The sequence below is a fragment of the Trichosurus vulpecula genome, chromosome 9, assembly GCF_011100635.1.
Source record: "Trichosurus vulpecula isolate mTriVul1 chromosome 9, mTriVul1.pri, whole genome shotgun sequence".
Taxonomy (NCBI): Eukaryota; Metazoa; Chordata; class Mammalia; order Diprotodontia; family Phalangeridae; genus Trichosurus; species Trichosurus vulpecula.
The window spans coordinates 198891525-199013420 of record NC_050581.1 but is presented as its reverse complement, the minus strand read 5'-3'; the positions used below and the strand labels follow the sequence as shown (position 1 = coordinate 199013420).

Below are 121896 nucleotides of genomic sequence, written 5' to 3'. Positions count from 1 at the left end.
ATAGCAAACCCATTGACCCAACAGCCCTTTTATGACAATTACTCAGTGAGGAGGACTTTTAAGAGGTCCTAAATTCAGACTAGCCTGTTTGAAAGGTTCTGAGCTCAAAATTATTCCAGGTTCCTTTTGCTTTGGAGACCTGGCAGTGGCCTAATCATTAAAATGGATCCCTAGCCCAGCTAATGGCCTTGAGCATGGTAGGAATTGTGTAGGGAAAAGAGGAGTCTAACTGGGACATCTCCCCCAAGAACATTAGCTATCAGGGCATTTTTTTTTGTCTTTCAACAAACTGGAGATGTTGATCCTGGGGAACACAGAGGAGGGACATGAGCGCTGTCTTCAGGTACTTGAAGAACTATTCCGTGGAAGAGTAAACATAACCTGGCCACAGAACTGGAAGTAACGGGTGGGAGTTTTAAAAGGGAAAATTTAGGAATTCAGAAAAGCGTTCCTAAAAATTAAGTTTGTCCCAAAATGGAATGGACTGCCTTAGAGAAAGTGGGTTCCCTCCTCACCCTACTGGTCTTCAAGAATAGGCTGGATCTGGATGCCTGCCTACTTGCGAGATGTCATAGTAAAGATTCCTTTTCTTGTATGACTTGGACTGAAAGGCCCTGAGGTCCCTTTCAATTATAACTTCTGTGAAATATCAAGTACCTACTATGTGCTTGGTACATAGTAGGCATATAATAAATGGTCCTTGAACTGAACTGAATAGGTAGGCTGGTTGACGTGAAGACGTACCATGGCAGACTCTGGAATCAAGAGGAACTAGGTTCAATTCTTGGCTCTACTATTCAATATGGGTGACTAGAAGCAAGTCACTTAACTACTCTGAAGGTTAGACAGATGGCCTCCAAGATTCCCTTCTGTTCTAAATCTATCATCTTATAGTTGTTTAAAAAGCTTGGACATAATGCCTTTGGCAATCATTCTGGCTCAACGTGGGATGGGAATTCAGCAGGCATTAGTAGTAGTCATGACTAGTGTGCAGCCACTTGTCCTACTTGCACCAGCGACCTATCATCAGGTGCATATGCTAGACTGAAGCTTACCTTCCAGACCCAACTGTGAACCTAACAACACATGCTAATGTTAAGTCAATGCCCAGCAAGCAAGAGAGAAAAAACCCAGCCAGCATTGAGTTCAAGAGCTTTGCTAACTGCTGACTACACGGTAAAGACAGAAACATACCAGTGTTTTCTAAACAAGAAGGAACACCACGAGGATTTTAAAAAACAGAAGTTTATTGGTCTTTAAATGGCTCAAATTGCAAGTAAAAGAATTGGGTAATGGCATCAGCCTAAGACATAGGAGGTCTCTGTGTCCCTTGGCTTCATAGCACCTCAGTACCCGGGATAAAGGTCTTGAAGCAAAGTCACAATGTTAGTGGTTAGGTTCCCTGGTTCGATAAGACTGAAATGAGTACACATGAAGATACACTGGCATTCCTGGCCGTGGTTACAACAGGAACTTTAATTCTGCACATGGTATGGCCTACTAAATGGGACCTGTACATATAAAATCCTTCAATGACACAGTTAACAGGACACACCAAATGCCATTTGTAAAGCTGAATCCCTAGGAAGACTACTCGTGACAGCTGCAGGGATACACTTGCTAACTAGAATGCCTGAACATTTGGGAACTGTTGGTTATAGGTTTACAGGTGTAGAAAGAAAACCTTGTGTGCCATGGCCTCCCCCTCACTTCCTCTCAGAGCTCCACACAATTCAGATATTGGTAAATTATTTCTCCTCGAAGGGAGACCACAGAAGGCCCATCTGCCTTGGGGCAGCACTCTGATCTAACTAGTGCTCACATTGGGAATGCAGATGCCAAAAACAGGTTTCTGGAAAGTTCGTTTGCTTGATACTAACTCCAAATATGAAGAAGTGGTGAGAAATGTTCTTCATTGATGAACACACTCAAACCACCAAGACAAGATCTACAATTCACTCCAGTATGTGAATTCCAACATGGTCATACTGCGTTCTCTTGGTGAATGTAAACTCAGTAATTAACCAGTGGCAAGGAGGACCCTTCCCCAACAGGCCTCAGCACGAGGGAAGGAGTCCTCACTGTGCCCAATTCCAGAGCCAGGCACGCAAGTCAGACATTGAAGGGCAGCTCACAATTTACTCAAGGCTAATTCCTCAGCCCAAACATAAGAGAAGGAAAAAACATTCTCCTATAAGGGGCCTGGGCTGAACCTTCCTGCATGTAGGTCCAGCTCACCTTCCATCACTCCATACTGGCCTTCCCTTTCAAGCTTCCTTGATTAAATGTGACCAGCTGTGGATCCTGGTTTCCAAGAATCAGAGGATGGCACATTTCAAATTCAGATGAGCCAAAGTAGCTGAGCAGACAGAGTCATTCGCATAAACACTAGTGCACGTCTACGTTGGGCCCAGGAACTGGAGTCCCACGAATTTCCAGGTATTTGGACAGAGCTGACTCAGAACCTTGCAGCAACCTGCTAGTTTTCAGATTTTAAATTAAGGCATGTTCAAGCATCTCCCCATTCAAGCTGACACCCCTCCTTTCTCTCAGCGAGTCTCCCCCAGGCATTACAGATTCATGCAGATTACAGGCTCTCCCTATAAACCGATGCAGAGATAGTCCTTTGTTCTTCGGTCATTTGTATCTCTCACAACATCAGAAATCAGCTGGACACCCATTATTCTTTTAGCTATTGTGTTCACAATCGTCATTTTCCAAGGCAGTAGATCGAGACTTTTTAAATGATATGAAATTTATGCTTTACAAGAAACCATAGGAAGCCATCTTTTCTCCCCTGCTCCCCCTCAAGCACCCCCACCCCACCCCCAGCCACGCACATGCACGCTCACTCGCTCACACTCTCCATTCAGGGGCTGTGATCATGGAGGTGATTATGAAATGGGCTGAACGAGGCTTCCCGCCGAAGCCACACGAATTTGGTTCTTTTCTCAGTGACTTTCAGTGCAGTCCCAATTCATGCTTTGAGTGATACATGACCATTTCCAAAACGTTAAAGTAATTTCAGTCACTTGAGCCTTCCATGGCAATGCTTATAAATCATGTTTATTAGTGTGGTCAAGATAAGGAGGAAGTTTGGGCCTGGATTATAAAATGCAGCATCTCTCTCTGATCCGCTTGGCCAAGCTTTTCCTCTTCTTCTTCCCATTCTTCTCTTTGCTGTCTTCCACCTTCCGAGCTCGAATTTCCCTCATTAAATCAAAAAATACCTAGGGCAACCAAACAAGATGCTTGTTAGAAGACTGGGTGAGAGTAGCCAGTCTCATAGACGAACGCTGTGAGGGGTAGATAAGGGCGGCCTGGGAGCTCTGGCCTCGATGGGTCACCAAGGACACGAGAGTTTGTCCGGGGAAAAGCAAGCTGTGGGGAAGGAAATAATGTGTTCTGGGCACCTCAGAAGCCCACATACACTGTTGTCACCTGGTCTAATTTCCTCTCCAAACCTCCACCTCACCCCACTCCCCTGAGACTGAGGGACCATGAGGTGAAAGTTCTCATACGAGTGTCTAGAAAATCTAAGAAGAATCTCTACAATGTCTTTTTAACCTCTGTACAAAGCTACTGGGGTGAAGCTGGCTAGATCTCAAGGGCCAACTTTCTGCCAGGTGATGTTCCAAGCCCTTGAGGAATGCAAAACCCCCTGTAACACCCCCAACTCTATCTTAATAGCATTTGCTTCTACGCTCTGTGGCTACAGTGAGCTCTCTAGGCTGGGGACAAAGCAGTCCCATCTACCCTGTCAGCAGGGGAAGATGATTTTGAATTCAGAATTAGAGCATGTCAAACAATGCAGCAAATCAATCCATGCTGGCAGTCACTGGGGTCATTTTAATGAGCAAAAATAGAACAGGATGTTTTTAGTCTCTCAGCTAAATGACAATATTCTTAAGGAATTAATAATTCAACTATCATTTGAAAGCAATGTGAGGCTAAAGAACAAGACTGCCTTTGAAAGTCTTGTGTCAAGCTACAAAAGGTCTTCAAATTACTGAACAAAAAAGCACACTTTTTCATAAGTGTGTATTTTTTCCTGATCAATAATGGAAGGAATTAAATCTTAATAACCATGCCGTTGAGATATCTATGAGCAGCACATTTAATTAAACTCAAAACTCTTTAAGGATGTATTTATAAACACCCCAAATCAAGAAATGGCAAAGACTCCCATCTTATAGCATGCCAAAGGATCTGCTCAGTGGCAAAGACCAAGGCACTAAAAATTGAGATGAACAGGATCCTCCTAAATACATGTCTGCTCTCACAGACAAACCCAGATATCCACAGTGATTCAAGAAGAACGTGTTTTAAGGAGTATCGACAGCTTTCAGGGATCAGTGCTCTTCTCAAGTCAGCTGATCATCAGAAAGGGATGAATCCAAAGAGGAATAGGATCAGCCTGACTTAAGGATCAAGGCCCAAAGGGGAATCCAGAGCAATCCAATCTACCAGATGGCTCTTAGTGAACTTAACCTCAAATGGAGTCAAATGACCATGACAGAGGGCCTGGAGAAGAAAAGCAGAATGATGAGCTTGAGGTGCTTGGGGGTGAGCCTCACTCAAGGATTTCTGTCTACTGCCATGGCCCAAGCTGGTACAGTCAACTACGGAAATAGAACTGGATTTGGAGTCCTAAGACCCAGCATCAAATCCCAACCTCCACTGGAAAGACCATGGGCCTCATTTATAAAATGAGAGGGCTCTCCCAGGTAAACTCCCAGATCCCATCCAACTCTTAGTTTTATGAGTCAATGTTGAGAGTGGTCTATCTCCTTGACTACCTCGCCACCTCTAATGAGACTATGGCAGCAGCCACCCTCAACTGTCAACTTAGACCGAGTCTGTCATCTATCCAGTCACCAGCAGGTAAATCTCTGCTCCCTTCCCTCTGCTGTTTTCCACAGACTTGACTGTCAGAGTGGGGATAGGATCACAGAATCCAAATGAGTCAGGTCCCACTAGCTCTGACAATGGTGGGTTAAGCCCTGAGTGCAGGTGAGGGCATAAGCCCAGATACAATGCAATGATCCTTCCAGCAGATAAAGCCACCCTTCCCTCCCTCAGTAAACTAGCAGCCCTGTCCCATCTTAAGGCACCTGGTGAAGCCCAAGGCTGTACCTGCCAGTCCATGGACTCACTAGGTTTCACTGGGAGAAGTGAGGCAGAAAGCTACTGAGACAACTTCTCTCAGTCCTGAGTTGGGGTGGAGCCCCCCCAGGGCTAATGGGAGCTTCTCAAAATGCCTGAAATCCTGCTCTGTGCTCCCTGCCGCAGGAGTGAAGCAGCTGTGGGGAATGGGGAAGGCACTGCTGCACTCGGGCTTTTACCTTATCAACGTTAGCGCGAGTTTTGGCTGAGGTCTCTACGTAGTTCACATTCCACTGGTCAGCTCGGTTTTTTGCATCTTCTACAGAAACTTGTCTTTTATCTTCTAAATCTGACTTGTTACCGACTAGAAGAAAGGGAACGTTCTCATCTTCCTTGACTCTTAAAATCTGCTCCCTGGAAAAGAGGAAATCAAAAGTGAAAATCAGCACATTCTTTCTCTCAAAATTAATGGAGTATTGGCCAAATGGAAATCTACACAAAGTAGTGAATTTCATTCTGTCTTTACACACTGAGCCCTCGTGTCATTTGGATAGATTCTCATTAAAAAGATCGAAACACTTTTTGTCTCATTTTTCTTGTCTGTGGATGAACGATCACTTGTTATATTAAGTGCCAGGCCCAGGGCCAAGGGCTGGGGATACAAAGACATAAAGGAAGACTGCCCTGCCCTCAAGGAACAGACGTTCTACTGCCGAGACTGCCAAGACCACGAGCACACCTAAGCATGTAAAGAGTATACCTAAGCGTGTACAAAGACAGTATGCAGTAGAAGGAGTGGGGGGAGGTGGTCGAGGAACAAAGGCCTCAAAGTGCCAAAAGGTGGTGCTGGAAAGAAACCAGGGACTCTGAGAGAGAGAGAGGAGGAAGTTATTCCTGGCATGGGCACAGCAGAAATAAAGGTACGGAGGGAGGGGAATATGTCACATGTGAGAGCTAAAACAAAGACCAACTTGGTTCCAGTGCAGAGTGTGTGAAAGGCGGTGATGTATGAGAAGGCTGGAGCCAGAGTGCTGATGCCTGGAAGTAATGGGAGTCCCCAGAGTTTAAGGCTGGACAAACACCACCCTTTCTTTGGTTCACCAATGAAAAAGACTCTCACAAACTGAATACATTACCTTTTAGTAGAGTTAATAACTAAAAATAAGGTGAAGGGACCTTGAGTTTGTGTACAGCATTGCCCCCTGCAAGAAATATATTAACCATTTATGGGCACAGTTTGCATTTTAAAGGAAATACAAAGACGTTACCAATTTCACTAGGATACTAATACCAGAGAGTAAGAAGCAAACAATTCAAATCCCTGCAATCTAAAAGCAACAGAATCCTGGGTTTCTCCAGAGTTTCCCTTCTAGTCTTTGTCTTTACAGTCGGGGGATGGACCAGGTGCCTTGCTAACTGCTAAATGCCCATTCCTCTTACTCTCTTAGCAAGGCTGGTGGGAAGGGAAGCAGTCACAGAAAAGCCACTGGCACATGGCCAAGTCACATAACACATGTTTAGGCTTTCACACTTAAAAGATTGGCATCAGCAGCTACCTGATGACAAGTCCGAGCAAATATTCCAATCACCATTTGAGATGTCAAGGGACTTGCCCATGGGCTGGTGAGGGACAAACTAAAAGGCAGACCCTCCTGAGCCTGAGGGCTGAAGCTATCCGGCCACACCTCCAAGCGCTGTTCCATCAGCTTTGACCAGAGACTCCAAGGGAAAGGAGACCCCTCTAACACTGGAAACACATACTTCTACTTTTGAGTAGCCCTTATTTACTGTGAGAGTTTTTCTTTAATTTCAATATTAGAGTGTAAACAGGAATTGTTTCTGTTTTGGCCCAAAACTCTGAGGGTCTTCCCTGCCCAGACTCCATTTTTTTGACTAGGTAAAGAGGCCATTCTCTGTCTCCCTTCTTACTTAGCCATAATCACCCACTGCACCCAAGGCCATCTCCAGTCATCCTGATCTGTATTTCACCACTGGACCCAGATGACTGCAGAGGAGAAAGTCAGGCTGGTGACTTTGCACAGCCCTTCCTCACTTCAATTCACATGCATGTCATGGCATCACCTCCCTGATGTCATGGTCCTCTTTGAAGGACAAACAAGAAACGGTCTCTCTGAAGCTTCTCTGAATCGACTCTAAAAACAGAACAAAATCAGTCCTTGGCCTCCAAAAGCTCAGATTCCACAAAGAGATTCAGTATGCAAACAGTTAAGAGGAGAGAAAGCATTAACTAGAAGAGAACTCTGGAAAGGTTTCCTCTAAGAAGTGGGCCTGTGGGCTGACCCTCAAAGGAAGTTGTATCTTCCCATCCTCTAGCATAAGCATGCTGTTTCTTCAGCTGAACCTCACATAGCAAGTTCTCAAGGACCTTAGGTCACTCTCCCTCAGATACTCTCTAGAGAATCTCTTCCTTCATATCTCTCCAAAACTGTGGCTCCCAGAACAGAACACAAAACCCAGTAGATGATCCGATCAGGGCACAATACAGCAGAACTGTGTTGGACCTATGTTTCTCTTAATTCAGTCTAACATCATTTCCTCTTTGGAGGCTGCCATAATGTACTTACTACTACTGTCCACAAAGATGTGGGAAACTCATCAAATGCTTTGTTGAGATTTAGGTAAACTAAATCTACAGATTTCACTCAATCACTGATTTTGTTTTGTAACTGGAGCTCCATTCTCACCCCGTGGAAAAAGGTGAGGTCAATCTGGCATATTACTTATCAGGCTGTGTTAGCTTTTGTGATTACTGCTTCCTTTTCTAAATGTCCACAAAACATCTCTTTAAAATATTATCAAATTTTTGTCAGGAATGGAATTTTCAGCTGTGATTCATGAAACATCACAAGAATCAAAACCTTATAACCCAAAAGCAAGAGAGCTAGGCATGTAAGCTTCAGGAGATTACCTATGAAAGCCTGTGCACAGGAAGTACCATAAACTATATAGTCTAGGAACTGAATCAGCAGAAAAGAAGCTGAATTCACAACATACTGAGAATAAGAGATAAAACATGAGCATCCTAAAGTCTATTTGCTGGAACCCATGAAATATTAAAATACAGAATGGTTAGACCTTTAGCAGTGGGTTGGGAGAACCTGAGGGGAGGAGGGGGTTTGAGAATGATCATGGACAAATACACAGGATATGATATGGCTGAGCTGTGATCTGCACCAATGGAGGGAAGGGATTCACCAGAGGGACTTTTGTGCCCTCTTGGAGAAGGTTTCCTCAAAGAAACCACAGAAGATGAGAGAACGATGTTCACAATGAGCCCCTAGACTCTGCCATGAAGTTCTGGCCTGTTCCTCATTTCTGAAATACATAGAGAACTAAGTCAAATGTATAAGAACACAAGACAATCTCCAATGGATAAATGGTCAAAGGATATGAACAGGCAGTTTTCAGGTGAAGAAATTAAATCTATCTATAGTCATATGAAAAAATGCTCTAAATCACTACTGCTCAGAGAGATGCAAATTAAAACAACTCTGAGGTACCACCTCATGCTTATCAGATTGGTTAATATGGTAGAAAAGGAAAATGATAAATGCTGGAGAAGATGTGGGAAAACTGGGACACTAATGCATTGTTGGCAGAGTTGTGAACTGATCCAACCATTGTGAAGAGGCTAAAGGGCTATAAAACCGTGTACACCCTTTGACCCAGCAATACCACTACTAGGCCTCTATCCCAGACATAAAAAAAAAAGAGGGGGAGAAGGACCAATTTGTATAAAAATATTTATAGCAGCTTTTTTTGTGGTGGCGAAGACCTGGAAACTGAGAGGGTGCCCATCAACTGGGGAATGGGTGAACAAGTTGTGGTACATGAATGTAATGGAATACTACTGTGCTATAAGAAATGAGGAGCTGGTAGATTTCAGAAAAACTTGGAAAGGCTGACACGAACTGATGCTTAGTGAAGTGAGCAGAACCAAGAGAACGCTGCACACAAACAGCAACATTTCGAGACGATGGGCTCAGGTTCCGTCGAGCTCAGCTCCCGTTAACCTGGCCCAATGGCATTAGTGTCACAAATGCTCAGGCTCCCTGCCAGTCTACGCAATGTGGCAAATCTTTAATAAACTGGAGATGACAAACTGTGAATGACTTAGCTCTCCTCTGCAATCCGATGATCCAAGACAATTCCAAAGGTCTCATTAGGAAAACTGCTATTCACATCCGGAGGAAGAACTGATGGTGTCTGAAGGCAGATCAAAGCATGCTACTTTCACTTTTTTTTTTGGTGGCTTTTTTGGTTTTGTTTTGGTCCAATTCTTCTTTCACAACATGACTAATATGGAAATGTTTTGCATGACTGCACACATATAACCTATGTTAAACTGCTTGCCTTCTCAATGAGGGGGGAGGGAAAGGAGAGAGGGAGAGAATTTGGAACTCAAAAAAATTTTTTAATGTTAAAATTTATTTTTATACACAATAGGAAAAAAATAAGATATATTAATAAAAAAAGGAAAAAGCCCTGGCAGGAGTGGATCATCACAGGTGTTAACCCTGTCCCTATAAGAGGGCAGGGTTAGGTTTCATAAGTTGGTTCAGTGTGGTTGGCAATTTCAAAATGGAATGATATGAATGAATTTAATAAGAAAAAAGAACTATCCAAAGTATGGTACAGAGCATTGCCTGCCTGCATGCATAAGGTATTTCCTTGGCTTCCTTCAGGACTCAGTTCAAACCACACCTCCTGCAGGAGGCCTTTTCCAGTCAGTCACTGCTAGGCCCTCCTTCCCTCTGTGATTACCTCCCATTTCTACTTTATTCACCATCGTGTACGCGGGGGGACACTAGGACAAAACAACTGAAATTAAAGCACTTTGGAAAAGAAAATGGCCACAGCCAGGGGGGGTTCAACGTTGGGGGCTGTCTGTCATGTAAGAACAAACAGTATCAACTGAAAAATGGTGCAATTCGACCAAACATTTATTAAGCACCTTCTATGTGCAAAGTATGTTCTGGGAATACGGAGGTGGCTCTAAGATACACTCTAGTCTGTGGTGATGAAATCCCAGAATTCTCACCAGTGACTTATTTTTCTCAGAAGGATAAAGCTGGAAACAGAGGACAGAATCAAATGCTGCCCTACCTGTACCAAGATCTATACTGGGCAAGGGGGATACACACCGGTGCCCCCCCGTCCTCAGAAGAAGCTCAGCAGCTTTGCCTGGGGCAGGCAGTGCGGGTCCTGCTGTGAGAGCACAGTGCTTTGAACATGGTTGTTCCCAAGCAGGCCTGATCAAAAGCTGGTGCTAAGGGACTGACCTATTGTATAGACAGATTTTCCTCCTGATCCAGCTTCCTTCCTTGGGATCCAAGTGCTCCCAAACACTGGGGGAGCCTGAAGAAAATGCCTGACTAGTCCAGAAAAGGCTGCCAGGCAGGGGAGGCAGCCACAAAGTTAAGCTACGTTATAAAGTGCATCTCAATAGATGGAATGTTACACAAGGTATTAAAAGAACACACTTGCTTACATTTGCTGGTGTAGAATCACAGGCTGTAACATGAACTAGACAGTGATGATGAAAAAGAAAAAGAGAGGGGACAGTGAGAGCCCGAGGAAGCTGAGAACATGTCCCTTCCTATTTCTGGGCCAGAAGGTGAAGCCTGACAACACGTCAGATGCTTGGGATATACCTGAAGTCAGCAGTTGCTGCGAAAGATTCCAGCTCTGTTATAGAGAAGACACAGAGAAAGCCCTCCCCGCTTCGGAAGTAGTTGTCCCTGATGGCCGCATAGTCCTCCTGCCCAGCAGTGTCGAGGATATCGATCTGGACCTCTTCCCCATCCAGAACGACCTTTTTCCGGTAGCTGTCAGCTTTGGTCGGCTCATAATCTTCTACAAACTGGAAAAGAACAAACCCACATCTTAATGGCTTGGTCTGGGGGGCACTCGGGCAACCTGGCATCCGGCAAAACGTCAGGGTGGGCCCACATCTAACCAAGCACATGAGCAAGGCTGAAGCACTAATAGACCCCTCCCTCACTCAAAAGATGGCTTTGTGTGCTGCTCCAGGTGTATCCTGGAGGACGGAGGCCGTGTGCAAGAGAAGAGCTGGCTTTGGAGCCAAAGGTCCTGAATGGGAATTCTGGCTCTGCCCCCCCTTTAGGAGCACCCCGCTCCCATCACTCCTATCTGCAGTCAGCACACATTTCAACCTTTGGAGTGTATCCCCACGTAACAAAGACCGTGTCAAGATCGAGGCCTCCTGTTCATCCACTGTCAACTCGCTCATCAAATTCTTTTCTCACATACCCTGGCCTTCAGAGGCCCCTTTTCTGTTCCTGACCCTACTGTCTGAGTCCTGATCTTTGTTGTGGGAATTCCAGTGTGGGAACTCCCTCTACTTAGGACTACAACCATTTTATGCATAATCTCAGGGGACTTTTACTGGGTTTTCAAGCTTACGAAGCACTCGACACACATAAAACCACTGAATTATTACTCTTGACACATGGGGACACTCAGGACCAAAGTAGTTATGGAATGCGTCACACAGTGGACCTGTCTCACAGTAGGTGCTCAACATTTATTGAACTGAACCAGGAAATCTCCTAAGGAGACATGGCCAAGAGACAGAGGAGCACTAGGAAGACACTCCAGGGAAAGAAGGCTGGACCTGGAGTCGGCAGAGAGATGGGTTTGAGGCCACAGTCACTTTACTCTTCACCTTTAATATGAAGAGAACCATGGCCCCAGCCCCTCTCCCCTCCAAGGAGAGCACTGTGGGGGCCAAGTCCCCAATACAACGTGAGAATGTGAAGGCTGGAAAAGGGCTTAACAGCGACATAGCTCCAGCTTCCCAGTCTGGTGGCTAGGGCCTGGGCCATGAGTCACTAATTGAGCCTCAGTTCCCCCCATTGTAAACTTGAGGGGCAGTCGTGAGGACTGCAGTGCCAGTCACTCTGGAAGTGCTGTCCCTTTTCTCTGCTTCTGTCCATCACTGAAAGCTGCTCACAGTAATGATGTTGATTAACAAACTTTACTTACCTCGTCATACATGAACTGTAGGGTCAAAGCGGATTTCCCCACACCACCACTGCCCACCATGATGACTTTGTGTAAAGCCAAAGAATTCTGGCCCTTGGGTTTATTGGCTGCCATCTTTGGTTAGGGAAGTATCCCAGGAAGAATCTAAAGAAAAGCAAAATTACATGTTTAGTTCCATTCTTTCATAGAGCTGCAGTGAAGGAATAATTTTATTTCTTCTTTGGTCTTCAGGGGAAGAAATAAGAAAACCTGCCCGACACCAGCCCCTGGAGCAACATGGCTCTGGGGAAATCCAACTGTGTCTTTCCAGGGATACTGCGTGTGTGTGTCTGTGTGTCCAGTGTGGCCAGCTCAGCCTCCCGGGGCACAGGTGCTGTTACTGCTACTAGAGATCCATCTGTCGCCCTGGGCTGAGGTCACTGACCAGCAATGGCTAGAGTTGGTTTTCATAAGCCCATGCCCACAGCAGCAGGCAGCTAAAAGCCTGCACAAACAACTGCTGAACAATACTCTCATCAGAGAAATGCCATCTATTCCTTAAGTTCGGAAAATTAATTTTTGAACAACTGGTAAATAGCTGGTTAAAAAAGTCCATCTAAGTAGTTATCTTGAGTGGGTGATGATACCTCTCAATAAATCTGCTACTGCCCTTCCCATCAAGAGGCCCTGTCACATCCCCTTCATGGGTAAGGGAGGATTAGAACCTTCTCCACACTCACTGCTGCCCCCTCCACAAGGCCTACCCCTGGACAACTTCCGCTGGCACCTCCCTGCGCCCACTAGCCCCGTGCCCTCCTCTGCTTTTTTTTTTTTAAATAAAAGATCTATGATTTCATTGCTACAGGGAAATCCTGGTGAGGAAGTAAGTGCCCTCCACCACTACCTGCTCTGCCACTGGCTGCCTTGCCCAAGGTAACACATCCAAGCTAACAAGCATTTATGAAGTGCCAACTCTGTGCCAGGCACTGGGCTAAACACTCTGCAAAGAAAAGCAAAAGACAATCCCTGCCCTCAAGAGGCTCACATTCTAATGGGGGAGGGGTGCGTCCAAGTAGTAGATGGTTTAATGAAAGATCACCCACAGAGGGAGGCACTGAGGTCAAGGGGAACCAAGAAGGGCTTTCTGCACAAGGCAGGACTTCAGCTGAGACCTGAAAGAAACCAGGAAAGGACGGGGAGGTCCAGGCCTGGGGCTGAGCCAGGAGCTGCACAGAGGCTGGCACCACTCAATCACAGAGACTGTCAAGGGAAAGAAGACCCATAAAACCTGGAAAGGGAGGAGGGGGCCACCAGAGGTGATGGGAGCCAGTACGGGTCCAAGGCAGGGGCCTCAATTCCCCAGCCCCTCGCTCATGAACCATCTGATCCATCCCAGAATTCCCCCAGAACTGAAGTCAAGCTCCTGGGACAACAGTTTGCAGGCTCTGTCTGTGCTCTTCCCTTTTGGAAAATCAAGACCGCAAGGGGACCCTGAGCCGAATCTAGAAAGATGAAATCTGACAAGGAGAGATGTAAAGTATTACAGTTAGATTCAAAAACAATCAACCTCCCCAGGACATGGCAGGGGAGCACAGAGAGGAGTGTGTCTGAACAAAGAGCCTTCCAAACCCCAATCCAGACATCAGCATGAAGGGGTCCTGGGATGCAGGAGGGGGCACGGCTTCCAGGACCAGGGAGGGGCATAGAACCATGGCTCACTGCTCTGAAGCACACTGACCAAGTGGACAGCACTCACAAAGGAAACCAGGAAGGCCAAGGGGATTAGTTAAGATGACCAGGAAGACTAAGTTTGGAGAAGACTTGGGGAGAAGGGGAGTGAGAAGAGGGGGCTCGTGCTAGGCAGCTACTTGGCTCCAAAGAGCAGACACAGGAGCCCTGGATGAACTGGTTGCCTCGGGAGGTAGCAGGCTCACTTCCCTACTAGTACCCTAACAACACTAGCCTCAGCTGGCAGAGTCAGAGAACCCAGGTTCAAGTCCACCTCTAACCTGATTGGGTGACCTCCTGTGTTCACCACCACAGGTCTCAGTTTCCACATCTATGAGGTGAAAGCACTGGACTCGATGGTCTCTGAGGTCTCTTACAATTTTAAAACTGTGATCCTGACTTTTAAAAGAAAGAAATAACTAGAAACCACATAGCAATTGGACGTTAAAAAAAATTATTCTGAAAGGAAAAAATACTGAAATGTTGGCCATCCCTAAACTAACACTCAGAGAAAGGAGAGATTTCCTTACATGCTCCCCTTAAATTAAAACATTTCTCCAAGCCAATGGATTGGGCAGAGCTGCGATTCTAGGCAGTTTCCAAATCACTGCTGCCTCTACACATGTAATTTACAAAACAGAACACAGCCGATCTATACCTGGGTCTCATAACATCATTCCCTCATCCTAGGGTCCTAGAGTGGGAGGGTCTGGGACGACCAGACAGAAGGAGAGAGATTCAGAGAGGCACTTCCCCAAAACTCTGTAACAGTGGCTCCCCCAGCACTGGCCTCATAGCTAGACCCTCTATCCAAGGGCAAAGGCTCATTGATTCAGAGATGGAAGAGACCTTGAAGATCTTCTGGTTCCACGAGGAAACTGAGATATCAAGTGACTGACTAAAGTCACTTGGGTCACAAACAATCCAAAGCAGAATTTGAACCCAGGTCCTCTTACTGAAGTTTCTTCACTACCTCCAGAGGGCCCCATCCTGGTCCTGAACAAAAACGTGCAGACACCTGAGTTTGAACATTCTTCTGAAATGCAGTTAATAGACGGTCTTTGACACATTTTTTGCTGTGTTCCTAAAAGCCTGAACTCATGCACATTTTTATCTTTTCTTACAGAATCCAAGCAATAAAGAGGAAGAGAATAAGGAGGGAATTTTTTTTTTAAATCACAGCTTCCCAGCCACATAGAAAACCTCCAAAAGGCAGGGAACCAGATCCAGGACAGGAGGGAGGGGGGAGGGGACACACGTGGGAGCATGAACAAGCAAACAAACAATTCTGGCCAGAATCAACAGATGTAGATCCCCCAAGAGTAATTATCTGAAGCTCAGCCTTCAAGTAAAGAAAAAACCAAAGGTTTACTGCCCCACAATCCACTGTTTGCTCTGAAATACTTGGTCCAGTGAACTCAAAGTCAAAATACAAGTGTGGGGCTTGGGCCTTGTTTTCTTTAGGAATGCTGCCCAGGTATTCACACTAGGACTTCTTGTGAATCCCAACTCTGTAACCCACAGGAAGCTGGTGAGAGGATGTCCTTGGTCCCTGCAGGTGCGGAGTGCGGGGGCGGGGGTGGGGGTGGAATACAAGAACCAACAGGAAACGGTCTGGCCTCAGAACTCCTTTTGCTCTATTGGCAGGAAACAAGAGGAAGTGTAGAAAGGAGGAGGTAAGGACCGCAGGATGTACAGCTGGAAGAGACCCCAGCTATCAGCCACTCAGATTCAGTGGGTAGTGCTCAGGGCCTACAGCCAAGACCTGAGCCTCAGCCCCTTCTTAGCCCGGACCTTTGTCTTAGTTTCCTGATCTGTCAAATAGTCATAACAGCATTTACCTCCTCAGGTTATTGTGAGGATCAAATCACACCATCTGTACCATCTCAATGTCAGCTGTGATCATCCAACCCAAGCATGGCACTTTACAGATGAGGAAGGAGGAGGCTAAGGGGCTTCTCAGAAACACAACTAGGGAAGATAGATTCGAAGCAATGAAGAGCGGCGGTGGCAGGGTCTGCATGGAATTCCAGAGCCCACTGTCTGCTCCTGAACTGCTTCTCTGTCCCCTGCAGAGCCCCTGGCAGAGGAGCGGCTGGCCTCTAGACCCCGTTATCTTTTCCAGGCTGAGCCATCCCAGCCAGGGCTGGGGCCACCTCCTCCACACTCAGACACGGCAGGGACAGACAGGAGAATCAGCTCATGACATCTAAGTTGGCGGTCACTGGATCTGCCACCTGGATTTTTCCTACCTTGGATTCTAAGATAATTATTTCTGATAGTGAAGACTCAAATAGCTTCAACCATTAAGTGACAAAATGGCTACTGTAGCTTCTGCCTCAAGACTCAGTTGTTACTGAAAAAATAAAGATGGGATATCACTTGAGGATGCTACAACTTCCTTCTTTAACATGGGCAACTAGGAAAAAGCAAGAAAGGGCCGTGGCTCATGGTGGGACAGTCCTCAGGCTGCTCACGGCCCCTCGACAATCTTTGGGTCCACCAGTCCCCCTCCCATTAAACTTCCCTGGCTGGTGGCAAATCACTGGAGAAAACCACCTTTTCCCTGATAAAATGCTATGGGTCACTCCTAACACAAACCAAGTGCCTGGCATGAGACAGTAAAAGGGAACAAGATGGAAAGGCATGAGGTTTTTTTGTTCTTTTGCTTTTGCTTAGAAAAAAATATCAAGAGATTTCTATCAAGAGGAATAGTGAAAATATTTCCAGAACTGACCAAATTCCCCACAAATAAACGCCCTCTTGGCATGCAAAGCCCTCCATTCCCTGCCCCCTCCCTCTTTCCAGTCTTCTTCCACCTCAGTCCCCAACACCAACTTTTCCATTCAGCAACACTGGCCTGGAACAACACTCTGCCTCCTCTGCTCTGACCACTGACCTCCCCGGCCTCCGAAAATTCCACCTTCTACCGGAAGCCTCCCCAGACCCTCTGGATCGCAGGGTCTTCCCTCTGTTACTTATTTCCTACCCACTCTGTACACAGTAATTTGCTTGCACAGTGTCTCCCCCATTAGACTGGAAGCTCCTTGAGGACGGAGAGTATTTTTTTTGCCTCCTTTTATATCCCCAGTGCTTAGCACAGCGTGCGGCACAACTTAATATTTACTGAATTGAAAAATGGTAGCCTCAGACAAGCATCTGCACCACCTTCTTTGGGGCAGTGAACACCAACACTTCAAGGCAGGGTGGGCACAGATTCCAGGGCTGGCATTTCCTTCTAGGGGATTGCTCTTACCCCAACTGTGTGTATTTAGTGCAACATTTATCAAGCACCTACTATGCACCACTCGGTACTGAGGTCAAACCAAACCAGTTCAGACCTTGAGGGCCTTCAACCCTCCAGTGAGGGGAGGAGGAGGAGGGGAAAATGTGCACACAAAGAAATTGATTACAAGGATAGCTGAGGGAGCAGGAAGAACCAAGATGGGAAATCAGAGAAGGCTTCAGGAAGGTGGGACCTGAGCTAAGCCTGAAAGGAAGACAAGGATTCTGAGTGGCAGAGATGGAGCGGGCAGGACTGGCAGCCTAGGCGGTGACTTGTATGAATGCCAATGCATGGAGGCAGGCGGAGGGCAGCATTCAGAGACTAACTCCTTCTGCTGGGACTACTGGCTTTGTGAAGAACGAGCCAAAGAGAGAGGGAGAACCGGATGGCCATTCACTGACCAAGTGGTCCATGGAGAGCTGGGACATCATCCGGGAGCTTTCCACACCTCTAAGGGTTGGTGTGAGGCCCAAATGAAGTTATGCTAAGTACAATCACCACGATGACTATGTGTCTAGAGCAAAGGATCATGGGGAGATGACCCCAGAGCCTGCCAGGATCTAGGAATGGCACCAGAGGCTGGAGGAGCTCCCTCCTGGGACCTTCAGAAAAACATGGCCAAGAATGACACAGGATGGAAAGGTATCAAGAGAAGCAATCTGCTCTGGTGGAGGGGGACCACCCCCAATGACCCCATGTAAGCTTAAGAGGCAGCGAGGCAGTGCAGTAGATAGGCCTGGAGGCAGAAGTTCAAATCCAGCCTTGCATACTTCCTAGGTGGGTGACCCTGGGCAAGTCACTCAACCTCTGCCTCAGTCTTCTCAACTGTGAAATGGGGATAATAATAAACCTGCCTCACAGGTTATAGTGAGGATCAAATACAGTAACATGTGTAAAGCATTTTAACACAGTGCTCAGCACAGCAGTACTTAATAGAAGCTTATTTTCTTTCTTCTTCCCTTCCCATCCTTCACAAATGTCCCAGTCCTCCTCCATCCTCTAAAAAGAAATCCCCCAGCCCTCCCCCTCAGGCAGCTGCCTCCTACTTCATCTGTACCAACTCTAACCCTTAGCAACGTGGATTTCAATCCACCATTCAATTGAAATGACATCTTCACTCCATTCCAAAGCCAGATTTAAACCCTAACTCTGCGCTTTACTATCTGAGAGGCAGCACGATACAAGGGGGAAACACATGAGCTCAAGTCAGAGATCTTGGGTTCAAATCCTGCCTTGAATATTTCTTGCCTGTGTGACCTGGGGCAAGCCCAGTCCTATGACCTCTTGACCTCTGAGGTGTCTGCCACTACAGCCAAGATTCCTCCTCTGTCCAGTGAAGAGGCTCCAAGTCCTTTCCAGCTCTAGATCAAGAAGCCCCCCAGACCATCAGCTGTTTGGTCCTATTACCTGGGCCATCTGTCCCATTCCTTCTCCACATTCCCAGGCTGCGGCCCCTCTCTCACTCACCTGCACCACCGTTCAGAGCCCCAGAACTGGTCCGCCTGCTTCCTCTCTTTCCTCCTTTACCTATCCCTCCAGGTGGGTGTCACAGCAATCTTCCCAAGGTACCTTCCTGGACCTGCTGTGACCACAGGACCAACTTTTCCACAAACCTCCTCCCCTTGGTGACCCACTGCTGGTTGCCCAAACCCAACAGGCCATCTCTGCCTCCAGCATTCAGGCAGCCTCTTTCATCAGCCTTTCTCAATCGTATCCCTCCCTCTCCCAGTTAAGCGCCGTTGCTCTTTCCTTCTTTACCTCCTGCAGCCCTCTCTCTTCTAAGTAGAGCTCAGCTGTGAGATTGCATGGTCTTGCTCTTTATATCCCCAGTGCCCAGCACACTGCTGGGCGTCCAACAGGGGTTTGATAAACGGTGTATGGAACTGAAATCATCCAAGTGCTTTAATACTACTAGTCCAACAGTGAGAAGGCTGATCAAGGAGACAAAAAACCAGGACAAAGAGCCCTGGCCTCCTTGAGGGGAGCTACGCCCCAGAGCCCAGCTAGACAGCACATTGTGGACAGTCGTTCAGCCACAAACATAACTAGCGCTGGCTGCTTGTGTAGGCAACAAGTGCAGCCTCCAGTTAGGAAGGGGTGACTGCTGAAGGGAAAGGTGTCTCATTTAGCCCTCACACATGCATGGGGAGAAAAGAAACCCACACCTTGGACAAGGTGGGGAGAAGGGAAATGCTCCGTGAAAACCATAACTTACAAAGAGATCAACACATTAGGGCTTACAAAACCTACACAAAATGGAAATGTATATTGGGTCAAATTGATTATACTTATCATCTCATTTTAAACTTTATCCTTAAAGCCCTTGGCTAACTTAAGATAGCTTTTAAAAGAACTATGTAATGCTTGTAGCAAAAAAAATTGGTCAAAAACGGTTTACAGATTTTAATCATCAGGTTCCCAGGAAAAGTCTAATCTTCATCTGCTTCGGATTCTATGGCAAATTAACTCTAAGTTTATAATTTATGCATTCTACCATAAATAAGTAGCTTGAGCTCCTGTAAGAGCTGCCTGTTGTAATTATGTAAATGATCTCTCACTCTCCACTTAAGCCTCACTAATTTGAAACAGGAGGAACTGAAGATGCCTGTGCCTGAAGGAGAAGCAACCCACCCAGCTCCCAACATGCCTCATTCCAGCAACTCTGAAGTTCACAGCAGACCGAATAATGACCAAGAAATCCAATGAGAAATATTGAGGAAAAAATTTTAAATAAAAAACTAGCAAAAAAATTACAGCAATTTATTACAAAGATCATACACTATGACCAGGTGGGATCCATACAAGGAATGCAGAGTTGGTTCAATATTAGGAAAACTATATCAGCATAACTGACCATATGAATAACAAAACTAACAAATCATATCATTACCTCAACAGACACAGAAGAAGCTTTTGACAAAATATAGCACTCATTCCTACTAAAAACACTAGACAGCACAGGAATAAATAGAGCTTTCTTTAAAATGATAAGCAGTATCTAAAATCATCAGCAAGCATTATCTAAAATGGAGATAAGCTAGAAGCCTTCCTAATAAGATTGCGGTGAAGCAAGGATGTCCATTATCACTACTTTTATTCAATACTGTAGTAGATACCTTAGCTATAGCAATAAGGTAAGAATAAGAAATTGAAGGAATTAGAATACACAGTAAGAACACAAAACTCTCACTCTTTACGGATGATATGACAGTACACTTAAGAGAATCCTCAAGAATCAACTAAAAAACTACCTGAAATAATTAACTACTTCAGCAAAGTTGCAGGAAATAAAATGAACCCACATGGCTCATAATCATTTCTATATATCACCAACACAGCCCAGCAGCAAGTGACAGAAAGAGAAATTCCATTTAAAATAACTGTAGACAATAGAAAATATTTAGGAGTCTACCTGACAAGATAAATCCAGGAACTATATGAACACAATTACAAAATGCTTTTCACATAAATAAAGTCAGATCTAGAAAACTGGAAAAAATCTATTGCTCATGGGTAGGCCGAGCCAACATAACAAAGACAATAATTCTACTAAATTAATTTACTTATTCACTACCATGCCAATCAAACTACCAAAAACTATCTTATAGAGCTAGAAAAAATGATAAAATTCATCTGGAAGAACAAAAGATCAAGAATATCCAGGGGATTAGTGAAAAAAAAAAATCAGAGGAAGGTGGCCTAGCTGTACCAGACCCCAAGTGGTATTACAAAGCAGTAATCATCAAAACTCTGTGGTACTGGCTAAGAAATAGTGGTGGGATCAGTGGGACAGAGTAGTACATAAGACACAGTAGTAAATGACCACAGTAATCTAGTGTTTGATAAACCACAAGACCCCAGCTTCTGGGATAGGAATTCACTATTTTACAAAGACTGCTAGGAAAACTGGAAAACAGTATGGCAGAAACTAGGTATATACCAACATCTTATACCATATACCAAGATAAAGTCAAAATGGGAACTGTTTTAGACATAAAAGGTGACACCATAAGCAAAGAAGGAGAGCAAGGAACCTGTCAGCTCAGGGAAGAATTTTTTTTTTAACCAAACAAGAGATATAGAGCATTATAAAATGTAAAATGGGTAATTTACAGCAAGTGTCTCTGATAAAGGTCTCTCTTCTCAAATATGTAGGGACCTGAGTCAAATTTGTAAGAATAAAAGTCAATCTCCAATTGATAAATGATCACAGGATAGGAACAGGCGGTTTTCAGATGAAGCAATCAAAGCTATCAATAGTCATATGAAAAGACGCTCTAAATCACTACTGATCAAAGAAGTATATATTAAAACAACTCTGAGGTACCACGGACACCTATCAGATTGACTAATATGACAGAAAAGGAAAATGATAAACGTGGAAGAAGATGTGGGAAAATTGGGACACTAATGCATTTTTGGTGGAATTGTGAACTGATTCAACCATTCTGGAGAACAATGTGGAACTATGCCCAAAGGGCTATAAAACTGTGCATACCCTTTAATCTAGTAATACCACTTCTAGGTCTGTATCCCAAAGACAGCATAAGATAGGGAAAAGGGCAAGATGGCGGCTGGTAAGCACGGACTAGAGTGAGCTCCGTACCCGAGTCCCTCCAAAAACCTATAAAAATGGCTCTGAACCAATTCTAGAATGGCAGAACCCACAGAACAGCAGAGGGAAGCAGGGCTCCAGCCCAGGACAGCCTGGATGGTCTCTGGGTGAGGTCTATTCCACACGGAGCTGGGAGCTGGGAACAGAATGGAGCAGAGCCCAGCCTGAGCGGCGTGGACGATCCAGACCAGAAGCCGGGCGGAGGGGGCCCTAGCGCCCTGAATATGTGAGCTGCGGCAGTTACCAGACCCCTCGACCCACAAACACCAAAGACTGCAGAGAAGGTTAGTGGCAAAAGCTGCGGGAGTGGAAGGAGTTCGAGGTTCGGCTTCCAGCCCCGGGGGCAGCGGAGGTGGGGCAGCTACAGCTGTTGTTACTTCCGGCTCCAGGCCCACCTGGTGGGAGGAATTAAGTGGCGGATCAGAGCAGGAGTGCAACAGCCTGCTGAAGATCTAAGCCCAGTCTGGACTGGGGGTCCTTGGGGAAGGAGGAGTGCGGCTCTGACAGAGCTGGTACCTCCCCCCCAAACGTAGAACATAGAACTCGTTAGTCTACAAGCAGTCATACCCCACTGAAAAACTCAAGGGTCAAGTTAGTTGGTTGGGAATATGGCCAGGCAGCGAAAACGCGCCCAGATTCAGTCTCAGACTTTGGATTCTTTCTTTGGTGACAAAGAAGACCAAAACATACAGCCTAAAGAAGACAACAAAGTCATAGAGCCTACAACCAAAGCCTCCAAGAAAAACATGAACTGGCCCCAGGCCATAGAAGAACTCAAAAAGGATTTGGAAAAGCAAGTTAAAGAAGTAGAGGAAAAATTGGGAAGAGAAATGAGAAGGATGCGAGAAAACCATGAAAAACAAGTCAATGATTTGCTAAAGGAGACCCAAAAAAATACTGAAAAATACACTGAAGAAAACAACACCTTAAAAAATAGACTAACTCAAATGGCAAAAGAGCTCCAAAAAGCCAATGAGGAGAAGAATGCCTTGAAAGGCAGAATTAGCCAAATGGAAAAGGAGGTCCAAAAGACCACTGAAGAAAATACTACTTTAAAAATTAGATTGGAGCAAGTGGAAGCTAGTGACTTCATGAGAAATCAGGATATTATAAAACAGAACCAGAGGAATGAAAAAATGGAAGACAATGTGAAATATCTCCTTGGAAAAACCACTGACCTGGAAAATAGATCCAGGAGAGATAATTTAAAAATTATTGGACTACCTGAAAGCCATGATCAAAAAAAGAGCCTAGATACCATCTTTCAGGAAATTATCAAGGAGAACTGCCCTGATATTCTAGAGCCACGGGCAAAATAGAAATTGAAAGAATCCATCAATCGCCTCCTCAAATAGACCCCAAAAAGAAATCTCCAAGGAATATTGTTGCCAAATTCCAGAGCTCCCAGATCAAGGAGAAAATACTGCAAGCAGCCAGAAAGAAACAATTTGAGTATTGTGGAAACCCAATCAGAATAACCCAAGATCTGGCAGCTTCTACATTAAGAGATCGAAGGGCTTGGAATGCGATATTCCGGAGGTCAATGGAGCTAGGATTAAAACCTAGAATCACCTACCCAGCAAAACTGAGTATCATGTTCCAAGGCAAAATATGGAGTTTCAATAAAATAGAGGACTTTCAAGCTTTCTCAGTGAAAAGACCAGAACTGAATAGAAAATTTGACTTTCAAACACAAGAATCAAGAGAAGCATGAAAAGGTAATCAAGAAACGGAAATTGCAAGGGACTTACTAAAGTTGAACTGTTTTGTTTTCATTCCTACATGGAAAGATGATGAGTATGATTCATGAGACCTCAATATTAGGGTAGTTGAAGGGAATATGCATACATATATATATATATATATATATATATATATATATATATATATATGTGTGTGTGTGTATGTTTATGTATATATATAAGTGAATGTGTATGTATGTATGTATCTATGTGTATATGTATGTATGTGTATGTATGTGTATATATATATATATATATATATATATGTGTTTATATATATATATGTAAAAGAGAGAGAGCAGACACAGGGTAAGTTGAGGATGAAGGGAAGATAGCTAAAAGAAATAAAATGAAATTAAGGGATGAGAGAGTAACATACTGAGAGAGGGAGATAGGGAGAGATAGAATGGGGTGGATTATCTCGCATAAAGGTAGCAAGAGGAAGCAGTTCTATGGGAGGAGGGGAGAGGGCGGGTAAGGGGGGAATGAGTGAACCTTGCTCTCATCAGATTTGGCCTGAGGGGGAATACCATACATACTCAGTTGGGTATCTTACCCCACAGGAAAGAAGAGAGAAGAAGATAAAAAAAAAAATAAAAGGGGGGGGGGGATGATGGAGTGGAGGGCAGATGGGGGTGGAGGTAATCAAAACAAACACTTTGGAAAGGGGACAGGGTCAAGGGAGAAAATTCAATAAAGCGGGATGGGTTGGGAAGGAGCAAAATGTAGTTAGCCTTTCACAACATGAGTATTGTGGAAGGGTTATACATAATAATACATGTGTGGCCTAGGTTGAATTGTTCAACTTCTTAGGGAGGGTGGGTGGGAAGGGAATTTGGAACTCAACGTTTTAAAATCAGATGTTCAAAAACAAAAAAAGTTTTTGTATGCAACTAAAAAATAAGATACACAGGCAATGGGGCGTAGAAATTTATCTTGCCCTACAAGAAAGGAAGGGAAAAGGGGATGAGAGGGGAGGGGGGTGATAGAGGGGAAGGCTGACTGGGGAACAGGGCAACCAGAATATAAGCCATCTTGGAGTGGGGGGGAAGGTAGAAATGGGGAGAAAATTTGTAATTCAAAATGTTGTGAAAATCAATGCTGAAAACCAAATATGTTAAATAAATAAATTGCATTTAAAAAAAAAAAGATAGGGAAAAGGACCTGCATGTACAAAAATATTCATATCAGCTCATTTTGTAGTAGCAAAGAATTAGAAATTAAGGGAATGCCCATCAATTGGGGAATGACTGAACAGGTTGTGGAATGTAATAGAATACTACTGTGCTATAAGAAATGATGAGCAGGCAGATTTCAGAAAAATTTGGATTTACATGAACTGATACAAAGTGAAATGAGTAGAACCAGAGGAACGTTGTACACAGTGACAGCCACACTGTGCAATGATCAAATACAAATGACTTTGCTCTTCTCAGCAAAATAACGATTGAAGACAATTCCAAAAGATTCATGATGGAAAATGCTGTCCGTATCCAAAGAAAGAACTGACAGGAGTCTGAATGCAGATCGAAGCATACCATTTTCACTTTTTTTCATTTTTTTTCCTTTGGTCTGTTTCTTCTTTCACAACATGACGAATATGGAAATATGTTTTACATGATTGCACAATATATAACCTACATTAAATTGTTCACCGTTTTAGGGAGGGGGAGGGAAAAGGAGGGAGAAATTTTTGGAACTCAAAATCTTTTAAAAATGGTAAAAAATGTCTTTACATATAACTGGAAAAAACAAAATACTATTTAAAAAATAAAAAGAAATCCAATGAGAAACAATAGTGACTTCTATTCCCCTGATAAAGGAGCAGGATGCTCAGAAAGCCCTGTGGCTCAGCATCTCATGGCGACCAGGTACCACACCAATCAAGACAGGGATACTTCAGGCCCAGGAGCTCAAAACATCAAAGATCCAGAGGAGACCTAACTCCCGGTCAGCACAGAAAGTCAGGGCAAAACAAAGCAGATAACCACTCTTCCCAAAAGTACAGCACAAAAATATTTTGAAAATTTTTTCTAAAAGAAAAAAACATAAGAAACAAAAAAACTGAATTAATTAGGTTTATATTATTCAGTAATTAATTCAGTACTTCAAGAGCTGTTCATAGGATCACAGATCTAGAGCTGAAAGGGACCTGGTAAGCTTCATTATTACCCTGCAGAAATCCTAACGTTGAGCGGCTGGAGTCCAACACTAGCCAGAGGGGTCTTCCTCTTGGCCCTCACACAGGACACTCATTGTTCCCATCCCTTCACATCTCTAGTTTCCTTTCCAGCTCAGCTCCAAGTCAGCCTCATTGGTGAAAGCCTCCTGGATCTTTCTAGCTCCTAGGACCTCTCCCTCAAGGTCACCTTGTTTACTTTGTACATGGCCAGATAGGAACCTTATCTTCCTAGAGAGAGTCTAAGCTCCTTGAGGGTAGGGACTATTTCATTGTTCTTGTCATGTCCTTAGCTCTAGCACGGTGCCTGACTCACAGCAGGTACTCAAAATATGCTTTCTGATTGAGTGGATGATTTGTGATCTCATGAGTGTAATCGTTCCCACCAACAACAGGGCCCACCTCCTCTTACCGGTCACCTCTCTTTGATGACACTATTTACACAATTCTTTGTTGGAAATTCATTGTGACCTGCTGACGCCCACCATGTGCCTCTCCACTGCCCTTTGGGTGACCTTTAACTTCAATTCTTTGGGAAGTAGGGGATTCTAATGGCGTTACTAGAAAAAGAGATTAAAAAGATAGGTCTTGGTTTCAGGGAGATATTTGGAGTCATTAAAAACCAGACAATTTCCCGAAGGCAATTCAGCACATTTTCCTACACTGGCTTGATTCGGGTCCGGCTGATCACCCAGCTGCAGCGTTTGTCCCAGCATGTCTATGGGCTGTCCGTCCAACTCCAATCCTCACCACCACCACCATTCAAATTTATGGAGCGCTTTAAGGTTGGCAGAGATTTACATTTAACCCTCACAATAAACCTGAGGGGTAGATGCCAACACCCGCATTTGACAGAGGAGATAAAGACGCAATCCCATAGCAGTAAGTGTTTGCAGTGAAATTCGAATTCAAGTCCTGCCAACACTCCATTCACTGTACTAGGCTGCCCATCGCTATCACGGCTGCTGAACATGCTTCATCCGCTTGTCTTTCCCTGTGTGGATAGTTAGAACAAGCGTGTCCCTCATCTGGAGACACAACAACCAGAGGCTTGATGTGATCAGCATGCCATCCACAAGCGAAAGCTCCCTCTCCCCTTGGGCCTTAATGTCCTCCATGACACTGAAAAACATCTTCAGGGAGCAGAGGTTTTCCCATTTTCCAACTCAATGATCAGAAGGCTGAACAATGGCGTCTCTTGTGGTTTTATCTTTCAAGGATTTGTATTAACAACCCAGCTAGCAGCTCCTGTGGGGGCGTAAGATCCCCCCACAGCCAGCACCCAGGAGGCTGCTGGCACGCCAGGAAAGCACAGGTTCTTTTTATCTGCTTAAACAAGGAAAGCACGGTGAACGGGCTGACCACCTTACTTTAATCCAGCATTCATTTAGCATACAGACAACATTCATTTAGTTCAGGGGAAAAACACCAGCATTCAGTTAGCATTCAGTTAGTTCAGGGGAGCAAAGAGACAAGCATCAAGAGACATACTTCAGGGGAAAAAACCAGCACCCTGAGGTTCAGAACATTCATTTAGTTCGGGGGAAAAGAACCAGCACCCCGAACCTCAAAACCAAAATACAAACAAATTACAACAGACCCAATACAATTCATAGTTACCAACATCTGGGCTTGGCCCGAGAGCAAGGGCTGGCCCAGAGTCACGCTCCCCACAGCTGCTGCACCAACCAGAAAAGGAAAGAGGGCTCTTCAAGCTGTCCTCTCCCCTCTTATAGAGTTTTTGAGATCATCAAGCGCTGCCTGAATGACCAGGGCCGATTGGTTCTCGAGTTGGCCCCTCCCCCTAGCGTAGACTAGGTTAACACCCAACAGGGCATGGCTCTGGAGTCAACACCTCCCCTCAGCCAGCCCCATGACTCATCACACAGGAAGTTCTCTTCTTCCTGGCATGGTTTCTGGGCATCCTGCCCCGGAAGTGAAGTCCCAGCACCCAGCAAGGCTCAATGAGGTAAGCTGAGTCACTCAAAGAAAACAAAGGTCACTCTGGTTACAGGATTCTTATGTAGTTTTGATGAACAAGCAAGAGACACCTAGTTGGAAGAAAGCCAAACTGAATGCTTTGAAAAAGCGTCAAACAGTAAGTAAGCATGGGGGCTCTTGAATTCGCTAGACACCTTCAGTCAAATATGACCATATTGTTTCATATAGAATAATGATTTCAAAATCCTGTCTGCTCCTGCCACAGAGAAAGACCTCCATGCTCAGGCATTCCAAACAGCATCAACTTCACTTGGTTGTTCTGGAGCCGGGTGTGACAGGAATTACAAAAAAGGTGAATTCAAGCAAACTCTTTGGGGCTGCAGGAGGGCAGGTCCAACTTTGATCCTTGTAGGAGTTAGATGAAATGAAGCCAGTCCTACATGATCCACCCAGTAAGAATGACCACTGGGTACTCCAAAGGAAGAAAAAAATGTCTTCAGGCCCTCTCACCAATGCAGGCTATTTCAAGACTTCATTCTGCCTGCTGTTAGCAAAGAGCTGGTCTAGGATTAGCCTTGAACTTTTCATACAACTAAGTCACGGCTGACTAGGATTTCTGTTCTCTTGTTCTCTTAGTGCTCTGGGAAAGCTTCCCTCATCTCTATTTCATAGATGAACTTCATATTTCAATCAGAAAACATGACACTCTCTTTAGCCTGATCCTCTAACATATAGAAATGACCCATCTCTTTCGTCAAAGAAGAAATGACTTGGACCTGAAAGAGGTAATACAAAGTAATTTCTCATGGGGTTTCAAACAGTAGGCCTTTTAAAATAAACTGTAAGGGGGGAACTTACATCCTAGAGAGGTCTGTGAGCAATCAGAACCCAAACCAATCTGTTGTATAAGTTTCAAGCCAACCGCTTAAAGTCTTAAAAAGGAATACACCTAAATAGATAAACAAAACAGCCAAATGGAAGCTAAGCTGGAAACCAGATTTTTGATTTTCTGAATAAAACATCGAATGGATTAATTTTTATGAATCGTTCTTATTTCAAAGGCCAAAACACAAATCACGTTATTTTTTAAAAGTCCCCCGATTAGCCCTAGCTCAAGGCTGCCTCTCCATGTCGTCCTCACGGCCTAGCTCGCTGAAATATAAATCAGGCTCTTATTCATCTGGGTGACCCACGAGAGTAATAAAGCAATTCATGTTCAGAATGAACACTGAAGGCTGTCTTGCACCTAGCCTTAGCATTTAAAAAGTAACAGGAAAGGCAGGAATCTCAATTCTTAGAGCATTTGGGTCAAAAAGATGCGAAAAAATCACCATCTCCTCTTAAGCCTTTAGAACGAATCATAAAAAGTTGAAACTTCCACAAATGGAGCAGCTAGAATGTCTGCATGTGCTTTTGACTCTCTGCCTCGTGTGGCCTTTACTACTGCTCTGCCCAGCCTCCTGTCTGTCACAGGGACAAGTGCTGCTCACCAGCAGACTCTCCTTAGCACTAAGAGGGAGGAAAAGGTTTGGCCACAGGCTAGAGAAGCACTGCATGGGACTCCTAAGAGCAGCTGCTAACACCGCTGCTGGGGGAGAGGGGGCAGTCAATGGGCAACAGTCAAGCTAGGGTAAAGAAGAGTGTGTTATAGACTCAAGATAAGGAAGGAAAGGAAGAGTGCTCCAAACATGACTGTGACATCATGGTGAAGGAAGCCAGTTTGGCCTTCACAGGCACGGAACTCGTGCTCCCCTGGCATAACTTCTAAGAACCCAGGGTCACTGAATGGTCAGCAGGCAGCACTGGGGTCTAAATTTCAGAGAAGAGGGTGTCCAGTGATGATGAAAAGGGTCTGGAAACAGCAGTGGGGAACAAGTAATAATGACCCCACCTCCAGACCATGAGAAAGGGGTTAGGTAGCTGCTGAGCAGAGACAGTGTCCTCAAGGAATAGCTGCTTACTGCAAAGAGCATAGATTTAGAGGTGGCAGGAACTTTGTATGACATCAGTTCTGATTTTCACTTAACAGATGAAGATACCGAGGCAGAGAAAGACTAAGTGATGAGAGTGAATGAGTATAATAGAAAAATGTGCAGACTGAAAGGAAATTTGTTCATATGAAGGGCCCAGTAGAAGGGGTAGGATGAGAAGGAGAAAGACAGGGAGGCTGGAAATCTAGTAGGACTGGGGTGGAGTACCAAAAGGGCACATGTCCAGAACAGCCAATCGGGATGACAGGGGCTGTCTGAAGTAGGAGTCTGCGTGATGAACCAGAGGTTCCATTAATATTTTCACAGGGGAAGGTAAAGATGATGCAGGCAGAACTGTATCCAGATAAGCAGCCTGGGGTTGTCAGTACGGTGGTGTGACTTCACATGCTGCTGGCATCTGGGCACCAAGGACACACCACTGCCCTGGATATGACAGATGCTATGGGGAAGGGGAAGGAAGGGGAACCAGATGGAAACGTCCACCATCGGTATCCTGGGTATCCTGGAAGAGATGTACTGCAGTGGTGCCACTGGGAGAGAGGCAGAGTTTCCCAGGGTTTGCCCCTGTTGTAGGCCTGATGAGGCTTTTGCTCAATTACAGGAATTTGCTCAAAATTACAGGAATGCTTTCGTGGTGTACAGCTGTGACCCCATGTGAACAGACAACACACAACAGCCTTCCCGACTGCCCACTAGAGAGACTCCATCCTCTTCAGCCTAAAAGAATTTAAAGACTTCGTTTGTACAAGATTGTTACAGCCTCAACAAAGACTAAAGTAGTTTGTTTAACTAAGTGAGCCAAAATGCACTTTGTATTCATAATTCTACATAATTAAGGTACTCTGCGTACAGGAAATGGCCATCACATGTTACTGCCACTGTTGTCAAGATGGGATCCTGTGAAATCTCAACCATTTAAAAAAAAACCCTCTAAAAGGAGAAATCCCGGTGCTGGAGCAAGTTCTGATATTCCCAGGTATTGCCTGACAGCCCCTGTCCTTGGAGAATAAAAATATTTTTCACCATTTAAGGTTATCATAGTTAAGTCTGTCACCCCTGCCCTTCACCCAGACTGAGTCTAATACAATCTCCCTCAAATACTTCTTGGTCATTTCAAGGCAGTAGCTCTGTGGAGCAGGCAGCCAGTTGAGGGGGCATCATGAATTCCCGATAGCTCAAGACCTGCCCACCTCAGGATTCAGAGAAGAAGGAAAGGCTCCTGACTTCCTCCCCCGAGGTACAGCCCCAGTATGCCAGCATAGTCACTAGTGATCTGGAATTTCTGAGTAAACTGACTAAACACCTAACCCTTTTTCCCTCAGTTTTTCTTATTTCCTTGACAACAGTCTGTAGAAGATACAAAAACCTGGACTTATACAAGAAATAATACTAGGTGCTCACACTTATAGACACTTTATTTCATTTAATCCTCACAACAAACTTTCAAGGGGGCTACTATGATGATTAGCTCTATTTTACAGACGAAGAAACTGAGACTGAGAGAGGCAGGTGCCTTGTCCAGGGTTCCCCAGCCAACTTCTGTCTAAGGCAGAATTTGAACTTCTTGACTCTGAGTTAGGAGTTGGGACTTGGACGCTGTGCGTATCATCTGGTTCTTTTTCATCATGTTGGTCAGTTATACTGATTTTTTCCTCTTTTCTTCCTCTTTTCCTTTTATATTTTAAACTCTTTCTTATAAGGGGTGATTGAGGAGGGGGTTACAGGAAGAATCCCAGTGAGATAAAAACAAGGGAGAATCAATAAATATCTATTTTTTTACATGTAGCATTTACATTTTTAGCATGTAGCATTGTATAGTCACTGATGGTGGAGGCCTCAGAGGAAGTCAGGAAAGCAGGCTGAGCGGGCCTTCTGCCAGCACAGAGTATATAACCTCAAGCAGACCCCTGTCAATCCTCCCCCCTCACTCTCAACAGAAAACCTGGAAATGGAGAGGCCTGGACTCGATGGCCTTTAAAGACCCTTCCAGCTCTGAATGTAGGACCCAAGATAGACCACTCTTACCTTCTCCCAGGCCATTCCCAATGACTGGGCTATCCTGACGGCCACTTTTTCCTTCCTTCCCCATTCAGCTCCGTGGGGGTCACACCACCCACTAAGCCCTTCTGGCTCTGTCTGGCTTAAAGGATTCTCTCCCTCCTCAAAATTTCCAAGACCAAGGAGAAACGAAACCTGATATGAGTAAAGAGATAGGACCAGCTACCAGTTCAAGTGATCAGAGGCAGAAAAGTGACATCTTAGGGTTTTGAAGGAACTGGCAGGTGTAAGATGGTGGGAAATGGCAGCATAACTACACAGCTTAAAAAAAGTATAAAGGTCCCAATTAAAAACAAAACAAAAAAAAAAGGTAAGAGACATGACTGTAAACTCAGGGCCAACGAACTTGACTCTGAAGCCAAGAAACTTCCAGAACATAGTACGAAAGGGATAGGAAGCACTTAAAAGGGAGCCATAATAGAAACGAGCTAGCACAGCTTCAAGAAAAGTGGCTCCTAACAGACTCACGGCACTTTGGGGTGGGGGTGGGGGGCCCACAGGCTTACTGGGTTTGTTGACCCAGAAAGAATATAAACTTCTTGAGGGCAAGGACTGCTTCATTTCCCCCTTCAATTATGAATATCTAAGTCAACTTATTAGTAGCTACTTAAAGCCTATTGAATCATTTATGAATTGCTACAATTCAGAATTTACCTACCTAGTTCCCAGCAATTACAAGGTTAATTAAGGCCAGAATTTTCTGGTGGAGTTCGTCACTCCCTAGAGAGGGAAGACGTCCTTTGCCCACTTTTCAATGCCTGTCCAAGGTCCTTGGTTTTGGGTCACCATAGCTCCACTCCCATGGCCTCTATGAAGCCCTTCTGGCCTTCCCACTATGCAGGAATCACTGGCACTCAGGGTACTTCATGCACATCTTCCTTGGCTGGTCTAGACCCTTTTCTGTACTGAAGCCACCCGCCCCTTCAGAGCACTCAACACAGTGCCTTGGGACTCAGTAAATGAGAGTGATTGAAGAATGTATGAGGTGCTCAGGACTTATTATCATATTGATTTAGAAGCAAAAAAACAGGGACCTTTCCAGTCATAACCAAAACAGCCGGTCTTTTATAACTTTTATAACAAATTTATAAAATGGAGTTCTTCCACCATTCACACAAGGCAATAATCAGGGAAAGAAAGTATTCACGTAGCAGTCTCCACACCTAACTGGTGTGATTAAGACTCAAGGGTCCATTTTGTAAATCATTCTATTAGTACGTTATTATACCCGAGTCTCAATTTTTAAAATCAATTCAACTTGAGGAAATCGGGCTTTTTGCTGGTAGACTGTGCCAAATACTAGATAAAGAAGTAAAATTCCCTCTAGTAACAGTCTTCATAAAAAATACAAGCAGTGTGTCTCAATTAAAGGCAAAATTCTAAGGATCTTGTTTTCAAGAAGAGTGCTGAAAATGGAAGCTTCTTCCTAGCAACAACAAAGAACTGCTGAGCACAGCACTAACTGTATTCTTCCTTAACCAAATCCTACGGCATAATCAGACCTTCGTTAGGGAGACATGTGGCCTCAGACTTTTATGATTGGTCAAATAATGATTAATAATATAATTTTGCCTGAATTAAGTCACACAGAAAGTTAAAAAGATTATGGTTTCTTCTACAATATAATTCACAGACCTATGATTTTGTTGGTGTGGGTACTTCCTTTGCTAACACAGATTACAGTCCTTACTTACAAGCCTTGGGAGATACTGTGGCCAAATATTTCATCACCTAGAGTCTGATCTTTTGATGATGAACCTTTTCAAAGTTCACTAGGCTGGTTCTCAGCCAAAAGACAAAGTTCCCACTGGGCCACTGAAACCTCTCCAGCGTGACTGGACATGCCCGGCGCAGCTTCACAACACACCCTGTAAGAGCCTGGTGTTACCTACGTGCCCCAGGTTTCAAGAAAACACCAGATGAGTTCTTTGGTCGAAGATGTACATATGCTTTGGGAACGATGTGTAAGCTCAAAAGCAGGTTATTGGCCCCATTATTTTCATGCTCATTATATCTTGATTAAAATGCAAACCAATTTCTCAGCAAAAGCAGCTTTAGTTTCACCACGGTTTTACTTCAGGTAAAGCAAACAGGACCAAGCACAGACTTTCAGAGACGTGGATGGCTGCCAAGGCTCCAGTCTCCTTAGCTGGCCGCTTCTCCATGCTGCTGAGTAAGAAGGGGAAGGGGAACCCTCCTCTGCATACCCGGGGCGCTTCGACCACACTTACTACCCTATGCTGGCTAGCGTTTAGTTTGACTAACTGCAAAGGCCATTCTCAACGAGAAAAAAAGTCTTAATTAGAAAATATTATAAAATAAATGCACTGTGATGAGCAGGGAGTCCCCAGCTACAGTCCTTTCTCTTTTTTTGCCTTATTTTCTTTTTACATGTACCCGTATTAAATATATTTCCACGTTAGTCACATTGTGAAATAAGAATCAGGGCAAAAGGGAAAAACCACTAGAAAGAAAAAACAAAAACAAAGTGAAAACAGTATGCTTGGCTCTGCATTCAGATACAGCCAAGGCCCTGGAGGGCCTTACCATCACACTCTTTTCAGAGGCAGCATCACAGACCCAGGGCACCACCGTCTGCTCTCTCACTGTGACGCTGGAACCAAAGGGTTATCTTATCATTTTCACTACAGGTGAACCTGCCTCAGTGTACTGCCTTCCTCAATTAGAATGAAGGCCTTGAGAGCAGACACTGTCCTGACTTCCTATTTGTATTCCCAGGGCTTGAGACACACAGCAAGCATTTAATAAAGCCTCATCCATTCACACTCATTTTATTGCTCTTAAGTTCAGGCAGTAACACAATGCTTAGGAGCCTGCTGCAGAAGTGGCTCAGAATGGATTAAAATGAAACAGGTGACCAAGGTAGACTGGCTTGGAGAGATATCTCCATACTTCCTCTGCCTTTCTTTGTGACCGCTGAGCCTCAGGTACCTCCTGAGTCCTCACCCGGGGGCACCACTTGGGGAGCTCATCACTGGGAAGACCTTGTCATTCTGCATGATCTCATGGCCTGGGGACTCCTCACCACAAGCTAGGCCCAAACGTTTACAGGAAGATTTTCCCTCAGGCAAGTAAAGAGGCACCAGGCCTGTGGGCAACTGTTGTTGAGCTGTTTTTCTGTCCAGTCCGACTCTCCATGACCCCACCTGGGATTTCCTGGCAGAGACACTGGAGGGGTTTGCCATTGCCTTCTGCAGCTCATTTTACAGATGAGGAAACTGAGGCAAACAAGGTGAAGTGACTTGCCCAGGGTCACATGGCTAGGAAGTGTCTGAGGCCAGATTTTAACTCAGGTAGATGAGTTGGTCAAAGGAGCTGGAGAAGGCAATGGCAAACTGCTCCAGTGTCTCTGCCAAGAAAACCCCAAATGGGGTCAGGAGGAGTCGGACAGGCCTGAAATGACCGAGTAACAACAACAGCAGCAGCACTACAGGGAATTTTAAAAACCATCCTTGCCTTCATGGCATTCACTCTCCAGTCGGATTTAGAGCAAGAGATGGCTGTGGACAATTCCCTAGTCCTCCCATTGTGAGAAAACAAGCAGATACGCACCCACCCTGCAGAAGTGGTAAGCACTTATCTGACAGCCACAGAAGTGGCCTTGGAGTCACTCAACAACGCCTCGGCTGACCTTCCTGCACTCATGACAGGTCACAAAGCATTGGAGCACTGTCAATATCCAGAAGGTCCAGGACTCTGACGACGTGAGTTAGAAGGCCATTTAAAAAAACTCTTTCTTGGATCTTCACTGAGCTAAATGGGAGATGACTCAATCTTTTATTTTAAATGCATGGAAAGACGACATAGCTCAGGCTTTCCACTACACTAGAAGCTAAACGCAGAATCTGGGATGTAATTTAATCTCAGGCAATATAGGAATTAGTTCCATCTGAGGATGGTCACTAAGAAGATAATGTAAAGGAGCACATCCCACCAGCAAATGTGGCACACAACGACTGATGCCATCCAGCTCATGTCAGCAAAGAGCAGAGTGGCTCAGAATTACTGTAGAAATGACTGCTGTGGAAAACAAACAAACCATTCAGCATCAATACTGTAACAACTGCTTCTCCTCCACGTCCAAATCTCAAATGAGTTTGTGTGAGGATGACACTGAAGTAGGAAGGCATCTCAGAGTAAAATAAGGTACAAAGTAAAAATTGTTCCAAAGATTGTCTTGGCTTTCCAGATGGAACATCTCCAGGTAAATAGTGGGGTGGACAAGAGAAGATACTGGCCTTGGGATCAGGAAGACTGGGTATAAATCTCACCTTTGACCCTTTCTAGTTGGGTGATCAGGGGCCCATCACTGAATGTCTCTGAAGCTCAGTTCTGCATCTGTGAAATGGGGATAATATGCACTGTAATACCTGTCTTGCAGGGTTGTTGTGAAGCTCAAACAAGATACCGTGGAAAAGCATGACATGAACCTGCTCCTGAATGGGATGGGGGGGGGGGGGGGTGTAGTACAAGTAAAGTGGAACCGAGTCTGAACTTAGTTTAGGACACACATGCCACCTTCTATCCAGATAGCAGGATTTCTGTGATTTAACTGTTTAAGGAATGAGAGTAATTTGTTTCTTACCTTCTATGCGCAGAATGTTGTTTTAACAAGCTTGACAAGACATCAAAATTGCTGTTGTCTCCAACCCTGGAAGAGAAAGGAAGTAGATTCTATTGACTCTCTGAGTGACCTCAGGCAGATCTCAGGCACCTCTCTGAGGTCCTGGTTTCCTCCTCTGTGAAAATGAGAGCTGGCCATACAAGATGACCAGGAATCTGGCTTTAAAACCCCATGATGGCTATTGCTGCTTGAGACTGTACTTGTTTCTGGAAGGTGCAAATCAAACACTAGGGGGTGGGGGGTGAGCAGTACCTAAAAAGAAAGAGAACAGAGAAGGGCCAGTGTGGAGAGGCCCAAATCCCTCTTTACCCATTTTCTATTCCTTTTGCTCTATCTGCCTATATTTAAGCTGTTACAGAATTGAAGCAATAGTGGAGGACTGAGGAAAGGAATGGGATGGCTTGTGCAGGCAGAGGGTAGGCCTTGGTAAAGAGTGGGTCCACCTCTTCAAGGGAGACAGGGTAAAGGGGTACAGAGTTACAGGAGGCATCAGAGTAAAAGGAGATGAGGAAGAGGGAAGAGGAGGGAGCTCTTGGTGAGTGGCCTCAATTTTCTGGTAAAATATAAGGCAAGGTTCTCAGCTGAGAAATGTGAGGGAGGGAGCCCTGGGAGGTCTGAGGAAGGATGAGAAGGTTTGGAAGAGCTGCCGTGGACAGTAGGAAGTACAGGAGAATGGCTTGGTGCCAATGAGGGCCCAGCTGAGGTTGTGTAATGTAAATCTGGAGCAGACCCGGTTAGAATGGCCCCACGATTTTTTCCACCTTTGTTCAACAGCCTGCATGGAGGAGTGAAGGTGACAGATGTGGATGGGAGTGATCCAAGGCTAAGGTTTGGCAGGGTGCAATGATATGGGAGCCAGGGACTTGAGAGGTGAGGAACTTCCCAAAATAAACAGCACATGGAATAGAAGTTCAACTCATTTCCTGCCTCTCTCCCCACTTTTCAGAAGTGCCCAGAGGTCAGACAGTGAGGCCTGTTATAACTGTGTCAAGAGCAAGAGGAAGAGGGCTGACCCAAAGTCTCTCCTGAGAGTCAAGCACTTCCACGCACTTTCGTGATGTTTTACTGGACACAACACTGGACAACCAGGAAACCCATCTCATCTCCCTGTGTTCTAAATTCATCATCTGTAAAATGGAGCTAAAATCTGCCAGCAGAGCTGAAAGGGCTGTTGTGCAGATAAAGCAGATAAAGCACACGCATTATATAAATGAGAGATTCCTGAGATGGGGTCAAGTCAGGGATGGTGGGCAAGCAGCTTGCGATGTGGTTGTTGTTTCGTTGTTATTTTCATAAACCCAAGGGAACACAATTAGGACCTACGTTATGAGTGGAGATGTTCTCACTCTGGCTCATTCTGCCAAGCCAAGATTTTCCTTGAAAAAAGAATTTAGCTCCCAGCTGTTTCCACAAAGAGACCTCCCACACAAAGACTCAAATCTTCCACCTGACAGGAAACATAAAGGACTTACAGAATCCTAGATTGGAAAAGACCTCAGAGACCATCTGGCTCATCCTGGCCCTGAGAAAATACACTTCCCCACAAGGGCCCCAACAAATGACCCAGCGGCCTTTGCTTTAGGGGGAACTATCCCCCAACAGCCAATGAAGAATCAATTCTTCTTCCTCCATTACATTCTCCACACTTACAGAACTACCCTTCATTCAAGATTCCCCAAAAGAACTTGGGTTCATTTTCCTCAAGCCTAAAACAATAATACAAGTGAATGAACTGTAAGAAGGCTGACTTCACCAACCTTTAAGTAGGCAGTAATTCCATGACATTCTAACATAGCCCTTATAAGTACATTATAAGTAACCAGTTGAAAAGAAAGGCAGTATTTTTTAAATTACTAATGTTATTTTGGGGTGAGAGGGGAAATGGAAAGGAGTGTGTGTGCTGCTTACATAAATGTATCCATGTTTTCAAAATGTTTTACTGATGTGTTTTGTCTTTATATCAGTCACTTCAACACCCTCCCTTCCCCTTCCCCTTCCCCTCACGTGACAGAGAAAACAATTAAGGAAAAAGCATTGGGTTATTCCAATAATATACACATTATTTTCTCACAGGAAAGTACCCCCATAAGTACCCCCGTAATAGCACCATGGGTTGTGTGTGTGTGTATGTTGGAGGGTGGGAGAATTTCATCTTTTCTCTGGGACCTTCACTAGTTAGGTTCTCTATATCTTTCAGTCAACTGCAAAATGGTAAAGATATAGTTCACTGCTGAATATCATTTGTGAGAGGCTGCCTGTTACTAATGTTTTCATCAAAGATACTCTAAATCTGTGTATGGATGATTCATAAAAAATTTCATGTAGATGGGAAAGAAGGTACATTGGTGAGGAGTTACTGTAATGCTCCCTTCGCCTTTTGGGGGTATAACAAGAGTTGAGGTTTTTTCCACACCTTTGGTGTTTTCTCCTCTTTCAAATACCTTGAGCACATCAGCCTCTCAAGGCCTTCACAATGTTACCTTCAGTATTTCTCCTAGAGCATGAAGGGTAAAATTCTCCAGCTTTTTTTATCTTTGTTCTCTTTAATGACATTTCTTCCTTCTCTATAAGGACATCTGGGGATGTAATGTAGGGTCCAAGTTGGCAGTTCCACTGTTCTTAACGAAGAAGAGTTTGTTAAAATGGTCTCTGTAAATTTTTCCGTTTTTCCCTATTTCAGGTACTTTAATTTCTGTCTTTAAGTGCCCTCGGTGCTGTTTCTTTCTTCTTTATAGGCAAGTACCTTTCAGACTTTCCAAATGAGTTTATATTCTAACAGTGGTGCCTTTGGCAGCTCCCTCTCTCTTCATTTGGCCAGTCAGATGGTTGCTGGGTGAGAGGCTTTCTGGGATTTCTTGGTCTCTTTGTTGTGACAATTTAATTTACACTGGTTACACTTTTGGACATTAATGTTGGTGTTGATATCATTTCTGGCACCCATTTCTCATTTTTTGGTTTTTAATTAATTGTATACATTGCTGGTTAAATGACACGCATTATTTCTCATTATTATTCTTTTTAAAAAACTCCCTGCTTAGCTTTCATGAGCTGACAATCTGACAGTACACAGACAACTGACTCAAAGATGAATCCAATATTAATGACGAGTCTTTTTCTGTCTGTAAAAATATGTTGTTATTTGATACTTGCCATGTTCAGAGACTATCAATTCTTTTTTGAAAGCAAGTATTAACACAGAGGTATGAGGCTTCTGCAGAATCTACCTGTTTTGGGCCTCTCTCATTCTTTCCTTTACCAAATATTTCTGTCCTTACCTTTTCCCACCTTTGCATTAAAGTCACCAAATATTCTGTATAATTTCTTCACTCCATCCTCAGCAATCAATGTAGGTGCACAAGCGAGACATCTGAAAAGCACTTAGCACAGTGACTGGCACATCACAGGTGTTATAGAAATGCTTATTGCCTTTTGTCAGCCCCTCCCCCATCCCATTCAAACATAAATGTGAATTTCCTTAAGTTACATCTGCCTATGATGAGACAATATTGTGAAACGTCATCACATTTGTGCCTCATAGTTTTTTGAGCCAATACTCAATTAAAAGGAGCCCCAGTTCTCCGCTACAACCACGAAGGCTGCTTTGAATATTCTGGCATATGTTGGATTTGGTTTTGTCTGACTTTGTCAGAAGTATATGCCCAGTAGTGAGTTTGAGATGTCAAAGGCCATAGGCAATATACTAACTTTTATTGCATAATGTGAAATATGTCTGGAATGGCTGGGCCACTTCCCAGTTCTACCCAGAAGTTGTCAGTGCGCCTGTGGATCTGGAGCCCCTCCACGTTAACTGTTCTTTTAGCATCTTTGCCAATGTGTATGCTGTGCTTTAACCTTCTTTATTTATTTGAGAGGGCTCAAACAGACTTCTGAATCAAAAGTATGCCGCTCGTCAAAACTAAATCAATATTAATCAGGTAAAAATCATCTGACGTACTTCTCATACTGGAGATGACGTAGAACAATCTAGAAAAACCTAACCCATTGCTAATCTAAAACATAATAAAACTAGTTATCCTATATAGTAGGAAGATCAAATTATCCCATGGTCCCTATCTTTGCTCCTGGGGACTCCAAAGCAAACAGATTCTTGTTACTTAATGACAGAAGTCATTATCTACAAAGGTTTTTTAACTGAACATCTAATATAGGTGGAACACTTTGCTATGCCAAGGATGTATGGCAGAAGTATTATTCCCTAGAGAGCTTTAGGTTTTATTTTGCCATGGCAAACTGGGCAAATCTTAGAACTAGAATTTATGGCTGGCTAATAGTAAAAGTACGAGAGAAATGCAGCAAACACTTTCATTTTAAATACAGTATAAATACGGAAATATTTTACATGACTGCACATGTATAACCTATATCAATTGCTTACCACCTCAGAGAGGGGGGGAAATATGTCTATTAACTTGTTAAAAAAAAAAAGAGACAAGACAGACAAGCAATGGAGAGGGGAAATGGGGGTATCAAATTGCAGGGACCCTGGCCTTGCCAAAGCATTCTGTTATAGTTTATCCACGAGCTCCCTCAGTAAAGACATGGTAATTAGCAGGGATATAAAACTTTTTTAGGTGGTAATACACGGTATAATATTATCATGGTCATTGCTTGCACCCAATTGTACTGTAAATAAAAGTACATTCAAATACAAAAAAAAGTTAATTAGGCATAGAAAGGAAGGACTACAACAAGACTATTAAGATTTGGCAATCATTTATTTCCTCGTTTCAGTGTTTCAAGATACATACATATACAGACTAAGCATAGGGAGAGAACCCTTCAGAGTGAGGAGGCTGTCTTGGTTAAGTGCCAAATGTTTGCATGTACTGTTTGACATCTTACTGTGAATATTCTATGATAAGAAGTGATAACATCTTTAAATTAGAAGTGTACATTTGAGAAGATTTCCAGAGCAGTGAAACTCTCTTGTGGAAGGAAAGCCAACACTAAGTACGGTAGGTACAAAGTGGGGACCATCAAAGGACCCGCCTCCAGGGCCACTGCAAGGATCACTTGAGATGTCACCATGTTTGGAAAATGATGGGATGTGCTCTACACAACACGATCCGATTGCGAGCCCTCAAGGGTATTCTCTATGTCCTTCATGGGGTACAGGACACAAAGAACGCTCTCCCAGGACTGGGAGGAGTCAGGGAGTTAGGGTTACATCGATAGGAATGCCGATGATGAAATTCAGTTCTATTCCCCTGCACGTCCGTATTTCTGGTACATGTTGTTTTCCAATAAACCCCAAGCTCCTTAAAGTCAAGAATGGTTCATGACTGTCTTCATACCCCCAGCACCTCATTTAGTGCCTGACACAAAGTACTAGGCACCTAACAACTTAATAACTGCTTATATTACAAAATGGTTCAAAATCTAGTCACTCTTTACTTTGTATCTTCTTAGTAAAACTTGTTAGAAAAATGAAAGACTGAGGCAGTTTAGAGTAGTGGATAGAAGACTACTCTCTGAGCCTGGAAAACCCGGGTTCCAATCCCACCTCTTAACACATCCAGGATATGGGAAATCATCTGAGCTTAAGTGCCCAGGCATGTCTCAAAGACTTGTAAGGTCAATGGGGAATAAGATCTTCCCCCCCATCAATAGGCCTCATGTGGAGCCCATTAAGGGAAGCTTGCTTGCATGTAGGAAGGCTTGAATACCATTTGTTATTAAGTTAATTAGGCAATGAGTTGGGTTTTGCTGTCTTCTGGCTCTGAGCTATTAGCTGAAGGAGCATATATTGTGAGAGGTGAGCTTTTGCTTTGGGGGCTCACTTAGGAGAAAGAAGTTGTGGTTCCCTGGTCAAGACTTTGAGCGGCCCTATGTTCAGAGCTCCTCAACTCCTCAGAGGTAAAGGCTCCCTTGATTCAGTGGTGGATGTAAAGCTTTGATTCAGGCGGTAGAAACCTGTCTATTGGTCTTTATTTCTCTTTGTATTTTTTCCATGTAATTAAAGAAGATCATTGACCATTTTTAAGTTGCTTTCCTTAGTAAAGCGGATCTAAGAACATGCCATCCTGGTTATGCCACTGTGGTTGCCATTACAAGACCATAAAGTGAAGAGAATGTGTGGGTGTGCATCAGCAGAGGGAGTTCCTTCCTGGAAATTTCCTATACCAGAGAAAAAACAAACTAGGTGGAAAAAAAAAAGGGGGGGGAGAAATACCTTTTTTGTTCCCCCTTAGCTACAAATTTTGAGTTAAAACAGAGAAAGTTACCAATAATAGGTATAGGTGCATTTATATAAATACTTTGCAGCTTCCAAGATGCTTCCGTACATAACCCCAACAACCCTGTTATCAAAGTATATCCCCAACAAAGCATCCCCATTTAACAAATGAACTAAGAACAGAAAGAGAAGCCCAGTGGTTGAAGGATTTGCCCATGGTCCCAAAGCTGGTCCATGTATAACAGAGCCAGGATTCAAATCTGACCTTAAGAGCTCTTTCTACTTCATGGCAGCAAGCTAGTTACTGAAATTCAGCTCCTTTTAAACTGTATCACTGATGCCTTTTTAATGGTCCTATCACCCTGTAATACTTCTCCACCACCACCCCAAAATGGAAGCCTCCCATGTTACGAGGTACCCTTAAGCAAAAGAGGAACAGGAAAGAGTACACAGTGAAGGTAAGAATTAGGAGCCATCCAATAGGTATCTTTAGAAAGAACCACACCACAGAACATCAATTAGGCGCCCACCCTTTGCCTTCCAAGTCATCTTTTCTCCAGACCAGCAGATCTTGGGTGACATGGTCTCAAGCTGGCCAGCTTCCTGCTAGCTAATGCCATCCTTCCCTGTGGGTTGGATACAATTTGAAATAATAATGTGATCACCTCAGATCCTGATGATTAAGCTTTCTTAGACCCAGATGTTACAAAAGAACAAAGGGCTCCCCAGTTCCTGGCAGAGAGACCAGACGGACAGGAGTATGAGCATGTGCACAACTAAGCTCAAGTGCTGAATGCTCAGCCAAGGAAGAGTGAGAAGCCAAATTCGTGAGTGCCTACAATAGCTACAGAACGTGTATAGAATGTATATACATATACGTGTACATGCTACAGACACTACTGCTTACTGCCTTAAACCTTGTTTTTAAATCTGACTTCAGTAGCTTCTGGCTAAATTTCACGTGCGCACGCGCGCGCACACACACACACACACACACACACACACACACACACACGTGCACACATACACCCTGCTGCTTCCCAAAGTGAAAGAGCATCCCCAGCAGCCCTCTTGTAGGCCACCAGAGACTCTGCCCCCACCCCCCCACAGGAGGAGATTCAAGTTGCTCCTTATTTCTCCACCCCCCAGGACAACGTCAGACAGAGGGAAGCAGAATGGCTTTGTAAGTAACAGCATTAGGCTGGAATAGGGCTTATGAAGAAGATTCATGAAAATGGACTAGAAAGCTAGGCAGGACGTGGCCATCCAGGCTTGAAACGTTTCTACTTTATCACTGAGGCATCAGGGAATAACTGAAAGCTTCTGAACCCGGGGTCAGACAAAGGCTCAGGAAGGGTGGAAGGGGCAGTAAATGGAGGCAAAACAGGCCCCTCAGATACTACAGGAGTCCAGGTTCAATCAGCACCGTGAGCAGAGAGAAGGTGGAGATGGAATAAGATGATGTGGAGATAACAAGCAAAACTTGGTGCCTTCTTACCCAGCGGGGCCTAGGGATAGCGCAGAGCAGTGGCCTGAACTTGCAACCCTACTCTGCCCCTTACAATCACTGTGACCTTGGCCAATCACCTAGGTAGCTAGGTGGGAAAGAGTGCTGAGCTCAGACTGAGATAGACCCGAGTTCAAAGGCAGCTTCACTCACCAGCTCTATGACCCCTGAGCAAGTCATTTAATCTGTTTGCCTCAATTTCTTCAGCCCCTTCCCCCAGGGTTGTTATGAATATCAACTGAGTCACTATTTATAAAAAGCACTTAGCACAGTGCTGGGCATACAGCAGGTACTATATAAATGGTACTTCCCTTCCCTTCCCCATCTATCCTGTCCATAGCTTGTCTGTACATATTTCCTCCATTAGACTGTGAGCTCCTTGAAGGCAGGGATTGTCTGTTGCCTCTTTTTGTATCATCAGCACTTAGCAAGGGCCTGACACAAGATAGATGCTGAGTACTGTTACTATTGAGACAGAGATACAGCATTTTCAGTGCCTGCCAGATGCCAAACCAAGCACTGGGGATACAATCAGAAGCAAGAACGGTTGCTGCCCTCCAAGAGTCTCTATTTTAACAGCCTAGACAACACACGGGAAAGGGGGAAGGGGAGGTGGCTTCAGTTGCCAGGCCTGATAAGGAGGCAGCTTCAGCCTGTAATGGAGATCTGGTCGATCAGACAGAGTTGGGAGCTCACCCATCAGGGCAGTCAGAGAGCTGGACCACGGTAAGGTGATGATTGGGAGGAAGGGGGCCAAAGGGACAAGGCCACAGCTGAGACTTGTCTATGGCACAACAGGCACATAAAAACAGCTCCATCCAAAAACTCAAAGAAAAATGTGAATTGGTCTCAGCCCCCAAAAGAATTTGTGGAAGAGCTCAAAAAGCATTTTCAAAATCAAATAAGAGAGGTAGTGGAAAAACTGGGGAAAAAAATGACAATGATGCAAAAAAATGGTGAAAAAAGTCAACAGCTTGGTAAAGGTGGCAAAAAAATATATAGTGAGCAAATAACACCTTAAAAAACAGAAAAGGCAAATGGTAAAGGAGACACACAAATCTACTGAAGAGAATTCTTTAAAAACCAAAATTGACCAAATGGAAAAATGCATAAAAAAAATTCACTGATGAGAACAACTGCTTAACAAAGTACAATTGGCCAAATGGAAAAAGAGGTACAAGAGCTTAATGAAGAAAATCATTCCTTAAAATTGGAATGCAGCAAGTAGAAACAAAACATTCCATGAGACATTAAGAAACAAACAAAATCAAAAGAATGAAAAAAAGAAGAAAATGTGAAATATCTTGTTAGAAAAACAACTGATCTGGAAAAAAAAAAAGATCAAGGAGAGATTATTTAATAGTCATTGGACTAGCTGAGAGCCGTGATTAAAAAAAGGGGGGGGGGGTGCCTAGACATCATCTTTCAAGAAATTACCAAGGAAAATTGCCCTGGTATCCTAGAACCAGAGGGTAAAATAGAAATTGAAAGAATCCACTGATCACCTCCTGAAAGAAATCCCCAAAAGAAAACTCCCAGGAATATTATAGCCAAATTCCAGAGTCATCAGGTCAAGGAGAAGGTGGTATAAGCAGCCAGAAAGAAATAATTCTATTATAATAGAGCCACAGTCAGGATAATATAAGGTTTGGCAGCTTCCACCTTAAAGAAGCAGAGAACTTGGGATATGATATTCTAGAAGGCAAAGGCGCTAAGATTACAACCAAGAATCACCTACCCAGCAAAACTGAGTATAGTTCTTCAGGGGGAAAAACGGACATTCAATAAAATAAGGGACTTGCAAACATTCAAAGATCAGAGCTGAACAGAAAACCTGACTTTCAAATACAAGACTCAAGAGAAGCACAAAAAGGTAAACAGGAAAAGAGAAACCATAAGGAATTCCACAAAGTTAAACTGTTTCTATTCCTACAGGGGAAAATGATACTTGTAAATCTCAAGAACCTTCTCATTATTAGGGCAGTTAGGAGTATACACAGACAGAGGTTTCAGGTATGAGTTGAATATAATGGGATGATATCTAAAAAATTTAAGGGGTGAGAAAGGGGAATGCAAAGGGAGACAGAGGAAGTGAGAGGTAGAATGGGGCAAATTATTTCACACAAAAGAGGTGCAACGCCATCTTGGGGTGGGGGGAGGGGAGAGACGGGGAGAAAATTTGGAACTCAAAATCTTGTGGAAGTGAATGTTGAAAACTAAAAATTAATAGGAAAAAAAGTACAAATGAGTTTTTACAGTAGAGGGAAAAATGTGGGGTGGTGACAGACAACACTTGAACCTTACTCTCATCAGAACTGGCTTTAAAAGGGAATAATATACATACTCAAGTTAGGTATAGGAATCTATCTTACCCTACAGGGGAAGGGATAAGGTGGGGGAGAGGAATAATAGAAGGGAGGGCAGATTGGGGAGAGGTAGTGTCCAGAAAAGAAAGAAAGGGTAAAAGGAGAGAGGAGGATAAATGGGGGGGGGGAGAGGGAGGGAACAGAATGGAGGGAAATACACAGTAATCATAAGTGTGAAAAAAATTTACAGCAAGTTTCTCTGTTAAAGGCCTAATTTCTCAAATATATAGAGAACTCAGTCAAATTTATAAGAATACAAGTTATTTCCCAATTGACAAATGGTCAAAAGGTATGAACAGGCAGTTTTCAGACAGAAATCAAAGCTATCTAGTCAAATAAAAAAATGCTCTAAATCACTGTGGATTAGAGAAATGCAAAGTAAAACTCTGAGGTACCACCTCATACCTATCAGACTAGCTAATATGACCAAAAAGGAAAACGACAAATGTAGGAGGGGATGTGGGAAAACTAGATCAGTGAAGCTGTGAACTGAGCCAACCATTCTGGAGAACAATTTGGAACTATGCCCAAAGGGCTATAAAATTGTGCACACCCTTGACTCAACAATACCACTACTAGGTCTGTACCCCAAAGAGATCAAAGGAAAAAGAAAAGGACCTATATGAACAAAAATATTTATGCCAGCTCTTTTTGTAGTGACAAAGAATTGGAAACTGAAGGGATGCCCATCAATTGGAGAACAGCTGAGTAAGTTGTGGTATATGATTATGATGGAATACTATTGTGCTATAAGAAATGATGGGCAGAACGCATTCAGAAAAACCTGGAAAGATTTCTATGAACTTATGCAAAGTGAAGTGAGCAGAACCAGGAGAACACTGCACACAAACAGCAATACTGTACAATGATCAGTTGTGAATGACTTAGCAATTCTCAGCAATACAATGACTGAAGACAATTCTGAAGGACATGTAATGAAAAATCCTATGCACTTCCAGAGGAAAAACTGGTGATGTTTACAGATTTAAGCCTATTTTTAAAAACTTTTGGAGGGTGGGGTGGGGGTGGTGTTAGTCCATGTTTTCTTTCACAATATGACTAATATGGAAAGGTTATGCATGATTTCACATATATAATCTATATCAAATTGGGAGGGAGAGAATTTGGAACCCCCCAAAATTTTTTTAAATGAATGTTAAAAATTGTTTTTACATGTAATTGGAAAAAATAAAATATTAAGAAAAAAGATAAAATGTAGGTTTATAAAAATGCTGGGAACACTAAATAATGATCAAATAAAAGTATATGTATAGGTGTAGGGGGTCCACCATCATCACAGCTTTTTTTCTAGAAGATTCACTGTTTTTCTCATGCCAGCAAGTCCCTCCCCACACACATACAGTAAAGTGATATTTGCACACATATAACTCCCCCCACCCCCATCTTCCTCGGGTCTTAAAAGTGATGCTCCCAGTATACAGTCTGTGTAAGAATGCTACTTGGAAAGTCTAGACAAAATGACAATCCCCTTGTTCTAAGCCCACCTACAGAGCACAGAAACCAGCAGCACCTCTGTCTGACATTTGACTGTACATGGATAACCTCTATCAGATCACTTGTCTCGTGGAGGGGTGGGGGGAGAAAACTGCAGTGCTCTTGTACCTCCCCCCTTGATCCGAGCCTCTGAAGTGGACAAACTACAGACTAAAGTCTCTCCAGCTGCATGTTCACAAAATCTTGACCAAGTAAGTCCAATTATTTTCTTAAAATCAAAAGCAGCACTGCAGCACCTCTACAGAAAAGCAGTGCAGATGGCCGGCCAGGTACTGCGGGGACCAGCATCTGCCTCCCAGGCACAGGGGGTCATCAGTTTCATGGGAGCCTTCCTTAGTTACTATGGATACACTGCACCGTTCCATAATAGATCACTTTTCCAAACAGGAGCTCTTCCCATCCCTCAATCCCTCACTGAGGTTCTAGCTAATACTGAGGGCTTTATGGAACAGTCCAAGAAAATCAAGGCATCAGTTCCAAATTCTACTGTGACCCAATGCTGAGCAGCTCAAAGTTGGCTTCCTCCCAACTAGATCCTGGATATATAAGCCTGTGGTCGCACAGTATTAATACAGAAATTCAGTATTTAACACAGCCATATGCATACATTATACATATATACACATGCCACACACAGATACGTATAGTATGTATTTCTAGCTTCAAATGGCTGAGCGCTGGACCTGGAGTCAGGAAGACACGAATTCAAATCCAGACCCAGAAACTTCCTAGCTATGTGACTTTGGGTCACGTAACTTGTTTCCCTCAGTTTACTACTACAAAATAAAGAGATAACAGTAGTATCTACCTCCCAGGACTATCATGAGGCCTGAATGAGATAATATTTGCACAGTGCCTGGCACACAGGAGGCACTTAAGGATTTATCATGTCCTTACTTTTTTTAATGGCACAATCTGTGGAGAACCCACCATCATCTCTATCAAGCGCTACATAGAACCTACTCACATACCACTTAAACCACCTGATACCAGACTAAGAATGCTTTCTACAAAGTGGTACATTCCAACTTTTAATTTGTGCTCTAACTTCCACAATCACAGGTCACAGTGAGAAAGCTATAAAGGACCCTGCTAGGTCATCCTCTTCAGCCTCCCTCATATTATGGACTGGGCCCAGAGACATTATAAGTGCTCACAGTAACAGAGGCAGCAAACGTCTGAGCCAGGAATTCAAACCCAGATCCAATGACTCTAAATGCAGAATTCTCTCCTCTCTGTTATAGTGAGTCTGCTATAACTGAGTTTCAAAAATGTAAATTTGTTCTGATGGGATTATTACATTAGGGAATCATCCACCTATTATATTAGATATATCAGGGAACATTTTGGGCTTCACAGGAATTTTGAGTTTGCTTCTGCCCAGTCAGAAAGCAGTGAATGGCCTCACCACACAACTGACAAGGGATAGCACCCCCTTCCCACAAGCAAACTTCAGGTCTTGGTCAAGGTCAAGGTCTCAATTTATTGTCCATCCTCTGGTGCAAGGAGCCAGGCCAGCAGCCCTCTCCTCATCCCCACTGTCCTCTAAGCCGCCAAGGCCCCAGGGATCGGGGCATGGCTTACTGAAGGCTTTACAGATTTCTTACCCATTTGACAGACATAAAACCTTTATTTGACATGTCATTGACAAAGTTTTTGACCTCTGTGCCCCACAACCTCATTTCCCCAATAAACCTTGTGATTCTTATAAATGCTATGCGATCGATCCTTTTGGGAACACAGAACAGGCCTTCTCTCCAACCCCCCAACCCCCTAGAAAAACAAGTGGAATAAAAGTCTGGGAATCAAAAGAGCTGGAAGCTCCTGATAGTCTACTGACTACATTTATTAAGGGCCTACTATGTTCTAAGCACTGTGCAAAGTGTTGGATCCTGAAAGCAGACAGGAAGCCTCCAACAGGGTACCCAGTGCTGTTCAGAGTTGAAACCAAGCAGAGCTAACGGGAAATGAAGTTAGCTGGAAAATTCTGATCCCATTATAAAGGGAGGCTTTGGGAAAAGCTTATTGCTTCTCCCTCCAATCAGAGGGGAGAGGCAGCTAGGGGTGCTGAGGAAGTGATGAGTATCAAAGCTGAAACAATCCCCAAGATGATGGGATTTCAGTTAATGAGCTTATCCTGGGGGGTGGGGGTGGGGGGGCTGGATGTTCCAAGCACAGCAGCTGATTGGAAATGAAGTGAAGACTGAGATGGAAGACCCAGCTAAAACAACATTAAACAGCATTGGGTACAGATACCAGGGGCACTCCGTGGGAAATCTCCTTCCTAAGTGACACTGAACCATTAAGGACTGGTCATTCAACCAGTGCCAAATCCACATAATGGTACTATCTCCAAAAAGAAAGTGAGGCAAGCGGTGGCCTAACCTGTTCTGGATGAAGCTGGCTGGCTCATTGTGATCAAGGGTTCCTCTTCTCCATGTTCACTTAGCATTCCCTTAATAATAAGTTTTAGAGTTTTACTAGGAACCTAGGTCGAGCTCACAGGCCTCGAGTTGCAGAGATTCTATTCCTTTCCTATTTAAAACAATGAAACTACACGCTATCTGCCATTCTTTGGTGCTGAAAGCACCCCTCCTGTTCTCCATCATCTTTCTACAAAATGCCAGTGGCTCAGTAATCACATAAAGTAGAATCAGCCTATGCCTGATGACCTGAATGCAGCAAGGTACTCGTCAGTCGGTCAGCCAACCAGCATCTGTTAATCAAATACTATGCACCAGGCACTGCACTAAGTGCTAGGGATACAAAGAAAGGCAAAAGACAGCCCCTGCTCTCAAGAGGACAACACCCACACAGACATATACAATCATGTTATACTCAGGACAAAAAGGGAGCAATCAACAGCAGGAAGGCACTAGAATAAGGAGACTGGACTTCACCTTCTCAGTAAGCCCCTTTCCATCCAAGCAACAAGCATCCTCAGCACCTACTCTGGGCCAGGCATCTTCCTTCCCATCCGCCATCGCAGCAGGCCATTCTATCCTTACACTCTTCTCTTTCCCAAACCAGAGCCACAAGGTTCCTTCTTCTTCCTGCTCAAAGCACTCTACAGAGCTCATTTGGAACCATCTGCAGTATGCCAGGCTTTCACCCTCCATTACCTGCCCTCACATCGGTAATGGGCTTATCTTTTCACAAGTGGTGAACAGTTTAAAAACAACATACCATGTGAAAGATTGTTTGCAAAAATCACGCATAAGAAAAGTGCAAATGGAAACGACTACGGGAGTAACTGACCCTACAAACTGGCAAAGATGGCAAAGCCAGAGATAACCAATGAGGGCGGAGTGCTTGGCTGAGCCCCCAGTGGAGGATCTGTGAAACAGCAAACATTTTAGAAAATTAACTTGCAATGATGTGAAAACAGCTGCTGAACTCTTCCTATCTGTGACCTGAGGATCTCACTGGGCACATCCTATCTAAGTCACAGGACCTCATACAAGTGGCTGCTGACTAACTGGAGGAACCTTCCCACCATGCTTGGGATTTCATTTGTGTTGGGACCTCCCAGGTTAGGAAACTCTCTACCAAGGCAGGTTAGCAAGTGCTTTGAACAAGACTCAGAACACTGCCTAAGCATCCAGAGGATTAGCTGCTATCTCCTGAGGCAGACAGAGGAAGGACTTCAACCTAGAGCTTGCTGACTGAGCCCAGACCTATCCTCTAGACCAGAGGTTCCCAAACTTATTTGGTCTACTGCCCCTTTAAAAAAAAATTACTCAGCAACGCCCCCCCCCCCGAAATCTATTTTCTTTAACTTTTTAACTTTTTTTTTTTAAATCCACATCATTTCTGGAGGAATGGATAATGGATTAATGTAAAGTATTAAAAAAAACCTGGGTTCTAATGTGAATTTCTTAAACATGACAATTGGCCAAGGTTCCAATTTTGATTTTGTAAGAATGATAAGAGTATAAGGATTAGGAATGGTAATTTAAAATTGTGCCAAGGTCAGTTTTGTAAGAGAATGGACAAGGGAAGGAGGATTTCTACAGGGAGACAAAGAGAAAATGAGCTGGGCTGAAGATGGCTGAAACAAGCACCAAGGACCAGAAAACTTCATCAGGCCAGACAGCGATGGGATGGGGCATCAGAATTTTAAAGGGACAAGTGATTGTTCATCATCATTTTCTTTTGGGTCTCTGTAGCTGTATTTATAAAGGGGACTGCCCCCTTTTAATCTGTCAATGCATTGATCGACCTCTCCCCCTTCCCTTCCCATCTTAAAGGAGAGATGATGAGGGGAAGAATTCATATAGGCAAGAAAGTGAGGAAGAAATTTGAGAAAGATGTGGAAACAAAAAAAAAAATTGATACAGAAAGGGGAGGAATTGTAAGGTATGATTGTATTTTGTTTCTACAGAAATTATATGAAAATATGATTTGAAACCGTACTGGTGGCTAACGTAGGAGATAAAACTGCTTTTAGGGAACAGTGGAGGATGTTGGCCACTTGCAAATCAGCATATCTACTATCTTTCTTTGTTCTGAAAAGGCCTTTTTCTGTATCTCAAAAGAACTGCCAGACCAGGTCTCATTCACAAAGGACGAGGCCTATTAAACCAGACCAGTATTAGATAATGGGACTTTTATTATTGATATCCTGGATTTGAATCTTCAAACTCACCACTTTTGTCAAATCTATTAGCAACTGAGGAGAAACTATTCTCATGCTAGCTATCCGAAATGAAGTCAAGGAGACTAAAAATATTTTGGCTTGGCATTTCCCTTTATAAAGAAAAAAGTGTATGAGGATGAGAAGGGGGGGGGGAGACACTGAAATGTAGACATGAGAAGATGTAATCAAGGGGTGGGGTTTGGTAACCAATGTGGGTCAAGGCGGGAAATTCAAATCTGAATGAAATATAAAAAAAAAAGAAATTTGCATCATTTATACACACACACACACACATTAAATTTAATAATTTATTATAAATTTGTGAGTTTTTCCTGCACTGAAATTTTGATGACACAATATTACATTATGTGGCTGTCCAGTATCATAGTGTAAACAAATCATTACACGCACACATTCCTGCCAATGATACATGCTGGACTTCCCCTACAATGTGCTACTGGCTTGCCTGCCAACACTTGCTTGTTAAGACCTGTTGGCGTACTTGATTACTGATCAGTTATAACTTGAATTTTGTGTGTTTATTTGGAAAATAATGTAATCACTATGACTTTAGCTGTTACACAACAGACGAAACATGTACAAAGTTTTTCAGAATTTTCTTCTCTTCTCTTCTTTCCTTATGCTTCCACCACCCCCTTATTTTTATTCAACACACCACCCCAACTGCACCTGAGGCTACTACTACACCCCCAAATTGTTCCAGTGCCCACCCAGGAGATGGTATCCCTCACTTTGGGAACCTCTGCTCTAAACTGAGGAAGAGTTGCACAAATTGTGGTGCACGAATAGAAAAGAACATCATTACACCATAAGAAAGGATGAATAGGAGGAATTTTGAGGCTCAATCACATGCAGTGATGCATAGTGATGTAAGCAGAACCATGAGTACAAAATACACAATGATAACAACATAAATGGAAAGGTTATTAAAATGAAACCCAAGGTTGAGTAACTAACTTTCAGTATTGAGCTCTGTGAAGAAATAAGGAAATGGATGGCCCTCTTTTCATTGCGGGGTGCGAGGGCTCTAGGTACGGAAACCAGTATACACCGTCCAACCTGGTCACTGTGTCAGTAGGTTCTGCTATAGGGTATCTCATTAGATGGATGGGGGGGAAGGAGGGAAAGGTATATGGGAAATAACTGATGCAGAGGAGTCAGACTTGAGAGTGCAGCCCTGGAAAAGCCCTTCAATCTCTCAAAGAGACCTATTTTTCTCCACCTATACCAGAGGTGTCAAACTCAGAGAAAAGCAGCCATATAAATGACTTAGAAAATCACATATTAACATTAAATTGTTTTATTATACTTTAATTTGTTAATTATTTCCCAATTATATTTTAATCTGGTTCAGCTGCCCTTGGGAGCTTTAGACACCTCCTACTTACAGCGGTGAAACCACAGGTCTACTTGTAACCCCTAAAAACAAAAAGTGTTAATAGAGTTAATACAAAAGTCAAATCAAATCTGAGTTGGGATGGATGATTCCTGAGAGCTCTGCACTAGAATTGTTTTACTTCTCTCTTCAGAATCTCAATTCTCAGAGCATCATCCCATTCCTCATCGGGTTATGTCGTCCCCAAGAATTTTAGGCCATGGGATCCTTCCAACCTTTTCTCAGAACCCCCATGAAATCTGCCATACTCAAGTCTAGGGTATTGCTATCAGTAATTAAAAATAGCTCCTCCACAAAGGAACTGGTTTCTACTTCTCTACAATCGTCTCTTCTTTTTGGTCAGAATTCATTTAGTCAGGGCTCCGAATCATGCTGTCAACCACCAGGATGACGAAATCATTAAGTCAAGACAATACTTTATCACCTGTCATTATTTTGGCAGAGGAAGAATTCCAAAGGTCCAGATGAAGTCCTCCACAACGAAAAAGTATTGATGAAATGCTTACTCCCCAACAGAAAAGATGGCACCAACTCTTGAGTTGCTCCCAGACTACTGGGACACAGGTTTCAGCTGCAAGTGAGCTAGAAAGGCAATGCTCATCAGGGCAAAACACATGGGATTGGGTCTTCCTTAAAGATCATTTGCACTGATGAGATCATATTATCATTTTTCTGGTATCGGACCAGGTCTTTGGGAGTAAGAACCTTTTTTGGGCATCTTCATGAGCTGTGCTTCTAAGAGTGTAACGGTTGCCAATAATCTCTAGGATCAAACACCACCTCCTCTGCTGGGTGTCCCGAAGTCCTTCCCTCCCTACCTTCTCCCTACCTGCCAGGCATAAGCGTGTTCCACTGGGTGTCACTGTTCAGCCAAACGGATCTTAATGCTGTATTTCAAACACATTTCCTCATCTCCCTCCTGGAGACCTTTGTATGGAAGACTCCCTAGGCCTAGGATGCCTTCCTTTCAATAACTTTTCCTCCCTCCCCCACTCTTCTGCTCTAAGAATGCCTAATACCCCTCAAAGCTCAACTTAAACTCCATGGGCCAGCTGGCCAGCCACCCCACCCCCAATGTACCTGCTCCCCTCCATGCTCCACCCCTAAAACCATCAGATGGCTTCTGCTCTATGATGGCGGGCCCAGTTTTCTTTTGTCTTTGAATCCCCAATACCTCACACAGTGTTTCACAGGGTGCTTGCTGATTGGTTATGTCATGCCAGGGCTACATTCTGTTTCCCCCACTTCTTCTTTTACCCAAGTGGTCTCCAGTACGTGCCTACTCCCTCTCAGTTCCCTTCCTCTTCACCCCAAAGCTCCCCACCAGGCTTCCCAGCTCTGGTCCCTGTGTCTTGCCAAAGGAATTGCTATCACTCCTTTGACCCATCTTGTTTCTTCTGAATTCATCAGTTTAGCTGAACTCAAGGATCCAGTCTGGTGCTCCTGAACAAGGTCTGCCCCACTGCAGGTTTTGAGGATGCCAGTAAGTGGGGTGTGTCTCATTCTGAGTTCCTTGCCACCCATCAGCAGGCCTGGGGCTTGTTTTTGTGGCCTGGGTCTCCCCTGTAAATTGGTAAGCATGTCTGTTGCAGCTCTTCCTACCCTGCAGCCGTTCTCTAGGGTGTTCAGCTGCTTAAATAGAGGTTGGTAGTTCTCACCTTCCCTTTTCATTTCACTTATAACAGTGGGTGAAAATCTTTCTTTCGAGCATTCATCCGCTACACTGTAACCCTAGTCAAGAGCCAGCCATTGCTATATTTTAAACCATGATCCCCAAATCCTTATTTTGTCTTTCTGAATCACTCTCATTTGAACTGTCGCAGGAAGATTCTGAAGATCATCTAGCAAGATAAGGTACCAGGTCCTTTCTTGAACTAAACTGCCAAGCATTGAAACTCGTACTGCAGAGTGTGCAACTGCTCTGGCCACACTGTTCAAATGTCATACATACGTAAGGCCTCAAGGACTGTCACAGAGGACTCGCACAAGGCAAGCACTCACATGGAGGTCAGAAGGAGCACTACAAGGACAATCTAGAGGTTTCTCATGGGAGACACTGGCACAAGACTGCCCAGCATGGTGTGCCCTCATTAAAGAAGGTGCTGTGCTCTATGAGCAAAGCAGAATTACAGTAGCTCAAAAGCAATGTGAAACACACAAATTCAGAGACATCTTCACTCCAAATATTCATGTGGACTATTGGTGACCAATCTGTAGTAGGGCCTTCCGAGCTTGCATCGGTCCGATCCGCCACAGTTAGACACACTGTACCTTGACTCCAACACAGTGATATCATTTTGGTCCTTTCTAAGAACGACGGACAACAAACCAACCAATCAATGTCTACAACCATGAGCACGGTGCCAATGAAGTCAAGGATCTCTGAAGTATCCTTTCTGAAATTTCAAAAGCTCTATTTTTCAGATTTTTCCTCTTTGGTTGGCTGAATTCCAAGCCACAAAGGAAAACCACTCACTACTTCCCACAACTCAAACTGGTTAAGGTTTGATAAGTGAACAGAAGATAATTAGCCAAAGGAATAAGTGACTGAACATCCATTCGCACAAACAATAAGAACATCATTTGTAGGCACACTTGGAACACAAAAATCACAGTGTGAAGAGTTTGTAGGGTCACAGGAGGACTTACACGGCTTTATGCTTAACTTACTGAAAAGATAAATGTAGCATCATTCCTTTTTCACAATTTAATTATAACCATAAAGCTAAGGACACAATATTCACTGTGATAATTTATAAATCTTAACCTGAAATATAATAGTCAAGTGTCTGGCAGGAGGCTCTTTTACTGAATTATTTTTAGAACTACACATCCTTAAGTCGCTTTAATAATAAGTAATATCAATATAGTGGGGTTTTTTTTAAGTCTACACAGGATTTAGAGATTATATTTATTGGAAATGAACATCCCTGTGAGCGAAGTACTTACTCCAGGCATTAACATCCTATTTTAGAAATAAGAAAACTGATGCCTGGATAAGTTCCTTGTCCTGTCTCTATACAAAGACAGGATTTGAACCAAGTTTTCCTGACTCCAAATCCAATCCTCTCCATTAACTATGCCAGGCTGCCTCCCTGAGGAATCACTTTCAACAACGAAATCATCTGTGACAAACAAGTTTCCATAATATAAAGAACCTACTGGGTCAATTTTTCTCTTAACTGAACTCTTAAAATAAATCTAACCATTTCAAAAATGCACATAGAAACTAAATCCTTAGCTTAAAAACAAAAGCAAGTCAGCATCTCAGAAATATATTTTAGGGTGTGGCACTGGAGTTAACAGAGCAGCTCGGTCAGAAATCCGGGTTTTATGCAAAGGCCTGTCAGTACAGTTCAGTCTGAAAAGCCCTTAGGAGATTCTCTAGCCTAACTCCTGCCTTTAAAAAATGAAGAAACTGAGGCCCAAACAGGACAAGTCCCGTAGGAAGCAAGTGACTGAGCAAAGCCTGGAACTCAATCAAACCAAAAGCAGAGGAAGCCTCCCTTTCCTCCCCCCCCCCCCTTGCTAAATCCGCTTATCTCCTTCAATCCGGCGACCTCATCTAAGAGGGGTGACTCCCTCAAAGGTTCAGGTTGCGGCTCAATTCCCCTTCCCCTCTCCTTCCTCCAAATCAAAACCAAACAGCGCAGCATATCCACACCCAAACCAACTACCACGCGAAATCGCAACATCCTTTTAGAAGGCTGGAACACAGACCAGCCTCCCCTACCCCAATCTAGGAGACTCAAGCACCAGATTTCGCTTTAAACCTGCTGCCCGGGGGCAGAGAGGGGCCCCTGCTGGCTCGGCCTCCGGAGGCAGAGAAGGGAGGGTCCCCTTTGCCCACTCCAGTCACTTTATATGTATCAGGTGGGGCGGCAGCATCCCGCACCCGGATTTCTCACCAGACAGCGCCCCTTTGGACCTCCCTAGGGCCCTCCCCCCTTCCCTTCCTTTGGCAGCTACAGGGCCACCAAGACCGTCTTTTCTTCTTTAATCTGATCCCCACACATCGCAGGCTAGCTTAGTCAACCGTACTGACTGACCCCCAGGTAAGCTCGGAAAGGCGGGATTCCCGCGCCCGGCCCAGAGGTCAAGGGGCTGGCTCGGAGGCCAAAGCCCTGTGGGTGCTATGAGGCCGGACTCAAACCCGGGTCTTCCTCCCACTCGCCAACATATTGCATTTAATAGATGTCTCCGGCGTTCTAGATCCCCAGCAAAAGGGGCACTCCCGGAGGGCAGGGGCAGCCGCCTGCCCGGGTCTTCCAAGCGATCACACACACTCTTTCTCCCCCCTCCCACTCCCCACCCCCCCGCCGCTTCCCCCTCTCCTCCCTGGGAGATCTTCTCCTACCCACCCCTCCCCCCAAAGGCGGATCGAGGGTCGGCTCTTTCCTCCCGCCTTGTCCCCCGTCCCCGGCGAGCCTGGCACACAGCAGGTGCTTAATGGATGGATCCTGTGGCTCTCCCCTCACCCCGCGCAGGAGGGTCGCCCTCTTCCTCCTGGGTACCCCCAACCAGCTTGGTACACTGCAGGCGTTTCATAAATGGATGCTGCGGCTCTCCCAACACCCTCCCGAGAAGGCGGGCAACCCTTTCCTCCTCGGTACTCCCAAGATCTGGTACACAGCAGGAGCTTAATGAAAGCTGCGGTTCTCCATTAACCTCCGTGAAGAGCTGCCCCTCGGAGCCCGGCACACAGCAAAAACATACTGAATGGATGCTGCAGCTCTCTCCCCAGCGAAAGGAGGGGCGCGCCTTTCCTTCCCGGCCTGACACACAACAGGCACCTTATGGATGGATGCTGCGGCTCATCCCCACCCTCCTCAATAGGGGGGCCTCCTCCCGCGCCCCACATCCTGGTACACAGCAGGCGCCTAATGAATGGATAATGCTACCGCTCTCCTCTCCATCCGCCGCCCCCCCGGAGCCCGGCACACAGCAGGCGCCTAATGAATGCTCCAGCGCGGGGCGGGGTGACCTTCGGGCCGTGCTCCCGAGGCCTGGCCTGGCCGGCCCGGCCCGGACACACCCACCGCCCGGCGCCCAGCGCCCCGCGAGCCCGCGCTCACCTGCAGCCGACCGGGGAGCGGAGGCGGGCACGCACGCACGGCCGGCCGGGGCGAGGCTGAGGCCGCCGCCGCAGCTGCCGCCGCCGCCGCTGCGGGGCCGGGACCGGGACCGGGGCTGGACAGCTCGGGGTTCCTCCTGGCAGCCGCCGCCGCCGCCGTTGCCGATCACTTCCGGGGCGCGGGGGCCGGGGTCGCACCACCCGGGGAGGGAGCCCCCAGCTCAGGAGCGACTTCCGGCGGAGCGCACGCCCTAGTTCGGGACCCGGACCCGGCTAGAGAACAATGATGGGAAACCCTGCTCGTCGCCCCGCCCGCGGTGCGGGGGATGGGGAAGGGGGGGGTAGGAGTGGCGAGGCGCACCCGTCTGCGCAGGTGCGAGCGTCCTGGCCCTTCGGGCAGCCCCGCCCCTCCCCCTGCGCAGCGGTGGCGTCAGCGCTGTCCCCGCGGCGGGCAGGGCGCCAGAATCCCAGCCGAGATTCCCGGATGCCGACGTCACTGACTGCCGAGCCCTCCTCGCCGGCGTAGGGCTCGTGCTCCCTCCGGGGTCATCGCCATGTTGGGCGTCGAGAGGTTTTCTGTCGTGCGTTATGCCCTGCCCCGGGCCGTAAAGCTCGACCCCCCGCCTCCTCTGCACCCTGCTGTCTTCCCATCCTCCTCCGGCGAGGTGGAAGATGAGGCCCCGACAGCGCGGAGGGTTTCCAGCCGAGAAGCAGAGAGCGTGGCCCGGGAGAAGGGGGTGGGAGCGGTTGGCGGAAGGCCCCCCAGACCCCAGCCGCGCATGCGCTTCCTCTTCCCTCTCGGAGCCCGGGAGCCCTGCCGGGAGTCTTGGAACCCTGGGGGAGGGGGAGAGGGAGGGGCTGTAAGATCGCGAGCTCAGGGACCAGGTGCCCGAGGAGACTCTGAGGCCGTCCTCTGACAGATGAAGAAACTGAGGCCCAGAGAAGGGAATGGGCTTGCCCGAGCTCCCCCGGAGAATTAGTAACTTGGAAAGAATTTGAAGTCAGCTTTTCCGGAGCCCCAAGTCCAGCGCCCCGGGATGGTGGTGGGACGGTGACCCTCAGTCTGCTGCAGCCCCCTCCCTCCCAGAACGCCCGGAGGACTCTATGAGCCTCCGTCACCGTCCCCTGGCCTTTAGAGAGGGTTAGGGCTGGAATCAAGGATTTCTGAAGGCCTTGCGGCCTTCCTGAGATAGGAGGGGCTTTTTTGGATTAGGAGGCCCCCCCCCCACATTCATTTGGACCCTAAGGGGGGGAGAGGAGGGGCCTGACCTGTGACGTCACCGATGGAGGGCCCACCGGTGGGGAAACGCCCTCTAAGAAGACAAACTAGCAGGTGCAGAATAAAGTCTTCCAAGAATCGGCAGGACTCGGGTCTTCCAGCCTGGTCCTCTTAAGCCACATTGTCTTTTTTTTTTTTTTTAAACCACTCGCTTTTTCAGCAAAGCAGTCTCTACTATGAATTCTTGTGCTTCTGGGTCCATTGGTTAGGGTTGTTTATTTGTTATTTTCACCAGCCCCTGGACTGTTTAATGCTCTCTGAAGTACTTCAGCTCAGTAGCTGGCGGGTGGTTTAGAGGTCCGTGACGTCAGAGAGGTGAGGACGTGGCTTGCAACGGACTTTGCTTTGAGCGAGGGAGGCTGTGCAAGGTCAGCAGCCTCACTTTCTCCTCCTCCATAGCTGCTCACTTGCTTGGGTAGTAAAGATGACTTCATTCATTTGGTATAAACTTTGAAACATGAAACAGCGTCACTCCACAGGTTTGTCTGTGGTTTTAGTTCGTGCCGTCTCCTCTTTTTGTGGATTGATGACAGCACGATGACCAATCAGTGTCCCACAAGGAGCTGAGGTGGGATGACCTCAAGGGAAGATGAGCAATCTCTAGGAAGATGAAAACACAGCTTCAAGTAAATTAGTTGCTGGTTTTTCCCGCATCAAGTTCTGCCATAACAAGGCAGCTCAATTTTTAGCAAAGGCTTCAAAAAGTCACATAACAGCAAAAATACCCATAAATGATACTTACAGCAGCTAACCATTCTCTAGATATGTGCTCTGCAGAAATGCTGAAACTGGGCTCCCTGCTGGCATTCTCACACTAGGGAAGAGCAAGTCTGTCAGTGCCAACTGACCCAAGTCTATTCCTATGCCATTTTCTTATTCAAATCATTTTCCTAGAATGGAGCCATACTAAGTTATGGCACACATAGTAAGTCATGATTTACTGTAATGCCTCCACTATACAGAGGATGAGAAAATAAAACAGAACTTTTCTTTCCCCACTTTTTGACCCTAAGAAAGTCACCACCTTTCTGTGCCCTAGATTCTCTTGCTGTGTAACTTAGATAATAATAACTTTCTACTGCCCTGCCTCACAGGGATGTTATGAGACATAACAAATTAATGTTTGAAAAGCTCTTTGAGGTTCTTGGATGAAAGGTACTGACGAAAGGACATATTAATAACGAGCACTAATCAATCCCGCAGAGCGTGGCTGAATGTGGGCATTCAAGAGAAGCCATTAAGGCTTCTGTTAAAAAAATAGTTTGGGTTTTTTTGAATGAATTTCGTTTTGATTATATTCAAGAACACTTCATCACCTGTTAGTAAAGATATGTTTAGTTGAAAGAGTGAAGTGTTATTCATGTAAGATTCACTACTACCCACTGCTATCATGTGCTTACTTGAAAGCCTTTGCATGGTCTTGTCAGACTATTGTTTTTGGATTGAGAGTCTACTGAAGGGGTTCTGAGCCCTTTTGGCCCATGTGCCATGGACCCCTTGGGGCAGTCAGTCTGATGAAGCCCATGGACCCCTTCTTAGGGGTATTTTTAAATGCGTAAAATCAAATCCATAGGATTCCTAAGAAGCCAGTTACAATACAGTTATCAATATGTATTTTTAAAATAATGGGCACTGGTCTAAGAGTCTCTGTTCTAATATTTGTAAAGTGTTAATTAACATGGTGCCTGGCACATAGTAGGCACCTCATAAGTGCTTGTTCCTTTCCCTACAGCATTTTTTTAAAAAGGCTGTTAAACGATTTTAAAGAATATTCCTTTTAAAAATGATTAATAAAAGTAGTGTGCATATTAGTGTAGAACAATACCAAATGTATATATAATAGTGTCTAAAGATAACAAAGGATTGAACTGACTAATGAATCTTTGGAACCTGTTATTATTCATATGCATTTCTACACCTTGAAGAAAATGATTTGTGAGAGGCAGCCTTAGCGTTAGGAAGACCTGAGTTCACACGCCATCTCCAACATTCTATTATATGGCCCTGAGCCAGTCCTTGAACCTCTCATTCCCAGACAGCTCTCCATAAGTGGCGGGAAAAGTGGCTGATCTGCATTAGTAGATGGAATTTCCTTACTGGAAACTGCCTGCAACATTAAAATTACATTTCCATCTTTGAAAAGTAGGGATTTAACTAGAATTTATTTATTCTCCAGTGTTGTTCCTCTAAAATTCTAGCTATTTCTTTTAGTTCATCTAGAATTTCTATCTTTTCGTCTCCATCTCGTTCTTCCTGAACTTATTCCTCACCCTCGCTGCAACACCACTTCCTACCTCACTTTGCGCTCTGGCCTCACTTCCCTCTCACCACTTTCTTGACAAATGCATGCACACATCTTCCTGTACCTTTGGTCATTATTTCACTGCTAATCCTCACCTCCATCATTTGCCTTCTCTTTTGAATACATCCTACTGCTGTTAAACATAACACTAACCATACTGATTGACTGCAAGCAACTAGGCAGTGCCATGGTGCATAGAGCACTGGGCCTGGAGTCAGGAGTCCTTTAAGTACAAATCCAGCCTTGGACACTTACTAGCTGTGTGACCCTGGGCAAGTCACTTAACCCTGTTTGCCTCAGTTTCCTCATCTAAAATGAGCCAGAGAAGGAAATGGCAAACCACTCTATCATCACTCTGTCATCTCTCACACCAGCATCCTAGGAAGCGGCGACCTTCTTGTGAGGGCCAGACCTTCTAGTTGTGTGCTTAGTACCATTTTCTCTCTGTCTCTGTCTCTGCTCTCTCCTCCCCACCTCTTCTCCCCCACCCCTTCCCCTCTCTCTCTCCCTCTCTCCCTCTCTCCCTCTCTCCCTCTCTCCCTCTCTCCCTCTCTCTCTCCCTCTCTCTCTCTCTCTCCCTCTCTCTCTCTCTCTCTCTCTCTCTCTCTCTCTCTCTCCCTTCTCTCTCTGTCTCTCGCTTTCTCACTCTCTCTCTCTCTCTCTCCCTCTCTCTCTCTCCCTCTCTCTCTCTCTCTCTCTCCCTCTCTCTCTCCCTCTCTCTCTCTCCCTCTCCCTCTCTCTCTCTCCTCTCTCTCACTCTCTCTCTCTCTCTCTTTCGCTCTCTCCCTGTCTCTCACTCTTTCAGTCTCTCTCTGTCTCTCTCTCTCTCCCTTCTCTCTCTGTTTTTCTCTCTCTGTCTCTCCTTCTCTGTCTCTATCTCTCTCTCTCTCTCTCTCTCTCTCTCTCTCTCTCTCTCTCTCTCTCTCTCTCGCACATATCTGGTATTTAGTAAATACTCATTGATTGATCTCTCACTTTCAGTCTCCCAATTTACTTCAACCTTCACTCGCTATAAACATGGTGAGATCCCTGCTGTTCCTTTATCTCTGCTCTTTCACTCTCTCTATCCCACATTCAGAAAAACATCATCTGCCCTCATTGTCCCTACTTCCTCCTTGCCAATCTTTAGCCTCCCGCAGTCAGACTTCTGACTTCTCTGACTGAAATTTCACTTTCCAAGATTTACGTCTCCGATGAATGAATTGCTTAATCCAGTGATATTTTCTTAGTCCCCGTTGTCCTTAATCTCTCTGGAGTACTCCATACAGCTGACCACCTCTTGGACATTCTCTCCTTCTTTCTCATCTTCTGTTTCTCCTTTTGCTTATAAAACTGCTCCTTTTCAGTTTCTGGCTAAGTTCAGGTGGTGGTCTGGCTTTTTTATTCATTTGTAAGACCCTCTCTAGACATTCTCCCAAACCCTACTTAAACTGAAGACCAGTTTCACCGTAAGTAGTTGGCATTTGGTGAGATATACAGACAGGGATTTTATCACTGGCTCTTTTGTTGATTTTTTGTCTCCTGGGAATTTCTAGGTATCTCATCTGTTGCCTATTGTACTTGGGAAGTTTTCTCCTTCCTCTTCCTTTGTTAACAGCAGCAGCAGGTAAGATAAATATAAACAGACATTCCACTTGGCCAGGAGATAATTATAATTCCAATGAAGAGGGAAAATAAAAGAAGAAGAAATGGATAGCTGAGAATCCCAGAAAGAAAATCACAGTAAACAGAGAATACAACCGTTTGAAAGAGTAGATGGTAATAATGAAGGAGAAGTAAAGGGAAAGCAGGACAGGGGGTTAGGAACACCTCCATGTTTGAAAGAATCCCAGCCTCGAAGGTCATGCTGCTAGAAGCTCATTGTTTTCAAGTAGCAAAGAACTAAAACCAATTCAAGGACATCTGTGCTGAAAAAGACATGCCAATATTTCAGATGAGAATAGAAACAAGCCCTTGTGTATCTGGGGGAGACAGAAAGAAACTGAGTTAGAAATAGCTAGACAGTGTATTGTAGGTATGTGTCCACAGTGATGCTGTTCATTTCCACAGCGTTTGATAAAAAGTGAAACATCCATCTCCACCAGCCTCATAATATGATAAATAGAGAGCATCAAGTGCTAGACAGATTTGCATTTTATAAACAGATATTACTCAGTTATTTTGGATTTGGATTCTGTAGCACAGTTTTGGTTTGAGGTCTTGGATATTAAAATCTGCCTTCACAGACAGAGATAGGAAGTTGTGGGCACAACTTTCAGTTTATACACAAGTATAGCAACTGGGCTTATCAGTGTCCTATCATTCCTCCCCTCCCTTCCATCCCCATGTATAACCAGTGACACCAGGGAAGAAATCATCTCCGTAGCACATCCCTTTTGCTTGTGATTGTAGTCCCAAACTAGCCTGTGCCATAGAGAAGGGGAGAAAAAGTCTTTGCTACCTTTCCAAATTTCTTGTAGTATGGTATGAGCCAAATACAGGTTAAAGGACTAAATTATTTCATTTTCAATGTGCTTTTAGTAGCTAAAAAATGAGAAAACTATATGAACACTTGAAATCTAAATCCTAAAAATCTACTGCATATTGAGGTGATTCTGCTAAAGCAAGTGCTTTTAATCAGGCATCTGTGGACTTGTTTAATATTTCGATAACTACCTCACGGTAATAGGTTCTATTTGTAATCCTGTGCATTTTATTTTATACATTTAAAAACATTTTTCTGAGAAGGGATCCATAGACTGCACCATGTACTGCCAAAGGTGTCAGTGACACAAAAGGTTGAAAAGCCCTGCTCAGAAAGCTGCCCAGTAGCTCTCTTGCCTTGTCCTTTTCCGGGCTTCCTGTGCTCCAGCATCCTGTCTGTCCAGAAAAATAAAGGCAGGAAACCTAAAAGAGAAACAGAGGGACGTAGGCTCTTAGGGGTAGAAGGGACCTCAGAGGGAGGCCATCTAGTCCACCCTTTCACCCAAGCAGGAAGCTTTTAAACGAGACCCGTTCTCCATGGTTATCCAGCTTCTGTGTAGACATTCCCAGGGTGGCAGGGCCCATGAGCCGTTACACGCTTGAACTGCTCTCATGGACAAAGTTCTTTATATTCGGAACTTAAACGTTTGTTAACTTGACTGTGGACAGGTCTCAGTGAATTCATCACACTGTTTAGCAAGGCAGGATTCAAAGTGCCAAAAGGAGAGTGGAATCAAGGCAGCTAGAAATGAGAAGTAGATCATAGCAGCCTGTGGCCTGTCAGAATGAAGGGCTTCAGAAGAATGGCACACCCCAATTTGGAGTCGAATTCAGAACAGCAGCCCAAAAGTTCTTGAAGAGGGAGTGGAGAAAGGTAGGGGTCTATGGGCAGAGCATTGAACACATCACCTTGGGTTTTCTCCAAACCAGGACAGCTGAATGAAAGAATTTGTGACATTTTATACTTTTCCAAGTACTGTGCTAAATGTAACTACAGAAGTGAAGATAGTCTCTGCCCTCATGGAGTTTATATTCTAATAGGGGAATCCACACAGACAAGAGAGGTGCTGCCAGGGGGAATATAGTGGTTTGTAGAATTTCTAGCAGGGTAAGTGGAACCTTAGGGGAATTCTGCTTTGAGATCAGTACTCATCAACTCATGAAATATTTGTCTCCTCAGCAAATACTCTGGATTTTTTCCTAGGCATTTCCAAAAAAGATAATTTGAGGCATTTAGTCTCAAGTTGGCTTTAATGTCCCCTGGGAAAAAAATTGATAAAATGATTTCCAGTTCTTGATGACCTAACGCATTTTCTCTATCCCTTTCCCGGAGCTATCAACTGCCTATTCCAATCCACAGATGACCTCATTCTGTCACTAGGGACAGACCAATGTGAATGAATCTTCTAAAGTTTCCCAGCCCTATTTGTTCTCCCTCCCCTCAAATAGTATGGGAAAGGCCTTGTGGTGAAAAGAAGAGAGCTGGCCTTGGTGCCAGAAAGAAGCGAGGTGTCCCTCCACTCTGCACTAGCTGTGTGATCATGAGTAAGTCTAATCAAGTTAAGATGTGTCTTTAGTGAGCATTTATTGAGCACTTACTATGTGCCAGGCAGTATGCCAAGTTCTGGGGATACAAAGAAAATCAAGAAAATCCCTGATCTTCAGGAACTTATCATTCGATGTAGGAAAAAATATGCATACAATTCTTTACAAACACAATACAGACAGGATCTCAAATGGAAGACACTAAGACTAAGCTTCTCATGGGAGGTGGGACTGGAGCTGAAATTTGAAGGAGGCCAGGGAAGCCAGAAGGTAGAGGTAAGGAGGGAAAGGAGCTCCAAGAAAACAGAGACAGCAGTGTCACTGGATCACGTGGTACATGGAGAGAGTGAGGGGCAAGAAGATAGAAATGTAGGAGGAGGCCCTCTTATAAAGGGCTTTAAAAACCAAATGGAAGATTGTATGTTTGATCCCCTAGTTAGTAGAGAGCCATTGAATAGGAGAGAGTGACATCATCAAACTTGCACTTTAGGAAGATCGATTTGACAGCTGACTAATGGACTGGAGTGGAGAGAGACTCGTGGAGGAGAGACCAAGCAGTAGACTATTGAAACAACCTAGGCATGAAGTGATGATGGCTTATACCAGGTGTTGGCGGTGTGAATGGAAAGAATGGATCATAGATGTTACAAAGGTTAAAACAATAGGGCTGGGAAATGGGTTGGTAATAGGGCCTGAGAAAGAATGAGGAGTCAAGGGTAAAACCTAAGCTACGAGCCCAGGAGGTTGGGAAGATGGCGGCAGCCTCCATAGTAAAAGAGAAGTTAGGAAGAAGGGAGGGCTCGGGGAAAAGATAATGAGTTCAGCCTTGGACTTGTTAAGTTTAAGATACCTATGGGACATCTAGTGTGAGATGTCCACCAGGCAACTGGAGATACAAGATTAGAAGTCAGGGAAATGTTAAGTCTATACAAATATATTTACATAGAGAAGATCGTTGAAACCGTGAAAGCTGATGAGGTCACTAAGTGAAAGAGCATGGAGGGAGAAGAGAAGAGGGCCAAAAATAAAGCCAATGAAATGGATAAAGATACAGCAAAAGAAACTGGTCAGACGGGTAGGAGGAGAACCAGGAGGGAGCAGTGTCCTGAAAAACCTAGTGAGAATAGAATATTAAGGAGAAGAGAGTGAATGAGAATGCCAAAGGCTACAGAGAGGTCAGGAAGGGTGAGGACTGAGGGAAGGGCATTAGATTTGGCAACTAAGAGACCAATGGTAATTTTGGAGAAGGCAGTATCAGTTGAATGATGGCAGCAAGGGCTAGACTTCAGTTAATTGCAGAGAGGCAAGAAGAGATATCAATTATAAATGGCCTTCTTGAGGAGTTTAGTCATGACAGGAGAGATACAATGATAACTAGTAGCTATGGTTGGATCAAACAAAGTTTTTTGGTTTTTTTTGAGGATGGAGGAGATATGGGTGTGTTTATAGACAGGAGGGAAGCAGCCAGTAGAAAGAGAGAGATTAAAGATAAGTGAAAGGGTAAGCATGATAGAGGGAGTGACTTGTTGGTGAAGATAGGATGTAATGGGATCACTTGTGCTTGTAGTGACCCTTGCCTTGCAGGAAGGGCCACATCTTCTGTAAGACAGAGAAAGGAGAGAAGGGGGGAAGACATCTGAGTAATGTGGGATTAGGAGGGAGAAGAGGAAGTTCTTGGTGCATGGCCTCAATTTTTCAGTGAAGTATAGGCAAGAACCATCAGAGGTTTGAGGAGGTATGAAAAAATTTGGAAAAGCCACTGTGGTGAGTGGTAGAATGGATCGATTAGGAATCTAAAATGATTGCTTTGCTACAGTGAGGACCCAGTTGAGTTTGTATATCATAAATCTGTACTGGGCCCAGTCATTGTAGTTTGTGAGTTTTCTCCAGCTTTCTTCAGTAATACATGAATAAGAGCAAAGGCAGCAGATGGTGGGAGTAGTCCAAGACTGGGGTTTGGCAGGGCAAAATCCATGATGGGATAAGGGGGTAGGTCGAAGCAAGAGAAAAGGACAGTAGTGAAATGAATTGGTTCACCAGGCGGTCAAGACAGGAAAGGAGAAGGCCAGAGCTAGTGAAGAGTGATGGCCTGGGAAAGAACTGAGAGATGTGGGGATTAGTGGCCCTTCCACCCCTCCACCCTCAGTGAGGATGAACATGATGGGGAGGGGATGCAGGGCAAAGAGAGGCAGAATGACAACAGATTATGATCAAAGGATTTCCAGAGCTAAGACCTGGAAGTACAATACTCAGGGGTGGCTGCAAGATGCATGACAACTCTCTGTGTGTAGCTGAGGTGGGGAGGAGGAATAGGTCTTGGGAAATGAGTAAGGTTAGAAATTGGAGCTTAAGTTATTCCATGGCATATCAATATGTATGCTGAAGTTTCCTAATGTCAGGGCAGGAGTTGGGGTAGCGAAAAAGACTGAACCAGGCATTGAACTCTTTGTGGAGGGAAGTGGAGTATCCTGGAGGTGCACAGGTAGACAACAGCTACTAACCTTGATTTGGTTATAATTATGAATTGAGTGACAGTGGTAGAGAAGGAGACTGGAAGTAACAATGGGGAGCAAGGAGTATTTCAACCCCACCCCACCTCAACCAGTAGGGTGGGGAACAGAGAGGAGGGTGTGAATGAAAGTTTAATCAGTCCTGGAAAGGGCAGCCAAGGAATCGATGTGATCAAGAGAGTGCCAGGACCCCATGAGTGCAAGAAGATGGAAGGACTGGGAAAGGCACAGGTTTAAGAAAAAAATTGAATTTGTTCCCTATGGAGAGGGTGGGCAACTTTAGAGAACTGGATGATGTTAGGGGTGGTCTGGGACCTAAGTTGAGAGGGATGACAATAAGGAAGTGTTCAATGGAGGACCAAGAGCAGAGTGATTTAACCTCTGCTCCCAGGAAACTCTTTAAATTAAGAGTGGATGCTGAAGAGAAGAAATGGATCTGGATTGTGAAAGAAGGGCTCCCTACATAAGGAAATCACAAAGGAAAAAAGAAAACTCAACCAAAGCTAGTGGAGTTCATCAATTCCCAAGGATTCAATGATCAAATTTTGAAATTCAGACAGAGATAAGAGAAAAATCCTTAAAAGTCTGAAGAAATAGTTCCCTTGGGAACAAGTTTGTCTTTTAAAAACTCTCAAGCTGCAAGGGTTCTCTACCTAGGCTTTGTGAACTTTTGAAAAAACAATTTTTTGAAAACTGAATTTCAATATAATTGGTTTCCTTTGTAATCCAACAAATTTTATCCTATGCATTTAAAAACATTCAGAGAAGGAGTTTCACCAAACTCCCTAAGGGATCCATGATACACAAAAGATTAGGAATCTCTATCTTAAAGAATCCAGCCTGGAGTAAGCCTATGAGGGGACTGGGGGATGGGGAAAGAGCCTTTTCTAGTTGTGCCTAGTTTGGAATTCCCAACCTAAGTCACTCCAGCTCCCAACTTCCCCACAAACCTCCTTGTTAGAAATGTACTTAAATTGTCCAGGAATAAACAATACTCGTTGGAAGGCCAAGAAGGTTTTAATTATATCTTATATTTATTCCTCCTGAATAAATGGGTACATGCCCTGATCCTTTTATTGGCTCTTAATTGAGATTTCCCACCTGGCTCTTCATTGGTCAGATGCAGCCCCCTGAACTGTCCACATCAGGCCTCTTTCAAACAGCTTGGTGAGCTGGGGGAGGGGGAGATACTTTCAACTCTGTGGAAACACAACTGCTCCTGTGGTTTCTCACCCTCCTTCGTTGTTTGGTGCCCATTTAGGCATGTCCACCTCTTTTTCCTTTCAAGGCTACACTGTATTTGATTCTCATTTTAGAAAACAAATTACAAACAACAGGGAAGCGGCCCAGTTCCCAGAGCACTGGGCCTGGAGTTAAGAAGACCTGAGTTCAGATCTGAACTTAGACACTTACTGTGTGACTCTGGATAAGTCACTTATCCTCTGCCTACCTCAGTTTCCTTAACTGTAAAATGGAGGTAATTACAGCTCTACCTTGCAGGTCAAAAAAATGATATTTGTAAAGCACTTAGCATAGGTCCTACATAAATGCTTATCCTTTCCTTTCTTTATAAAGTAAAACCTGACAAATTAATAGATAACAAAAAAGAAGTAGTTTTAATGTTTTTGATGAATTTGATGTTTCCAAATTCAGCTGAGGTCTAATTAATCAATGAGAATTTATTAAGCTCCTACTATGTGCCAGGTACTAACCTGGGCACTGGGAACCCAAAGACCAAAACCAAAATGGGCGCTCCAAAGAAAACTACTTTGATAATTGAATATTAAGAGCAAGACCAAAAAGGAAATAAAACATGTCTCCCTTTCCCCCATCAATAAGTCAGGACCTCAAGGAGATAAACTTCAGGCAAAGGAAGCTCAGGAAACAGCTTCCTCACCCCTGGCTAATCTAGACGGGGAAAGCACCTGGACAACCAGAGATAAGTAAGGTGTGGCAGCATCTGCTGCTGTGATGAACCCTGGAGTCTCCTACTATAGGGAGAAACAGTCTGGATACAGGGGAGTAAATACAGAATAGAAACAAAGCCAATACAAAAGTTTCTTTTCTTTGGGTGGGGGGAGAAAGGGAGGAAGGATATTTGGTTATAATTATGAAATGAGTGACAGTGGTAGAGGGAGAAAGGGGAGAGAAAGACCTCTTGGAGAGTGTGGCAGAGGTGAGGAGGCCTCACACTCCAACAGATGGAATGCTGTGTATGGCAAACATCCAGCAGCCCAATCCAGCTGAAATGTGAAGACATAAAGATATATGGTCTATAATAAGGCTGGAGAGGTTGGCTGGAACCAGGTGGTAAAGCCTTCAGACAGCAAACAGCAGAGTCTGTATTTGATCCTAGAGTTAATAAGGAAGCCACTGATCAGAGCTGTGCTTTAAGAAAGTCATATTACAGTTGAGTGGAGGATATGTGAAGAGTGGAGGAGCTTGAGGTAGAGAGAAAAATGAGGGGCTATTGCAACAGTCCAGGTGAGAAGTAATTCCTGAGCAGAGAGAAGGGGCATGATGTGAGAGACAGTGGGGAGGCAGAGTCAATGAGGCTCAGAAACTAATTATTTGTGGGTGGAGACAGAGAGGGAGCCACCAAAGATGGCACTGAGATCAAGATCCTAAATGCCCGGAAGGCTGAGCATCTCCGATGTAAGCCCCTTCACTCTCTTCCTCTCATTCGTTGGGGGTTTTGTTTGTGCCCAAAGTGTATGCTCTGATGGACAGATCAAGGAGTTGTTGGTCATCCAACCACCAGCCTGCTACAGTACAGACAGTAGGCATCCTTCAGCCACTTGGCCTGGCATAGATTGTTAGGCTCACCTCCTTTAAGTGGCTATGGATCAGTCCTCTGGGGTTTAATGGCACCAGCATGCATGTCCTTTACAGCCAGGACACCACCATCTTCTACTGGGAATCTGTACGGAACCTCCTCGGGGCAGTGGGACCTCGTTTACGTTTTAGGCCTTGACTGATATTGACAAGAAGGGGATCACTGGACAAGCTGGAGCCTCAGGTCATATATACAAAATGCTTCACAAGCCTCAAAGTCCTATATAAATATCAATCATCATTACGAATTCTAACAACTAGCATTTATCTAGTGCTCCAAGGTTTACAAAGCACTTTACATGTATCATTTCACTTGGTCCTCAAAACAACCCTGGGAGGTACATCATATTATCACTCCCATTTTGCAGAGAGGAAACTGAGACCCAGAGGTTAAAGGACTTACCCAGGGTCACCAGGCTAGAAAGTGTCTGAGGCAGGATCTGAACTCAGGTCTCCCTGATTCCTCGTCTATCCCTTAGAGCACTTTGCCACCCATTTGTTCTAGACCTAAAGTTTCATCATCCTGGTGAGAAAACTCCCTGTATCAAGGCCTATCAATCCCTACATTCTAATGGGGGAAGACAGCATATAAAAGGAGATGAAAATGGGGAGACATGTGGGCAAGGAAGAGAGGAAAGTCCTGCTGTGGGGGCGCAGCAGAGAAAGTTTGGAGAGTCGGGGGGCAGCCTAGAGAGGAAGGAAGATTCCAGCCCGGCTGGCCTCCTTGAAATGGAGGGAGGAAACCACTCAACCAATAGGAGAGGCCTCAGGGGCTGAGAATACTTCCAATGGGTGAAGTCTATGGTGGGAAAGAGTTTCCAGAGTGGAGGTTTCTCTGGCATGGTAGAAAAAGTCTAGAAAAGTCAGGGGTGCAACCTGGAGAAGAATCGAGATGGTTGTTATGCAGTTGTGTCTGACTCTTCATGACCCCTTTTGGAGTTTTCTTGGCAGAAATACTGGAGTGGTTTGCTATTTCTTTCCCCAGCTCATTTTACAGATGAGGAAACTGAGATAAATACACAGCTAGTAAGTGTCTGAGGTCAGATTTGAACTCAGGAAGATGATTCTTCCCAACTCCAGGCCTGGCAGTCTAGTCTATTCACTATATTCACTATTCACTAGCTGTCCCCAGTGGTATTACTTAATCTAATTAAAATACACATCTTAAGAAAGATGTCATGAAGTTTAAGAGTGAACAGTTCAAACAATCTACTCCAGGAGTTGCATCTTGACCAAATCAAAGATTGTATCTCATTCTAAAAGGGGCGCAGGTGTGTGCACGCACAGACACACACTCATTTTCTCTTGGTCCCAAATGAAGCATTTGTAATACAACAGTACAGCTACAAAACCAGCTCTTCATGCAGCATATTTGATTGGCACTAAAAGATCCTCATGGCAATGCTTGGCGAACAAACGGCTTACTGGGCCCTTTCCTAATAATTTCTCAGCCTACAGCTGGGGCCCTGCCCCTCTGCACCTCCCACTCAGTTGTGAGGTTGTGGAGATGAAGGCCGAGGTAGATTTTTTTTGGTGAGCCAACTGGTCCTTTGTTTTTACTCATTGATAGTATCCTTAAAGATTCCTATGTAAACATGGAAAAAAAAAGCTCCCCTGGCCCCAAGCTGTAATTTGGGCCCCGGTGCTATTGCCTGGTTTCCCAAATTTTCTGAATGGCTTACCAGCATGATTGTCAGGAGCTTGTAGGACTGTGAGGTAGAGAGAAAGGAGTGCTGGAATCGGAATCAGAGCCTGGCTCTGCTCCCCCTCACCTCTGGGTATGTGCAATCTTAGGCCAGGCATCATCTGGCCCTCATCTTCTTCATCTGCAAAGTGAGAAGACACAACTGCATGACACAATCTTGGGTCTCCAGTCGTAAGAGCCCTTGGAGAATGGCTGGGCTGGGACCCTCATTTTACAGAACAGAACAAGTGACTTGCCAGAGGCCACAATGGCGGAATCCAAAGGTACCCTCAGCTCCTGAAACTCCAATTCCGTGGCTCTTTCCACTTTCCATCGGCGGCTCTGCTTGGTTTCAACTTGATGGGACAAGATGCCCCTCCCAGGATAAGCTGATCACCTCTCATCTCCCTGCTAACTCATCTTTAGACTCTCAAACTCGTTCCCATCTCCCTCACCTCCCCTCTGATTGGAGGGCTAGAGGGTGGAGCCCTCAACTCTTCCCAAAGCCTTCCTTCCTGGAGGCCAGGATGGGGACTCCCTCTCATACACTCTCCTTGGCAAGATGGTGCCCAGCGTGTTCCTCCACCCCATCCCCCAGCTTTCTTTTGTGGGCTCTTTCCCCATTAGACTGTAAGCTTCTTAAGGGCAGGGACTTTTAAAAATAATATCTCCAGTCCTTAGTACATTGCCTAGCACACAGTAAACCTTTTATAAACATTCATTGAATCTAATACAATCCTGCCTTTTATTTTTATCATCACTTAAATTCCTTTCAGCTTCAAATCCTATGAGCCTCTGATCTGTAAGTTGGTAAAATCATACAATGAGACTCATTGACTTTTTAGCTGTTTTTCCCATTTGCTAGCTTTGTGGTGTCTGATGTCAGAAACCAAGCATGTTCTGAGCCAAAAGAGCTTGGAATGTGAAACTGTATTTTCTTTTCCTTATTTTGAGAGTCTTCTCTGACGCACTTCTGGTAGAAGACTTTCAACATCATTGTCCAGAAAAGGGCTTTTCCAAACGGTTTCTCACTTCAGATTTGGTTTGGTTTGAATGATGGACTCTTCTTCAGCAGAGACTCAAGCCACTAAAAAAAGCTACATCTATTTTAGACAAAAGCAAAAATTGGCAGCAGAAACCTCCCAATGCTCTGTCCTTTGAGACAAGGAGCTGATGTTTGTAATATGCCCTAAGAATTCTTTTTTTCTGTAACAAGAATAAGCTTATGAAGATCCATCCACATGTGAGGTAACAGTGGAAGGAGGCCTAGACATACATTTTGGCTCTGCCCCTTACCACCTGTGTGATATTGGCCAAGTCACTGGACTCCTGGACCTCTGTTTCCTCTCCTGTAAAATGGCTTTTAAAGTCCTTCCATCAAATGGCAAAAGAGCTCCAAAAAGCCAATGAGAAGAATGCCTTGAAAGGCAGAATTACCCAAATGGAAAAGGAGGTCCAAAAGACCACTGAAGAAAATATTACCTTAAAAATTAGATTGGAGCAAGTGGAAGCTAGTGACTTTATGAGAAATCAAGATATTATAAAACAGAGCCAAAGGAATGAAAAAATGGAAGATAATGTGAAATATCTCATTGGAAAAACCACTGACCTGGAGAATAGATCCAGGAGAGATAATTTAAAAATTATTGGACTACCTGAAAGCCATGATCAAAAAAAGAGCCTAGATATCATCTTTCAAGAAATTATCAAGGAGAACTGCCCTGATATTCTAGAGCCACAGGGCAAAATAGAAATTGAAAGAATCCATCGATCACCTCCTCAAATAGATCCCAAAAAGAAATCTCCTAGGAATATTGTCGCCAAATTCCAGAGCTCCCAGATCAAGGAGAAAATACTTCAAGCAGCCAGAAAGAAACAATTTGAGTATTGTGGAAACACAATCAGAATAACCCAAGATCTAGCAGCTTCTACATTAAGAGATCGAAGGGCTTGGAATACAATATTCTGGAGGTCAATGGAGCCAGGATTAAAACCAAGAATCACCTACCCAGCAAAACTGAGTATCATGCTCCAAGGCAAAATATGGATTTTCAATAAAATAGAGGACTTTCAAGCCTTCTCAGTGAAAAGAGCAGAGCTGAATAGAAAATTTGACTTTCTAACACAAGAATCAAGAGAAGCATGAAAAGGTAATCAAGAAAAAGAACAAGGAAAAGAAATTTCAAGGGACTTACTAAAGTTGAACTGTTTTGTTTACAATCCTACATGGAAAGATGATGTGTATGAGTCATGAGACCTCAGTAATAGGGTAGCCGAAGGGAATATGCATGTATGTATACATATATATATGTTTATGTATATATATGTATATGTGAGTGTGTATGTATGTATATGTGTATGTGTATATATATGTCAAGAGAGAGAGTGGGCACAGGGTGAGTTGAAGATGAATAAGGGATGAGAGAGGAATATATTGAGAGAGGGAGATAGGGAGAGATACAATGGGGTAAATTATCTCGCATAAAAGTGACAAGAAAAAGCAGTTCTGTAGGAAGAGAAGAGAAGGCAGGTGAGGGGGAATGAGTGAATCTTGCTCTCATCAGATCTGACCTGAAGAGGGAATACCATACATACTCAATTGGGTATCTTACCCCACAGGAAAAAAGGAGGAAGAAGATAAAAAAGGGGGGATGATAGAAGAGAGGGCAGATGGGGGTGAAGGTAATCAAGAACAAACACTTTCGAAAAAGGGACAGGGTCAAGGGAGAAAATTCAATAAAGGGAGATGGATTAGGAAGGAGCAAAATATAGTTAGTCTTTCACAACATGAGTATTGTGGAAGGGTTATACATAATGATACGCATGTGGCCTATGTTGAATTGCTTGACTTCTTAGGGAGGGTGGGTGGGAAGGGAAGAGGGGAGAGAATTTGGAACTCAAAGTTTTAAAAAATTGATGTTCAGAAACAAAAACAAAAAAGTTTTTGCATGCAACTCGAAAATACAATACACAGGCAATGGGGCATAGAAATTTATCTTGCCTTACAAGAAAGGAAGGGAAAAGGGGATAGGAGGGGAGTGGGGTGACAGAAGGGAGGGCTGACTGGGGAACAGGGCAACCAGAATATACGCCCTCTTGGAGTGGGGGGTGGGGTAGAAATGGGGAGAAAATTTGTAATTCAAACTCCTGTGAAAATCAATGCTGAAAACTAAATATATTAAATAAAAAAAAATTTAAAAAAAGAAAAAAAGAAAGTCCTTCCTGCTCTAAATCTTTGATCCCATAATCCTGCCCAGAAAACAGACTCTATCCAACCTCTAAACAGAAAGACAACAGTAGCTGATATTTCTTCAGTGGTTTAAGGCTGGACTTTGCACACATCCAGTTTGATCTTCACAACAATGCTGTAAGGCAGGCACTCTACACCCGATTTACCAAGGAAGAAACTGCGGCTCAGGCAGGTTAAGTGTCTCATAACCACTGAAGTGTCAAAGGCATTATTTTAACCCAAGCCTTCCTGACTCTGAGGCTAGCCTTCGATCCCCTACAATGACAAAGGCAATCAAAGAGCACATGGTGGGGTTTGTTTCAAAGGGTATCTGCATTTACCTCTCACTAGAGAAACTCTAGAGAATCCAGTACAGCACCTGGAGTGCCAACCTGGCTTTCTGGCTGTCTTTGCTTGTCTGCCTTACTTTTCAGCTCCTTCATCTTCCAGCCTCTTCCCTGCTGCCATTCACACCCCCTGGCAGGGGGATAACTTGGCTCTCCTCACTTGCCATTTCTTTCCCTGATGCCAGAGGAGCAGACCCTGGGCCCCTGTTCTCTTCCTCAGACTGTGCTGATGAGCCTAAGCAGTGGTGTAGGCACACTCTTTGTTGACTTTTTATTCTGGGGTTCGAGGGGTAATTAAGAAGATTCTTTGATGGTAGAGAAAAGAACACTCCTCCCCCACTTCTCTTTGAACATTCCTTTTGTTTTAAGGAGTGAAGGAAGGATATTCTTGCTACCAAGGAGGCTAGTCTTTGTCTCCCAAGAATTCTTTTGGACCATCCATCATTTCCTCCTTCTGACATCTGTACCTCAGGACATTGCTGGTGCTGCTGCTAGTGCCAGCTATGAGCAAAAGCAGTGCAGATGCTGAGGATTAGAAGGTAAAGATGACCCCACCCTCCTCTCAGGGAACTTACACTCTTGTACTAATGGTGGCAAAGAGGCTTACAAAAGTCATGAGGATGAGACAAGTGAGAGTGTGGAGAAATTCTAGAATGGTGCTCTCAGAAGTCTGGCGTGATAGACTTGGGCTGACAGGGAGGAGGTGGTAGTGCCAGGAACAGAAACAAAGAAGTTAGGGGTAGGGAAAGATTGAAAGTCAATGGGAATGATGAGTCCTAGGTTTGTTTGTTTTTTTCACTTCCTAATACTCATCCCCTATTTCCTTAAATTCTGTACATTTATGATATTTATGGGGAAATATTTCATTTGGAGGGCCTGGCAGACACCCCATGCACAGCTGTCATTCTCCAGGAATGGGAAATAAATTTCTCCCTGGGAAATATATTTTTTAGGTCTACATGGAACTGGTGCATGGAGACAGGGGACAGAGATAAGCTGGTCGTGGGAAGACTGGAGGAGAGTGGGGAGTATTTACTATTCCTTTTTTGGGGAGTGGTTGTTTAGAGTTAGCAGAAGGATGAGGCTAGGTTTAATATTGGCATGCAGGAGAGCAGTAGCCAAGAGGTGGTCACCCTTCCCAGGTCATGAGGAGAAAGAGGGAAGACAGTGGGGATTGTCTAGGAGATAGAAACACTATTTTTAAGATCATTTTACCTTTGTATAACCCAACTTCCCTGTAAATTATGGCATGTTAAGAATTTGATCCCTCTCTACATTTTGAAAGTCACAGTGTCCTTTAGTTTTGTTAGTGAGTTTTAGACTGTTTAGATTATTGAACAATTTGGAATGTATTATGATTTGTACATATGTGTGTGTGTGTGTGTGTGTGTGAGATACGGTATGAGATGCTAGTTTGCTCCACTTCTGACTAAATTATTACCCAGTTTTCCCAATAGTTTTTGTTTATTGATGAATGCTTTCCCAAGTATGAGCCTAGACATATTAAACCCTAGTTTCATGTGTGTACCTGGTTCTAGTTCATTATTATCCGATCTTTTTCACTAATCTATTTGTCTTATATTTTTATCTAGTATCAGATAGTTTGGAAAATTACTATTTTCCAGCCCTGTATGTAGTACAAATAATTGGAAACAAAGTAGTTGTCCATTGACTGAGGACTGGTTAATGGGAGTGGTATGTAAATATTATCACTGAGCTGTAAGAAACTATGAAAATGAAAAGTAGAGAAAAGCGTGATAAAACTTATACAAAATGATGCCATAAATTAGCCCAGAAAAGCAATAATATAATGATTCTAATCAGGTACATGGAAAGAATAGCAATAATTAAAAAACCAATCATCGTGTCCAAAAATCCCCAAAAAACTCAATCATTAATGACCACTTGGTCCTGGGCAAGAATTGAGAAAATGTACCTTCTCTCACTTTTTTGCTGGTGGGGAGCATTTCATATACTATCTGAGTCAATTAATTGTTGGTTAAATTTACTGAAATGTTTTATTTTTCTTTTCTATTTTTTTAATCTTTCTTTGTTTTGTTACAAGAGACAAGGAGGGAGAGAAAATAATTTAGAAATGAAGATGATACAGAAATAAAAGATTGAAAATCTTTTAAAAATTAAAGGGAAAAATATGTCACTATAGAAATTCTGACAGATATGCTCGATTTTCTGACTCATTGTCGCCAGTTTCATCTATAAATATGCTTGGAATCATATGGTTTTTCTCAGCCTCATGTCAAACTTTTTACATACTTATTCTCTCCTTGCTGTGGGCAGGACACCAGCATATCCTGGAACAGCTTCGGTTAACTCCCTTATCTCCAAACCACCAACCAGGGCCGCTGTGAGCCCCGATGCTGTAGAACAGACATAGGGCAAGTATTCCGGAAAGGAATTTGGAATTATAGTGACTAAAAAGCCCATATCCTTTGGCCCAGAAAAAGCAATATTGAGCACATATTCCCTAGGAGATCAAGGAGATTGAAGATTGGAAGAAAGGTCCGGAATGTATCAAGCATTTATAGCAGCACTTTTTGTAGTAGCAAGGAACTGGAAACAAAGTAGATCCCATCAGTTGGGGAACAGCTAAATTACTTGTGGTCCATGAATATAACAGGATATTAATGCACCATGAGACACAATATGAAAAATACAGAGAAGCATAGAAAGACTACTATGAACTGATGCAGAGTGAAGTAAGTAGAACCAGGAAAACAATATACACAATGACGACAACAACTTCAATGGGCTGAAAAATAGCAGAAAACCACAAAAATTTGAATTTGAAGTTGTCCCCAAATAAGAGGGGAGAACATGCACCTCTCTCTGGTCCTTGCCAAGGAGGCTGTAGGGGTGGAACACTATGTCTCATCAGTCTTGATGGATGTGTTAGTTTACTCCCCACCCCCACCTTTGTTAAAATTCTTTGTTAGAAAGGTGGCTGAGGATAATAATGATAATAATAACAAAACAACTAGCTTTTATAGAGTGCTTTAAGGTTGGAAAGCGCTTTATTTCATCCTCACAACAACCCTGGGATAAAAGGTGTTATTATTCTCATTTTACAGAAGAGCAAACTGAGGCAGACAGAGTAATTGACTTGCCCAGGGTCACACAACTAGTCAGTGTCTGAGGCCGGATTTGAACTCATGAAGATGAGTCTTCCCGACTCCAAGCCCTGAGGAAATTAGCTAGAAAATTCATCCTCTCCTAACCCCATCTGGGATTAAATTATCAGGGAGTGAAAATTAAAAGTTGTGAGTTGACTGCAGTCATTTTTCTACAGTTCCTTCCTGATTTCTATTATTTGATAACTTGCATTTCACACCTCTGGTAAAGTACTCTCTACTGGGTAAGGAAGAATCATTGAAAAGTCATTGATAGTGGGGGGATGGTATATCAAAAGGATTCTACATCCCTTTCCTCTTCTAAATTTGAGGCAATAGCGTATCGCATGCCTCAGTGTCTCAGTCTAGTGCCGTTAAAAGCAGAAATAACACTGAATATTTTAAAGAAATGCAACCCCCTGCTCCTGCCCTCCGAGCTCCATCCCAGTCCTTGAATCAGTAAGTTACAGGGAATGAAAATAAATTTCCACAACAGAAAGAGTAAAACCCTAAGGAGACCACCCAAATATTCCCAAAGGTTAAAGACCAGTGTCGTCTATGCCCTGCCCCTAGCTGCAGTGAATTCAGAGTTTACCATAAGCACAGTTTGTTATTAATGAAATGAACTCTGTTTTTCTGTATTTGTTTGGACAAAACTTTCAAATTTATCTCTGTTCTCTTGTCCATGAAACCCCTAGCGTTCACTCTGGGGACCTTTTCCTAGCTTGAGCCTCTGACTTAGAGAAAAGTGCTTCTTTCTCCAAAATTTACAGAGGTGCCTCCACTCTCTGTGTCAGACAGAAATGATCTGCCTTTGGTCACTTACATCACTAGACTTGGATAAATTTCCCCACAACTTCCTCTTTGGAGACTCCCCTCACTTCTCACTTGTCTATAATTCACAGGACATGCATATGCTGACCTGATTTGTAAAAGGTGTGCGTGTTTGCTTTTCTCTGAATCTTAAATCGCACGGATAGTTTCCAGGGCAGAGAGTGTGTCTGGGTAAAGCCCTCCACCAACTCTTTGTATCAGCAGTGCCCCATCTGTTGCTGGCCACCCACTTCTCTGGCCTTTCCTACCTGGTTCCACAGCTTCCTCCTTGGAAATGACAGCCCACGGAACAGGATCATCTGTAAACCTAAAGAGAGGAAGAGATTGGAAAATACCTCAGAGATCTGAGAGTACTCAGCTCCCATCTGACGTTCATCTGCTGCTTCTCATCAAGTCAATCCTTTGTTCTCAGCTCAGCACCAGACACCAAAATCATGGGATCAGAGGTGAAAAGAGTCATAGGAGAGTCATTTGAGTGAATCACCAGGTGTCTGGCATGAGATGAATCTCATGCCACTTGAGTCCTAAATCCCAAATAAAATGATAATCTCCCATCTCACTAAAAATTTTAAAATAATCTAGAAAATATATGCTTTGGCTTCTTGGCATCAAATCATAACATTTTATTAAAGTATCACCAAATTAAAAACCTACATGTTTAACTTCCTCCTGGGACTTAGATATCAAAGTAGAGGAAGGGCTGAACAGAGGCTTTCCAGGATCCCCCTTCTCTGGAATCTATAGCACACGAATTTGGCAAAGAAAATAACCGAATTTTTGGTTTGGTTTTAATAAATATGCTTTATCATCATAATATCAAAAGCCTATATTTGCATAGGTTTTTTAAGATCTGCACATAAAATCTCAGGGGCTGGCCTGGAGCAGAGGTGGATCATATCAAAGAAAAAGACTTCATTGATATGGCTCACCAAAGCATACGCTGGCCTTGCCAAGAACCTCAGTCTGTTTGCGAAACATAAAGCAAAGACTTTCTGGTCACTTCTGATGCGGCGAACGAGAGGAGGTCAGATCTGGGGGGACCCCAGAGAGCCCAGATCTTCTCTGACCTCTGCTGCTCTCCTGTCTGCGCTCAGCTTGCTCTGGATCCTGCAGAAATGTGGCTGAAAAGGGCAAGAAACTGAATCTTCCATACAGACTTCCCTTTTAAAGAGTTCTGCTGATGTCTTTGTTTTTTTTTAACACATAGTTTCATTTATGAATGTTTGCATACAGACTTTCTATACACACACTACCTATATAATAAAAATGTACATGGCATAAGCACACACTGCTGTATAAATATAGAGCTCTACAATCTTGAATCTTCTCCTTCCTATTCATATTTGTCTCTCTTCTTCCTTTCCAGCCAGGTCCATCACTTGAGAGTTGGACAAAAGGGCCAAGTGTCATTTGTGTTGGTCTGGGACCAGAATTTGAGACATTCCTTGTGTAACACATGTGCACAGGCCATTGGGTAGAGCTCACTGGGCTGAACAAGCTTCTGGCACATTAGACACAGCTTGCAGGTAGATGGGGTATGTGAAGGCCTCCCAGGATAAGACACCTGAGCAGAGGTCAGGAACATGGGAGTGTTTATCTGAGCCAATGGAGCAGGGAACAAGGGAGCTTGGATCCGACCAAGGGGCTGAGCACTCACTGCCAAGCGCTCCTGCTCTGCTAATTGTGTGGCCACCAGCTGGATCAGCTCCTCCATTGTCAGCCCCACCATGGTGGTTCATGCTGTCTTGATCTGCTAAAGGATGTTGGTCATTTGCGCCTTGTTGCATTGTGGAAACTGAGTCAGCAGCTTCTCCAGGATCTTTTCTAGTTTGTCCACTGGCTGGGGTCGGTGCAATTCAGTGGGAGTCTTAACACCACCCAAGCTTGGTGGAGGTAGGAGGGAGGTAGCAGGAGACACATGTGGACCATGGGGGCCAACAAGAAAAGCCAAGCCAGGATCGTTTCTCCCATGAGTGACAGGTAGAAGTGAGGAGGGCTGGTTGGGCCTTGAGATAGCAGGGTTCAGCATTGGGAAGGATAGGGCACGAGAGTCTGCACTGGGCATGACCATGGGCATGGTAACCTGCCCAAAGGAGAAAGGCATCCGAGGAGCCAGGGAAGGATTGGGTGAAAACAGCTGAAGCATGAAGTCTATCTCTGAAGCGGGTAGGGGCAGGGTAGGGGTAGGGATCTGTAGAAGACTACTCAACTTTGCCCCATTCCTCACCAGTTGGATATGGTTATTAAATTGATCCCAGACATTCTCCTTCATCATCAGAACTCCATTCAATCTTGTCTCCCAATCCTGCTTGGAACCGATTGTTTCCAATGTTGGAGGTGTTGACTTGATATAGGTCAGGTGCAGCTCTGCCTCCTTTTCTGCTTCTTCTAGCTTTAATACCAGTAGCTCTTTCTGACTTTCCGGGGATAAGATCTCGGCTTTCCGGGCTTGTTCAGTTTCCTCCATAACGTTCCGGTTGACCTCACCATCCTGCTTCTTGAGCTTGTCCAGCTCCATCTCCCATAGCTCCTTTTCCTCAGCCTGTTCTACGATTAGAGAAACAATTTTTATTCTCCTCCTCCTGATTTTCCAGTGATCTTCTGTTCTTCTCACAGAGCTTTCAGGCCTTGCTCCCTCTGAAGACACTCCTTGTTTTCCTTCTCTACCTTCTTCCTTGCTTCCTGTCGCTTGACGGTCACATCCTGGATGGCCTTTAATGTCTCCCGATGACTCTCCGTCTCTTCTCTCTGCTGCTGTAATTGCCTTAGCTGCGCCTGAAGTTGACTCTCCACCTGCCTCTGCTTGTCCAATACTTCCTGGCACCACTCCTTCACCAGGGTCCTTTCTGTCATCCTTTTATCCAAACTCTTTTCAATATATCCCGATCTGTATTCACCTCCAAATCAGTAGTCTCGAAGTCAGTCTGCACAGCAATGTTCCGAGAGAGCTTCAAGGATGAGCCAAACTGAGCCACATTCTGACCAGCTCTGCCTCCTGAACCCCACTTCTCCACACTTGGTGGGGGTTGGTAATCCAGGCCTGTATCTTCCCTACCTTCCAGTAGAACAGAAGCTTGTGATTCCTCTTCTGAATAATCCCTGGAGGTATTCTGATGATTCACACGGCTCTCTGCCTCATGGGGCAATGAAGATGGTGGTAGGCTATCCCAGGAGTGTGTGTGTTCCTCTTCTCTTGCTATAGTGGTCAAATCCTCCAAATCAGACTGACCATTGTCAGTACCCAGGTACAAAGTCTGAATGTCTATGGAACCATTTCCAGGAAGATCAAGAACTGTGGATCCCAAGTCACCTCATAAAGTCACATGGTCCTCTGTGCTTGGTAACACATCACCTGCTGATGAACCAGGACTCATTTTTGCATGTTCCAGACTAACATCTTTGCTCTTCTCTTTGGTTAACATGTGGTCGCTAGATCCTATCAACAGAGACAAGCTCTTGGTTTCCTGCACGGATGTATCTCTTGGGCTGAGACCACCAGGGAGACCTTGCTCTGTGTTAGAACCACAGGAGATGGAAGCAGCTTCTTGAGAAGCAAGAGCAGAGGCTGAATCACTGCTTAGCTTGGAAGCCATCATGCTCTCTGCATTCAGAAACAAATCCCAGGCTGAGCGGGTGGAGCCTGTAGTGGGGGGGGGGGAGCACACGGGGGCACGCAGGCGGGAAGCCTGCCTTTGTTTTTACCAACCTCCATGTGAAAGGAATCCACACTACCACATACTCAACAAGTGGTACCAGGTAAGCAAAGCAACACTGTGACTGAGTCTGATCTTGGAATGATCTCGTACATATTTTGTATGTAATGTTTTAATGTATTCCCCATTAGAATAAAAACTCCTTGAGGTCGGGACTGTCTCACATTTGCCTGTATATCTCTAGGGTCACCCCCACAGTGACTGGTGAATGTTAGGACCTTAATAAATGCTTGTTGGTTGACAAGGCATGCAGTTTTCTGTAGGCTTCATTATCTATTTCCCAGGCCCTTCATTAGTCTTTCAGTCACTCGGAGTTGGGCTTCCTTTTACTTATCTTTGCATTTACATGGCTAAAGTCGAGGTGTAGGTTGTTCTGGTCCTGCCTATTCAGTCTTCCATCAGTGCATACAAATGTTTCTCAGAATTCCTTACATTCAAGACTCCCTTTTTAAAGATCAGCACAGAGAGGTGGCTCCTCCCACTACCTCGGCAACCAATCTGTCCTTAATCAAACCTCGCTGAGACAAAGAATGGGTCAATCCTCAAGTCCTTCATAGGGAGATGAATGGATCACATTGATCAGAGAATTTACCTAATCAGCTTCTTACACATAGAGGTGATTACCTAAACTTGAGCTGGTCAATGAACTGGTTCAGCTTAGGTTTTGATAAACCTGCTAACATACACAGTGTGTCTAACACCCCGATCACCCCACTCCCTTCCTTTCTTCATTACTGGCAATGTTTCCATTTGCACCCTAAGAATTTTGGTCTTAGGAGATTCCCGTCCTTGCTGGAGAGAAGAATTCAGGCCTTAGTAATTTTAGACCCAGGGATTCCACCCATCTTTTCCTCTCCAGCAGTCCAGGGCATACGTCTGACTGTTCAGCTTACCCCCTCTTCTCTAAAGCAGATCCAAAGATGTGGTATTCACTTCTCCTCCAGGCTTCCTCAATTTCTAGCCCAGCAGCCCAGTTCCTCCTTGCCAATCAGAATCAGTTCTGGAATTGCAGTTTCCTTCCACGTTTCCATTGCCTTTTTTGTTAACAGCTTCATGAGATAAATGGCACATCGCTCATAATTGTAGAGCTTTGGTGTCTGTCCTAGAAGATTGAAATCTCCCAATATGAGAACGGAGCCTATTTTGTTCTCCTGCCATTCATACATTTTTCTTTAATTTCACTATAGCTGGACTCTATTGGCTTCATCTAATGTTGAATTGTCAAGATTTGGAGGGGGCGGGGATGCAGTTTTGAATGGCTACAGTTAGTTTGCCAGGACACCACAACAAACATTTATTAAAGGCCCAATTTGTGCAGAGCACTGGGAAAGAGAAAACATTTAAATAAGGAATTCTCTCTGCCTGACTGTCTGGTTGAGATGGTATCAACACAGAATCTCAAACTCAATACATTCAAAACAGAGTTTACTATCTGCCCCAACCCAGTGCGCCCCTCCCCCTGTTACTAACTTCCCTCTTTGTGTGAGGGCATCACCCTCCTACCCAGATTCACAACTTTGGGGTCATTTTCCTTTATCTCCCTGCTCCGATGTCCAATTTGATGTCAAGTCTCATCGATCATGTCCTCACAACATCCTTCTCATCGGCCCCATCTTCGCCCGTGAGGCCCCATCCTCATTCAGGCCCTCATATCTTCTGCTTGGGCTAATCCAGTAGGATCTTAATAGGTTCATCCTCCACACAGCTGCCAGACTGATGTCCACAGCAACTCCTTGTTGGTGCCAGGAGAAAAGAGAAATGCTTCACAGTCTGACTCCTGTCTCCCTTTACAGCCTTCCCCACATCTGGCCCTTCACACACACTCAGCTTCTGTCATGTTCTTTGCACACAGAACCTTTCATCTCCCATCTCTGCAATCCAAGTTCCTCCTGTGCCTGGCTCTCCCTCCTCACCAGTCCTTGCTCTGCTTCCAGGTTCTGCTCACGTGCCATCTCTTACAGGAAGCCTTCCCAGATCCCTCTCTTGTTAGGGTGAGGTCATCCTCATTGTTGAGATTACATTGCATATGCTTTTTGTTTACATAGTGTGTGTGTGTGTGTGTGTGTGTGTGTGTGTGTGTGTGTGTGTATGAAGCAGAATATAAGCTCCTTGAGGGCAGGGGCTGATTTTAGTTTTTCTTACCTAGCACAGTGCCTGGCACAAGGTAGGTGCCTAATCAATGCTTATTGAATGACGATGAATGAAGAGCAATAACACACATTATTAGGTGATGAATTACATTAGAGAATGAGCAAGAAGGGTAGTGGAGCATTCTTGGAGGGGAGGAACCCGAGATAAGCTCGGAATGGTTCCATGGTGTCAGATTACAGAGGGCTTTGAATTTGGATGGGGAAAAAATACATCTTTATTCTTAATAACCTTGAACTAAAATTGGGCTTTTCCTTAAATTATTTTAGAATATCATTTTGATATAGAAATGTTTTACATGACTATACATATATAACCTATATCCAAATTGCTTACTGCCTCAGGGAGAGGGGAGGGGAGGGAGGGAGAGAGAAATTTGGAACACAAAATTTAAAAAAAATTGAATGTTCAAAATTGTCATTATGTGTAAGTTGAAAAAAATACCATTGAAAAAATATCTCATTCTGAGAAGAGACCTATAGGACCTATAGGTTTTATCAGACTTCCCAAAGGGATATCACCCCAGAAAGCTCACAAACAAACATCTACCACAGTGTATGCGCTCCCAGAGGGCAGTCTGTCCTTTCGCTCTGTCACTTACAACATTTTGCCAATCAGGCTAGGCAATTCTTGTGTCAAAGTGATCGAAAGATGCAAAATTGAAAGAGATGAAAAAAAAATCATCCACCATATGGGAAAACCATGGTCAGAGGCCAAGAGTGAGAGATGAACAGCCCACAGGCTCTGCAGCATCTTCAAGAAGAAGTCAGAAGGGTTCCCTGCGCACCGGGTTCCAATTCTGCCCCGGACTCTTGTGTGCCTTGAGCTCCCCGTGCCTCAGTTTCTGCATCTGTAAAATAAAGGAGCCTCTGAGGCTGCCTCCAGATTGGGGGAGGGGAGGAGGAATGGAACATGATAGACTCTTCAGAAATGTTTTCTGAACTGAATTGAATTGAATGGACTTAATCTGGCGCTGACGTCTGTGGGGCAGGGGGTCCTAGGGCAGGTGCCAGGCAGCTGGCGAGCAGGCGAGGACAGAGCCAGGGAGTAAAGGACTAAAGTGTCTCTCCAGTGTCTCACATCGTGCGTTCGTGACTTTTCATGCCCATTACAGTAGGTACTTAATGTTTCTTTATTTGAAGTAATACCCAGTAAGGAACCCACATGTGTCGATTCTAGAATTATAAAGGCAGGAATGGGCTGAGGCCCCGGTACTAAACTTGTTTGCCATTTTTTTCACCAGGTTTAGATGGCAGCATTATTCTGAGTGAATTCTTACCATTCACTTCCTTCCACATTCCTCTGCATTCAAATGGGAGTGGACAGCAAAGGACAGGCCTACAAGGCCTGTAAGCCCCTTAGGGCAGGGCCTGGTTTTTGCCCCTGTTGGTATCTCTAGCTCTTAGCACAGTAAGCTGGCATACAGTAGGAGTTTAATAAATGTCGGTTTCATCCAGCCATGACAGATGAAGAAAATGGGCATTAGTTTCCTAAACAAATTACTTCCATTCTCTGGGCTTCAGAATAAGGGAGCTAGATTTGGGTAGGTGCAGGGGGAAGTTCCTCTGGAGTTAAAGGGTCTGGGTTTGAATCTCTCCTTTAATGCTTGCTACGTATGTAATTTTGGACAAATCACCAAACCACCGTGAGCCTCAGTTTCTTCATCTGTAAAAGGAGGAGTCTAGACCTCTAGATGGCCTCTGAAGTCCCTTCCAGAGTTATGACTCTGACTCTGAGAAGGAGTCAGAGCATGGGGGACACTGAGAAGAAGGGCAGAGAGGCTATTCAGGAGGGGGAGACAGAAAGAGAAGGGGGTTTCTAATATGGCCAGACCTGTGGACTGCAATGATCATTTTAGCAGGTACTTGTGGAATAGACTAGAGAGAGAAGAGCAGGGCGTGACTGCAGCTCTTCTTCCCCATTCAATTTGGCTGTCTGTCTGAGTAGTTAGGAATCCTCAGTTTTGACTTTTGTTCTTGTGTAAAAACAGAAGGGGGAGCTGCTGGAGGCGGAAGGATGAGGCAGGACATCATTTAGAGGACATTCCAGAGGGAGGTTCTTGAACTAGGGCATCACAGGCCCTCGATCTTCTCCCCCCACTCTCTCCTTTGGTGATCTGGTCTGAATCATCTCCTAGGTGCAGATGGGTGACTTTTGGTCCCAGCTCTCCAGCTGCCTGCTGGGAGTCACCTCGGGATGTCTCACTGGCCCCTGGAGCCCCACGTGTCCAAAGCCTGACCTGGCATATGGCTCCCTGAGCCTGCTCCTCCTCTCAGTCACCCTGTTTCTGCTCCTGGGCACACCCTCTCCCCAGCCCCTCAGGCTTCAAACCTGGACTTTCCATTCTCCAGCTGGTCAAGGGTGGGGCCTTGGGGGAGAGGGGAAGAAGAGAATGACCTGGATGAAGGCAAAGTTGCTGCTGTCATGTTTAGAGCATTTACGGATGCTGCCAGGAGAACTAAGAGCAATAGCTAGCAAGTTGGAGAAGAACATCAAGATTCAAAAAGATATTAATGCGATATAAAGATGGGATGGGCCCAACAAGATGAAATTCTAGAAAGAATTAATTTCAATTCTACAGACTGTGCTTAAGTGCCTGCGATGCACAAAGCATGGTGCTAGGTGCCAGATGCATATAAAGACATATATACATTGGTTAAAAAATTAATTGTGCAAATAGAGAAGGTGGAAGCCCAGTTAGCTAATAATTTATGTGAAAAAGATCTAGGGATCAGAATGGACCACAAGATCATGTCAGCAGTACATTGAGACCTTGTGAATAGAGGCTTAGAGTCCCTAATGAGGAAGGTGATGGTCCTCTTGATAGTCTTGGTCTGAACACATCAACAGTATTACGTTTGGTTCTAGGTTCTTCTAGTAGGGAAGAACATTGATAAACCAAATGTTTCCAAGGGAGATTGACCAGGATGATGGTGTCATGGTGAGTGACGATGTATGATTGTGTGTGTGATGGTATGTGTGTGTATGTATGTGTGTGTGTGAGAGAGAGAGAGAAAGAGAGAGAGAGAGAGAGAGAGAGAGAGAGAGAGAGGAAAGAGGGAGAGGAAAGAGGGAGAGGCAGAGAGACAGACTGATATCGAAAAATAGAGTGAGAGGGAGACAGAAAAAGGAAGATAGAGAGACAGAGATAGAGACAGAGTGGAAAGAGAAGACAGAGACAGGAGAACAAAGGGGGAAGAATGGGTCAAGGTGGAGGAGGAGAGTGAGGACAGAATCGAGATCAGGTGGACTTGGAGACCATGGAGAGGGTGGCAGGGAGGTAGTGTCAGTGGAGGTCAGAGAACCTCAGTTTGTGGCTCCAGGTAGCTCAGCTTCAGGGAAGCAGGATCAGAGGAGGCTGACGTGGCTTGAGCCAGGCTTGAAGATTCTGCTTCCTCCTTAAGAAGATCTTGGCATTTAAGTAAGAGTTATCAAACCTGTTCTCATCGGACAAGAAAACTGGCTCTCACTGCCCCTGGAAGGGAGCTGGGGTGGCTCTTGGGGTGTGGAAGGCAGGCTTGTTACATGTTAACAAGGGCGGGTGAAGGGAGTGGATGGGAGTGGAATTGTCTTTCTGATAAATCTTTAAACAGGACAGTGCCTGAATTTCTCCAGACAAAGAAGTACAAACAGCAGTTCATTTTTATGAGAAAAATGGATGACTAGAGAACCTGCCATCTTCCCACTGATGGGGGCCACTCCCTTCAACAGTTGCAACTGACAAAGGTCACCATCCATCCTTGCCTTCTCATCAGAGGTGCTCTAGTAAATGTTTAACAACAGGTTCACTGAGGGGGGCCGGGATGACAAAAATTATGTGAGATGTACACACTTTTAAGTTGAATCTGCATTAGTAACATTTTCTCTATAGCTTTCCTAAGTCTAGATAATCAACAAAATAAATCAAGCCCTGATTTGTAGAGTTTGTCAGACTCTGAGATGGAAATGCTCACTCTGAAAATTTGACCATCAGCTCTCAGAGCCATCTGAAACTGGCTTCAGAACCCCGGCCTCTTCCCCTGTCTCCAGATCTTTATCCAGGTCCTCTCACAAATCCTCCATAGGAGTCCTCCCAATGTCCCTTCTCTAGGTCTCTTTACATGGCTAGGATACTGATGAGGCCCCTGACCCCAGGGAGTACTTTTCCCTTGCTCAAGAGCCTTCACTGGCCCCCTATTGCCTTTAGGACGAATCACCAACTCTATTTGGCATTTGGACGTTTATCAAATCTGGTTCTAGCCTACCTCAAAAATTTTTTTCAAATATTTAAATTTATTTATTTATTTAAAAAATAGTATTTTATTTTCTCCAATTATATGTAAAGATAGTTTTCAACATTCATTTTTATAAGATTTTGAGTTACAAATTTTTCTCCCTCCCCAAGATGGCAATCTGACATAGGTTATACATGCACAATCATGGAAACATATTTTTCCACACTAGCCATCTTGTGAAGGAAGAAACAGAACAAAAGGGAAAAACCATAAAAAAAGAAACAAAAAAAAGGGGGGAGAAAATAATATGCTTCGATCTGCATTCAGACTCCAGAGTTCTTCCTCTGGACGTGGGGAGCATTTTCTGTCATGAACTATCCTACTTTTCTAAACTTATTTCACAGCATTCCTTCCAAACTGGCTGACTTGCTGGTCTCCCTGCATGGCATTCTCCCTCATGCCTGGAATGCACTCCCTCCTCAGCTGCACTTCTTAGAATCCCTAGCTCCCTTTATGACTCAGCCTCTCAGTGGCCTTTTGGGGACCCCACCCACCCAACGCAGTATTTTGTGCTCACTCCCTCCTGAAATCTCCTTATATGTGCTTTGTCTATGTATGGGTTGTATTCCTCTTCAGCAGAATGTAAGCTCCTTGAGGGCAGGGACCATTTCATCTTTGCCTTTGTATCCCCAGTGCTCATGAGGATGCCTGACACCTAGTAGGATTAATGAAGGCTTGTTGTTGGAGCATGCAGGCTGTCCTTTTGGTCACACACCTCCCTGGGAAATTCAACTAGTTCTCTCCTAATTTTGCATTCCTTTTCACTTGGGGTTTTCTTGGGGGCCTCAGGCCTTTGAAGAATAAAAAAAGTTGTATTTTCTTTTGGTTCCATCCAATTCAACAAGGAATGATTAACTCCTGCTATGTGCAAGTGCCACCCTTGGTGACACAAATACAGACAGAACAAGTCTTTTTCTGTTTTCCTGGGGGATCATAAGCTCCTCACTTTAGAGCTGGAAGGACCTCAAAGGCCGACACGTAAACACCTAAATGTACCTGGAATTGTTGGCTTCCTTCTACAGAAAGCCCTTTCTCAGTCCCCTTAATTAGCCCCTTCCCTTTACTGGTAATCTCTAAGTCATTCTGGATCGAGCCTGTTTGTATCTACCTGCTTGCTTGCTGTTGCCCTCATTAGAGTGGGAGTCCCTTGTTAGAAGCAGGACTTTTGCCTTTCTTTGGATCACCGATGCTTGGCACAGTGCCTGGCATGTAGTAGAGCTTATTGACTGCTGGCTGCCTGCAATAATATGAGCAGGAGGAGAGAGTGCCCGGACAACTGGGGAGAGGTTTCTATTCTCTTACAACCCGTGGGGATCTAGCCTGGGATCAGACTTGCTGAGGGAGCTCCCTCTGCCCACACAGGGCAGCACCCGCTTCCCACCTTCTGCTTTCAGAGTTGCCTAAAGCATTGAGAAGCTCAGTAATTCACCCAGAGTCAAAGGGCAGCAGGGGTGAGAAGCAGGCTTTGAACCCAGGTCCTTCTGGATTTGAACTCTGCTCTCTGGACATTCTACTATAGCCATTAACTACACAGAGATGGGATTCTCTTCCCTGGGTGCATGCCATTAGACAGTTGTTTCCACTTCATTTCTTGGGATGTGGTTTTATTTCCCTTTGGAATCTAGGTAATTGTACTCCCAATTTCCTGAGGCTGGAATAATTCCCCAGACACCTTGCCATTTCCTTTCCCCTGCTTTAACCTTGGAAATTATTCAGTCTTTTGGGGATAGGTTAAATGATCAGTATGCTCAGAAGAAACCCACTTCTTGCCCATCCATGGACCCTAAAGCCTAAACAACAACACGCTTCTCAGTGCACCAGGGATGATCATCTAATTCAACAGCCTCACTTAAATTAAAAACAAAAGCCCCACAGCTTGATGGTCTCTTCATTTCTTTCTCCCACGGACAAGGGAAGTACAAATAATTATAGCTCTCCCCTCCTTCAGATTCATGAAAAATGTGAGGAATACCGATCAAGGAGTAATAAAAATCTGTTCCTAACAACTTAGTTAAATCCATGCCATCCCTTTCCTGTTGCCTTTTTATTGAAGAGGCAGTGAGAGAGAAATGGTTTTTTTGTTACTGCTGCTAATTGAGAAAGACATACAAGCACACAGGACTAGCATTGTGGGGAGGTGGAGTACTGTTACTGCTCAAAATCTTTGACCAGCCAGTCAACAACTATTTTTAAGTACCTACTGTGCAACAGGCAGGGAGATATACAAAGGCAAAAATGAAACAATCTTTGTCTTCAAAGAGTTAACATTCTCGTACAAAATATGTAATGAAAATTACAAAGTGCCTTTTTTTTCTTTTGGAGGGGTATGGGGGGGAGGGAATTTACCTGCCATTGAGTCTGCAATTGCCGTTATTAAGGACACTCCTTGGAAATGAAGCTTGGGTTTCCAGAAAGTACTGATTAAAATGAATATACAGTGTTCCAAAAGACTTAGTGCGATTTGTGTTGTTAAAACTCAAAAAAAACTGCCCTAAGACTTCTGAGACACCCTGTATTTTACCTAAGAGGGAGAGCACATTATACTAGTGGCTTTTGCCAATATGTTAGCATGGATTAACTATTAATTTTATAGCACACAATAAGGCCCTGAGCAAAAGGGTCAAAGGAAAAGTAAGTTTTGATGGAAGAAGGAAGGACCTACAATGTGCCAGGCACTGTGCTTTACAAATATTATCCTGGGAGGTATGTGCAGTTATTATCCTCATTTTGCAGTTGAGGAAACTGAGGCAGACAGAAGTTAAGTGACTTGCCCAGGGACATACAGCTAATAAATTTCTGAGGTCAAATTTGAACTCAGGTCCTCCCAACTCCAGGCCCAGCCTTTATCTACTGCACTAGCTCGCAGCCACAGGAGGATGTGGGAGAATTGTAACCGAATAGCAGAACAGAGGAGAGGGGAGGGGAGGGGAAGGAAGGGAGAAGAGGGGAAGGTGGGCTGTGAAATGTAAAGGTCTAATAGGTGCCTTGAGAGGGAGGAAAAATGAGGGCTGGGTGGTTTAGACAAACACAGTCTTGAAGACACCAAAAACACATCTTTCATTCTTAAGAGCTGCAAATATTTTGGGGAAAAAAATCCCTATAAAACAAAGGTCCCATTTTCAGCAATGTAATGCTATTTTAAGGTGAAAAAAAGCTCCTTGCTGCGTTTTTCTTAAGGAGGACTCAATATTACCTTAATTGAGGAGGAGGGTGCTTCAGAAGGCAGAAGAGGCCAATCAAGATGGTGAGGGGACTGGTGACTGTGCCAGGAGAGGGAAGGGTAAGACGGCACATTTTCAGTATTGGAAAGAGACAGCCTTGCTCTGTGTTGTCCCAAAAGTCAGAGCTGGGAGCTGTGGGGAAGATTTAGGATTCATATGTGGCAAAACTTCTAAGCCATCAGAGCGGCCAAACAGCGCAGGTGGCAGGTTCCTCTCTCTCAAGCAAAGACTCTCTTGCAGGGAATGGCATGATGGGAGACTGGGTGAGGTAAGGGGTGGATTGGATGGCTGCTGAGGATCTTTCTTCCTGTGAGATGCTGAGAGACTGAAGAGGAGAGCAAAGGAAGGATACTTGGAACTCTTCTACCCTAAAGACTATCTTAGGGAGCTCACTGATGGTTTGTTCAACTTCTTTTTCTAAGATATGGTTATTTAAGGATTCTTTCTCCTTCTGTAAATCTGGGAAATTTACGTTTTTGTAAATATTCATTCATTTCACTTAGACTGTCAGATTTACTGGCATATAACTGGGCAAAGTAACTCCTAATAACTGCTTTAATTTCATCTTCATTGGTGGAGCATTCACCCTTTTCATTTTTTATAACAGTAATTTGGTTTTCTTCTTTTAATCAAATTAACCAATGTTTTGTCTCTTTTATTGTTTTTTTTCATAAAACCAGCTCCTGGTTTTATTTATTATTTCAATTTTTTTAAACTTTCAAGTTTATCAATCTCTCCTTTGAACCCCAAAGACTATCACGCAAAGGAATGAGTTCATATTTTTATGGAGCTTCATTTCCTTAAAACCATCATTAAGAAGGCTGATTCCTAGAACTTCCAATTGTTTCCATCAGGGTAGTTCTGGGACATAGAGTTGATTTGTGGCTTTCTTGCAGATTGCCCTCCAACAAAGGGTTTCCCTGCTGCTTTTACAAGTCACTGAGACAAAAAGGCTGTCACTCCCCCCAGAGGCAGCTTAGCAACCGCATCCACACAGCAGTGAAACCACAACAAATCAATAAACCGGGCGGCCTGTTTATTGGGGAAATAGCAACTAAGGCTTTAGTTGTCAAGGCCCATCGAATTTTCCCGATGCTTGAGGAAAAAGAGAATGAAGGAAAATTCCTTCCTGCTCCCAGGGCGCTCCTAGCTTGGGCTCTGGAACAGCAGTCAGAGCACTTCATTTTCCTATCTCCTGCAATGTAACAGAAACCAGAAGAGGATCCAGATCTTTCAATCCCCACCATTCCATTACAAATACAATAGTCATGGCTGCCATTTGTATAACCTTTAAGGTTTACAAAACACTTTTACTTGTCTCATTTGATCCTTCCCACAACCTTGGAAGGTTGGAGCTATTTTTAGGAAACTGAGTCAGAGAGGTTAAGTGACCTGCCCACAGTCACGAAGCCTTATGTATCTGAGGCAGGATTTGAACTCAGGTCTTCCTGATTCCAAGTCCTTATATCCAAAGAATGGTCTCACACATGGAATAGTCACTAACAGTTTCAAATTTTGCAAGTTTTTAGAATCTATTGGAAGGCTGAGGCTACTGTTACAGCCCAGTGGTCACTTTAGATTATCATTTGGTCATTTCAGTTGTGTTTGACTCTTCCTGATCCCATTTGGGGTTTTCTTGGCAAAGATGCTGGATGGTTTGCTATTTCCTTCTCTAGCTCATTTTTCAGATGAGGAACTGAGGCAAACAGGTTAAGTGACTTGCCCAGGGTCACACAGCTGGTAAGTATTTGAGGCCAGATTTGAACTCTGGTCCTCCCAACTCCAGGCCTAGTGCGCTACCCACTGTGCTACCTAGCTGCCCCTTAGATTATTATTGTTTAATATAATGGAAGGAAGAGGCCACTTTTTTCTTAGAGGTTGGGACAGTGGATAAGAAATCTGGACATAGCTTCCCACACATTTCCCTTTCAGAAAAAGGACAGGTACAGTATCAAGCAATAAAACTACACTGGAGGGACAGGAAGTTCTCAATATGAAATTCTGAAGACACAAGGAGAAATAATTCAGACTGTAAGTCAATCAGCTCATTAACAAACACTTGCTGAGCATCAACTAGGAATGCATGACTAAATGAAAAAAGCTGGTCAGGCACCTGCAATGTGCTGGGCACTGTGTGAGATACTTGAGAAGGGGGAGAGGTCTGAAGAAACCAGGGGATGCTGAAGGAACTCACCGTCCAACTTGGGTTTTTGGAAGGCCCAAACAGAAGACTGCCACAAGGGTGAGAACAGGAATACATAAGCCTGGCCAGTCCTGGGGGAATGTCTGCCAGAGGGGCTGAAGTGCAGTGGGATGGACAGCTAGGAGAATTCTCAAAAGGGTTAAGGAAGAGTGGGACCCCTTGGGGGGGGTTGGGGGGGTGGAATGCTGATGTTGACCCTGGACAGTGGCAGAACAACTCCGCTTTTCCTTTGCTTCCGAATTCTTTGGCAAGCACAATGTCAGCTCTTTGGGCTGGAAAGAACAATGTGGGAGGCATGGTGTAGGGGGTGGGGGGAGGGCGGTCACTAAGAGAGGTCTCAGCGGCCCCTGATGAGTTCAGGGCAGAGCTAGGAGGACTCCATCCTTGGCTTCTAGAAAACTGCCCATCAGTGCCCTCTGAAGGGTGGTGGAGGACAGGGGAGGTGCTGCCACCCTGAGCAAGGAGGACACCTTACTTTTCAATCAGGGCAAGAGAACAGATGCTTATAACTGTAGGCCTATGAGTTTCCTCCAGTTCTTGGCAAGATTCTAAAAATGTCTAAAGAATAACTGGTTTTAAAAACCTCACTAAGATGAAGTCAGCCAGACTAACCTCATTTCCTTTTTTTTTTTAAAACAGCATTTTTCACGTGGGGATAGTGGAAAGGGGGCTGGATTTGGTGGTGGGAGACCTGGATTCAAATCCTGGCTCTGCCACCTAGAACTCATGTGACATTGGACATGTCACCTCCTATTTCTAGGCTTGTTTCCTATCTGTAAAATAAGGGCATTGAATTTGATGCTTCTGATGTCCTCTCAACCTCTAAACCCATAAGCCGATGGTGCTTTCCTGCCATAGACATCACCTTCCCTGGTTTTAATAGCGTTTGACACTGAGAAAATGAAGAGGCCTATGTTAGAGGACTGAGGCAAAGAGGCAGGGTGTGGGTTTGACTGCAGCCCAGGGGGCAGATCTAGAGCTGATGGATGGCCGGACCCCAGAGGAGTGGCTCTGTCTTTGGAGAACTCGGACGGTCCCTAGTGGAATGCCTAGATCTTTCCTCACGCTTGTGCTAGTGAATGTTTGTTTATCATTTGTACTGCACGTGCATGATTTAGACAAAGATGCAGGTGGGGGCCTTATCAAACTGAGGAACCGCTAAGTACCAGCTGACAGGATTCTGTCCCAGGATGTTCAAAGCCTGGACAGGCTGGGTCAAACTGAACAAAATGAAACTGAATCGTGATCAGCGAGAAGTCACATTTGGGTTCAAATGACTAACTCAACAAATACGAGATGGGGGAGACGCGGGTTAGACAGTAATTTGTCTCAAAAGGCTAGAGAGGTTTTAATAGCAACCGACATCAGCGGTCTGTGAGTTCAGCACGAGTCAGTAGCAAGATGGTGATGGTGGTCACGCGGCGATGTGGTTCAGTGGGTAGAGCCACGGACTTGAAGTCAAGAGTTGGGCACAAATCCTGCCTCAGACACTTATTAGCCGTGTGACCCTGGGCAAGTCCTATAAGCACGAGGAGGTCAGATTGGAACTCGGGTCTTCTAGACCTCCAGGTCTATCCACTCTGGTGCCACCCTGTTGCCTTGAAGTGCCTCTCTGCCCTGGACAGACTGCTTCTGGTACCTCACATGCACTTCTAGGTCCACATTGTGGCAGATACTAATGAGCTGGGAGTGTCCACAGAAAAGCAGCCAGGACAGCGACAAGCCTTCAGTCTTTGTAGGAGGCTGGATTGGTGGAAGCAGGTGTGACAGCCGGGAGGAGACTACTCAGAGGAGACGCGGCGTCTGTCTTCTGGCATTGGAAAGGCTGCCATGTGCCAGAGAGATCAGCCTCATTGTTTGGCTATGAATGGGGGCTTCTAATTGGGTTTAGACTTGATAAAAGGCAACAATTCTGAACAGTGAGAACTCTTTCCAAATGGAACATACTGTGCAGTGGTGGTTGCTGTTGGCCCGTCATTCTGGAAGAGGACCACGACATCAGGAAGGTGATGCCATGACTTGCGAGTGAATTGGATTTAAGGGTTAGGGTTAGATTGTGCAGTTGCCAGCCTCACTCTCTCCTCTGGAGCCATTTGGTGGTGGTGGTCTTCTTCTCAGGGGAGGGCTTGAAGCCAAGGTGGGCTGAGACCCTGCTGAGATGATGGAGGGGGGGGGGTTTCCTCTTCCAGTGATTGGGACCAAGAGGGCTCTGATACCTGGCCCGGCACTGATGAACCCGTAACAATGACCTCACACTGGGAAGCGGACCTGGAGCTGAGGGCACAGGTCCTTTGAGAGCCAAACAATTTGGGAAAATGCTTGCATCAATACTCATTAAGAGAAAACCCTGCCTGCTTCGATGCTTTTCTCCAGGGCACTTTCACTTTCCTGAGAGTTCCTGGCTCTCACTTTATCAAAGGGAGCATGCTCTCCCTCCCTCCGGTGGTGTGGGCAATGCTTCTCCATACCCTCCGGTGTGCCCTCCATTGAGGATCTCCCCAAAGTGCTGGAGGCTACCCTCCCCTCTCCGCCCAGGAAATTGTCAAGGATACAGTGCAAATGATCCCAAATGTGTGGGAAAAAAAAATGATGAGGCTTCAAAGGGACAATTTATTGATGAGCTCAAACGTAAAAAAAGAAATTTGTAGTAGGTCAACAAGCATTTATTAAGCACCTAATGTGTGCCAGGCACTCTGCTGGGGACACAAAGAACAACAATCCCGGCTCCTAAGGAGCTCAGTCTAGTGGGGAAACGTTTCTGGCCTAATTGTAGCCAAGTTCGGCCGGGGCGGGGGGTGGAAAGGTCTGCGGGCATCAGGGCCCTGTGCCTCCGACAGCAGACAGCATTGGGATTTCCACTTGGGGCAGGGGTGGGAGGAGAGGCAAGAATTGCTTCCTCCCTTTCCTGAGCCTGGGGGGTGGGGGTGGGGGACGGTTAGGGAGGAGGAAGAGGGAGGGGCGAAAGGAGAACCTTTCAGACCCCATCCATTCCCTTCCTAGCAGGTGTGGACACCACCAGCAGGCTTTGACTTCCCCAGCTAACAGCCAGGGCTGAGACTGATGCGGCAGCCTCAGTAGAACCTGGGTGCTGGTGTGGCTAATGCTCCCAGGGGACTGGGAGATGGCTATGAGGATTCATCCCCGGGATGCCTGAGGACAGGGACTGAACTAACGTCCTCTTCTGCACTGAGATGACCCCCCATCGTTGAGGCCTACTGGACTCTGGGCCAGGGGAGACTGTTGGCAGCTTGTTGGCTGGTGCTGGGGAGGTACCCTCCCTCAAAGAGTCACCAGAGGCCATGGTGGCCACTAGCATCCCGCACCCAGTGAAGGATAAACAATTGGAGGATGTGATGTTCAGGCCATGGAGGTGGGGATGGGCACACCATGAGGAGGGACCAAGAGGCCTGCATGTCTTCTGAATCCAGGCCAGCCACTGTCTGTCACACCATGCTGTGGCTCAAAGAGAGGGGTCAAACAAAATCCCAGAAAAATCTCCACCAACTTATGGTCACTTGTGGCCATCAAAATACTGCCCCATTTTGTTTGCTTTAATGAAAAGGCAACAAGGTACATCCTGAGGTTAAACAAAGACTGTGTGTGGGTCTTTAGTTTTTGGGGGGTTCACCCTCACTTTAACCTTATTTTGTGTGGCACCAGAGGGCAAAGCAGTGACCAGCTAGGGAAGGCTGATTTGAGTGCACCATGAGGACTTCCTAACAGTCAGGGCACCCTGAGGAGATGTCCCAAGGTGGTGAGCTCCTTCACGGAGAAGATTCAAACAGATAGCCTGGGGTCACTCCTGACTCAAGCAGCAGCTAGGGGTGGGGTGTGGCAAGCATTAGGGCTTCTCATTTCTTAACAAATTTGGTTGGAGTAAAGCTAAGCAAGTACCAGAAATGGTATTTTAACATTTCCCTCATTTTCACCAAGACAGCTGGGGAAGGGGTGGGGGGGCATTCCACAATGGCTGCTGTCTAAGATAATCGAGGCTGTGTGGCCATAGGTAAGTAAGTCCCTTTGGCTGGAGGAGCCTTGGGTATCTTATCTACATAATGGGGATATGACCCACTTTGGTGGGCAGCTGCTGACTGATGCAACTTACGGGCTGTAACAATCTAAAGAAACGTGAGTGGTTTTCATCTATGCATGTGCAGAATGGAAGTTCCAGCAATTTTCGTGCGTCAGATTTAGGGGTTGGCCGTTAAGTTCTGATTCTGTGATGAGATCGGTAATAAGGACATCAACCAGGGAAGAAATGTGTGCCTAGCCCTGGTCCGCTTTTGTTAGTAAGTCTGAGAATTCTAGTTGTCAGTCAACGACAGCGGGATGAGAATGCGCTTATAAAGTGCATTAGACTCACAGTTACAGCAGAGCTGGGGGAAAACTCTTCTGTGATTAAAGAATTTTTCCCCCAATTTCTCGTTCATAAGATGAGGGAGCAGATACCAGTATTACTTGAGTAAGACAGCAGACACAGTGGGGGGTGATGGGCAGGTGCAAAGGGCCACACATGGAGGGAGAAGCTTCTGTCAGGTCGAATTTAAATGTCTGCAAGCACACCAGTTAACAGTGGATGATCCACCAGATCACGGTGGAATTTGATAAATATTTTGGTCTAACTGCTGATAAGATAAGATAAATTCTATGAAATGGATTTCAAAATACTATTTGTAAAGAAAGAGTGGAGCTAGTGTCCCGGCCGCTCAATGTTCCCCAGGATGTCTGGGGACAAGCCCAGCTGTTCCATGATGCTGGCAGTTTGTTCCACGATCCAGGAGAAGCTTGGCTTTTCAGGATGTGTCCCCCTCTGTGTTCTATGGCCTGGAGAACAGGGACCACTGCTCGGGTCGACCTCCTGGCAGCAGTTTGTGTTTAAGTCAGTATGAGGCCTCCTGAGTCTTTCCTCTTCGATCTTTTCATGGGCTGGAGCCGAGGGACAAAGGTCCATATCCTGGATGGAATCCAACAAATCTGCCACGTGGGGCTGGGGAGGGACGGCTGTCAGGCGCTGGAGCACAGACTCTTCACACTGGCCCACCGCGTCCAGAAGGTCATTTAGGGGAGTGATCCAAGGTGAACTGCTATCCTGAAGGCCACACCAGGAGAGCAGAGCACTGGAGAAACAAAAGAAATGAGAATTACAAAGCAAAAACATCAAGGGGTGTTCTCACAGATCCTGAGGCTTTTACAGAAGTTATTTCCAAGTTAAAACTGCGTGCCAAAGAGGGTGGAATAACCAGCCTGTATTTTAGGGGCAATTCGAGGCTTTTTCTTTACATCTGTGTAATATAGTTTAGGTTTCAAAATTCTTTGATTTTCAACACTTAATATTAATAACAGATCTTATTTTCCCTTATGACATGGTGCTTTATTAGAAGCAGCTGGGGGCAAAGCAGATTAAAAAATGTTTATTTAACACCTACTGTGTGCAAGGCCCTGTGCTAAGCATGTTACAAACATGGTCTCATTTGATCCTCACCACAACAGGCAGGGGTTATTATCCCATTTTACAGATGAAGAAACTGAGGCAAGCAGAGGTGAATTGACCTGCCAAGGGTCACAGAGTGAGGAAGTGCCTTTGGGCACATTCGAACTCAGGTCTTCCTGACCCCAGGTCCAGCCCTCTCTCCACTTCACCCTGAGCTGAGTAGCCCACAAAGGAGCAAATACAAGAAAATCAACCACGTTCCTATGCCCCCCAAGCAGGAACAGAATTATCTGTAGGGCTGAATTTCTATCACACCAGAAGAAGCCCATGAACATACTCTGTTTTCAGATATTTCTTCCACAACTGTTTCTAGTAAGTTTCCAGGCTGAAGCAGTTAAGCGTGAAGCTGTTTACAAACTGTGGCTCCCAGAAGGAAAGAGGTTTTTAGGGGTTACCTTAGGGTTCCTCTGAGCTGGCCATAGCCGATGATGACTCTGGCACCCTCCTTGTAGCCTTGACTGAAGCCCTGCTGAAGGACGGCCGCTTTCCCAGCATCAACACCATCTCTATAACCTTCCTAGAAGCAAGGCAACCAGAAGGAAATTATTGCTCTAAGGAGGAGCTGTTGGGGAGGAGTGTTTCCAAGTGTTGAGCTCCAGACCCAATCTAGAAGGCAGTGAGAAGTCTGGGCCCCTGTGGAGGCTCCCATGAAGCTCACTGCCTCCCGTTAGTCACCAGAATCATCGAGGAAAGTCCTGGGTCATTCCAAGTGTCTCTGTGAATGTCCCTTTCCAAAGGGTGCCTGGCACCAGAGCAGTCTGTGTTCAGGATAGGGACCTGGTCAGTATTCCCACAGTCTTGGAGCCCGTATCTCCAGGCTCCAGGGGTATGGGAGGATACACTCTTCACCTCTCCTCAAGGGTTGGGGCCAGATCATGTCTGGACTCTTGTATTCAGTTCTGGGAACCACATTTTGGGAAGAACAGAGAGAGCCTGAGGTGAGGTCAGATGAGTGTGACTGGTATCCAGTGAGGGGTTCAGAGAGGACACAGAGTCACGGCCTTGGAAGGACCTTAGAACTCATCTAGTTAAACCCTGACTTGAATGGGAATACGATCTATACATCCTCAAGAAGCAGTCATTCAGCATCCATTGAAAAAGCCTTTCCTCTGCCCCACCACTAAACCAGTGATGGGGAACTCAGTACCTTCCAAGGCAGTCTTTCCCCTTTGGAAAGCACTAATCACTGGGACACGGAGCTGAAATAGGCATCTCGGTCCCTTCCCTCAATGGAATGTGTGCCCTCAGGACCTTCGCGGGACAAGGAGAAACCTTACAAAGAGCCACACAAGCATTTGGTGATGACCTGTATGTCCCCTTTACTGTCCTTCCTTCTCTAGACTAAACTATTTTCAAACCTTCAGGCACCATCCCACCAAACCTGCTGGGGGCCAGAATTCTGGGGATCTTCCAGGCACCAGCCCTGAGAATGTCTAAAGTTGAAGGCCAGAGAATAGATCCACACTGAGCTCTCCAGCCCTGGGTTCTAAAGGCATCTGCCCAAGCTGAGAGGAAGCCTGGGGGAAGCCAAGAGACCACTGCTCCTGCAGGCTGCCCCAGGAGAAGAATGAGCAGGGAGGGAGGGAAGGAGGGAGCAGGACTGCATGGCCAAGCCTCTTGGTGCCTTCCCTCCATGAGGGACAGAGGGTGGGACAACGCACCCACCACAGCTGGTCAAACCAGGAATTGTGGTTCTAGCCACACTCTTCCTGGCTGGGATCCAAGCCTGTTCCTCCCTCATCTCCTGCCCAAGGTGGGAAGCAATCTCTGAGCTCTGCTGCCAGCTGAGAAGCTCCTTGAGGCCAGGGAAGATTCAGCTTCTGTAAGAGGAGGATAATATCATGTATTGCGCGGGCCTGGTGTGAAGACCAAATAAGAGTGCACACGTGAGATGGTCTCCCAGTCTTACAGATCTGTCACTGGCAGCCATCAGTGAGCCCTCTGCTAGAAAAGTCCAAATGGCGACCACTCTGGCACTGTAGGGTGGGCCAGACCATGGACTTCCTGCCCTTTGACCAGTAAGAGGGTTAACTATGTTATTGCCAAGGGGGCCCTCAGGATCACACAGAATCATGGATTCAGAGTTGGGCGGCCCCTGATAAGACCTGGGGGGGTGCAGTCACACAAGGAATCCAGCAGGTCACTGGGAGGTTGGGGGATTCTGAAGTCAGAGTTTTTTCCTGCTTGAGCCATGCTTATGTACCTACAGTCAATCTTCAACTTTTACAGGGAAAACGTTCCTAGAAAACAGCATGAAAGTAAAAATGTGATTCTATGGGAAATAGGGGGCCAGACTCCTGTGACTGACAAAAACTGTCATTTTTTGCTGGAGATGGCTGAAAATAAATTCTTCTGCCTGGATGGGGCTCCACGACTGAACCGTTCCCTAAAAGACATGCCTGAGGCCAATACCCAGCCCAGCTTGCAGAGTGCCTCTCATTTATTTCTGTACTGCACAGAGCTGTGAAGTGCAATGTGTGTGGCTGCCAGCGTGAAAGTGAAAATGAAGTTACTAATAACATCATGCAAATACTTCAAGGTGGAAAGTTAAATAAACTCTTGAATGTTGAGGACTGACTTGGGTTGCTTCCTCAGTCCATTAGACTGAGCTCTCAGGACCCTTTTGACCTTTGCCTTTCCTCAGTATCCCCAGTACTTGGCATACAGGAGGCACTTAATAGATGCTTTCAGCATCAACTCCTGACAAATCTAAGAGAGTCAATGACAGTGTCCTCCGAGGTCCCAGCTGCCAGCTCCTTCAGGTCCCTGGGGTGCAGCTGCCCTGACCTGGGACTTGAATTCACTGAAAGTATGATTCTTATCCTCACCTCAGTTATCTTTAGCTTCAACTTTTTATTCTAACCTTCAAGGTCCAAGATCATTCTCAGAAGCAAAGCAACGGCTGCTCAAATTTGTATTCTGTTAGCATTGTCCCATTGCCTCTGAGTAGGGGCCTTATCCCTTCTCTGATCTCCATCTGACACCCAACATAGCTTAGGAAAAGGTGCTTTGTGGCCATCCATCCCCAGCCTCAGCGCAGGCTGACATCAGGACTTCTGACGTTCCTACAGGACGCCTTCACTTGCAGTTACTGGCCCTTGCTTCCCTCTTCTCTGCTCATGGATGATTTATTCTATGGACCCTGGGGTGGAGGGGGAGGGAGATTATATCTTTTTATTCACTTTTGGTTTCCTATATATTTTATATATCTAAAACCAGGGTTCTGTAAAGGTGCTATCATCTTTATTGTTACCACGCTGCCAGGGGTCCATGACACCAAAAAGGCAAAGAATTCTATGTCTTAATTTTTTTTTAAGTTTAACTTCCATTAATACAGATAAATAAGAACAAAAGAAAATACAAGAAATAAAAAGTGATTTACCTAGTTAAAAAGAAACAAAACACGCCTTTTAAATTTAACAAGGTGGTAACAAAGTAACCCTTAAGTATTGTGAGTTTTGTTTCTGTTGCAAAGTTATAATCGTGTTTCCCACTAGCCTCCTGGTTCAGGATTCTCACACAAGTTTTCGTTTTTTAGGAGCGGATTCGAATGGTTCAGCGCGGTTTCATGCTCCAAACTGGCCAACTATGGGGCGCATAATTTCCTCCCCCTCCCCGCTAGCAAAGACCGGTGTAGACGTAGCCCTGGGGCCACTGGGTAATGAAAATACACGTGCATGCGCCTTTTATTTGTAAACAAATGCCCTTTAAAGCACATACCTCTGGCTTTCGACTTCACCCCATGCTGTGCATGCACACCACGCTCTTTGAAGAGATCTAGAACCCTGGGGGCGGGGAGAATGGGGAGGAAATTGCTTCTTCAAGGTCAAGGCTGGGGAGCCAGGGCCAGAGGGAGGGGCTAACCTCCACGTGCGGACATCCCGGCGTCAAAGCCCCGCCCCTGGCACGATTTATTGGCTACGCGACTGCAAACGTCACTTCCGCTCCCAGCCCTGTCATCCCGCATCACCCCCGCTGCCCCCGCCTCTCTGAACTAGAGAGCTTCCGGAACGGTCCTCACCCTAACGCGCCGCTCCAAGCGGTTCCTCCATTCCCGCTGCGCCGGCAGCGTCTCGTCTGCCTCGTCGTCGAACACGTCCGCGTCCGCGCCCCCGTCCTGCCCGGGTCTCGCGCATGCCGCCCTGAGCCACGACATAGCGACCCCGCCACCGCGGGACCCCGCCCCCGGAAGTGCCCTCCCCTGCTTCCGGGGATCGTGGGGCGAGTCCCAGAGCTCCACCCTTTCGTTCTCAGGACGCCGCCGCGAAGCCCTCCAGCGGCGGGCGACTGTGCCGCCATCTTTGGAGAGGGCAGGCGTTTCCAAGTGTTCTTATGCTCATGCCCCGGAAGGAACTTTAAGTAGAAACGCCTGTACTACCATGGCCATCTTTGGAGAGGGCGGGCAATGCTCATCCTCGCCCCGCTCTGTGCACGGAACGCGCTTGCGCTATGACCACCATCTTTGTGAAGAGCAAACTCTGCTCTGTCTCGCCTCTCTTTCCTCACTATTCTGTGAGTGCCCGGAAAGGAGTCGTCGGTGTCTGTGGCAGTGGTTAGCACGTTCTTTCCTCTGTGATCGCCATCTTTGTAAAGGGCAACCGCCTCTCCGTCCCCCCTGTCTTCACCGTTCTGCGCATATGCGGAAGGGATCATTAGTGGCGGGGGTCAACAGAAGTTTATGTTTCGCGGTCGCCATCTTTGTGAAGGGCAGACGCGGCTCCACCCCACCCCGTGCAGAAAGCTCTTTTGCTCATGCCTGGGAGGGAGCCGCCGGGGCCACACTAGTTCTATGACGTCAGCCATCCCTTCCAGCCAGCTCCTGCCCGGACAATGGCTAGGAAGGAGGAAACTGAGGCTCCCAGACCTGGAGGCACTGGCCCAGGGTCATACATGTAGGGAGCCTTAGAGGCAGATTTGGAACCCAGATTCTCTGGCCTCAAGAGAGGATCTTTTCAGTCGTGCCTGGCTGCTGTGAGCCTCGGTGGAGGGAGTGCCCTCCCCTGGGAAGCCTCTTCGGGCTGCGCAGCTCCGATCCGAAACATTAATTCAGGGAGGATGCCTAAGCCCATTGTTTAATGTGTCCGACCTTGTGCCTGGGGTGGAGGCGGGGCACGAGCGGGGCAGTACCTGCCCTCGGGGCGCTTACGCTCCTTGTTTTTTCGAGGAGCCTAACTGGGCGCTCCGGAGAGTCTTCCTGGAGGGGGCGGCCGGGCTGAGCTTGGGCTCATGTCCTCAGCCTTTTCTGCCTTTACAGGGTCCTTCCACTCGGACGCCACTTCCCCCATCCCTTCCCCACAGGATACATTGTCTCCAGCTTCATCTTTCCGCATCCCCGCCCCGCATCCCACTACTTCTGTTTTTATAAGCATTTCGTGTACATGCTCCTGCCCCGCAATATCTGAGCTCCCCCCATCGTGGGTCCCCCCGCCACCCCGTCCTGCTGGCCTCTTCGAGGCTTTCCCACTGACGTTAGCCGTCCCTTTAGCTTAATGAATTCTCCCGCTGGGATTTGAGAGGAGGGCACAAGCAGGAGTCCACAAACCGGATGCATTTGGGGGTGGCTCTTTGCTTCAGGGTTTACTGGGGTGGGGGGGCGGTGGTCGGGGATTCTGCCTTGGTTCTCTTCGTAGCCCCTGGCACTTAAAAACTTTTTAAAAAACTTTTAGCTTTCCCATCGAGACCTCGCTTTGAGTAGGACAAGGATTTGACATGTTTTGGAGGTGGAGATCTCTGGACTCAAAATACAAGTCTGAAGCAGCTGGGAGTGCCCCAGTGCACGGAGCGCCACACAGCGCAGGGTCTGCCCCAGGCACAACAAGGCTGGAAGTTCAAATGTGAGCTTAGACACTAGCAGTGTGACGTTGGGCACCTCGTTTCACCTGTTTGCCTCAGTTTCCTCCCATGTAAAATGGGGAGAATAACAGCACCTACCTCACCATATTGTTTTGAGGATCAAGTGAGATATATTCGAAAGCATTTAGCCCAGTGCCGGGCGTGTAGTAGGCACTTACTACATGCTTATGAGAGGAACTGCCCTTGCCCCAGGGACACACAGATAGGCCCTGCTGGGACCTTGGAGCCAGTCCCTCTGAATTCCGAGGCCAATACTCTCTTCCCTTTATGCAGATGCCCGATAAATATGTACGGGTGTGGACCAGATCTAGGTCCTAGATCGAGCTGGAAGGGCCTTTACAGGACATCTAGTTTGACCCCTTTTGCAGCTGAGAGCTAAGGCCCAGAAAGTTTGAATGATTTGCTCCAGGCCACATGGGAAGTACAGGATGGAGGCATGTTTTGAACTCAAGTCTTCCAACTTGGAGACCAGAATGCTTCCTACTGCACCATGTGACAGAACTTTACCTTCTGGTGACTTAGGAAGAAACAATGCTGCCAGGACAAAGTAAGAAAGGTTTGCTTTGAATGAAGGAATTTTTTTTGCAATAAATTGAACACCTAGATGGTGTGTTCATTGTGGCTGCCAGTTGGAGTATGTAGCTTTAGAAGTTTCTCTGTAAATTTGTCTCATCAATCGTTCTGTCTTCTCTCTTTCTGAGCTTACTCTGTCTCTGTCTGTTGTCTCTCCCGAGGGTCTCTTTCCATTTCCACCTATCCTTAGTTACTTAACTGGTTTCTTACCCACATTTTACAAACACTCAGACCTGGGTTCAACTTTGCATCTCTGACACTAGCCTTGTGATCATGGGCATATTGCCTAACTTTTTTGAGCATCAGGCAATTAATTCCAAGACTTATTTGCTAAGCTAAAACATGATGTGCAATCTTTCTTGGTGGAAGGAGTTCTCATACCAAGGATATCATAGATTCCTGATATATTGATGGAAAAGCCTGACTGTGGTACACGGCAATGACCAAAGCATATAGCACATTTTCTAGGTGACCTTCAGGGTTCTCTTCATCAATGACGTTGTATAGTCAGGGCGCTCCTTCTTTACTTTGCCCCTGTTTCAAGAAGGGCTCCAGGAATTTTGGCCTCACTCATCCCTTCACTCACTCTTTGTACTTATTTCATTTAGATGCATCTGCTTGAATGAATTCTATCTTCTGGCTGACTAACGAAGGTCAACACATTTGTGGGAACTCATAAGCTATGATTTTGGAGAGAATACAGAGTTACAGAATACTTTGAATCTGGGGAATCCACTGTATTAACTGAAGTGTAACAGTTGTGACTTTCTTACTTGCAAACAAGGCATCAGTCTTAGGATACTGGCTGGTTGTATAGTATGCTCTTTGAAGAATGTATGCATTGTCTCTAAGCTCTTCATGCCACTGTAATGTCCCTGGTAGTGACACTTGGATGGTATGTATTACGCAAGATAACAATAGTCACACAAAATAACAATACTGAAGGAGAGCGTTTATGGGATCCAAGAATCATGGAATTTCACCTTCAAACCAGTCCTCGGTCCAACCTGAACCTGAGCAAGAACCCTTCTTCAACATTGTTGACAAGTGGTTGTTTATTATGAGCTTGAAAACTTCTAGAAAGGAAAGGGAGCTCATCTCCCACTCTAGTTACTAGAGATCTCTGTTGGGGTTGATGTGGATCCATTAATGAGTTGATCCAGAATGTAGTCTAGAATTCTGTAGGAATAGAAGTCAAGCTGCCTGGCTTATTGTTTTCAGCCTCTTCTTCCCTGCCTCTCCCCCGCCTTTCGTCCATAGCACTCATCACTTTCCTCTGCTCTTTGGCCGCTTTCATGTTTTGGACATTATCACAAATAGGATAGAATGGAAATAATCACAGAAGGAAGGCATTCACATTAAAGAGGATGGGAAAGGTTTCTTGTAGAAGGTGGGATTTTACCTGAAGGATTCTAGAGCCAGGAGATGAGACAAGGAGGGAGAGAATTTCAGGCATGGTGGAGAGCCAGTAAAAATGCCTGGAGTTAGGAGATGGCATGTCATGGCCACAGATCAACAAAGAGGCTGGTGCTGCCATTGGGTACGAATACTTGTGTGGCTGGGGGATGGTGGAGGGTGGGGTGGGTTGGGGTGGAAGCGGGGGTGGGAGGAGCAGGTAAAAGAAGACTGGGAGAGTAGGAAGGAGACAGGTTGTGAAGAGCTTTCCAGGGGGCAATCCAATTCTCCTGTTGAATTCTGGGCCCAGTTCAGGGATAGAGGGACTGCATATGGGATTTCCTTGATAGGAGGAACTCCTTCTACTCATGCTGATTTGCCACTTAAAGTCTTGGAGAATAGTTTGGAGCCCTGAGAGGTTGAGTTGCCTGGAGTCCCACAACCAGAATGTGCCAGAGACTGAACCTGAACCCAGTTCTTTGATGTATATAATTAAGGCAAATTGTTTTAAGCGACTATGGTTTCATTGAGGAGCTCCTTTCTGCAGTGTTCTGGGGCATGATGAACTTGTAAAGCGGAGCATCCAGAGACCTTATCCCCTCAGTTTCCTTATCTGTAAAATGGAAATAATAGTAAGTCCTACCTCCCTGGGTGATTTTGAGGATCAAATGAGGTAATAATAGGTATGTATGTATGTATGTATGTATGTACGTATGTATGTATGTACGTATGTACGTATGTGTGTATCTACATACATATGTATATAAAGTGCTTTGCAAACTTTAAAATGATTATAGAAATATAAACTATTGTTATTATGGTTGTCATTATTATTTCCATTGCATCTTTTGAGGAGTCTTACATGATTTTCCACATATGCCTGGGAGACCCTTTGTTGGAAGGGAACCTTCGATGTGAGGCTTTCCTCTGCCAAATGACATGTTTTGTCATAGTCGATGAAGAAGAAATACAGTGGGATTCTGTATTTTCTTCACCTTCAGTCGGTCGTGTCGCTATAAAGACCTGAGTCATCTGTAGAATCTTGCTTGCCAAAGCCTGTCTCTTCCCCCCTCGTGGCTTCATAACGGATGCCCCTGGTACATGTGGAACTTATCCCCATAAAGGCTTGGTAGAGATGGGGTAGCGGTCACACTAGTCGAGTCATTGATATTTATTAGTATTTTCATGCGGTAATGATAACCGTAGGATCAAGACGTAAAGGTTGGAGTTTCTGCAGAGGCCATATAGTTGAACTCTGTTTTTAGAAATGAGGACGCTGAGGCACAGGAGGTTAAGATTCCAGTATCGCATGAATTGTATTAGGGATAAAATTATACTTAGGTTGTCTGACTTGAAATCCATCGTTCTTTCCACCATCAGCCTGATGACTTCCCCAAGCATTTGGGCTTTTCTTCTCTTTCATATTTTTGACAATCAATCTGCTTCCACATAGATTTCTGGCCAGATATTCTTGCCGCTTTTGTTTTCGTTAGAGCCATTTCTAGGTATTGTGTCTAAGACAAGGCAATGATTTCACTTCGTTCTCTTGGGACCACATTTATAGTCTTGTGTCTGGTTCGGCCGCCATACTTTTAGAAGAATGTTGACAAGCTAGAGCTCCATTAATCAGCCCATCAACCAATAAGCATTTATTAAGCGCTGACACTGTTCAGAACTGTCCTAAGCACTGAGGATGCACAAATGTGAAATGAGGTCCCTTACCTCAAGAAACTTGCATTCTACTGAAGAAGACAACATTAGCGTATGTAAGCATGCAGGGTGATTAAGATGAAGACTCTTCTAGAAAACATATCCTTTGAGAACCCGAAGAAGGTGCTTGGGATATTTGGCTGGGAGAAGAGATTTTAGGAGACATAATAGCTCTTAAATGTGAAAGAATGAGCATACTCTTGGTCCCCCTAGAGGACATCATTAGAACCAACCACCGGATGCTACAAGCAGACAGGCGTGGGAACAAGGACTTTCTAAGAATTAGGATTTTATGAAAATGGAACAGCTTGTCTTTCAAAGTAATGAGTTCCTTGTCTTTGGAAATATTCAAGACTGTCAAAGATTTTGCCGGGGGGATTTCTTCATTGGGAGATAGTACCTGCCTCTAAGACCACCGAGAACATTGTAAGATTCTACGACTACATTATGCTCTCTGCTTGATTTCTCAATTCTTTTTTTTCACATGTAAAGCAAGTTTTATTAAACCAACAAAAAAATAAAGACAGGGCTCAAAATCTATGAGGAAAACTTTTCTCCTCATTCTGTTGTGACCTCTGCTGTCTTCTTTTTTAAAATTTATCTTTTATTTTTAATTTACAACGCTCGGTTCCACAAGTTTTTGAGTTCCAATTTTTCTCTCCCTCCCTCTCCTCCCCCTTTCCTCCCAAGACGGCATGTTATTCCTCAATTCTTGATGTTGGCCTCATTTCCCAGGAGCTGTTATGATTCTGTCATCGTATGTTTGAAATGCCGGCAACCCCTCAAATAACAAGAGCGATGCGTTGGCACACATCGGGGGACTCGCATCCAAACCCTGCTCCTGCCGCTCACTACTTGGGTGACCAAGTCAAGTCACTTTCCCCTCCCTGTGTCTTAGTTTCTAATGACTCCAGGGGATTTGACTAGATGGCCTCTAAGGTCCCTTCCAGGACCTTAATCTTTGATTCTATTATTCTATAATTACTTAATAGACAATATGCTAATTAAAGGGACTAGATTTGTGATTTGATTGCTGTAGGGAACTCCAGGTTGAGAAAATCCCCTCTCCCCATGCAGATCATTGCCTAAAGTCCTGAGAGTTCAGAGACTCCCTGGCCATGTCATAGGTAGGACATTTGAGTGACTTGCTTAAATGGAATCTCCTGTTCTGAGAAAATCCAGTTCCAGAGAACTCTCATCAGTAAAAACAATGCAGAGAGTTCCAGTTTATTAATAATCTACAAATTTAATCATTTACTTAAAGACCAGTTGCATCTATCTTTGAGCCAATTAAACAATTTGCAAGATGCCTTTGTCAAGTGATATATAAAACACTTTACACATGTGCCTCAGAGCACAATATGCCCTTTTCTTGAGTCTGGGAGATGTGGCATGGCATGCTCTATGGTTTCCATTATGCTGTTTTTCTCATATCCATTCTCCAGTGTATGTCTCATGTGATCGTGCCTGCCTGAGTCCTTTCAGTCACTGGTATGGCTTTGATTTCTAGTTTGTCAAATGATTGAAAAGGTGCCAAATAGGTGGCTATCACCCCTGGAGCCCTAGGGGCCCATGGATCCTAAGGAATGGCATCTTTAATTTATAGGCAGAGCTGGGAGAATGGTGCCTATACGCTTCATAGTTTTCTAGGCAGGAGTATTTCCTGGCCACCCACCCTATGTGTCTTTTTCTTTCTGAAGCATCAGCGTTGCTGAGGGACATATTTCAAGTTCACACTGACAAGGGCTCCAGGTTTCTTTATAGGGATTTTATAAAACTCCATTTCTTTGAGTGTGGTGAGTAATCTCCAGCCCTCCTGCAGGCTTTTTCTCATAAAGCTTTCAATGAGCCAGTGGAGTGGGCTGGCCAGGGAGGGAGTGTGTCTGGGTGAGTGCGTGAGCGAAGGTCTGTGAGTCAAGAATGTGTATAGCTGCTTCAATTGAAATGCCAATGTCCTATCACTCTCCGCTCTGAAATTTATGGTAGCAATAAAATGGAAGCGCTCTTCTGCATGCTGGAGTGAGGTGCCCATGAAGCACAGTGTTTGAATCCTCCCGACTCACTCCCATGTCTCTCTTTTTGCTTGTGTTTGTATTCTCAGGGCTTAGCACAGTGCCTAGCACATAGTAAGCACTTGATAAATGCTTGTTGACTTGACCCCATGTAAATCAATGTTCAATCTTTTTGTTCCAGTCCATCTGGCAATTCAGACTAACTATGTGGGTCAGGAAAGACTCTTATTACCCTGGGAATGCTGCCACTTTTTTTTTTTGAAGGCAAAAGACTGGGCTGCAACTTGATCCTAGGAGAAGAAAGGCTTGACAGGGCCTTGCCAAGCCTTTTACTTTGGCTAAAAGCCTGGGTTTTTCTACCCCGTGTGAAGTATAAATGTGGGGGCTCTGGTTAAGGCAGAATTTCCTTTTCTGACCAACTCAATAGATGGTGGATACATGGGGATATAAATCATAGCTCTAACCAGCAATTTTTGAACTGGGGGAAGTTGAGGGGATGGAAGTATAAGAGGTTCACCTAGGGTGAGGCCATCAAAGAGTAAAGTAATAGAAAGTACCAAAAAGGCATCGCATGGTTTCAGTGGTGCTGAAGGACTGGTTGTTAGCAGAAAGTCAAGAGGAAGATTTGCCAACCATAGGAGGCAGAAAGTGTTTCCTGAATCAAGGATACTGCCAAGGGTAGGATCAGGCAATGGAGGAGGTGACAAGGTGGGATTGCCCGTGCTAGGGCAGAGCACCATTGGCCCCTCTTTAGGTTCAGCTCTGCACACAACTGGGCACCCAGGCAGCAGAATCTTAAATCAGTTTTATACATCACGTGGGGCAAATAGCCTACGAAAGAATACTGCAGAATGTAGTTATTAATAACTACCTTTCTGTCATTGCATGTGTTGGAGAATGTTCAGCCATTTTTTAAATGGATTTATTTGTGATCTCTAAGTTACTGTGGGTATTACAAGGTCAAGTCTTGGAAGAAAGTAGTTTTTATTCAAAAAGTTTGAACTTGATTTTCCTTTTGTTTTAAGTGCAGGGCAGAGAAGACCCTTTTCTTTTCCACCAGCAAGATTCTTCCTTCAGCTTGAGCCCATATTCATTTCCAGGGACTAATTACTGTTAATTTAGCTGCTGTCTTACAAATGCAAAGATATGTTATAGCAATACATTATAAGCCATTGCTCTAGCCCTGAGTGAATGCTAGTTGGGGTCAAGGGTTAGTTAAGGGGAACATCAATCTTTTTTATATTAGCCGTGGGAATGGGAAGGACCAGGGGGTACACATTAATTATAGATGTATAAAGGCTTATTCCATCTGCATGCAAAAAATAATTGAGAATGTTTATTCGAAAGGAAATAGTGCAATACCTCCATTTGCTCATTACCATTGGATATTTTATGTATATGATTGAATTGAAAATATGGGAAAAGTTGATGAAGTTTCTACAAGGATTACAGAAGGGAGTGGGCATATCCCTGACTGGGAAACATTATGTTCTTTAGTAACTACATTCCCCAGAATTCTGTAGAACCAGGCAGCAGGGATGATGCCACCTAGGAGGCCAGAGTGAGAAGTACATAGGTTGAAGGAGAAAGGGAGACAAAGGAGACAGGAAGGGGAGGAGGAGATGGTTATAGCTAGTGAGTTCCCCTTACGCAGTACCCCACTCGCTAGTGGTCTGGTGAGACGGAGGCTCTGTTTCACTTCCTGTGATGCCAGATTTTCATCTTAGATGCAGTCAAGCTCTGCCAGCCCTGGGAGACTTCACCCATTTTAGCACAGAAACAGGATGAGTGGGATGTCAGGGTCAGCTCTGGGCCACCCTCTGTTCTCTAAATCTTTCTGTGAAATCTTTTCCTTTACTTCGATGCTTTCTCCTCATTCCTTTAAAGCCTGCCTTTGTCCTGTTGCCATTTTGTCTCTCCCATTAGAGTGTGAACTCCTAAAGAGGAGGAACTTTCTTTTCACTTTCTTTGTATTCCCAGTGCTTAGCACGGTGCCTGATACATAATAGGTGCTTCATAAATGTTCTGATTGGCTGTCTGACTGTACTACTTGTATGATTTTAGGCAAGTCATTTTATTCACTTGTTCTTGGTTGAGGGGCTAGATCACATGACCCAATTTAGTATCTCTTCAGGCTCTAAATCTATGATCCTCCAGTGTGTGTTTGGGTTGAGTTGTTCTCTGCTGGGTCTCTATCACCACCATGTGCTGGTTCATCAGTTAATTTTTGCTATGTAGCCTTTTCCATAAAGAAGAGAGGTGAATCAGCTCTTTTATCTCATAGCCCCATGGATTCTTTCGGTTCTTAATTCAGACCATAGCCATTGCTATCTAGGGGAGTCTGATTTCTGAACTCCTTTTCTTCTGTTCTAGCTTTTAGCCTTTGAATTCATTCTTCTCTTTGACTTAGAATGAGAAAATTTTCATGTCCTAAAATGCCTCTGATTAGTCCATGCAAATTATCCTCCAGGAGCTTCCCTTAGAAAGACCGGAAGGAGCAGGATAAGCCTAGTGACTTTGGACCTCTCTGTAGCACCAAATTTGCTGCCCTGCCTACAGATAGAATAACACCCCCTTGCATCTTCACAGTAGCTGAGAGATTAAAATTATTCTGCATTATTTAATAATTGATTCTATTCTACAATGGGCCCTCTTCTGTATTACTGTCAAATTTTGTTAAACCACACTTCTCCATTCTTGAGTTAGGCTCAGGAATGCAGAGTTAGTTTAAAGGTGTGGTTGAAAGGAAAAGTTACCATTCACGCTATTAGCCCCTGGGACATCTGCTTGTTGGCTGTAAGCTCCAGCCAGCTTAACCTGGTGGCACCTCCCAAAAGGTATGTCATCTGTCCTTACCTGTCTTTGTGCAGTTAAGGGAGATTTGATCTTTCTCAAGGGGACAGCAAGGTTAGTGGTACTGATCCTCTAGCAAAGATGATAAGAGGCAGATAAGTCCCATCAAACAATGACTATTCCTTTATTGTCAGAGAGAGGCACGATTAGCCACACTTGAATGCCAACTCACTTCTCTTAGTATAGCCAATTGTAATGTTCCCCAGCTACCCAGACCTCATCTTTTCCTGTGTGTCAATAAAGAGGGTCCCCACCTCCTTGGGGTCACTGGCCTTACTGAGGTCATCAGTCTGACCCACTTTGTCAACAGTTATATGTGCCACTGTTAATATACTGATTTTGCTTGGAGAATATATGTGTTTCCCTTTATTACATTTACTTGTGAGATAGCACTCTCTCAAAACCTTTAAGGCCTTAGTGAATGCGCTTGTTTCTACTTAAAACAACATTAACAACAACAAAAAACCCCAAGTACTCTAAATATCCCCGGGCATTTGTTCGGAAGTCCTTAAGGTCAGGAGTCTTTTGACCTCTCGACAGTGGAGGGTAAGGTCAATGGTGGGGAAAAACAAGAACAATATTCTTTCAAAGTAAATGGATTCCCCAGTTTTGGAAATCTCATTGCAGTCGGTTTTTAGCACAGGCTTTGCTCTGTTGGGTGCCCGATTAAAGATTTCATTAAGGGCCATTTTTTTGTTCTTTGTTCCGCTACAACTGAGCTCAATGGGTTAGACTTTTAAATTGTTCAGCCACATTTTAATTTTCTGCTCCATATCCAATAACATCTGATTTCCTCCTTATTTTTTATTGGTAAGGGTAAAGTATATCAAATGATTGAACACCATAAAATGCTCTTTGGCAGCTTCCCAAACTTAGGTTTCATGAAAAACATCCCCCAGACACCAGCATAGTTTAAACAAATAGGAAAAGAGTGAGGCTTTTTGCTTTGAAAGTAGTTTGTGATTTGGCTTAAAATAGCTCCAGGGTAGAGCTGGAAAGAGCCAGGACACATGTGAAATGAAATGGAGGGACAGGGCCATTTTCCACCTAATTCAGGTCAAAAATATATCTTGACGCCAATTATCTAAGCCTTCCATTTGGAATTAGCCAGCTCTAAACCTTGAGGGAGCATGGATACTTTGATCCAGGAGTTCATTTGGGTTGGAGTTCTGCCCTTGTCACAGTGCACAGTCCCTCCCTGCCTCTTCCTCTTGGGCACCTCTCCTCCTTTTATCAGAACCCCCAGTGAGGGTATACCTGTTGTCCTGGAGGCCTGATTCTCATCCTTTTTGTATCTTTAGGGTGCATAGGTTCCCAAAGTGGGTGATGCCACCCCCTGGGGGGTTCTGGAACAACAGGGGTGGAAGTAGCCTTGGGTGCAATTTTGGGGCATTGAATAAAGATAAAGGGGTATGGAAGCATAAGGAAAGAGAAGACATGAAAATTTTGAAAAACCATTCCTGCATGTTTCATATATTGTATAACAGAGTTAAAGTAGTAGTGATTACATAATTTTCCAAATAAGCACAAAATGCAAGTGTTGCAACAATTTGGCTAGCAGCTGCTGTGGGGGTGAAAGACCAACACAAGCCCAACAACAAGAACACTGCCAGCACAGGTTCTTTTGATCCGCTTTACTAAGGAAAGTAGCGTTAAGGGGTTAACAATCTTATTTCAATCCAACATACAAATATCATTCACTTAGTTCAGGGGAAAAAGCCAGCACCCTGAATTTCAGAGCAAATACAAACAAATCACAAACGTACATTATTAACAGACCAAATACAATTCATAGTTACCAAAAAATCATCAACATCTGGGTTGAGCCGGGAGGCTTTTAGAGCAGCTGCCCTGAGTCCTGCACCAGCACTATTCCAGGAATGAGAGCCTCAAGCAATAGCTCTGTTCTGTCTTTTTATACAGTCTTTGAATGTCATCAAACGTCATTCGAGTGACCAGAACTTAGGCTCCTACTATTGGCTCTAGTCTCAGCAACTCCCCTTAGGACCCTGAGGGCTTCATGCCCACATAGACTTAGTACCTAGTATTTAGGGGTTTGGGCCTGGGGCTTTGCACCTAATAAGGCTCAATCAAAGAGACTTACTTAATTTATCATTCTAAAACAGTAAGAAAGTCCCACCTTAGTTACCAATGCAGCAAGTTATAACTGATCAGTGGTCAAGTCTGCTGGCTGATTTTAACAAGCAAATGTTGGCAGGCAAGCATGTTGCACATTTTCAGGAAGTCCAGCATGCATCAACAGGAATATGTGCATGCAATGATTTGTTTACAATATGATACTACATGGTTACATGACTCAATATTGCATCATCAAAATTTCAATGCAGGAAAAGCCCACAAATTTACGATAAATTATTAAATTTAAGATGCATCATTTAAAAAATTGTATTTTTTGAAATGTTGCAAAATTCAAAAAATCCGTTAAAGGGTTAAAGAAAATCGATTTCCAGGGGGGCCACTGAGCAACTTTTTTTGAAAAGGGGGTGGTATAATCAGGCCATGTTGATTCTATTGTTAGTCAGTGTGACCAATCCACCTCCTTTCCCAGAAATGTGTGTGTGTGTATGTATATGTATGGGTGTATGTGTGTGTCTGTGAGTGTGTATGTGTATGTATATATTAAAATCATGTGGATAATAGTCTCTCTTTTTCACTTGATTATGATTAATAATAAGCTGTGTCTGCATGTATGTACCAAAATCCTGTAACTATTTTCTGGAGCTTCCCAATGTAGGCCAGACAGAACATCAGGCAGAGTTGAAAGAAATAGCTCTCCTTAGGACTTCATGTACTCACTTGATAAAATTCGGACGACAATGAAAAAATGTCATTAAATATTCCAAGCATTCAGATATTTGGTGTCATATGGACAAAATAATGGAATGTTTACTTGACATTTTTAGATTTCATTTGGCCTTTTGCTCATAGACAGTCTTGTAGTAAGGGAAGGACAGTTGATTGGATTCTTCAGTCTGTATCTTAGAGGGTGGCTATACCTTGGATAATGACTAGAATCCAGAGTTTATTCCTCTGCTTTCCAGGTTGAAAAAAGCAATTCCCCCCACTAACTAATTGAACAATAAAAAAAAAAAATCATCCAGCTTCTTTGAGGTTGATTTTAAATTTTCAAATTGATAAGAGACAGACTGACAAACCAGAATTCTAATTTATGAAGCTATAATAGCTACATATAATAATCTATAACTGTAATATAACATAATCTTGCCCAAGAACCATGACTACTATCTGTTCAGGTGACTATCTTCTGGGTAACTCAGGAAACACAGCTAGAGATTGGAAGATTGTTTGGTCAGCAAAGAATTAGAGGAAGGGAAAAAAGTTATTCTGTTTTGTTTTGGGCCTGATACTCTCTCTTTTTAAAAATAATAGTTTATTTTCTCCCCAATTACATTTTAAAACAATTTTAACATTTAAAAAAAGTTTTGCATTCCACAATCTCTTCCTCTCTCCCTCCCTTCTCACCTTCCTCCATGAGATGTTAAGTAATCTAATATAGGATATACATGTGTAATCATGTAAAACATTTCCATATTATTCATTTTGTACAAGAAGACTCAAACCAAAAAAGTGAAAAATAGCATGCTTCATTCTGTAGTCAGACAACATCAGTTCTTTCTCTGGAGGTGGATAGCATCATGAGTCTTTTGGGATTGTCTTGGGTCATTATATTGATGAGAATAGCTAAGTCATTCACAGTTCTTCATCATGCAATATTGCTGTTACTATGTACGATGTTCTCCTGGTTCTGCTCACTTCACTTTACATCAGTTCATGTAAGTCTTTCCAGGTTTTTTGAAATCATCCTCCTTGTCATTTCTTATGGTACAATAATATTCCACCAAAATCATATACCATAGCTTGTTCAGTCATTACCCAATTGATGGGCATTCCCTCAATTTCCAATTCTTATCAACCACAAAAAGAGCTGCTATAAATATTTTTGTACAAATAGGTCCTTTCCCCCACCCCATTTTTTGATGTGTTTGGGATATAGACCTAGCAGTGGTATTGCTGGATTAAAGGGTACGCACAGTTTTGTAGCCCTTTGGGTATAGTTCCAAATTGCTCTTCAGAATGTTTGGATTAGTTCACAACTCCACCAACAGTGCATCAGTGTCCCAGTTTTCCCACATCTCCTCCAACATTTATCATTTTTCTTTTTTTGTCATATTAGCCAATCTTATAGGTGTGAGGGGGTACCTCAGAGTTATTTTAGTTTACATTCTTCTAATTAAGAAAAAGGTATTAAGGGATATTTATGTCAGTGATGAACTGTCCTTTTCAAGTGGTAGTGCATACATAATGGAAGTGGCTGATTCTATAATCCAAGTCCAGCTTGGATCAGGGAGCAAAGGAAACATGAACTGGACCAATAGTTTGGGAGCATTAAGGACTGGTGGTATGAGTGTGAGTAAAAAGGTTTGGTTGCTAGAAGCAAGAGGGCAAGAGATGTGGAAAGACAGGAAACTGTTCAATTAGTCACTCAACAAACACTTATGAAGAGCCTTTTATATGCCAGGCACTATTCTAGGCACTGAGGAATTCAAGGGCAAACTTTAAAAATGTCCTTGCTCTAAAGACACTTACATTTTATTGTGGAGAAACAACACATACAAAGAAAAGGGAATACAAAATATATGCTAAGTAATGACTACATGCTCAGAGAAATTTCTTTTTTTTTTCTGAGGCAGAGACTGCTTATTTATATCAGGAGATTAGAGGGTAGAAGGATGTGATACAGAAAAGAAAAGAATGACAAATGACAACTGATCATTTGCAGCTGCATAGTAGGTATGAGACACTTCCTATAGAATGGAGAGCTGGACTGTATCTGTGAAAGGCTGGTTTTTTTTTTGTGCTCCAAGGACTGATGATGTGAATCCACAGGTGTTGCCAGGGAAGAAGTTATTCAGTAATGGTCACAGGAAAAAGAGATGACTAGTAGTTTGTGACTCCCTGCTGAGGCAGCTATTTGTTCACCTTTTCATGCTTCTCTTGATTCTCGTGTTTGAGAGTCAAATTTTCTATTCAGCTCTGGTCTTTTCACTGAGAAAGCTTGAAAGTCCTCTATTTTATTGAAAATCCATATTTTGCCTTGGAGCATGATACTCAGTTTTGCTGGGTAGGTGATTCTTGGTTTTAATCTTAGCTCCATTGACTTCCGGAATATCATATTCCAAGCCCTTTGATCCCTTAATGTAGAAGCTGCTAGATCTTGTGTTATCCTGATTGTGTTTCC

General features: G+C 44.6%; 2 protein-coding genes and 1 pseudogene across 3 annotated transcripts; all 3 read right to left on the bottom strand.

Annotated features, from left to right (window-relative positions):
- Positions 1 to 1229: 1229 nt before the first annotated feature.
- On the bottom strand, positions 1230 to 59313 carry RALA (RAS like proto-oncogene A). Of its 2 annotated transcripts, XM_036738885.1 has the most exons (7): positions 59015 to 59313; positions 36261 to 36326; positions 35947 to 36013; positions 12136 to 12279; positions 10782 to 10990; positions 5346 to 5520; positions 1230 to 3230 (listed from the first exon to the last, which is right to left on the bottom strand). In XM_036738885.1, the coding sequence occupies exons 4-7, from the start codon at positions 12247 to 12249 to the stop codon at positions 3108 to 3110; spliced, it is 621 nt and encodes a 206-aa protein (XP_036594780.1). In that variant the 5' UTR covers positions 12250 to 12279; positions 35947 to 36013; positions 36261 to 36326; positions 59015 to 59313; the 3' UTR covers positions 1230 to 3107. The 2 variants fall into 2 exon arrangements, with proteins under 2 accessions (XP_036594780.1, XP_036594781.1); XM_036738886.1 differs by lacking the exon at positions 35947 to 36013.
- Positions 59314 to 82544: 23231 nt separating this feature from the next.
- On the bottom strand, positions 82545 to 84765 carry LOC118832356 (annotated as a pseudogene).
- Positions 84766 to 99319: 14554 nt separating this feature from the next.
- On the bottom strand, positions 99320 to 106516 carry YAE1 (YAE1 maturation factor of ABCE1). Its single transcript, XM_036737382.1, has 3 exons — positions 106241 to 106516; positions 102615 to 102736; positions 99320 to 101845 (listed from the first exon to the last, which is right to left on the bottom strand). The coding sequence occupies exons 1-3, from the start codon at positions 106373 to 106375 to the stop codon at positions 101419 to 101421; spliced, it is 684 nt and encodes a 227-aa protein (XP_036593277.1). The 5' UTR covers positions 106376 to 106516; the 3' UTR covers positions 99320 to 101418.
- Positions 106517 to 121896: the final 15380 nt, after the last annotated feature.

Coding starts and splice junctions, on each gene's coding strand:
- RALA (XM_036738885.1), bottom strand. CDS start 12,249: ATGGCAGCCAATAAACCCAAGGGCCAGAATTCTTTGGCTTTACACAAA. Junction 10,991..12,135: donor TACAGTTCATGTATGACGAG/GTAAGTAAAGTT, acceptor GTTCTTTTCCAG/TTTGTAGAAGATTATGAGCC. Junction 5,521..10,781: donor GCAGCAACTGCTGACTTCAG/GTATATCCCAAG, acceptor CCTCTTTTCCAG/GGAGCAGATTTTAAGAGTCA.
- YAE1 (XM_036737382.1), bottom strand. CDS start 106,375: ATGTCGTGGCTCAGGGCGGCATGCGCGAGACCCGGGCAGGACGGGGGC. Junction 102,737..106,240: donor GCTTGGAGCGGCGCGTTAGG/GTGAGGACCGTT, acceptor CCTTGCTTCTAG/GAAGGTTATAGAGATGGTGT. Junction 101,846..102,614: donor CAGCTCAGAGGAACCCTAAG/GTAACCCCTAAA, acceptor TTGTTTCTCCAG/TGCTCTGCTCTCCTGGTGTG.